General features: G+C 39.5%; 1 protein-coding gene across 1 annotated transcript; it reads left to right on the top strand.

Annotated features, from left to right (window-relative positions):
* Positions 1 to 63,484: 63,484 nt before the first annotated feature.
* Positions 63,485 to 125,291, top strand: PIP5K1B (phosphatidylinositol-4-phosphate 5-kinase type 1 beta; the record flags this gene model as incomplete). Its single annotated transcript, XM_080637177.1, has 12 exons — positions 63,485 to 63,553; positions 77,694 to 77,824; positions 87,613 to 87,730; positions 91,465 to 91,617; positions 93,406 to 93,705; positions 102,816 to 103,027; positions 105,287 to 105,370; positions 105,471 to 105,519; positions 106,064 to 106,148; positions 115,188 to 115,343; positions 116,095 to 116,239; positions 125,129 to 125,291. The coding sequence occupies 12 exons, from the start codon at positions 63,485 to 63,487 to the stop codon at positions 125,289 to 125,291; spliced, it is 1,665 nt and encodes a 554-aa protein (XP_080493303.1).
* Between the last annotated feature and the right edge of the window lie 18,888 nt (positions 125,292 to 144,179).

Raw genomic sequence — 144,179 nt, 5'->3', positions numbered from 1 at the left:
GATACAGTGCTTTCTGGGCCCTAGATTATAATTCATGCCACCAAACAATTGCATTTTTGGTATTTTTTTCAGAAAATCAATCAAAATGTAAGGCCTCTCCATAAAATCCCATCCTTCACGTACCATTCTGAAAACATCTTTTGTCTCAGATAAGACAGCACTTGGCAAATAAATTAATATCAGAAATGCCTTTTTTAAAAATGTATCCCTTAACATTTATTTCATCAAGAATAGGCAGGTTGTCCTTTGAGTTACCTGATCTGAAGTTCTTTTTATCTGAGCCATATTTAGGGCTTATAGAATGTCCATGATTTCTTATAATCAGTCTGATTTACAAACATAATACTAACATTTCTCAGTTTCAGCTAGCTGAGTTTTTTATTTAGACCAAAACATTTATAAAATATTTTTGTTGCAAGCACGAAATACATTTTCCTCCTGAATTGAAGAAACAAAATCATTTGGGTAGTTTATAGTAGACCAGTTTTGAAAGATGTGAAAGCATGAATGAATGTAAGTAACATTGGAGGCAGGGGGGACAAGATAATTTCTAAAAATATCTCTATGTAAATATATTTCTTAGCGGGGAATTTATTTTAAAACAAATAACCACTGGAAGAGTAAGTAATAACAAACTCCTAATGCTGATTAAGCAAACATAACACATAACTTTCTGCAGAAGCAAGATATGTACAGTCAGCTGGGGACCAATTGCCTTTGTCTGTGACAAGCGGTACCACTTGTGAGTTCTACCAATTAGGTATTGCTTTCCCCATCGATCCCCCCTGACTTGATTTGCCTCACCAATGGCTATCATGTACTAAAATTGCATTTCAAAATTAAAGTCACTCTAGATCATCAGAACACGTTTGCAACTTCAGTATTTGAAAGCTCATTTTGAAACTGAAATCAATGAAGTGAGGTGCTCTGCTGGACCTCGTATTTACCAACAACAAGTGACTTGTGGGGAATCTGAAGGTCAAAGACAGCCTTGGCTGCAGTGACCATGAGATGGTGGAGTTCAGATTCCTGAGGGCAGTGAGGAGTGTAAAAAGCAAGGTCACAACCTTGGCCCTCAGGAGAGCAGACTGACCTCTTCAAAGATATTCTTGGAAGAGTCCCATGGGATGAGGACCTGGATGAGAGAGGAGCCCAGAAAAGCTGATTAATATCCAAGGATCACCTCCTCCAAGCTCAAGTACATTCCAGCAAATAGAAAAGTGGGCAAAAGTGCCAGGAGGCCTGCATGGGTGAAAAAGGAGCTACTGGCCAAACTCAAACTACAAAACAAAAGGCATACAGAAAGCAGAAGCAAGGACAGGTAACCTTGGAGGAATACAGAGATGTTGTCCAGTCGCCCAGGAAGTAAGTTAGGAAAGCTAGAGCCCAAATGGAATTTAATCTGTCCAGGATGTCAAAGACAACAAGAATGGTTTTTATATAACCATAGGTGACAAAAAGAAGATTAGGGAAAATGCAGACCCATCACTTAATGAAACAGGGAACTTTGTTATGCAGGATATGGAAAAGGCTGAAGTACTGAATAGCTTCTTTGCCTTAGGCTTTACTAGCAAGGAATCCCAGGCCCCAGAGACTATGGGGAAAGTCTGGAAAAAGGAAGATGTACCCTTGGTGGAAGAGGATCAGGTCAGGAAATACTTAAGCAAACTGGACTCAAAGAAGTTCATGTGCTCTGATGGGAGTGCTGAGGGAGCTGGCAGATGTCATTGTGAGGTCATGCCTGATAATGTTTGATTGATCATGGCAACTGGGAAAAGTGCCTGAAGACTGAAGGACGAAAGAACTGGAACTGTTCAACCTTGAGAAGAGAAAGCTGAGGGGGGAGTCTCACCAATGTATATAAATACCTGAAAGGCAGGTGCAAAGAAGATGGAACCAGGCTCTTTTCAGTGGAACCCAGCAACAGGCCAGCAGGCAGTGAAAGACCAAAACACAGAAGTGTCCCTCTGACCGTCAGGAAACAGTTTTTCACTGTAAGAGCGACTTGAGTGGCAGTGACAAGGGTGGGCCAGGAGGCTATGGAGTCACCATCCTTGGAGATACTCAAAAGTCATGTGGACATGGTCCTGGGCAGTTCTCTCTAGGTGGCCCTGCTTGGGCTAGGAGGTTGCACCAGATAACCTCCAGAGATCCCTTCCAGTGTCAACTAGTCTGTAATTCTCTGATTCTGTGAAATACAAAGCATAGGTTTGAGTCTCCTCCCAGCCTATTTAAATATTTTTGGTTTGAAGACCAAAATAGGACTCAGCTCCCTCATGAGACTGTGCTTCCCACCCAGCCTGGGAAGGCAGAAAGGACTTTTCTCAGGCTCTGTTGGTACTTTTGCTTCTCAGCTACAACAAGAAAGTACAGTGACATGGCTGATAATAAAAAGCCAAAATGAAAAATAAATATTAGCACATCAATGCAGATCTAATAATGATAGGCTGCAAATTTATATGATTTGTGTCTTAACAAAAGCAGGGGTTTGAGTGTGATATGAGGTCCTCTATGGTTTGCACTCTATGAAGTAGAATACATTTTTATATTGCCAGGGGATTTGTGATTGCAAGCCACACACAGAAAAAAAAAATCAAATATGAAATACTGTGGAGCTAATGAAGATTAATAACAGAATAAAATCTTTTATGTTAATTTCATGGCAATTGTAAATTTGAAGAATGTTTCGAACATTTTACAGCAGAAAGGCTGATTATCATATGAATATGTTAAAAACAGTGCCAAACAAGGAGGGGGTTAACTAAGAAGCAGTAAATAGTATGACCACCTTTTCATGTCCAGATTTGTTTAGGTATACTGATTTTCCTTACTTTATACTTTATACATACGATTTTCATGGGGCAAAATTGCAATTGGAATTTACGAACTGACGTATTCCCTTATTTAGCTTATTCAGATTATGATGTCAGAAAGCGTAAAATCCTTCCCTAGATAAGATATCACAGTCATTAAGATCATCAAGTTCCTTAGGCAGATATTTTCTGGCTTCTATTAATATTCTAGTGTGAAGTGACGTCAATTAAATTCCATTTTTATTTGGTCTGTGTGATAAGCTATGAGATAAGGTCTCAGTAGGAAATGTGGAAAAACTTTATATTCATGGCCATGTACAGAGTTTTACTCTTTGGTTAACCAGTCAGCCAGCAGTGGTTACTGGTTCTGTAAAACTCAGAAGCAGCATGAATGTGATTTAAATATGTCAGGGGTTGAGAAAATGGCTAAGATCTTCAGTCACTGCTTTTTTAAAATAGTTCACCTTTGTGATGAAAAACTGTTCTTTTGAAAAAGCCAGTGCAAAATCCTCCACAAATTAAACAGAAAAATAAAAATTATTCCCCTTCTCCCATGCATTGTCTGTATCCTCACCTCCCCAGATATAAACTAGAAGTTAAATATAGAAGCAACATCATGTTGAGCAGGGAATTGTTTCCCAGAGAACCCTTCTTTCCATAGGTAGTAAGTGTACATAAAAAAAAAAAACATATTAGGAAAAGTGTGTATTTTCAATTATAAAGTACAGAGTTACTCTCTGTTGCATTTTAATAGATACTAGAGATATGTTACACTTGCTTCACACTAGTGATATTTTAGGGGGAGCACCTAAGAAAAAGAGTAATAGAAACACTTAACACACTTCCTGAACCATATATCATGCTGTTTGCTCAAAGGCCTGAAGCTGTGATGAAGCAGAAGGGCATGCAGGCAGCAGATGGACTATTTCCTGAAATTGCCACAGTGCCAAAGGAAGAAGGGCATAGGCTATTCCTCCTACACCACCCATGCCACAGGCACAGCTGAACTGCAGCCCCCATGGCAGGCAGGCATGCAACTGCCCCAGCTCATCTTCAGTGTTCGGCTGATACCTCTGGCTATCCAGCCCAGCTAAATGTTGCATTGGCTGTGAACTCCCATGGTCCCACTTTTCTCTGAGAAATTATTTTCTCATTATGACTGAACTGAATGTGTTGTTCTCACAACTCCATAAAAAGTTTCACTCTTTGTCTGCCTAGCAGGATGTAAATGGGGAAGTAACAACCATTTCTGACCGACTGGTGGTTAGAAACACCCCTGAACCTCTATTAGTGATTGTTAGAGAAGCAAATTTACAGGAATCCCAAAGAGTTTTGGTTTGTTCATTCTAAAGCCAGTGAAATAGTTTGGTTTTCCCATCAATTCTGGAATTTGAGAGCTGTCTAGGAGACTGCTAAATAAACTGACAAGCATGGGAGCCAGCGCTACTGCTGAACTTTAATCATATTCACATGAGAATTCACCGGACCCTGGTGGCTTGCCATCATGCATCTCCTTGTTTATTTTATTCATCTTTTACCATATTCACGATTGTCAGAAATTAATAAGCATAGTTCCTACTTTGTACTCTAGCTCTGTTCATAAAAATACTGTATGTGCCAATTAAAAAGAAACTGAAAAAAAACTTATGCCAATTTCATTTCCTCCCTTGAGATGGTCTTGAACAGCCATCTGTTCTGGGAAGTACTCCACCTGTGCACAGATACCTCTCTGGCTTGTGCTTTATTTGCTTGTGTGTCTTAAATTTTAAGTTCTTTGGGCAGCAGGTCTGCTAACCACTTAGTATGCTTCCTCCACGGGAGATGGCTGTGTTAGCACTAATAACGCTACTACTACTGTCTTGTTCTGTGTCAAAGAGAAGATAGCAACATGCTGTAAAACTGCCAAATAACCTGCTCCACCATGTTTCCTGTAGTGTGCCTTTCCAGCAGTCACATTGCAGCAATTACCTGCAATGACAGTGAACAGCAGAACAACCAGAACATGGATGGCAATGACAGTATCTGGGATTTTTTTTTTCCGTAACAGAAAGCAGTATGAATTAGTTACTGAGCAGTTTCTGTTTAAGTTATCCCCACAGCTTACTTAGGTAGGGTAATGGTGTAGCTGCACTGCTTTTCTCAATGCAAGGCAGCTTAGTAATCAGGAAACAGGAAACAAAAGTCACAAGGGACTAAGTCCTGTGCTTGGTGAAGTGAAAGAAAAAATGCTACTGGAGGAGGATAAAGCCTGTGGAATGCAACCTACAGCTTTGAAACAAATTCATTAATAATAGGCTTAATAAATCTGTTTCTCCTCAGAGCTGCATGCTTTTTATAAATCAGAATTATTTTCAGCAATGTGAAAGGCGAAAATGTGAAGCTTTTTACTTTGATTGTAGTGTTGGAATTTTTTGGACATCAGTAGCACTTGTTACTAAAATCTGTATGATTTTCCAATGATTTGGTTCAGGTTTTGATCATGGCATCATCTAATGAAATATTATATTTCCTTTGACTGCATTTCCTATGGCATATAGGAAAAGAAACAGTCAACCTGATATGGCAAGACAGGCTTAACTGGGAAAATACCCAATGTTTAAATCAAATAATTGATTAAATATAACAATTTAAACAATGGAGCAATATTCTATCAAAGTGTAAAGCAGATTTCTGCAGGATATAGCCAAAGCATATATTCCATGTATAGAAGTGGATAAAAACATAGTTACCTGTTTATGAGACAGAACAGAGGTATTACTCCAGTCATCTAATCAGATTTGCCATAAGGCAAGGAATTTAACTTTGTGATAACTACATTAAATCCTTAATGACAGAGTGACACTTCAATGGAATTGCAAAACACCTTGCAGCAGCAAGACACCTCTCTGTTAACAGCAACTAAGGAAGCTCTAACAGTCACCTACTGTTTTATAAACCTACTAAGAACAGTACTTGATGATTCCCAACAAACTATTTAACGTTTGGATAATGACTCTCTGCTTCAGACAAAAGGACATTTCCTCAGCAAGGGAAAGAGGTGGTTGTGCATCATGTTCTTTTAATGCATTGTAAACTGGAAGGGTTATAACTGCTTTACAGATTGCAGGCCAACTGGAATATCTTTTGATAAATCCTGACATGTTTCATCTATTTCTATCATGCCACTGAGACTCTTGGTGACCATATGTCGTGGTTTAAGCCCAGGCCGTAAATTAGAGCCACGCAGTTTCTACTCCCCCCCCACCCCCAGAGGGATGGGGAGGAGAATCGAAAGAATGTAACTCCCACGGGTTGAGATAAGAACAGTCCAGTAACTGAGGTATAACACAAATCACTACTAGCTACCACCAATAATAATAATGATAAGAGAAATAACAAGGGAAGAGAATACGATACCGCCCGCCGGAAAAAGAGCCCGACAGAGAAAAGGACGTGCCCTTCCGGGTAACTCCCAGTTACATCCCTGGGCATGACGTGCTGTGGTATGGAATACCTCTTTGGCTAGTTTGGGTCAGGTGTCCTGTCCCTGCTTCCTCCCGGCTTCTCCTCCTCCCTGGCAGAGCATGAGACTCACAAAGTCCTTGGTCAGGGTAAACATTCTGACCAGCAACTGAAAACATCGGCTTTATCAGTATTATTCCCAGGCCGAAAGTCAAAACCACAGCGCTGCACCAGCTACTAAGAAGGAGAAAAACTGACTGCTGCTGCTGAACCCAGGAGAGTATCCACCCCTTATTCCATACCATTCACGTCATGCTCAGATCTCACATTTTCCGTATACCCTCACTCTCATCTCAGTGCACTGTTATCTTAGTGCACGGACCAATTCCTATAAAGCTACTGAGTCCATCCGGTCCATGATGTTGGGCTCCATCTCTTGTAACAGCCTTTCAGGGCAGAAGAGGCTGTGTGCAGTGTTGGACCGTTGCCTGCTGATGCTGATCGCTCCTTTACTGTAGAACTCGTCCGGTTCTATCAAAGTTCATTCTCTGTTGGGATGATGGTCGGAGGGAAGTCAGGGCCAGTCGCTGGTACCCTGCAGACTTCTAGTTGATGGGCTATAGCAGGCAACAGCGTACAATTGAGTTCATTGGCTGTTTTCCCCTAAAATCAAATCCCCTTGAGGTACGCATCGGACTTCCCCATCTTCCCGCATTACCGACCAAGTATATCCAGGTCCCTGAGCAAAAGCAATCCCACAAGTGGGTTTGCCTTTACCTGAAGCAGGAATAACCCAGACTGTCTTCCCCAGCAAATTCTTCATGTGCACCACAGGAACTTTGTCCCCCTCTACAATATGTAAAAGTTCTGACTGTGCTGGGCCAGCCCTGTTGGCAGATCCTCTGGTGTTGACCAACCAGGTGGCCTTTGATAAGTGTGTATCCCAATGCTTGAAAGTTCCCCCACCCATTGCTCTCAATGTAGTTTTTAACAGCCCATTGTACTGTTCGATTTTCCCAGAGGCTGGTGCATGGTAGGGGATGTGATATACCCACTCAATGCCATGCTCTTTGGCCCAAGTGTCTATAACGTTATTCCGGAAATGAGTCCCATTGTCTGATTCAATTCTTTCTGGGGTGCCATGTTGCCACAAAATCTGGTTCTCAAGGCCCTGGATAGTGTTCCAGGCAGTGGTGTGGGGCACAGCGTATGTTTCCAGCCAGCCGGTGGTTGCTTCCACCATGGTAAGCACATGCCGCTTACCTTGGCAGGTTGGGGGGAGTGTGATATAATCAATCTGCCAGGCCTCCCCGTATTTATACTTCAGCCATCATCCTCCATACCAGAGAGGCTTTAACCGTTTGGCTTGTTTAATTGCAGCACATGTTTCACACTCGTGAATAACCCGGGCAGTAGTGTCCATTGTTAAGTCCACCCCTCTATCACGGGCCCACCTATATGTTGCATCTCTGCTCTGATGACCTGAAGTGTCATGAGCCCATCGGGCCAAAAATAATTCACCTTTATGTTGCCAATCTAAGTCCATCTGAGCCACTTCAATCTTAGCAGCTTTATCCACTTGTTGGTTGTTCTGGTGTTCCTCAGTGGCCCGACTCTTGGGTACATGAGCATCTACATGGCGTACCTTCACCACCAGGTTCTGCACCCGGGCAGCGATATCTTGCCACAGTGCAGCAGCCCAGATGGGTTTACCTCTGCTTCCATTGCTGCAACCACCCCCACAGGGCATTTGCTACCATCCATGAGTCAGTATAGAGATAAAGTACTGGCCACTTTTCTCGTTCAGCAATGTCCAGGGCCAGCTGGATGGCTTTCACCTCAGCAAACTGACTCGATTCACCCTCTCCTTCAGCAGTTTCTGCAACTTGCCGTTGAGGACTCCATACAGCTGCCTTCCATCTCCAATGCTTTCCCATGATACGGCAGGACCCATCAGTAAACAAGGCATACTGCTTTTCACTTTCTGACAGTTTACTATATGGTGGGGCCTCTTCAGCACGCATCACCTCCTCCTCTGGTGACATTCCAAAATCTTTGCCCTCTGGCCAGTCCATGATGACTCCTAGAATGCCTGGACGACTGGGATTTCCTGTTCGAGCTCGTTGTGTAATTAGTGCAGCCCATTTACTCCATGTCGCATCGGTTGCATGATGTGTAGAGGAGACCCTGCCTTTGAACATCCAGCCCAGCACGGGCAACCGGAGTGCCAGGAGGAGCAGTGCTTCAGTGCCAATCACCTCCGAAGCAGCTTGAACCCCTTCATAGGCTGCCAGCATCTCTTTCTCAGTTGGGGTATAACTGGCCTCAGATCCTTTGTATCCCGGACTCCAAAAGCCGAGGGGTCGACCTCAAGTCTCCCCTGGAGCTTTCTGCTATACTGTCCTGGGTTCAGCAGCAGCAGTCAGTTTTTCTCCTTCTTAGTAGCTGGTGCAGCGTTGTGGTTTTGACTTTCGGCCTGGGAATAATACTGATAAAGCCGATGTTTTCAGTTGCTGGTCAGAATGTTTACCCTGACCAAGGACTTTGTGAGTCTCATGCTCTGCCAGGGAGGAGGAGAAGCCGGGAGGAAGCAGGGACAGGACACCTGACCCAAACTAGCCAAAGAGGTATTCCATACCACAGCACGTCATGCCCAGGGATGTAACTGGGAGTTACCCGGAAGGGCACGTCCTTTTCTCTGTCGGGCTCTTTTTCCGGCGGGCGGTATCATATTCTCTTCCCTTGTTATTTCTCTTATCATTATTATTATTGGTGGTAGCAGTAGTGATTTGTGTTATACCTCAGTTACTGGACTGTTTTTGTCTCAACCCGTGGGAGTTACATTCTTTCGATTCTCCTCCCCATCCCTCTGGGGGTGGGGGGGGAGTAGAAACTGCGTGGCTTTAATTTACGGCCTGGGCTTAAACCACGACAGTTCTTTTTGGCGCCCAACGTGGGGCACGAAGGGTTGAGATAACGACAGATCTGACCGGAGTGTGTCTAATCATATTTGTGATAAGCATTCAGTGTTTTGGATTAATAGTCACTCGTCACAATGCTGATTTATTGGCTCTCAAAGTTGTTGGTTTTGATCTCACAGTTTCAATATGCCGTAGCTTACTTGGAGCCGGCATTTGCTGTGTTAGTGTTTTTTAAGTGTGGGGCTTGGGCTAAGGTTATTGTCTCATTGTATTTTATGGTAATGACTTGTGATACAGTAGAAAAACTGACTGCTGCTGCTGAACCCAGGACATCATACAGTTCTGATAGTACAGCGGTACTACTTGAGAAACACACTTTGCTACAACATGTACCCTTCTGCATTAGTCAAGGCTTGCCTGGGGAAGCAAATTTATGCTCCTTGTGCAGTTTGCAGACAAGCTTTTTCTGCTATGTTTTAAATCATGAAAGCCTCATGTCTTCAGAAGCAGTAATGGCTTGTGTTCAGCATCATGCTGATCTGCCCCTTCTAAGCTCTGCCAAAGTGCTGCCCCAAAGCACTGGGGTTTGGGCTGTTGAGAAGCCCGTTTTCCAGCTTCTAGCCTAGGCTACTGCCTGTGTTCCCCAGCAGGTAGGTGTTGGGCTAGAAATACTGGGTACATGTAGTCACAGCTTCACATGCTCCTCTATCAGCCTTCTTGATCCCAACAACAATCTTCTGAGCATGCACAATGTGTGGTGTCTTAATTTCTCCCACACTTCATTTCTCCTGCACACTTCTCCCCCACTTCTTTGTACAGTCCTACATAGGACAAAAGTGCTGTGGGGATTTTGCATGGGCATCCCAGGGGAACACCTGCTGTTCTGCTTGTGGAACTTCAGTGCACACCATGCAGAATTTTCCATGCATATTATATAAATTATATATTCCTATAATCTATTGTATAAAACTCATAGACTCAGGAACCCATGAGGGGTGAGGGGATTTCACCTCAGGCACCCAAGCACTGTAAAATTAAATGAATCATGGCTTTAAAAATTTCCATCCCTCCTCCTGCACCAACAACATGGCTAAAAGATTCACTCCCAATAGCACAGCAGGCAGTTTCAGTGAGCTAAAGGAAGGATTACAGTATCACAGTATGTGAAATATGGATTGCCCACAAGAGCAATGCCAAGGCAGCTGTAAGCCTGCCACCTCCTATAAAGATAGGAGGTGGGACAGAGAAGGAGGCAGCCAAGCCTGCAGGGACTTTGCAAAGGACCCAGGAGGAGCAGCATCATCTGGGAACTTATGTGCTGGGTCATGCTGCTTGCAGCTACCCATCTAATGGTCTCACTCTCCAGGGGGCTGTGCATTAGATAAATCTACACAGTCACCACCTCCATAACCCAGCTGTTGTTTCAGGGACTGTGGTAGCTAATTATGCTGTGTTTTGACTTCGAACTATATTTTTAAGGAACGCTTTTAGAAATGCAGAAGTTCACACCTTACCACAAAGAACTTAGCTTGATGGCATCATAAGAAGTCCCTCTGTGTTCAGGTAACCAGACTACATGAGTACTGTTCCAGAAATATTATCCCCAGACAGATTAATACTTTAAAATTATCTAAAGCTATGTCATTCAACAAGTAGCACAGCCTCTGCTGATAAATTGCACCTAATGGCTGGGATAATAGTCTGTTGCTTTTCCAGGGAAGATTTCTGCAGGAGATTTCTGCAGGGGAGATTTCTGTAGGGAGATTGGATTATTCTTGTATTGGGAGTAAAAGTGGATTTTTCCTCTGCTGATTTTTGAGCTATGTTTACTTGCTATGTTAAGCAAATTATTCTCTCTGCCAAGTCGTTGCTCTTCCAGCAAAGCTGCTACTCTCCTTTGTGACATCCAGTATCCTGCTTATTAATATTTGACAATCATAAGATTTACTGGAAAATGTGTTAGACTAAGTATTTCAGAAACACTATGCTCTGTATCAACTAGTAAAGTTACTCTGTGCCAATTACACTTGCTGAGCCTTTGGGAAATTAAGATGGTATTGGATACTTCTGAAATTTTTATCCAAGACTGCCTTCTTGGTACTCCCAAGCACCTGTGAAAAGAAGGTTGTAAAGGCCACCTCATTCAAGTGTGTATTCTTCATTTTCATCTGCATGTAGCTTATGACCCCACAAGAAGGAATGGAGAAGAAAATCAGCAGTCCTGAGTTGTTTCTTTGGATACCAAAATACCGTGAATTGTAAGCTGCATCATTAAAATTACTATAATTTTAACCTCTCTTTGCCCTTTTCACATGCTTGTCCAAATAACAAACCTGAGATTAAGTGTTTATCTCAATGTGTAGCTGTGAAATACCACTCTGATTAAAATGGCATCAATTTGAGATAAGTCCATTTTGTTTATACTGGTAAGCAGAGGTAACAAGACATTTTCTGAAGTTCTGTCCTCAGAAAATTCCCTTTATTTCACAGGGAGTGCCATGAGTACATCAAACAGGAAAATCTGACCTTTTCTGAAGAATCAGTCTCAAAATTCTTTGTTTTGTCTAGTATACATGCGGTCCCCTGGAGAGTCGGTATGATACTGTGAAATGATAGTTGTTTTACACATCTGAAAACAGTAGTTAGGGCTGCACATGCACACCATTGTGAGCACCTGGCACTTACTAATGACCAATTGTGTATCTGAAAGGAAAAAGAAAAAGGTGTGAAAGTATGGAGAAATGTTTCTCACATCCTTCAAACAGTTTAACAAAGAAATAGGTTTTTAAACTTGATTTGAACTTCGTCTAGGTTTTGAAGAGAGCAGCTCTTTGCCTGCAAGGCCAAGGTTGGGAATGCTTCCTTGCTGTCAAAATGCAGCTGGAATGAAACTCTCTGTACTTCAGAGGACATAGCATCGGTACCATTAAGATGCTGGCTAATTGTATAATCATATAGCTCCTAAATGCAGACAGGTCTCATATTAAGTCAAGGTACAAGTTTACAGGTACAAGATGAGTGGGTTCAAGCCTTTGATCAGATTACTGGCAGCAATCATTCCAGCCTTTCTAGTTCCTTTTTAATTTTCTTAATTTATTTGCATCTGTCTAGCTACTGTATTTGTCCTATGTGAGGCCTAGGCATTCAGAAATAAAAGGTTTTTTCCTTTGTCATGTTGATTTGAACTTAATAATACCTGCCAAGTGGTATGCAACAGTAGGCTGAAATCATCCTAGCTTTGCTGCAGTTAAGGAATCCTGTGTCTTATCCCTGACATAGCCCCTATGCCATGGATAGCAAGAACAAAGATACACTGCTTCTGCTTTTATTTTTGTGTGTCAAGGTACCTATTCTTCTTTTTCTTTCTGTCTGTCAGTCTCTTCTTCCACTTTCATTTTCACCTTCCCTAATACTATTTTTTCTCTAATTTATTTGCCTCCCCTGTCAATTTTGCTTTTGTTTATAATGCAGTTCAGCCTAATAGTTACAGACAATACTACAAACTGTGGGTTAGTAATGCAACATGATAAAACTAACACAGACAAACAGCTAGTTTCACTCTATTTTAAACTCATACAACTCATGAAAAACTCTTCAATTTTCACATTCTTTCTAGAAGAAGAAAAAGCAGCAATAAAGATAAAACGTGTACACATTCTAAAAAATGCCTAAGATTGCTGATTGTCAAAAAATTTGTTGTATGTTTAGTGAGCTGTTAAGATGGTCCTAGAGCCAGATTTCCTTGACTTTTTCAAGATAGGTGATGGGAACATATGACAGAGAACTCGGCTTCTTATGGAATAGAAAGGTGGCCTGAGCAAGGTTCTTGAGGCACCTAGAAGGGTTAGAAGAATTGAATGGTTGGCTTAAGTTAGACACTTGATGAAGAGAGGATGTGGCCCATCCTTTTTCCAAAAGATTATTTAGATAATTTGTGCAGATGAGGACTTGGTAAAAGTAAGCTTATTGGAGGAAGGAAACTGTTAAGAAGTTTCAACTGGGAGTCTTTTTTGGTGGTTGTGACACTGCATGTGGTCACACTGCAGAAGTGCTTGTTTATTCCTCAGAATTTCCTTTCAAAGTTCACAGTGAATTTAGCCTGAAGACAAATTGAAGTTCTGCAAGAACAGCTTATGCAGCTAGTAAGCTCTTGACAGGTTTTCTTCTTGCCATGTGTGCTCTGTCACTTCTGCACTCTGATAGAGACAATAAGGGGATGATGCTGTTCCTGACCTTTCTAAATATACTCATATGACATTTTATTACTCAGAGTGCTCACATGAAGGCTGCTTCTTCAAAACTTGGCTACTGATATGAAATTGTTTAGAAACAAACTTTGCAAACATTATTCTGCTTCTTCGTTTGTGCAGCTGAATGATTTAATTAAAAAGAATCGCCCAAAACTAAAGACACTGTTTTCGTACCTTCTTAGGGCTTTCTCAATGCTAAATCCAGCTCTATATATTGCTCCATGTTTGTGTACGTGATCTTTTCTTAGTGTAACTGTAATAAGTGTCTCTCCTCAACATACACACATTCCTTTCATGGGGAATTCTCTTGACCTCTTTCCTGAGAAGCCAGCTGGTACCTTCAGTTCCAAACATCAAATATTAATAATTTTGGCCCACCATTTTTCTGAAATTGTATCAAATGGAAATTTACTAAATGCTTAAATTGCAGTTTTGTAAATTTAGCCTTCAAAGATTTACTTGATGACTAATATCTTTCAACTGGATTGGGGAATGGAAGAAAATGCATTTATAAATTATAGTAATCAGTGTCCTTATTTCTCTATTCAAGACTTTCAGCTGTGACAAATTCTGTAATAAGGATTTATGTTGGATTTTGCATTTGAGCCTCTGCTTTTTCTTAAAGATGTAAAAAAGACTTGTGTAAGGTGCTCAGCTACTAACAAAAAAAAGAATCTAGCTCAAATTCATCATAGATTATATTTGCTATTTATATAGAATATATTTATATTATGAGTTTAGTAGCTTCATAGAACTCCATTTCCTCTTGGGTTTGATCATACCAAAATAATAGAGGATTTTGCTATCAATTGCAACAGGAGCAAGACCAAATCCTTAGTGGGCTAGAGTCCACCAGGAGAATAATAAACTTCTAATTCTCCAAAATCTTTCTTTAATCTTTAAAAAAAAAAAAAAAAAAAAAAAAAAAAGAAGTTCTTTCTGTTTTGCAATAAATACTATAAATGCTGTGGCACATAACCACTCCAGTCCTGCTTCTTTCGACAGTTGCTGAAGAACTTGGAAGACACTGACTTGGTTGAGCCAGACTCTCCAAGAACTTGTCAGTGTGCCAAATGTGAACTGTCACCAGAAACATTCTACCCACAAAACAAATTGCTGACTCAAAGCGTGTCAGATTGCACTGTGGGTATGATAAAGTAATGCTTTTATTTAACATGGTGATGCAATTCAACCACAGTTAAGAAGAGACTTTTACTAATGATAATAGTAATTTCAAGGTTAAAAAAAACAATCCAAAGCACTTCAGCCACTGCTTACTTCAGCAATTGCTTTTGAAACACAAAATGCTTATAAATAAAAGTTTATGGCAATGCTCTGACTCTGTATTTTTTTTTTTTTACCTTCAGTTGAGTGTTTATAGTAAGGTTTTATTGACTTCCTGTGCTAACGGACTATCATAAAAATATTTAAGGAATATATTTAATCAATCAAATAAATTTCTTAAGCATTTTTGGAGGGGATGCTAAAAGAGTAAATATTTACTACATCAGTTTACAGTAGGAAGAATTGACAGTATGTCATGATAACAAATATGGTTTATATAACTCCTTTGACTTTTTCATTTGTCATGGGAATGCATCTCATCTTACTGACTGCCAGACATGAAACTATCATAGCAGCAGGGGCATTGCTATCCTAAGAGATATAAATGTAAATGATAATTTGTAATAGTCTGAAAATGTATTAAAAGAAATTGATGCTTCGAAATACAAACTGTAGTAAATTAGTAACGAACAAACAAGACTAAATTCCTGTTGTCTTTGTCAATAAAGAACTGAGAGTGAAATACCTCATCCCTTGCCTGAAAAGATCAGACTGAATTCATCAATTTAAACAGATTAAATGGCTAGTAACTTAATGGAAAGTAAATGTGGAATTTCAGTATATGGGAAGACTGACCTAAGAAAGTAAACTAACTTATAGCTTCAGGAAAAAAAAAAAAAAAAAAAAAAATTAAAAAAACCCCCAAACAACAACACAACAACAAAACCACCAAAAAAATACAACAATTTCACACCCTGTTTTTCGTTGCCTGGCAAGCACCATTGTTGACTAAAAGCTTGGGTTTAAAATAATCAGTTTTCTTATGGATTCCACGTGGTGCACTTGGGTATACAATTCATCGATTATATCCCCACCCCCGGCAGTGTTTAAGCCCAGGTTGGACAGAATCTTGGGTGACATGGTTTAGTGCAAGGTGTCCCTGCTCATGGTAGGAGAGCTGGAACTAGATGATCTTAAGGTCCTTTCCAACCCTAACTATTCTGTGATTCTATGATCCCCACAACAGGAAATCGTGTATTGTTGAACATGTTGACTGCTCTATCTAATGTTTTAAATTATTTTATAGGCTAAGCAAGTCAGAATATTTTTACAGCTCTAGGAATACAAAGAAAAATGCTGAAGAACCTAACATAATGTTCAGTACATCCCAATGGATTCATTGTCAAATTTGAATGACCACCAAACGAGAGCAAGATGATGATCTGTAAACCAAACCAAACAAAAAAAAATATTGTGGGATCTTTACATATCTATGTATATGTATATGATGTACATATATATATGTGTGTATATATATATATAACAGCTATGTAATGTAATATTACAGCTTTAGCAACCCTGTGTATGGAAAGCTTCACACTGTTGAACTTCAGGTCATTGCTTTTAAAGTGAAAAAGCACTGCAGGTTCTCTGCCTCTGGGAAGAATAGGCATGGTGCATCATTGCAACTTGACTTCACAGATGTGGGCAAGATGATCTCTGCATGAATTTCAGTGCAAATAGAATCATAGAATCATAGAATAGTTAGGGTTGGAAAGAACCTTAAGATCATGTAGTTCCAACCCCCCTGCCATGGGTGGGGACGATCATGTAGTTCCAACCCCCCTGCCATGGGCGGGGACACCTCACACTAAACCATGTCACCCAAGGCTCTGTCCAACCTGGCCTTGAACACCGCCAGGGATGGAGCATTCACAACTTCCCTGGGCAACCCATTCCAGTGCCTCACCACCCTAACAGTAAAGAACTTCTTCCTTATATCCAATCTAAACTTCCCCTGTTTAAGTTTGAACTCGTTACCCCTTGTCCTATCACTACAGTCCCTCATGAATAGTCCATCCCCAGCATCCTTGTAGGCCCCCTTCAGATACTGGAAGGCTCTTATGAGGTCTCCACGCAGCCTTCTCTTCTGTAGGCTGAACAGCCCCAACTTTCTCAGCCTGTCTTCATACAGGAGGTGCTCCATTCCCCTGTCATACTCGTGGCCCTCCTCTGGACTTGTTCCAATAGTTCCATGTCCTTTTTATGTTGAGGACACCAGAACTGCACACAATACTCCAAGTGAGGTCTCACGGGAGCAGAGTAGAGGGGCAGGATCACCTCCTTCGACCTGCTGGTCATGCTCCTCTTCATGCAGCCCAGGATACGGTTGGCTTTCTGGGCTGTGAGCACTCACTGAAGCCGGCTCATGTTCATTTTCTCATCGACCAACACCCCCAAGTCCTTCTCTGCAGGGCTGCTCTGAGTCTCTTCTCTGCCCAACCTGTAGCTGTGCCTGGGATTGCTCCAACCCAGGTGTAGGACCTTGCACTTGTCATGGTTAAACTTCATAAGGTTGGCATTAGCCCACCTCACAAGTGTGTCACGGTCCCTCTGGATGGAATATACAGTGCCTGGCATTAGGAACATGAATTATAAGATACATTTTGTAGTTCTTTACTTTAGTGGAGGCTGGCAAACCCTTTTTAACAGTAAAACTAATAAGCATTTTGGCTTCTGATTATTAATAATACTTTAAGTGAGAAAGTGAAATACTGACCAGAAGTGTTTCTAAGTGCAACATTCAAAGAAGGGAGTCACCATGAAAAAGTCCGTTATTTCCTGTTTTGCTGTTAATCACTGCTCTACCTGGATAACCAGCAAGATTTGTGAAGTTTAAGTGAAACAAGTAAACTTGCACACCTTTAATCTACTAGAGAAGAGAATATGTGTGTTTCATAGAGTAATAGGCAAATTTGCAAGAATCAACAACATCTAGTGTTGAGAGACTGTATTTCCCCAAATCAAGCAAAACCTGAAGTATCTGGGAAGTATTTACAGCTTAAGATAGCATGCAAGGAAAAACTGAAAAGAACCTAGGAATGAACTCAAAAATTAATGAACATTAAGAATAGAAAAAAAGAATGAAAATTGAAACAATTGTAAAAACTGAAATATTGATGATAAATATGAAAAAAAAAAAAAGAATCCCAGTGATACAGTTTTTTCAAGGTTTTGAACACATTTTTGAAGTATTTCTACTGAAAATTAATTCTTCAGTGGTCTGTATGTTGGAGCGGTAGTATGGGTTTTGTTTCAAAGGCTTGTCTTTCTTTGCAACAACTACAAAGGTCAATCAATTTTGTGTTTCATAAATGCAGTTACAATTCAAGAGAGAAACTTCAAGAGTCTATAGGCACACATAAAGAGAAGCTCAAAATTGTTTCAGATTCACTGAGCACCTGTACTGATATATCAGCTGGAATTCAAGTATACTTCTTCCCCTGCTTGTCCACTGCAGGAATTTGACCTCACCCCACTGGAAAAAAAAACATGTTTGGGACTACTCATGTGCAGTGCAAATTCAGGCTTAAGCATTGTAGTAGCAGCTAAATAGCAAAGTTTGTTCAGAGTTCTGTAATTAATAATGTTGGCTATTTGATCATAATGACAATCATATTCCTCCTGGACAATTATAAATATTGTCTGAAATATTCCTGCAGTCCCATGCATGGGGTTAGAGCCTATCTCTCTCTGAGAAGCCCACAGCAAGTTAGCCTGGCTGTATAAACAGATGGGAAATCACCCATATAGATGAGCATTTGGCCTGGGTTCAGCTGTAACAGTTATTTTTAATCCTTCTTAGTAGCTGATGCAGTGCTGTGTTTTGGCTTTAGTCTGAAAACAATGCTGATAACACACCAAGGTTTTGGTTGTTGCTCAGTAATGCTTACTGTGATCAAGGACTTTTCAGTCTCTTGAGGCGAGTGAGCGAGCAGCTGCATGGTTCCAAGTTACCAGCTGGGCTTAAACCATGGCAGCATTGAAGGTTGTCATGTGTTAGTATGAAGCAGAAAACAGACCTTTCATTTCTATCAGGACTCAGTGATGTCACTTTGTTACAGAAGAATTCTTCATCACTGGCAGTGTTCAAAGCCAGGTTAGGCAGAGCCTTGGGCCACGTGATCTAGTGTGAGGCTCTCTGCCCTTGGCAGGGGGGTTGGATCTAGGTGATCTAAAGATCCTTTCCAACCCTAACTATTCTATAATTCTAATTTCTGGAGCAAAATAACCTTGCCCTGAGGTATGTATGGACACCTCAGTTCTCATTTGGCTGTATCTATACATGTACTTACAGGAAATACTGAGTAGAAAGGTGAAAACCTCACCAAAAAGACTATTATAACCAAGCCATTAGCAAATGACATAGCTCTGTTATTTTAGTTCTGTACAGCTTAAGAAAGTCAGGCATCTCAACATACATATAGGTGAATGAAACAGGTTTTCTGTTCCTTTCAAATTTTCTTAAAAGTTTTTTGTGTCCAACTGTCCCTGCAGCTCTTTTGTCCTGATGGTATAATTCACATGAAATGAAGACCACTTTTTTTTTTTAATGCATAAAGAAGAACTCAAATGAAGTTTGGAAAGTAACAGTAACAAGAATGTGATCCTATCATATTTTTTCTCTCCCATCTCTGCAATAAATGGAGCAGGTACAGGTTGCTTAATAGCCATGTGTTTTTAGGTGAAGGACATCCAGCTTTTACAAAAACATAGACCTATTCCCTGTCAAATTTACCTGGCCTGTTCTCTAAATTCATCTTCAATAGATGAACTACAGTCATAAGTGTAGTAAACACCCATGAAGTGAAACAAGATTGGAACTTTTCTCCATATTTCAATGCCATCAAAAAACCAGCTACTTGTTTTTTCTCTTCAAAGTTGTTCCTAAATAACATGTCAATATGAATATACAATGATAAAGCAGAGAAGCTCAACAGAAATGCTGAGTCAGAAATTACACCATTATCTACAGCAAAACTAGTGGGTTAAGGAAAAAAAAATCTTCTAACGTAATCCTACACAGCAGTGTTGTCAGGAGAAAGTATCAGAAGTATGATAAACGCTAGCAATTATGTCATATGTGCAACTTAGAAACACACAGTCTAAACTTTATCTGTAGTTCTTTGATGACCTCTTCACAGATACACCTGTTCTTCAGCACTGCGTCTCATTACCTTTGATAGTCTGTTGTTCAGACATCAAAATCTGAATACAGAGATCTTCCTGAAGGACAAAACACTTGCAAAACTTTTGAAGCATCCTGATAGATGTGTTGCTTCTCTCTTATTAAAGGTTTTCCAGATATATTTTCACTCCAAAAGAAATTCTCCTGAATATGTTGAATTTTGAAGGCAGAGGAGAAGAAGGAATTCTGAGCATCTTAAAAAATTCTGTTTCATGTGCTCCTGGTTTTGTTTGTTCTCTGTTATGCTTATTATTTTGTCCTCTCTTTTGTGACTGGAAACAATTACTATAACCTTTTTTAGCATTTTCCACTAATAGAAAATTCACAGAAGTGCACGCTTACTCATGTGAGACTTAGAAGCAGCAGCTTGTCTCATACAAAACATTTGCTTGATTGCTCACACAGCCTAATGTAGCATCTCATGCAACGTTACAGAGTCACAGTCTACCTAATTATCGCCATTTAGAGACAGTGCTGAAAGACATTGCTTTTGGAGCCCTAACTGTGTAACTATGTTAGTAATGCTCTTTGGGCTAAATAAGTTGCTAATGCAACTCTACTGTTTCTGGTACCAGAGTTCTGTTTAGTATACCTGCACAGTACTGCACTGTGCCATGCAGACAGGCTATAGAAGCTAGCCCCAGTATGTACCAGCAATAGTAGGTACCAGCATTTGCTTTTCTATATGATGATGTGATACTATAATAGAAAGAGAAATACACTGGAACCATGTTCTTGTGCAGTTATAAAGGAATGTGTCTGGGAAAACCATGTGGGCTTGGTGTCTACCATCCAGCAGAGGAGGTTTCTCAGGGTTTAGAGCTCCTGTTTAACTAGGATATAATAACTATGTTTTATTGACCTGCTACTAGCTACTCATGACCAACACTTTGAAAATCAGATTTCTGAAATGAGTGCAATAAAACTTGCATATAACGAACTGAAAAGTCTTAGAGACCAAATTTTCTCAAGTGATGTATGTGAGCACAGCTATGCATCCATGTGCACAACACCTGAAACACAAGATTTTATGAGTAAAATGGCACCAAAACCATTGAAAGTGCACTGCACCTCATGGTTAAATTCCCTGCCGTGAATCCTGAGTACTTTCCCTCTAAAGCTGAGATATCCTCTGAAAGGAAAACCACAAAACAGCACTGAAAGACTTAACAAATGATTCTTGAGGGAGCAGAATCCCAAGCCTGGGAGAAGGCATCTCTCTACATGGAAGATGTTGCACTGGCATTAGATTTCCCTGCAAGACAGTTTTGCTCTGCCAGACAATCAACTGGGAGTTTTATACTTGATTGTCAGAGAAACCTGATGCATGCCCTCAGAACAAAGTGTACTTTGATTCACTATCTCAACGAAAAGGCGTAGCTTTTAGGAGAAAACCACAGAAGCCAGTAGAAGTCTGCAGGATGCATACTATGGGCTAGTACCTGCATTTTCATTTGCTTTGAGTAATTATTGGTTTTGTAGAATTTAAAGATGCAAACATTCATACTAGTTTGAGTTCAAATGGAATTTTCATTTTCCAGGTTTCTTCAGATATGAAGCAGAAATCTTACACTCCAATAACACAGCTTATTGTAAATTAATGAGTGTATCATTAGTGAAAATGTATAATCTTTATAAATGAAATGTCACTTTAAATCTGATGCTTCTTTAAAAGGTTGAGTGCAAACCATCCTTTTACCTAAAATGACATTACTACAGTCATTGCAATGTTATCTTAAAAAAACTTGAGTCAACAACACTAGTCAATAAAAACCTTCAGAGAACATTTATTCTCAACATTTTACTGATTTCTTTCCCTCCTCTGAAGATTTTCCACTAGTTTGCATCTACATCATCTAAGTCGTAAAATCAACAGGAAAAGAAAATACTGGTTTAGAATTTTCCCGTGGCTGTTCTTCCTAGCTATTATATCATTTCAGATACATGTCCTATACTGGGAAACAGAATTAACGTCATCTAGTTTTTAACAGCAAGGAGAGCTCAACACTGCTGAGTTTTCGAGTGAACATGTGGAAAACTTAATTTCATTAATCAACTGCCAGAACTTTGCATGCATTCTGGGTGGCAGTGCTGGAATTTTAACTCACACAAATGCTTCTCCCTCTTTTGCTATTAGAAAAGTTTTTACCACTTCTTTTCTCTAAAATGCAATTTCCCCTGTGGACTTCACTTAGAGTATATAATTGTCTTCAAAAAAAACAAAACAAAACAAAAACAAAAACAAAAAAACCAGGGAATAATGGCACCTCTCAGACTGGAAACCCTATCCACATGTTTTCACCACCATATGCATATGCTCTGCAGCCTCACAATTACCAAAACAAAGAAACACAGCTTATTGCAGAACTGTTCACTAACTAGGACAAATGCAAGGATAGGTGGGTGGCTAAAGGAACCTAGTCATGGATGAGGAATAAAAAAAGACTGAATTTATTGGTAAACTTGGCTGGATTGAAGCAAGTGATTCAAGGAGGAGGTAGTTTACCATATTTCATTGATTCCAGAAAAGTGCACCTGTTCTGTTCAGAGTAACAATATCAATGGTACAAAGACCACAGCTTCGTTCAAAGGAAGGGATAAAGATGACTGATTTGCCAACATGTAGACAAATATCTGAATTGCCATGGGTCATGTGAGTACCTGTATGAAGAGCTCTCTGATTTCTAGAGCATAGCTGAGTGACTTGCTGTGCTCAGCTATCTCCATTGCTTGTGGAACAGCAAAAAATAAAAAGAGGAAAACGAGCAACCAGTTCTTAGATACCAAAGACTTTCGCTCTTCTGAAAGCAGTCATCAGAAATCCAGGTAAACCCTACTGAAAAAGGTCTGCTTTCTTATAAGCATTCAGGGTCCTCTTAGGAGGCCTTCTCCCTTGCCCTTGTTTTCAGCAAACAAAATCCAGATTCAGGCTGTGTTGATACGCTGGCATGCCAAGCTCATATTTCCATGACAGTAAGAACATACAAATTTTATGATATCTGCAATTACTAGACAGAAAGGAGAAACTGTCCTTGAGTATTCTGTCAAATATCAGAGACCAATACATTTTTATTTCCTGTAAAGTGCATTATTAATAAGCTTGCTTAATATTATTTTAATATATATCAATTTTTATTATTTTGAGAAGTTGATCAAATTGGTAGAACTGGAAAACTGTTTTGGTTTTGTTTTTTTTTTTTTTTTAATAACCTTGCATACTCTTCAGAGACGTGGTGGGAGAGGAACATAGGAGAGGGAATAAACTTACTTATTTTAATTAAGATAAAAAATAGAACTCTTTGTAGTTCTGTACCTTTCTTGGGGAAAAAAAAAAAATATCTCCAAATTAACATATCACAGAATTGTCAGTCTTGAAACAGTGTGTTGAGTTTTAATTCCTGCATAAATAATGATCTAGAGGCAGGATTTTGATACAAAAAACTTTGTTATCCATCACTATTCAGAAGGACTCCTCACTACATTTTCAGATTTCTAGAAATTCTTTCTTAGTCTCTCCTCCCCTTTCCTTCCCTTCCTTTCCCTTTTTTTAATGATGAAGAAAGTAAATCATCCTATGTGCAACTCTCCATCAAAAATTGGTCCATGGTAACTGGACATGTAAAAATCAAGGAACATATAAATAAAATTACTAATGGAGGATTAAAATACTACCTGTGCATGATACTGGACTCTGTATGCTAAATGTTAAATGTCTGCACTGACGGTTTCAGCATAATTCATCCCGGACCTGTGCACCACTGGCTCTCCCAGTAGCATATACTTGTTCTGGCTAAGGCATGGAAATTACACTTATTACCACACAACCAAGAATGTAAGCTCTTGAGAGAGGAAAGATAAAAAACTCATCAGCATGAAGCTAATTCATATAAACTGTATGAAGGAATCTGAACCAGCAAAATGAGTTTATACCAGATCATCACTCTGCTGCAGTGCTTTTGATCTGGAATTATGAGTCTTACAACTGACCTAAGTGTATTGTCAATACCTGTCTTCATTTTATAAAACTAAATAATAGTATCCTTCTCATCTCAGATATTTTGTGGCAGAAATAAACAGGCTGTGAGATGTTTTAATATTTTGAAACCATTAATATAAATGTCCTCGACATAGACATCACTTTCAATCTGTTCGAAACATAATTGTACAAATCTGAAAAATGCGTTGGACTACCACTTACAGCTCCATTCCTGCTGCTACTTTGCTGCCTCGTATGATGCAAGTTGCATAAAGTGTTAGCATGGAATTTCGTGTAGGGTGATCAACTAAAATGATAATTGCAGAAAATTAGATTGTAAGCAGCAAACTATTACCATAGCTAGTAGCAACTCTTACCAGGCTGGTTTTTGTCTATCTGTGCAGGTTGTTGCTCGCAGACCCCAGGGCAACTAGCTGCCAGCCTGGCAGTGTGAGGAGAAGAAAATGTTCACTGAAATTCACAATGTGTCACTTACTGATAGTTTTCTTACATCACACAGCACTGTTATTGAGTGCATGCATGAGTGGGAAGAAACATTCAGGTACCTGCTTAGTTCAGCACAAAGAAGAAAGGAAAAAACTCTCCTACATTAGGATGCTTTTCTGAGGAAAAGAAATCAGGGGTTCTGTCTGCTCTTCTTCTTGGGTCTGGGACTCGGAGTTGACTGTTTGCCACATGTAACTAGTGTCACTGCTATCTGCAAACTTCCTTTGCAAGAGTTATGTAAGATGTAACAGTCTTGCCAATTGAGGTGAAACGTGAGGTGAAACGTAAGGTGAAGCAGTCCGCCTTAAAGATCTGAAAAGAGATTTTGAAAAGCCCTGACCGTGTTAGATTATTCTCTGTCATATTTCAAATACTCGCATTATCACAAGCTAGTTAATGCTGCAGATTTTGAATACATTCAGAAAAATATCATCCACTCTAAAGACTGAGATCTAAGCAGGATGGCACATCTGACTGCAGTGTATATGAGCCACTGGTGTGAAAAGCAGAAATTGAAGCACCAGGGCATGAGAGCAGAAGCTAGTTTACCAGGGATTTATCTTCCAGCTCTGACCTAGGAAAGTCATCACCATTTATGTGGTGTGACTATTGGACATTGATTTGAGTAAACATATGATGCAGTTGCTCTGCTATCATTTGTTATAAACACCATGGCAGATAAAAAAGCAGAGCAAAGTAAAGACCTTGAATAAAATGGAAAAAATGAAAGTAGCATGTTGAAATGCAATGTGATTTCCTTAGCACACACACACGCATGGCAGTAGTTCCTTCTACACTTGGAATTCAATGTGCATGAGTCAGCTATCTGATATCAGTAATTACAGCTATAAATACACAGCTATTACATACTCATCTTGTGTAGCTTGGGAGTAGTCTATTCTACCATGAACAAAAAGGCCCAGAGTAGACACTAAAGGTTTATAACCATTCCAGAGCAGAGAGCAGACACAGTCACCTGTCGTGACCCAGTCTTGGGTCCTGCAGCAGGGATACGGCCCTAGCACTCTGCTCCCTGAGAAGAGCTCAGGCCCCTGGAGAAGAGACATTCCCTTGAATGCAGCAGTGTTGCAGAGGAGGTCCTCCCAACCTCCATTTTCTTGAGCAGTAAATCTTTGTATGTCCTTTCTCCCAGCTTCCTTTCCACGTTCATACATCTACACTTGATTATAGTCTTCTTCACTGTCCTTTTCCTCAGTACTTTCCTGAGGCCTGAAAAACATAAACATGGCAAGTACATGATGTTGGGGGAATTAACAACTTGGACTTTTGGCCTTCTCAGTGTTGATAGGGATGCCTGGGTGGATGCTCCAGTAACAATGCTTGTGTGGTCCCACTCGGGGTGTACGTGTCTCTTGGTGGCCAGCACAAAAGTTTTATGTGACAAGCAGTACTTGGAGTTCACATATGATGAATGAGTGCAATCCTGGAGAAGCAAAACATGAAGCATGGAAGTGAGCACACACCACACAGTGGCCTTTCAGTCCAGGCTGCCAGAGCTGGCCTCAACGGCCAGCTGGTCTCACAGGCAAAGTACCTCCTGCCAAAAACGGGCCAACACATGCTGTCACATTTCAGTGCACCACCATGGCCTCGCACATCAAAGCAGCACAGAGCCCTCCATGACCAGCCACAGCAGCGTATCCTGCGGACCCGGGACCCCCAGCCACCAGCCGCTCATCCACCGTTCCCCGCCGTGCCCTGAACCACTTCCTGCGTTCACAAACAGAGGACAAGGAGCGCCAAACGGGGGAAGGTAGCCTCATGCGGGCCCGGCTGAACACGCAGGGCGCCCACCGGACTGCCTCAGCCCCCAGGGTGGGCGGGAGGAGCCGGCCCGCGGGCGGGGCCTGAACCGCGGCCCTCCGAGCCGCGGCGCTCCGCTCCGCCTCACGCCGACACGCACCGGCGCTGGAGGTGAGAGAGCCGCGGTGATGCAGTTCGGACTGGCCGGGGGCAGCGATGGCGACAGCGCGGTCTCCTGTTCCGGCCTCGGGGGGCTCGAGGGGGGTGGGGCAGGCGGGAGGAGGCCTCCGTCGGGCGGGAGGCGCGTCGCTGGAGGCCGTCACAGGCTGGCCGCGAGCTGTGGCGGGTGCGGCGGGTACCTCCGGACTCGCAGTGCCTCCGTGCGCACCGGCCGGCCTTTCCGCGCTGTGGGGTGGGCGGCTTCGCCGCGGGCATGGGAGGCTTCGGCGCATTTGGCCGGTTTTCCCCTGGTTGCATTTTTAGACCTGTGGAGCCCCTTGGGCGCAGGTTTGCTGGGGACCGGGCGGCGAGGGACTTGTGGCTGGGCGGAGGCGCCCGGAGCCGGGTGCCTGTCCCCGCTGGGGAGCTCCGCCTGCGACGGAGGAGGCCGAGCCGGCTGCAGCGTGAAGGACTGACGGGAAACGCGTCTTGGTTCTGGGGCGCTCGTGGTTGATTTGGGGAGATTTTTCTGTGAACTTCCACGGACTTTCAAGCCTCTTAATTGTGGGATTTTCTCTTTTTAAGGGGGAGCGGGAATGGGGAGGAAAGAGCAACAGCGTGTGAGGGGTAGGTTTCTGCATGCCTTAATGCCTTAGGCGCTGGATATTCTGGGATTAAACTCTGTTGTGACTGAAGGAGTTTTTTCAGGTGCGCGCAGCCCATCCCCGTGGAGGTCTGGTTGGGCGCCGTGGAGCGATCCGTCGATGGTGCTGCCGCTGTTGCCTGTGGGAGGGCAGGTGTGGGCTGAGGCGCTGTTGTCCAGAATGTGCATCTTCCTGAACAGTGTCCGACAGAAGTACAATTTAAATGGGAAACTTACCTCTTGGTACCGTACAGTGGCTTTCCTAGAGTAGTAGTGTTTCTGATACACTGCTTAGGTGATCAAAGGGCTTTTGGTTTGGTTTTTTTTTTCAGTTGGATTTCTCCCCCGCATTCCCTCAGCCCTCCCTTTTATTTTTAGTGCTGCTTCTTTAAAACAGAGCTATGGTACATGCTGTTGCTTTAGGAAAACTTTGTGCGGATGTTACGTTAAGTCTTCCAAAGGAAATGTAAATATACTTATTTCATGTTGCTTCTAAAAGAATGTTGCTTAAGGTGAATAAACAGTGGTTTTGTTCCTTCTACTTTGTTAGAGGGTACATATTCATGTAAATGTTTTGAGCTAACATTTGGATAATGCAAGGTGAAGGAGGGCTCAGATCAAAATTTATACCACAGAAATTCTTCTTAAAATGAATCTAACATAAGGAGCATTGTCAGTCTGGGAATTAGAAAATGTATATTGTAGCAGGCACTGGCTTTTCTATGTCTCCATGTAAATTTATAGGATGTTTATCCCATGCTTTATTATGGTAGAGATGCTTTTTAATAAACTTTATTAAATGGTCACTCAAAGTTCTTTGATCTTCAAAGCAGAGAATACATAGTCTGATGAATGCCTAATGTAGCTGTTACTCTGACTCTTCCAGAACCTAAAAAACCCTACATAAGTCTTAATTTGACACATTTCTTCCTCGACCCAGATGCTTTCTTCCATCCTTAATGTACTTTTTTGCCTTGTAGCCATCTCAGAATTGATTCAGGAAAGCCAAAATTGAAGACAAATACTAAAATATGTTTTGCTTTTAAAGATCAGTTTCTGGTAATTAATATATTGAGGAGAAAATAAAACATGATTGCAGAAATGTTCCCCTTCAATCTGTTTTACTGTATTTAATCTCTTTCTTGGATTCTTCCCTCCCTCGCTAGATAAAACGGAGTGGAAAGTCATGTTCTAAGTTTAGGAATTGATCCTTAAACCATTAGAAACAGCAGGAGGTTTCTTTCATTGAGTTTAATTGGTGCTAGTTTAGGGCTATTAATAATCTTTAGTTATTTATTTAGATCTTCTTGATATCAGGGGAATCGAAATACATGCCTAAAAATAAGCATATGCTTACATGGTTGGCTGTAATAGTGTGTGTTTGTGGAATGGCCTTGATTTTTGTGTTTTTTTTTTTTTTTTCCCCTCAGTTTTGTTTCTCACCTATCCTGTAGATAGCTAAGGGATTTCTTTTTTTTAATTTTGACATAAGCAGAATGGTCTGGAAACTGTAAAAAACGGACTTTCTCTGAGGTTGAAAGCGTCTTAGTGATTGTTGCAGCTCCATGTGTACAGTGTCCACTCTGTTTATGACCTGTGTAACTAAGACACGTTAAGTGTGTTGGTGTTCCTGGCCACTTCAGCTTGAAAGCTGGCAACAGCCTTTCCTTAGAACCTGGGAAGCTGTTTGTGAGGCGCTACCTGCCCTTTCCCCCCCAACTCCTTTTTCATTTTAAAGGGAGATAAGAGCTGGCACAGCTTCTGTGCAGTTTTCAGCACCCTGCAGGATACTATGCTGTGCTAACAATTGCTGAGAGCCTGCCTAAACATTTGTTCTACACAATCATCACAGAATATATGCTTATTGGTGTTGCAGTATGGTTACTTTGGTTACTTGATTTCCTCCTATGATAAGGTGACCTGTTTAGTGGATGAGGGAAAGGCTATGGATGTTGTTTACCAGGACTTGAGTAAAGCCTTTGACGCTGTTTCCCACAGCATTCTCCTGGGGAGACTGGCTGCTCATGGGTTGGACAAGCATGCTCTGCTGGATGAAAAACTGCCTGGATGGCTGAGCTCAAAGGATGACAATGGATGGACTTAAATCCAGTTGACCGTCACAGCTGGTGTTCCCCAGAGCTCAGTACTGGACCCAGTTCTGTTTAATGTCTTTATCGGTGATTTGGACAAGGGGATCAAGTGCACCCTCAGCAATTTTGCAGATGACACCAAGTTGGCTGGGAGTGTTGATATGCTGGAGGATAGGAACACTCTGCAGAGGGATCTGGACAGGCTTTATTGATGGGCTGTGGCTAGTTGTATGAAGTTCAGCAAGGCTCAGTGCTGAGTCCTGCACTTTGGTCCAACAGCATCCTGGCTTGTATCGACATAATGTGGCCAGCAGGGCCAGGGAAGTGATCATCCCCCTGTACTTGGCACTGTACCAAGCCTCGAATACTGTGTTCAGTTTTGGGCCTGTCACTACAAGAAAGACATTGAGGTGCTGGAGTACATCCAAAGAAGGGCCACGAAGCTGGTGAAGGGTCTAGAACACAAGTTTTATGAGGAGCAGCTGAAGGAAGTGGGATTGTTTAGTCTGGAGAAAAGGAGGTTCAGGGGAGACCTTATTGTTCTCTACAACTACCTGAAAGGAGATTGCAGCAAGGTGGGGTGTCTGTCTGTTCTTCCGAGGGACAAGTTATAGAACGAAAGGAAATGGCCTCAAGTTGGGCAAGGAGAGGTTTAGGTTGGATATTAGGAAAAATTTCTTTGCTGAAAGGGTTGTGAAGCGTTGGAAACGACTGCATAGGAAAGTGATTGAGTCACCATTCCTGGAGATACTTGAAAGATGTGTAGATGTGGCACTTAGGGACGTGGTTAAATGGTGGACTTGGTAGTGCTAGGTTGATGGCAGGACTCAATGATCTCAAAGGTTTTTTCCAACCTAAACTATTCCGTAATGTTGTGATTCTACTGCTGGTAATTATATGACACTATAGTTGAAATTTCTATATTGTAGAAGCTAAAAACCAAACTTTACTAATCAGGTAAAATAAAATGTGCACTTAGAAGCATATATATTGTAATATTCAAACCACCATATTGTTTAGGACTGAACAGCAAACTCTGCACAAGTTAAATGCAATTAAATGCCTTTTTAAATGAGGTTTTATTAACAGTGCTAGGCGGGGATTGGGAAGTCATCATCCCTGCCATCGAGTGTTAGGTACCGCTTGGACCATTCTTCATCTTCTAGGTGTAATTTGTGTTTGAATCCATTTTGTACTGTGCTTGCTTGTTGTGGCTCCACACCACTGATATTCTGAATTTTATTTTCCCTAAATAGACCAAGTGTAGCAAAGTAGGGGGCAGTTACAGGTGTTGCAAGTGCCTTGTATATTTTCACCATTGTCCAGATGTGCTTATGTTGTGTATTTTGAAGTATGTGATTTTGAATAACTAAAAGTAATAGTAAGCTAACATTAGTTTCTTCGGTATGTCAAGGCTATTATCTGCATCATAGTCAAGAAGTAAGTTACTTGTAAAATTCTGTGTGGTGCTGTGTATGTGCATAGTCATAGGATGCTTCTGTCTGGTAAAGCGGGTGCTGAATTATGGCCATTTGATTAACTGTGTTCATTTTTATTGCTAGCTGTTTTAGCTCAAGATTCATGTATTTTGTGACTGCATGCCACCTGGCAAGCCCTCTGTGTTTGATACACTTTGGTTTTTATGTGATGCTTGTTACTGCAGGGAACTATAAATCGTGGTAAACCTTTTAAAATGTCTCACAAAGGCCAGGGAACACCCCTTTTACACACCCTGGAGTTAAGACACAGAGGCTGAAAGATTCATCCCGTGCTGTATAAGAAGTATGTGTTTGCAGGTCATGTCTCAGTGTTAAGATTATTTTTTATCCTCTCTTAGTGGAGACCAGTTCGCTGTGAATCATAAAGCTCATCCTATGAAAAAAGGTGCGAGGGATCTGGAATCGAGTTCTGCTTGGCTCATTTTGTCTCTGTCCAAACTTACTGAGTTGGCAGTTTTCTGGCATATGAATATATAAATTTAAAAGCTTATCTTGATTTCCTGTGACTAGAACTAATAGTTTATGATCAGAATTATATCAAGTCCGACAGGCACAAATACAAAGGTAGTTCAGGTACACAAATACTTTAAAAGTTGAATGCCGTTAAGTAGTAGAAATATTATTGTAATTTACAAATGCAGTTATTAAATCTTCATAACTCTGGAAACATGCCATTTGAACTAAAGGAAACTTCTGACACTGAAGTTTATAGCTTGATGAGCAGTGTATTTTACTGGGATGTTGCCTTCATCACCAAAGCCAACTTAAAAATACTACAACTGTTATGGTAGTTTGCCACTATTTTGGCTGTGGTTGCCAAATTATAGGTGAGCCTTGGTGATAACATCAGATCACTGAACTGATCTAGGTTAAAAGCAACTTCACAAGAACAAAAGAAATTGGTGTGGAGAGCAGCTGTTTTTCAACTGGCTTTAACTGGCGCAATTTGCTGGTACAACCATTTGTGGTGGTGTGTGTGTGGATGTGTAAACAGCAGTGGAGAGGTGGAAAAGAAGTGCAATTAGTAAAGTGAGACCTGTTAGTTTCTTTTGCTTGTGAGAACATATGTGAGATTGCTGTCAGAATTCCTATAATCTAGTTGAGAGAGAAAATGTTGCTTGGCTGCAACAGCTTTTGCCCCCACCATGTCCCCAGTCTGCATCATAGTCTAATATCACTTCCTGTGCCCATTTGGGCTTTTTCTCTTGCTCCTGTGAGCTATAGGTTAGAAAAGACTATGCTCAGACCTGTGTCGGCTAAGGAATGAATGGGCTGTATTCTCCTTGTGCTGTTTTGTACCCAGAACTTCCCACCTCTGTCTGTCTGGGGAAGTAATTTGCTTTTTTCTCCTGCTGAGTTTGTTTTCACAAGAAGTTCTTGGCCTGTGTATCAGTGTGAGTCACTGAAATGTCAGAGGATACATCCATGTAGCCAAATGATAGCTTGATTGTAGCAGAGGTTTGCCTATCAGTTTTCAAGTCTCAACATAGCTTGTTGCAGCAGCAGAAGCTGCGGGAGCAGGGAGGTACCAAGAGTGGCAAGCTCATGAAAGCCCAGAACTGTGCTGGAGCTTCTGTCCTGGTAGTTTGCTGCTTTTGCTGACTGTAGTGTTTAGAAAGGTGCTGGAATGGCACTCCCACTTACAGTTTTGTAAATTCTTTTTACAGTTTACAGTTACATAAACTCTTGTGAAGTCTCCTGCCATTAGCCACAAAACCATGATAGCCAGTAAACGTTTTCTCTTGGATTCATTACAAACTGTTGTTTCTTCCCCAAATCTCAGGTTGATTTTTTTTTTTTTTTTTTTTCAGTTCATGAAAAGGATTATCTGCATGAGATAGCATGTCTTAAACTGTGATTTGTTTATTAGTGATGATTTTTGAGGCAACAGTAGTGTCAAAATCTGTGTGTCAAGTGCTTTGGTTTTGGTTGTTTGTTTTTGTTTTGTTGGGGTTTTTTTGGGGGGTTTTGCTTACCAAAGATTTAAGCTGGTCTCTGAGTGATTTGGAGGTGTCCTGGATTCAGCAATAGCAGTCATTTTTTTTCCTTCTTAGTAGCTGGTGCAGTGCTGTGTTTTCTACTTTAGATTCACTCAGTCGATTGTGTCAGGTTCCACCTCTTGTAACAGTCTTTCAGGGCAGGAGAGAAGGTGTTCTGGAGCTTGCTCCTGTTCCATAACCTGGGCAATAGTGTCCATTGTTAAGTCCACCCCTCGATCGCAAGCCCATCTATATGTTGCATCTCTGCCTTGATGGCCTGAGGTGTCATGGCATGACTTTATTCTCTGCTGATGATTATAACAGCACATATCTTCTTTTTAAAACCCAAAGTGGTGGATATGGCCATCTAGCTGAGAATAAAGTCATGTGTTCTGATGTTCCTCAGTGGCCCGACTTTTGGGTACATGAACGTGGTGTACCTTCACCACCATGTTCTATAGAGCGGGCTTACAATCAGACTGTAATTTGGGATGTGCATTCTCCAGAACTCCACAACACCTAAGAATGATTGTGTTTCTTTCTTATCCCACTAGGGTATCCCACTAGTGTCAACAGCTATTTATTTCATGGTTACTTTCTTGTATTTATCACATGACCCAGAAGAAGAATGGTTTCCAATGGGGCCCTGAGCAACAAGCCTTTGAACAACTAAAAACATCGGTGTGTTATCAGTGCTGTTCTCAGGCTAAAGTAGAAAACACAGCAGTGCACCAAGAAGGAGAAAAATTACTGCTACAGCTGAACCCAGGAAAGGAGGACAGTTTGTAATCTGTTGGTTTATGACATTTGGGAAATATGTTTTCTTTGGGTTTGGGGTTTGATGGTTTTTTTTATTGTGGGTTTTTTGTTTTTTTTTTTTTTTTTGGTGGGGTTTGGGGTTTTTGTTTTGTTTTGTTGTTTGGTTTCTTTTTTCCCCCTACTCAGTTGTTGGTAAGCCATCCTGAGTGCTCAAGACACAGATAAATGGGGAGCAGCCAAGTGTTTATTTGAGTAGTGTAAAAGTCCATTGCAGCCACCACTGCTGCCTTGTCTTCAATTAGAAGATTAATGAAAATATTTCTTTTGGGTCAAGATAGCAGTCTTGGTGGTTCGTACCTTCCCTAATCCAGGCTGTAAAATTGTGGGACTATTGAAAAGGAGTTCAGAAATTCATGAGCTTCCTGTTACAACTACATATGAAAATCTTCAGAGGATAATTGAAGTAAATGGAAAGATTATGGGATTCCCTGGATATTGCAAAGATGACTTTCTACCCTGAAAGGTTCTGCAGATGTTCTTCTCTTTGTACCTATTTAAACTCTTGGTTTAATGTGTCATGAATCAAGGCTTTTTGCCTGAGAGCAATGCAGCGTTTGAATGAATGCCATGCCCAGGTTTACAGTGTGGCAGTTAGCACTACAGGGCTTGTTGATGCTTCCTTCTCAGTAGGAAGGTGTGCACATGCAGTAGCATGTGGTTAGCTTGTCTGACAATCATTTATAACATAGGACAGTGCCTTTTTTTAACCTCTGGAAAAGAACCCAAACCATCTCAGATAAGAACACAGAACTTTATTTTCAGTAGTGCTATCTGAGTTAAGGTTTTTTGATCACTTTAAAGTTACTTCAGTATGAGCTTTGACATTCAGAGCTCCAGTAAGTGATGTGTCAGATGTGTCATGGACCTTTGTCTTTAGTGTGTGCTTCTCTTGCTCTAATGTCTTACAAACTTGAGAGGGCTTGTGTAATGAGTTGTTTGAATATACAAATATTTTTTAATGCAGAATTCTAAAAAAAAATAAAAGGTAATAAACAATCCTGTTCAACCTTCTTTATCCAGTATAGTCTGCTGGACACAGGAGAGGTTTATCTGAGGATGGAGGGGTGAAAATTTACCTTCTTGGCTATTGGAGAGGTTTCAATGCAGTGGCAGAGGAACTGGTCGTTTAGTCCTTTATTCCCTACTGAACCTTGAGCACACTTTGAGGAAAAGAAACTTTCACATTCAGAGTGGTAGTGGAAGCTCCTGGAAGGGAGGAGAGATGTCCCACCATGTTCAGTCACTTTAAGCATGGAAACAAAGGAAGTATTATGAAGAGGTTTTTGGCTAGGAAACAGAAAACCTTTTCATGGGAGTCTGCAGCTTCTGGTTTTGTTTTTAATACAAACATGATGATGTAACAAGTCATTTCGTTAAATAATGATACTTGTACATTTCATGTTATTAGGTTTTGTTTACACTATAAACCTTTTGTCAGCTATTCACAGATCACTATAGTGGAACACTGAAGTATTGCAAATGGAGAGAACATTATAATAGCTATAGGACAAGAGATAATGGGTTTAAACTTAAACAGGGAAGTTCAGGTTAGATATAAGGGAGAAGCTCTTCACTGTGAGGGTGGTGAGGCACTGGAGCAGGTTGCCCAAAGAAGTGGTAAATGCTCCATCCCTGGCAGTGTTCAAGGCCAGGTTGGACATTGTTGGGTGACATGGTCTAGTGTGAGGCATCCCTGCCCATGGCAGGGGGGTTGAAAGTAGATGATCTTATGGTCCTCTCCAACGCTAACTGTTCTATGATCCTATGATTCTATTACGTATTTCTGAATGGCAATAAAAATGTAAATTGGAACCTTACTTTACTTTGAGGTTTCACCAGTTTTACGCCAGAAATATTTTGAAAATACTGGGAATGTAAGTGGGTAAGGATCATAGTCTTTCATGATCAGTTTTTCTCTGATTGTTAGGCTCCTGCTGAAATGTGTGGTTGTGCTCCTTTAATCTTCTTTAATCTTCAGTTGTGTCATATGGTGATTCTTAGCATATGCAGAAAGCAGAGATGACATTGTAGAAGAGGCAGTTTGACATTTGATTTTTGAAGGAGAAAAACATGCGTAGAATATTATTGCTTGGTGTGCAAATAATGGAATCTGAGTACAAGGTATTAAAAGTACCTAAAATTAAAACACATATACCTGTGTAATTTTAAGGTGCCTTTTTAAATTTTGCCGTAACTAGATGAAACAATTTAGGAAAAAGTTTTAGAGATACTAATTCAGAGAAGGAAGAGTTTCAGAGCTCTTCAGTAAAATAATCTATAGTAATTCAGAAGGACCTCTTAAACGGCAATGTGAATGGCAAATTGCTTTTGTTTCATTCATATAGAAATATTTGCTAAAATGTTCACTGTTAAATTAACATTTAGTTTGTTTGTTTAAGAGGCAGGAGTAAAGAATTAGCAGCTTATAACTGTGAATGTTAGGTTACAATGGTTCATGTACTGCGTCACATCTGAAATGTGTTCTGAAGGATGTTTTATTCATAGAATCATTAGGGTTGGAAGGGACCTTTGGAGCTCATCTAGTCCAACCCCCCTGCCAAGACAGGGCTAGAGGGTTTGAAAAAAGAAATTCCAACAGTAGGAGTAGAGTCCTATTTGTAAGCTGTCAGAACTTTAATTAAGTCTTGGAGTATTGTAAACTGCCATCTTTGCTCAGCCCCAAACGCTCTGTCTGGAATTATGTAGAACTTGGGCAGCTAATTCTGACCTGTCTGTGAAGACATATTTTACTTGTCTGCATTTCTCATGCAAAATAGTCAAGAAATATACCAGTTCCTAGCTAGACTGGCTATTTTGTAAGGCTGTCCCATGACTCTGTTTAGGGTTTACAAGGTTGCTTCTCTTTCTTTAGAGATCATGTCAGTTTTTGTTGTGTGTTGGTGTATACCTAGGTGTGACTTTGGTCTTGTGCTTTGCATACACTGACGTTGCAGTCTGAAGTGGTGAAGCAGACAGACTCCACCTAGGACTGTCTATGGTATTTGACTAGCTGTTTGTAGCAGAGTAGCAAACCTGGAGGTTTTAATCAGCTAATGAATACTTTGTGTCACCTGCAGCCTATACAGCCTGCAATGAAGGGAGTGTTTCCATCATTTATGTTTCCTCATCTCATCAGACGAGGTTATTATTATGATGTGTGCACAAGCCTTCCTGTTGTGCTGTAATTAGCCAAGAGCGAACATACAAAGCTTCAGGGTAAAAGAAGAAACACATTTGGAGCTACTCTTAAGAAATACTGATTTTCAGATTGACATTATTGCCTTCTATTAGCAGCTGAATTGATCAATTAACTTCCTCTTTCCAGTAGCAATCCAGTTAGTCATTGAACTAATTATTCCTTTGCTAATTATTACTCTCACTTTTTTCCTTTTCTGTATAAGCTTGGTCGTAAAGGGGGGTCTGTAACATGCACTTCTGTCTCTTAGTTTTAAAAAGATACTGTGCTTGCTGCGGGAGAGCTGGCTGTGTTGTAAGTTCAATGTACATTGCAACACCAAGAAGAAAAATTATCTGTGTGTTTCAGCAATGTACATTAACAACATTTTCTTACTATACGAACGGTTAGAAATGTTTAGAAAGGAGAGCCATGGTCTGCTCTGTCTTTGGGGGCTTCAGTTTCTAGATTTAGCTGGATTTCTCTGGGATCTGAACTCTGTTGTAGTAAAGCCCAAACAGAGCATGTCTTGCATGTTACTGACCTCTAAGTTTATTTTGACAAGTCTTTTCAGTGTTTAAACATACCCAGCTTCTTTCTGCTTCCTGTCCTGTATGTTACAGAGTAGACAAGAACTATATAGGGTGGAAAATGAATTTGAGGTTGACATTTCAAGCTGACTGTCAGAAAGCAGTACCGTCTGTCCCTTGGCTTCTGCAGAGAAACGCTTGTGTAAGGATCCCGATAGTAGTTGTGTACTGCAGAACTAATCTTTTTACCTGCTTAGGAAAGATCACTGTAGTTTAAGTGCATTTATGATCAGACTGTGATGTTGCAGCGCCAAAGCAGTTATGCATCATAGGAGTATCTTACCTCATATTTTTGGTGCTTGAATTTATTTACCTGTGATGTAAGAATGATAATTTAACAGCTGTCTGACCTTATGTGGAGGTTAATCATTAACTAGTAAGCAGTCATGAACATCTGCACAATTACTAAGTGCAGTTACCTTTAGCACTGACCTTGACTCCTCCCAGTTTGTGCATACATATTGCAGAGACTACCTGTCATTCATAATTGCCCTTTGCATCTCAGCAGTTGAATCGTGGTTCAAGTTTGGTATGAAGTGACAATCTGCAACCACAGAATGTTGAAACCTAATCAAGACACTTTCATGCAGTCCCACTGTTTGTGTTCCTTTTGTTTGCTGCACAGGCTTTTCATCCACAGTCTCTCCCTCTGACACATGTAGAAGCTGAAGTGGTAAGATCTGAGTCTGGGTATTCTTTGCGCAAGCAAGGGAAGTTCCTGCTAGGGGTAGGTGTGTACCCTGATGCAAAGACTGAAAAGGGTTTCTGCCTGGCCACAGCTAGTCTGTACTTGCCTGCATTTCTTTTATGTGGGTAGAGACCCCTCTGGCCTTTACTAGCAGTCTTCCCAATGGCAACCTTGCTGATACCCTGAATCAGCCTTGTGGCACAATGATCTGGGCAGATGTGCCCTAAAACACAGCTGGCAGAGGGGAGACATCAATGCAGTATTGATGCAGCTGACTCATGAGAAGGTGTGCATCTGGAGTACATATCTCTTCTCTCAGGTAACAAGTGATAGGACAAGAGGTAATGGCCTTTAGCTGCACCAGGGGGGCCTAGGTTGGATATTACAAAAAAATTCTTCACCAGAAGGGTGGTCAGGCATTGGAACAGGCTGCAGACAGTGGTAGAATCACTGCCCCTGGAAGTGTTCAAAAAACATGTAGATGAGTCCCTTAGTGATATGGTTTAGTGGTGGTCTTGGTAGTCCTGGGCTAATGGTTGGACTTGATGATCTTGGAGGTGTTTTCCAACCTAGCTGATTCTATGACTGTATGTAACATACTACTGTAAAGAACTGATGCATGTACATAATGTCTGGCAGGCTTGGGTCTATGTTTAGCTTAAAAATAAATTGTAAATGTCACCTGTATTTGAAGGACTGCCTGATCTCTTTGGTCACGACATGAATATAATACAGTAACTGTAGCTTTATATGTTTCATTCTTTTTGCACCATGTTGTTTGAGTAAAAAAAAAAAAAAAAACTGAAAAAAAAAGGCTAATAAACATCGTTTTATTAAATTAAGGCATTTAGTGAGAATTGTAGTAATGAAAAAAGCATCTCTACTTACAGTGCATTGGAAGCTAAGTTGCTTAAATTAGTTATTTTAAATAATAACACTTATTGTCAAATCATAATCTAACTTGGATTGTGTGTTTGCCTTTCAAGAGAGAGATACTGTAGACTGGGGGTTTGGGGTTGTTTTTTTATCCCCTCAACCTGAAGCAGGCTACCACAGAACTGAAGTGGTTTATTTCAGATATACGCTTCACATCAATTAAGAAAAAATCTGTTTTAATTTTTCCCATGTATGGCATTATTGCAGCTCTTATTTGCAATAATTTATGTGAGCTCTTATTTGAGCTGAATCTTCCCTATTTATGACTGCATTGCTGTTCCAGGTTGACTGTGATCAGAGAAGCCTTGAAAGTCAGTGGGAGACAGTAGTGTCAGGCAGTTCATAGCTTGTTGTGAAACTAAAGGAGATTTTCCCTTGGTGGTGAGGAGCTCAGGTAAGAGCTTAAATCTAAACTATCACATTCACTTCATTTTAGTCTGAATTTGTCTGTTCTGTTCATTGTTCGTACATATTGTATTGTTCATACAGATACTACAGGTCTTTGAGTTGAATTTATGCAACTAACAAATATGATCTGAAATTCCCTCAGTCTTCTAATTTATTTTTTTTTTTCTCCATGCAAGCCTTGTCTATCTTTTTTTATGTCTGGTATATGGCTGATTTAATGTGCAATATCAGGATAACATCATTAGCTATAGCAAATGTGAAAGCACACAAGTATATTGTCTGTTTGGAATGGTGAAACTTGGAGGTTAAAGTGCCACTGGCAATTTCAGCTGACTTCAGTAGAAGCTAGATGTGTAGTAACAGACTTTGGTAGAAAGTGATTTCTAAGCTGTTTGCTTGGTTTTGTTGCTTGGGTATTTTTTTGGACACAGCATTCTTTAGTAGAAGAATTTAGGTTTGCTCAGCTACACCTGCAAATGATGCTAAAATGCATGATAAGTGTGACTTGCAAAAGTGAGTTAAAAACAAAAGATGCCTTAGGATATTTTAGTTGGCTGTTATGGAGCAATGTCTTGATTTTTACATACACTTTCTAAGCAGAAGGAATTTAGCTTAAAACTTTAGGTCTAATTACAAGGACAGTAAGTTTCTTTCAGAATTTCAACTTGTTTGTTGAAATGTAAACATTTTTCTCAGTATTTGCACACTGGAACATTATGCTAAAGCATCTCAATTATATGAAAACTACTAGAAATATGTATGTTTGTGTGAAGTAGTTTAAGAAGGTAATTAAGTAGGCATAGTCAAAAATGAGACTTAATTTTTCCATTTGCAGTAATCTCTGGAGATATTAGTGATGAACCTCTGACTGGAATTTAGTAACTGCTTGGATTAGAATTTTGTTGCAGTATCAACCACATTAAATACTTTGATTTGCTCATTTAGTGTTGTTTATCTTATGTTTTTATGCAGAACATGTTTGAAACAGTGGGGACTATTACATTTAGAGGCAGCAAAGCTGAGGCTGAGAAGGTTGGGAGAAAACAATTTTTGACTTGAGTGTTTTTGGTGGTACTTCTGCTAATTGAAAGAAGCAGCAGCTGTTGACATAAGGAGATGGAGGGTCAGACTCTTTCTATGGAACCTCAGAGATATTCAATATAAACATTGATTCTGTGAATTTGTTGCTTCTACCTATCATCTGTAGATGATATTTACAAAATGCTTTGCAAACTCTGAAAAATACTATATAATATGTATCTACAAAGTGAGAATGATAGTATGTTAGTAATATACTGGAAGGTGGGATTTGCAGAAGCACACCCAAACTTCCCAGGATCACAGAATGGTTAAGGTTGAAAGAGACCACCAGGGGTCATGTAGTCCAACCTCCCTGCTAGAATGTACCTAGAGCACATAACTCAGATTTGTGTCCAGATAACTCTTGAATATCTCCAGGGAAAGAGACTCCACAACCTCTTTGGCAACCTGTTCCAATGCTCAGTCACCTTCACAGTAAAGAATTTCTTCCTCATGTTAGAGTGAAAATTCCTGTAGTTTAGTTTATATCCATCGCCTCTCATCCTATTGACTGGAACCACTGCAAAGAGTCTGGCTTCATCCGCTTGGCACTCTCCCTTCACATACCCATTGATCAGATACCCTTTTCTTCGACAGGCTGAATAGACCCAGCTCCTTCCCTTGTATGAGAGATGCTCCAGACCCTATGTCATTCTAGTAGCAATTTGCTAGACTTGCCTCAGGAGCTTTGTCTCTTTCATACTGGGAAGCTCAGAAGTGGACACAGTGATCCAGGTGAGGCCTCACCAGGGCTGCATAGAGAGGGGAGATCGCCTCCCTCAACCTACTGGCAGAGCTCTTCCAAATGCAACCCAGGATACCACTCGCCACCCTGCTTATGAGGGCACATTGCTGCCGGCTCCTGGACAATATATTGTCCACCAGGACCCCACAGATCTCCACAGAGCTGTTTTCCAGCAGGTTGACCCCTTACATGTACTGGTGCATGGGGTTGTTCCTCCCCAGGTGCAGGACAAAGGCACTTGCCTTTGTTGAATTTCAAAAGGTTCCCACCTGCCTCTCTCTCTCACCTGTCTAGATCCTTCTGAATGACAGCACAGGTCCCTGGGGTCCTTCAGCTAAGTCTTTGATGGGGGTAAGTTAAACAACACTGGATCCAGTATTGGCCTCTGGGGGACGCTGCTAGTTAGTTGCAAGTCTCCAATCAGACTCTGTGCCACTGATCACAATCCTTGACACCTGCCATTCAGTCAGTTGTCAATTCACCTCACCATCCACTCGTCCAGCCTGTACTTCCTGAGCTTGTCTGTGAGGATGTCTTGGAAGGGGAGAAATAAACTTGGAAGGAAGAGAAATAAAATTTTGCAACGGATTTCTTGTAACTTCCATGAGGTTTGCTGGATACTGTGTCTTTGCCATTAAAATGAAATGTGAAGTTGCAAACACAAACTTATGATTGTGTAGGTTTTTTGTATAAGGCTTTGGAGGTAGAAACATTTTATAAGTTCAGCACATAAAGCCTAGGCTAAAGAAGTTTTTTTATTAAAAACTTGCACTTAGGTTGTCAAGTTCAACTCAGTGCTCTGAAAAAAGCTGTCACTTAAACCCTGGGATATGACGAGAAAATTATGTCTTAGACCCTGAGAACTTTTGAGTCACCGCAGTTCCTTCTGGCAGAAGTGAGGAATACAAACTTTCAGCCCTTTATGTGACAGACTGTTAAGGACTAAACAAAAAAGTAGCAAGTGCTGTACCTTTAAGGGCTAACTGAAAAACAAGGAATATGGTATACTTAGTATAGGAAAGGGTAATGTCTTATGATGAGGGCTGCTATGCACATTGTGTTTTCTTTTGTCATTGTATCACAGTAGAACAGTGCACTCAGCGTGTTAGTTGTCTGTATGCATGGTAAAAAAATGTTGGCCATGGACCTGTGTGTGGTGTAGGGTTTCTAGGAAACGCCAGCAGCACACAAAGTCAGTTTTGTTACAGTGAAGCATCTATGTTGTTTAATGGGTCTTGACAATGTATTTCATGTTGTATATTCCATTAAGTGACTTTTTATTTTGTGCCTGTAAATTATTGGAATATATTCTACTAAGCCATACATGTTCTGTTGACCTATAGCATTGTATGCATGTGAAAATTGGACAGTGTGAGGATGGAACCTGGCATTCACTGAATGGTTAGCAAAGCCAGCAGTGACTTTGGGAAGTTATAATGTCATTCTTGACCCTTCCATCTGTTCATTTACCATATCCTCAAGAGAATGAGGCTCTCTGTAGCAAAGGCAAACATTTCAGTGAACTAAATCCTCAGACAGTGAACTATCATTTCAGATATTTGCAATGACTATTACACGTAGAGGGGGAAAAATCATACCAATTGTTCTGGTTTTAGCTTTGTTGGGCTCACATCAGATAACAAAGGCAGGTGACAACAGCAGCAAAAGCGAGCTTGTAAGGAATAGTATTCTAGGTAGCTTGGGAATGGTATGTGAGAAATTCTTTTATCTTTGCTATGTTCATCCTGTTCAGTCAGCACCAAGGATGATTAATACAGCCTTCTTTTAAAAATCTGTGTACAGAAGCAAAATGTATCCCCAGGTATCTGGACTTTGCTGGGAAGAGAAGTTCCTATTCCTGCTCAGCCAGAACTGCAATGATTTGGATGTGGTCCATGAAATGTTGTTGGCACTGCAGCTCCTTTACCTCCTATTGAGAAGGATTTTTTTCTTTTTGTGTAGCATTACATCCCAAGAATGCCAGTAATCAACAGCAAGTTCAGCTAAGCAAGCTTAAACAAATGCAACAGAGAGTAATTTGTCTGTTTACTTGCTACGATAAAGATACAGAGATTTGAAAGCCTGGAGTCACTCAGATCTGATAGTGTGTTGCAGTGCCATGTATTAATATTGTAAATGATTTTGAATATGTGTAAAACTAAGTTAAAACCAATCCCTTTTTATGAAAAGTCACAGACTTCCAGCATCAGCTAAAGTATTGGTGAGGTGACATGTTACTCACTGATTCATAATTCATATTCTGTAATGATTTTAATAAATATAGTAATACATTTGCTTTGATATTCTTTGTATTTCATATATTGTAAGAACATATCTTCTCATATGTAGGAATATATCTTTCTTAGGTGTTGTGGGGTTCTGGAGAACTCACCTCCCAAATTACAGTCTGATTGTAAACCATCTCTATAGAGCCTGGTGGTGAAGGTACGCCATGTAGATGCTCATGTACCCAAGGGTCGGGCCACTGAGCAACATCAGAACAACCAACAAGTGGATAAAGCTGCTAAAATTGAAGTGGCTCAGATGGACTTAGATTTGGAACACAAGGGTGAATTATTTTTAGCCCAGTGGGCTCATGGCATCTCAGACCATCAATGCAGAGACACAACATATAGATGGCCTCGTGATCGAGGGGAGGACTTAACAATGGACACTATTGCTCAGGTTATTAATGAATGTGAAACATGCTGCAATTAAGCAAGCCAAGAGGTTAAAGCCTCTCTGGTATGAAGGACAATGGCTGAAGTACAAATATGGGGAGGCCTGGCAGATTGACTGTTACTTCCCTTATCATTATTATGATTGGTGGTAGCAGCAATGGTTTTATATTGTACCTTAATTACTGGACTGTTCTTATCTCAACCTGTGGGAGTTACATTCTTCCGATTCTTCTCCCCATCCCTCCGGGAGCGGGGCGAGGAAGAAGGTGGGGAGTGAGCAAGCGGCTGTATGATTCCGAATTACCAGCTGGGCTTAAACTGCAACAATGATGTAGTAAAAAGTTAAGTTTTCTAACATTTTAGATACTACTTTTCAGTAAAAATCTATCTTTTTTAGTGTAAGAGAGTTATACAGAAATGAATTACTTTTCCATTTATATGTATATCAACTGTATGTGTGTGCATAAAAACATTCTTCAGCTTAATTCTGAAGGGCCTTTCTGGACTTAGGTAGGGTTTAGATTTTGTGTATTTCCTTTTGGCTCAATATACCTACCTATGGCTTAAATTTATGCTTTTACGGACATGAAAATCATATGCTCTTTTCCTGTGTTTCAAAAATCGGCTCTAAATATCAATGTTCTCAGGTTCAAGTTTATTTCCAGTAAGTTTGTGAATACTTAGTGTAGGTTTTTTCCTGTCCTGAATTACATTGTGGAGGGGAAAAGAGCTGCTAAGGAGATAATTTTAACCCATATTTTCTTTAAAAATGTGGGAGCAATTAAGGAGGTTCCCCCCCTCCCTCAGTCTTATTTTGACTCTTTAGGAACTTGAACACATCTTGAATGATTTCATTGTTCTGACTGTAGAAATTTCACAGGTTGCTTAGGCTGTAGAGGTCTGTACTGCCCTTCACATGGGTAGCTGTCTCTGCCACTTGTTCCACTGCTAGAAGGAAGTTCAGAAGATGTCTTATAAGGTGCATAGGGATTTCCTTAAGTTGTAACTCAAGAAAGCTTCTTGTAAGCAAGTTAGAATTCTTGCGGACTTGTGCTACTTAGACACTGGAATTGAAAAATGCTTTTTCATATCACACGGTTGAAGCATTAATAAAGCTTTGCTGTGCAGTGATGAAACCAGTAAGCATTGTCTTTTCAGATGTTCTTAGCTATCAAGCAAAGCGGGCAAAGATGTACCCCGGATGCTTGCAAACACTGATGCTTAAGCTTTGAGTTTCTCAGCCAAGGGTTTATGATAGGGAGGGAAAAAGAATTAAGACAAAAAGTGTTTCCCTGGTCTCTTGCCAGCTAAGTGTGAGAAAGTGTAGTGTACCCCTTTATAACATGTGAAAATGTGCAGAATTTTCAGGGCGCTTAGATGTGAGGAACAAGGAGAATAGCAGGAGTGTTACGACACACTTTTGTAAAGGAAATAAGAATGTTTGAGACTCTGTACTCCCATGATTACACATATCTTCTTGTCTTGTGGGCTCCAGGTTGTTTGCTATCTAAGTAAAATGCAGACTGTTTTCCAATAAGAGATGGACCTATTTCTTACCTCAAGATGAAGATTTTGATGACGTAGTATATGAGAATTTCTCATTAGAGGGAAGTTTCACATGTAAACCAGTCTTATATTTAAACTAACAGAAGTATTTAAGTAGTTTTTATATTCATTGTTTCCTCAGGATTAGTTTTGCTGTTGCTATTCTATGTTGATACTTCTGCAGCTGTTGCAGTAAAGGTGAGAGTTTTGTTCAGTTTGTGACCTAGGTACTTCCACTTACTTTTTTAAACAGAGCCTGGTTGTGCAAGCTGCTAGGCATCAGAGTAATTTTACTTAGGCAATAGTGGTGCAGGAAGTAAGGAAGACGCATTTCTTCAGAAACGGTATGCTTCTCTTATTTTTGAGCCATCTCTTGTGATACTTTTAACTTGTTCCTAATTATATCATAAATGTTATCCAGAAAAAGAACTTAATGGAATGAATGTGGACTGTTCATCATTCACTTAGTTTTGGCATTATTGCATTTTTGCCATTGTTACAGGCCCATGGAAATAATCATGCGTGGTGCCAAGTGATGGGAGAAAACTGCATTCGGAAGAGCGTGCAGTGACAAAATTGGAGTGTAAGAATGCAGTGGTGAAGCTTCCTCATGAGAATCACACATACTGCAGCATACAGTCAAAATGATATTGATTTAATGAGCTGCAAAGGCAGTTCTTGGACTCATACCTCAAATTTAACACTGATAAAATGATGCATTCTGCAGGAAGCCTACTCAGAATGTATTTATAGACTATCTTCATGTTCAAAAATACTGACAAATTTTATTTGGTGTGGAATGTCGGGGGTTAGCGAAAAATCACTCTGTATTTTTTTCCTTGTTATCAAATAATGTGTTTTTCTGGTACTAATTATATAAGAATGAGCTGCAAAATGGGAAAAACAAATGAGTTTCAAGTTATCCTGAGAGCGTTAGTATGGTTTAGTGGTGGAATTTGGAGGTTAAGGTAGAAATTGTCTAGCAGGAGTGTGGGTCAGTTGAAATGACTAGATAGTTCAGATATTGAGTAAGAAATAGCACTCTGAAAAATCACCTCTTAACAATTTCAAAGAGTATATGAAGGAACAAACCGGATAAATAACCTTTTTGTAGCTACAAATTAACGTCATTGTGTCCAGGGATGATGCACTGTGAGAAAAATTCAGGCTTCTGCATAGTGTCTCCTCTTATGTGGGAGGGGGAACAGAGACCTCAGGAATTGCATGTTGAGTGCAGTGGTTCGTGTTCTGGCCTTGCAACAGACAGTGTGTGACTGAGGTCTGTGCAAAAATAAAAGAGGTAGGCTCCTTCTGTGGTTATAAGCTGCTAACCTAAAATTCACGCATGAATGCTATTTGAAATCATAGCATGAGATATAAATGCAGGTAAATCACAGTAGTTATTTGCTGTATTTCTCTCTCAGGGCCTACAGATGAAATTCTATGACTAGAAGAAAAATACTCTGCATGCAACCTTTACGTTCTCTGTTCTTGTAATCTGTGATCTATTTTACATAGTATAATGACAGAGGAAAAGAAAGCACAGACAAGGCCTAGATGTCTGTGGTAAAGGCTCTCTGTTCTCACGAAACGTTGCAGAAGTAACTTCACTCATTTAAGCCTTTTCCAGTTTATTGTGATTGTACTTCGCATGGCTGTGAGGCTAATTTTGGCCTCTGATAACAGAGGTGGGGAAGGAGCTCTAAGTCTTTATTCAGTTTGCAAGAACAATGTAACACAGAATTCTTGGAAAATAAGTACGGGTTCACATTTTGCTCCTTCAGCTGCTTCCGTTAGCTCATTGGTTCTTCTTGTAATGATCAAATTATCCCACACATAGAATATGCAAACAAAACCTCTTTTCTGTATGCAAATATTACAGTCTGCTACAGAACACTGTGCACCTAGACTTCCAATTCTGTTTTGAATAGTAAAACACCATTTGGAGGCTCATCAGGAATGTGGACAGTAATTCAAGCTTAGTTGCTTCACAAGGTTTTAAAACATGCTTTAGCAGCATCTCATACTAAAGATCAATATGTTTGAAATAACTGTGCAGGAGGTTATTTTCCAATATTGGTAGCATGCACTGTAAAACACAGGAGTAGTGTTTAATAGCTTGTTGAATTCTTCAGTATATTTGTTTGCTTTTGTAGAGGTTTCATCTGGTTATTAAGCTATAGAACTGAAGTGTTAACTCGTTTTGCTCTGATTTCTTGGTACCAGAATTCTTTGTATGATTGCATTTCTTTTAGCCAAAATTAGGCGAATGGGTAATAGTTTAGATTGATCCATCTGCAAGTATTGCTGTACTTGATGTATTCCTCACAGAGATGCATCAAACTATGCAGCTGCTAGAAGATTCATATGCAGTGGTACATTTGGGGGTTTTGTTCTTCATTAAAGAAATGATAGCAGAAAAAAGATATGAAGTGATTGTATTCAAGCCAGTGATACTCAACTGCCTGCTGAAACAAGATTAGGAGGCTTGATAGTACAGGTGTGAAGAATTAATAAAGACTGCAAACTTTCTGAGAGATCTGTAGGTCCTTGATTGTTCTCTGTTTTGGCTGTCTGAAATTGAGACTGCTTTCCACAACAGCACTGCCTACATGAAGTGTAACTAAAAATTCTGTTTAAGAGTTTGGGATCACAGTGTGATATGGTGATATCCACAGTTAAGGGTAATAAAAATCATATCTCACACAGGTACACCAGCTGGAGTTTGTTACCAAGTAGTAGAGGAGGATATGAAAAAAAGTGTGTCTGTGTATGTATACATATAATTTTTCACTGAACTGCCTGTAGTTTGTAGTCCACTTAATAATAGTTTGTGGTAAATATCTGCAAGCAATGAAGCCAAGGCAGGACGATGTTTTCATTTCACAGTAGCTTGATAAAAGTGAATGTGATTTACTGTAACAAGCTGCTCAGGTCTGCTGACCTGTATCAGACTGGCTTCTGCATGAGCCAGTTCTTCTTTCTTTACATAGGTCCCTCCAGTGGTCCTTTGCTGATAAAAGCTCTACTGTGCTTTGGGTTCTGCTGGCTGGTTTGTTTTGATCTGTCTCCTCGATCTTGACTGTGGATTGATGCCATTTTGTTTAGGTAGTAGTTACCTGACAGCAAGAAAATAGGACAGGACTGAGTATCTCAAACCCTGTCTGTGAAATAAATGTATATATCTGTGCTTCACAGTGAACTGACCTTTATGTGTGTCAGGACACCTATATTGTCCTGGGGATAAAAATCAAATTTGTTTTCTTTGCTCTCTTCCCTACAACGAAACTTTATACTATCAGCTCTTTATTGACCTTTTTTATTTATTTTTCACCTCCCCTGAGTATCCTCTTGACTATTCAAAGTTAATGGCATTGAATGCCTGTTTTTAGTAGACCAAAGCCTTTCCTATCCATGTATTACCTATTAATATATATTTCTCTTCTACTTTTACTCCTTTACTGTTCATCCACTATTGCTTCTCTTTCCTCCCAGTACCACTGCTCACAACTTGTTGCTGAGTCTCCCTCCCTTTCTTGTCTGTTTTTATCTTTTTCTACTTTGTTAACCATCTCAAACTGACGGTTGTGTTCACTTGCACCCTTCCTATCTGTTCTCTGTGTGAAAATCTTCAAAGAGAAAGTTTGTTTTTCAGCTAGTTTTAGTTTTCATCCTGCAGTGAGACAGAAACACAGCAAAGCAGAAGAGCAGAATGAAGGCTAGCCGAGAGAGACAGAATTTCAATACCCTTGCAGCTTTCTGAGCAAAGAAGGGTGCACCTCCTTAAGGCAATACATGCCATGCAGGTGTGAAATACCCCTATAGATTCCTCTTCTGTCTGTGCACCCTGAAACATGTCAGCCCTTGAAAGCTGCATGCGCTATGCACAGTACTTGTGCTACCTTAAACTCAGTAGCATGGAAAGAGATTCTTCCAAAACTGTGCAGAGACCACTCTGAGTTTAGGACCTGCTGGGCCCATTGATGCAAGAGGCTGTTCAGAGACAGATGTATCAACATGGGCAAATTGTTTGATAGCGCAAATAATCAAAGTTTAATTAATTAGAAACCCTCATCATTGCTTCCATGATTTGGAGAAACTCCCAAGTGAAATGTCTACCAAAAAGCCTTGCAGGACCTCTCCTTTACCCAGGGGAGAGTGGCTTACTGTCAGCTGCAGGGTTAAGGCTGTGTATCTTTCTACATCACAGCTTCACTTCACATCATCCTAGCAACTCCGTCCTCTGGAGTGAAAATGCAAGCTTAGACCTGTATCGCCAAACCAGTGCTTTCTACTGAAAGACATTTGCTTTGAAGGGAGATAAACAGTGTCCAGGTTTTCTGGCTTTTATGCCAGTCCTGTTAGTCACCGTTAGTTAACAACAGCATTTTTTGATGTGGTACAGCACATTCAGCCTTGCTTTGTGAGGCATCTTACAATGTCTAGCCTCTCTCTCTTGTCACTCTTGCATGTACCAGACCATTTCAGTAAAGTTTTTTAGCTGATCTCCTAATCTGCTTCTCAGACTAATGGCCTTCTCTAAAAGCATTTGGATACTACAGTGCTCTGCAAGAAGCCACCATCACCATTTTTGTGACCTTCTGCTGTACCTGCTGCTGCAATGAAGGGGCCATCTGTCTGTCCTGTGGCCATCCTCACTGCTAGAATAATGAGGAGGGGTAAGCATGCAGGGTGGTCTGGCTGGCTCTTACTTGTCTCACTATTTTCTTGCCCTTTATTTGGTGATCTGTAGTAACTAGTGCAGGGCTGCAGTTCAGTGCTCTTACCAATGGTATTGTATTTCAGGCAAAAGTAAAGACCAGTCTCTTTATTTGCTTTAAAGTAAAAGCACAGCTACCTAGTCCAACATAGTATTTTTTTTTCCTAATTGTTTAATATTTTCTCTTACCTAGCTAGTTCTCAGTCTGCTGAACAAGACACACAGCTGAGAAGTTCAGGGGGTAATTAGCACACTGCCAAATATTGAAAAGCAGTTTTCTATAAAAACATTTCAACATATGTGCTGTTCAGCATACTGATTCTTTTTTTTAGTCATCTTAGAGTAAAAAAAACCAATTGAGCAACTGGTAAAATCATAGGCTGAAAAAGGTATTTGATTTATTTAATCAGCTTATTTATTAATTCCAGCTGATTAATGCCAAGTAAGGCATATCAGAAAGTGTATCGCATTGTATACTTTAAAACAGAAGAACACTCTGTTCCTGTGAGAACGTATTGATTTAACAGATTTTTTTTCACTTTAGTTTATGAAAACTTTATAATGTTCATAGCCACTGACTATATTTTATCTTGTTGGGATTTTATTCTCTTTCTAGTTAATGATTCACAGACCAGTATGCATTAGGCAAAAAGCGTGATTAATGGTTTGATGGTTTGGGGGGTTTTGTTTGTTTGTTTTTGGTTTTTTTTACTTTCCTTTCTAAATGCTAAAAGCTATATTTTTACCTTTTGAAAACTATGGTGTGGGCCAATAACTGACTTAGACATAATACAGTATGCCTTTTCTAACTTACTAATAATGATTCTTCTAACCTGGTTATAATAATGCATTGAGAAGTGTAGATAGTGTTTCAGAGAGCTTCTGTGTGAAGGAAGGAAATTCTTATTTAGGCTTCTCAAGAATTCAGAGACCTCTTTCATTTGTGGGAAATCTCCCACTCATATTCCCTGGAAGGGCTGACAGGTTTTGGTCTGTTCTCTTTAAAATTTGGTGGTGTCAGGCTGTGGATGGTTCTGCTGCAAAGTGCTCACCCACTGTTTGCTCTTGCTGCTGGTGAAGAGCTGTCTCCTTTGAGTTTTAAGTCCCTTTCTTATTGTGTTCACTATATTTATTTTTTTTAATTGAAAAAGCTAATTCATGTGAAGATGTATCCATTGCTGATAGTGATAGCTTTAGAGTTTTAATGTACCCATAATATTTCAAGCTAGGTTATTAAAAAAACCAAACAGCTAGCCATTTACAGAGAAATCCCTGGGGAGGAAGACTGTGGTGTTTATATATTATTTGTAGACTTGTTTTTTTTTTATATATATATATATATATATACAAAAATGTTCATATTGGTGCAATTAATGTGGAGTATAAACCATGTCTAAAAAATAATGAAGTGTTTCACACTGGCAAATATTAATCAATAATGACTTAATTTTACTTTCTTCCTGCCAAAAATATTCAGGGATAGGTTTTTTCAATTTGGTTTGGCAAGCGGAAGACTGTTGGAAAACAATTCACTTATATTATTGGACTCTAAATAATGACTTAAAATATGTTTATTTGAAAGCATTTTTATCACCATTTAAAAATTCTGCGGCTATGTTTCCATACCTTAAAATATCTGTACATATTCCAAAGTACACCTCACATTCCTTAATGTCAATAAGATAGGTATGCTGGTGTGGTTTTGTTTCTGAAAGTACACTACAAGTATATTCATAATCTCAGATGAGTACCAAATTCAGCATACTGTCAGGTGACAAAGGTGGTAGGTTGCTCATTCTGGTCTGCCCATCCAAGTCTTCTGACTTACAGAACAGAAGCACATGGTTCCTTGTAAAGGGAGTAGTAACCTTTACAGGTAAGCAGCCACACGGTAAGAGAATGGAATAACATTTTTAAAATACTAGCAGTCCTTTTGGTGCAGTTAGTGGTGCAGTTCTAGTCTAGTGGCTGTGTAAAATGGCTGTTTCAGTTTGATGACAACTAGACAACAGCAATGACAAATAGCAGCTATTTCTTCATATGCTGAGCAGTTCTTTCTTTAATTGGTTTCAGAATTTCATTTTATTGTATTACTCTTGGGTTTTGAACTAATCTTGTCCAATGCAGCTTCTGATTATTTTTTTTTCCCCTTCCTTGAAGCTTTCTCTGTTGTTTAAAAAGAAGCAAGTTAGAAATCTTATCTGAACCAATAATGCTCCAGCTTTTGTGCTTTATAGGACATTTTTTTTTTATGAGAATGATTTTTTTTTTTAGTATTTTTTTTAAGTGAAAATGCTGAGAATTTTTTGTATTTTTTAATCATTATCAAGAATAAAGTGAGCTTTCTGCTAAACTCTCACTAAAATTAAATTGGAGGGATCCAAGGAAAACTTCTTCCAGTTGCAGCTTTACTTTCCTGAAGGAAAATATTGGGGTTTTTTAATAAATTATAATAAATTTTATTATTCAGTGCAGTACCTTAAGGTGTCTTCCGTCTGAATTTAGAAATAACTTCAGATTTGGTGTTTATATCAGTCTGTTATAGGCATTCTTGCATGACCTTATTTTTCACAAAAGCTAGGCACCTGAAAAACAAGTTGCTGTTTAAATATGCATTTGGAAATGTAACCTTAGATGTGTGTTACTGTAGATATTTCCCCCAAGCTAGTCTTGAGTTTAGCTCTGGTGCTGTTGCCCAGCCTGTTGGGCTGACGCTTCTCTCCATCAGTCTTGCTTCCTGGTTTTGTCACAAGTGGACTTCAAACTCTGAGGTTATGTGAAAGCATGTGAGTGATTGAAGCAACTGAGACAGTCGATCTCTCATTCAACATGGGCCTGAGGTCTTACGTGTTGCATCACTTTCCTCCTCTCCTTACAAGCCTTTGCATTTTCTCAGGGGAGGCCATGTAAAAGCTGTGCTTATCATTGTAAGGAGCTCCATTATGATTAGTATTCTTTAGTAGATTACTTTGTTAGTTTAATTGTCTAGGTGACTTCTCCTGGGGCTGGAGGAGCACTGGTGGCGTAATAAGGATGCTAGTGAATGCATGCTTGGAAGGCAGGACCATAGCAGCACCAGCTTGGTTCCACTGAAATTGTTGCAGATGTACAGCCTAAGTGGTACATGGTGATACTGTGGAAACCATGAGAAATCATCACAGGGTACCCAGACCTTTCCCTTCCTTCAAGACAGTACCAACTACATTTAAAACAGTTGTCTAATCTGTCAAAAAATCTCCAGTATTACCTATCATATCTTCCAAGGTAGTCTGTTCCACTCTTAGGCTTTTTGTAGCTGTATGGCGGTGCCCTCAAGTGGAGACAGAAATAGGATTTTGAAGGCTTGAATTTCTTAGATAACCTGGCTGCTGTTATGAGAAGCTTAACTTAGCTACTGTTCAGTAATAGCTCTGTGCATAAAATTTGAACTTGTGGGACCCAGGGTAAGAAAGCATAGATAACTTGAAGACCATGATAATCCACTTCAACACTGAGCTTAGCATTTCTACAGCACATCCTTCTGCAAACTTTGTGATTGATTACATGCTAATATACTAATGGACTGAATAATTCCCTGTAGTGTTTCACTTACAATTTGCCTGTGGAGAACTGATGAACAAATTATGCCATCTGTTTTAGTTCATGTAAATTATTTTAACCACAGATTGTGTTTTGTCCACTCAACAATCTTTTTTGAAATGTTGTTCTAAGCAAATAATTCCTATTATCTTTCTTCATCATATGCTTAAGTTATGTTTGCATAGCAATTTTGAGTTGGTGAATTAAAATACAGTGCAGCTGATCTTTTGCTGAGGTGGAAAAAAGCAGATGAGTAGACAAAAGAAAGGTCTCAAAGTAGCGCATTGCAACTGTTGTGAGGTTCTTGTTTCATAGGTGTTTCTCATCATAGTAATTTGCTCTGTGCTTTTCTGCCTTTGATCTTGTGTGTTCACTCTATGCATTTTATACTTAGCCTTATCCATTTGACCTATTTTCCTCATTTATTTATTTATATGATGATTCTTTCTGGAGTTTTAGATCACTAAAGTTGCTGGTGTTTGACCAAATTCCTCTTCTATGTTATTCCTTTAGAAAATAAGTAAGACTTCCACTGACCTCCTTTTCCTCTTATATGAGATTTCATTCCCCTTGGATCTTATCTACTGATTTCATGAGTGATGCAGCTTGCCTCACTTTCCCTCCAAAAAACATTACCACCATGTTAAGGGATTCCTGACATTCAGTTATGCATGTACTGTCAAAGGCAAATGTAGAATTTTCCCTCTAATTGTGCTTTTTGCTTTCTTAATCAACCATTTGTCCCAACACACTGCAGTATTTTGTCAGGCAGCATACATAATGTGGCAGTGTTATCCCGAAATGCAATATCTGGTATGTGTTTGTAACATTACAACCACTACTGTATCAAAGTTGCCAAAGTAAAAGAGCAGAGCTCTGATTCTGGACTCTGCAATGTCTTTTTGTCTTTGCGCTTTGCTGTGATACTGCCATAACTTCTATTTTCTTCTAATGCGTATAGCTGTATATGGTTTACAGATGTTTCCCTCTTGCACTTGTTTAAAAAAAAAAAAAACAACCATAAAATCTTGACCATTTCTATTAATTTGTAACTTCAGTCGACTTTACAGAAAGATTGCTTGCCTTCTAAAAGCTACTGTTGTTGGCACAATTGGTCTCAATTACAAAGACATAAGGAGCAATGGGGAAATCTGGCTATGTACAAATATGCCTTTCTACTTCATATGCTTTCAGTCTGTTACAAAATAATGAGAAATTAATAAGGCCATTTAACTTTGTGAAAGGAGAGGCTGTTACCAGTTTCTGCAAAACACACAATGTGACATCAGTTATGTCAGGGACCAAATGTTTGTTCTCTCTGCTGCTGGTCTGGGATCAGTGATTTGATATAGTCCCATAGTTCTTAGTACATGAACACCATCTACTATACAATAGAAAGTTTGCTCTGCTTTCACAGTTGGTTTCTGGAAGTACACTAGAGATCCCTCAGTGCTTCTGGGACAAGAAGAAAACACAGCAGTTGACAGCAGAGGTTAAATAGTTCTAATAGGCAGTAGAGGAGTAAGATAGATTTAAGACTCTCAGAATGAATCTTTAAATTTGAAAATTCATGGAGGGAAAAAAGCCCCACTTTTTCCTAGAGGGCTTTCAAGTTATCTGAGAGACACAGAACTTAAAATTACAGAGGTTACAAATGGAAAGCAATGTGTTTTGCTGGAGGAACACAGTATGCCATGTTTCCAAGGACTTCTAAACCTGATTCTTTTAATAAATTTGCAGTTTTATTTGCATTGTTGTAAGCAACTTTCCATCTAAAAAATCAGAGATTATTTTCAAACCAAAGAATGTGATTGTAACACAGAATATGTAGCTATAGCTTGTGCTATTGTTGTGGCTGTTCCTATGACTCTGGATATTACAGTTGTAGTCTGTTTTGCCTCAGGGAACAGGTTAATGCACCTGGAGTAGCACTTTAAATAGGAGAGGACAGGACTCTTCTGTTGTCAAATCTCCAGGGTAGTTAAGCTGTATTCTGAGTATTTGTAAACTTTGGTGGAGGTAGTACTTGCTGAAGTTCTACCTTTTTATTTGGTTTCCCTTTCTGAAAGCTAAAGGAGAAGTATAGGTGATCTGACACTTCTTGCAGTAAATCAGAGCATTACAATATAAGCATATATAGTTTTTACTATAAATAATGCTGGTAAATTACTTTTCAAATTCAGGCTGCAAATTAAAAATAGGTGGTACTCCTATTACCACTTTTTTTTTTTTTTTTTTTTTTTAGTTCAAATACTGTGCTGTATTCCTGGAAAAAGGGGTCACTGTAGAAATCAAACACTATCAGGATCTTAGCCTTGTACTCTGCTTAGTTACTGGGAGCCTAAAAGATCTGGCAGGGCACTGAAACTAATGTGTGTTATTAAGCTAAATAAAGGTGGTATGAAAGCTGAGATGACTTAAATTAGGTGAACAGTCTGAATGGCAGTGTTGTGATGCTTTTTGCTAGCTGCTTTCTCTGTAGCCTTTGTGCTGTCCTGATGTTATCATGAAGACCATGAGAAGGAGGAAAAGACTTTTTCCATTTTACTTTATATGTGAATTTAATGACTTTAGATACTACTTGTGATGTACATCTCCCTCTTATTTTTGAGGCTAATTTAAAAAAATAAAAAAAACCCCACAAACAAACATAAACCAAAAAAAAAAAAAAAAAACCAAACCAAAAAACCCAAACACAAACCAAAAACCTAATTATATTTATAAGCTAATTGGTGTTTGAAACTGGACATAGTGAGCGGAGTTGTCTTAGGAATAATAACTTGCCAAGGTAACTGACCTAACCATTTTTTTCTTCACTTTCCCACCATTCTCTATTAGAATTCATGCAATTTGTTTTTTCTGCCAGATAGGCAGAAGAGATTTTTATTATTATTATTATTTTAATTATTTTTGTTTATTTATTTAGCAGTATGAATTGGTGGTATCTATGATGCAGTAGAAAGTTTGCTCTGCTTTCACAGTTGGTGTCTGGAAACACTTAAGAGGTCCTTCAGTGCTTTTGGGAAGAGCAGTAGTCATAACAGTTGACAGTAGAGGTCAAATAGGCTAGCAGGCATTACAGGATAGATTAAAAACTCTGAGCTTGAAGTTGTGAATTTGGAAAATTTATGGAGAAAAAAGAGTTCAGATTTTAATTTTTCAGAATTTCTAATTCTTGTCCAGTGAATTGTAATATGTAAACATTTACTTCATTTTCAGGATATATTGGTTTAAAAATACATACTAGCTTTTACTGCTTGGGTGTTTCAAGTATGTTTGATCTTAGATGGCTACATGAATTCTGCCACAAAGAAGTGAATCCATTCCACAGACCAGTGTTTGGTATATTATTTAAAATAAAAATACCCCAAACAACAACATTAAATGACATGAGGTTTTTGAAGAGGCGGTTGGGTTGTGATGACTGTTGAGAAAGCTGTAGAAGATTTCATGTATTGCCTTTTTTCTTACTCTGAGCACTATACGAAATTATGCTTCCTTTCACTTGTTCATTTCTGCTTATTGGCACTCTGCCTGGCAGTGCTTGCAGGTTCTTTAAACTCCACTCTGCATTGTCTGACCACCTCAAAGTGAAGGCAGCTAAGTCATGAAAATTACAGGCAGCATTGTTTCAAAACATAAAGAAAAGTTCTGAAAAGAAGCTAAAACATAATAAAAACATTTTAGGTCACAGTTTGCACCTTACACTAACAATTCAGCTGCCTCTATCTGTCACTGAAAATCTGGAGAATAAAAATCCTTAATACCAACGTAGCATTAAGAAGCATGCATTATTGGTTGCGGCACCAGATGCACGGGGGAAACTTTCACCTAGTGTGCATGTCAATTCTTACAAGTTTCTTATAAGTTTCTTACAAGTTTCTGACTTCATGAGGAATGGTTCCCAGTTAAATGAGCTGAATAGGCAAAGAATGTTCTTTTCCTTTCATCTTGTTACTTTTTGACATATGTATGGCTTTGTTTAGTTAAGATCCAACTTGGCAGTTTGCTTCAGCTAACAATCAGTAAAACAAGTCCTCTCTTGTCATATAACCATTCTATAATGCTGAAAATAATGCAATGCAAAAGACCTCTGAGGTTCCTTCTCCAGTTCCTGTTCCCAGGGACACCCAGAAGTATGCTGATTCTTTTAACTTGATTTCTTGTGGACACAACATGCATGTATGCAATTTGCATGTGTGTCAGAGGACGTTTAGTGTGTCCTGAGCCACTTCCTTTGCACATATTCTTATGAATAGTCCTACTAACAAATTCCACTGGAGAGAGAAGGGGAAAGCTATTGTCAGTTTTGGGACCTGAATTTGTCAAATAAATTTGACCCTAGTCCAGAGTACCAGCAAGTTTCATGGAAAAATAGACAAGGCGAGATGATAAGCTGATTGGGAAAACTGGTGCTGATGTATGTATCATACTAGGTGGCAGAGAATCCAGACAGGAGGGACACTTTACAAATGTGTCATCTGTGAGAGAAGTTTGTTAAGTGACTAAAAAAGTGTAAGCTCATCTTGATCATCACAGGCAAGTAAGGGAGTTAGCATTACTAATGTCTTTTGAGCTTGAAGCTACTCCCCTGTAGCTCCAAGAATACCATGAATAGTTTTGGGGCACTTGGGATGGGGATCACAAGAGGACAAGTAGTTAATAATTTTTCATTAATGTATTTGTGTTAATGGATTTCTTCCTACTGTAAAGCATTTTTGGGTTTAGAAATTTTTTCCATTCCAGCATTGCTGTTTAACAAAGATTTCCAGTTTCATACTTGTGGATGGGAACCCAGCTTGAGAGTTGATTCCCTCTCATGACTGAGGAGACATAACAAAGTATGTTTCTTTCCAAAGTGTATTTGGTGGAATATATATGTTCATATTCATTGTGACTGTTGGGAAAATGCAGGAAAACACAGGTGTGCAGTTGTTCTATGACCTTCATACTTGACCGCACTGGGGCGCCTGGCCAGCGCTCTTAGCGTGGACAGCAGTGAGATCATGAGAAACTGCACGGCCCCACAAATAAACAATTGCTGGCATAAAGTCGGTTGGCTTTCTAAGGGTATAAAAGCAGGACCCTCTTGTAGCCGAATCCAAAGCCTTACCTATGGGTGTACACACCACATAGTAATTTTCCCAATTACCTGGGACTCCTGGCATCAGCTGCTTCCCAGCTTGAAGTCTGGGCCTGGATGATGTTTCAGTGGTAGCCGGTAATATATCTCTTCTTAATGTCTGTTCTCTCTATGCAGCAATGATTTGATGCATTTCTAATTTTCCTCTGTACTTTACTTATATAGATATATGTATCTCTAATTTGCTTTATTGTACTTACTCACTATATAGAGAGATATATACCTGATTCACGTTAGTGTCCTTATTTTCTTTAGTGTGCATATTCACTTCAGTGTGCTTGTTTAATTAATTGTGCATATTATACAGATCAGTGTAGTCATTTTGTGGCTTACCCTGCTTGTTTGCAGAACAACACTGGAGCTGAAATCTGGTAGTGTATTTCTGTACCCCAAGTGGTTTGGTGAAAGCATATTGCCATATAAATCTCCAAGTCCTTTTAGTGCATTGAGAGACTGACTAGTCAAGCTACTTTCACAGCTAGCACAAGGAAAAGTATGACCATCAAATCTTACCAGTAAAAGTGACTTATGCAGTAAAAGATGTGGCTGTGATTTTTGTAGTTGTATTAAAAGATGCTGCTTTGGAGTCATAATAGAAGAGTGACAAGGGCTACAAAGGAATTTAACTTGACGACTCTTTTAAATGGAATGCAGTCTTGTGTCGTAAACTTCCAGTTACATCTCCATTTTTTTATCTGCTGCTCAGTTAACGTCGTTAATGTAAATTTAGTATAAAATTCTGGGGGGGTTGTGTCTTTGTGGAAGAAGAGAACTGTTTAAGGATTAGAAAATGGCTAACTCTAATAAATAGGTTGTCTGAAATGTAGGGAAGTGTAAGAACCAATTTTCTGGGTTAGTTGGTTTTGCCTCATATTTAAAGTGATAGATTATGCCAATTGAAGGGATAGCAATACATTTTCTTTCAAATGATGTTTCTCCTTCTGAATGTACTCACCACTGTGGAAGTGCCAGCAGTACACCTGGGGAGATGTCTGTCTTTGAAGCTAGGAAAACAAAATATGTATTTTAACTGTCATCAAGGACAAGGCAGGAGTTGTAGTGAGAAGCTGTAGGGCTCGTATTTGGAATGTGGTTTCTAAATAGTGTGTTTTATCAGTGCTTTTGAAAAATGATTTATATAAGAAAATTAATTAAAGATGCCAAGAAATGCATTCTTTAAACAAATATTGTCTTTTTTATAATGGACAGAAGGCAGAACTAATTTTTGTTTTGATGTATTAATGCATGAGGCCTATAGGTACCTAGGTACTGCGTTTGTCATGGATACTGGCTTTCATTGAAGTTGGTGGGAATTCTAAAATTTGCTTGAAATTGAGCTGAAAGGCCATTCAGGTGTCAGTATCTGTTCCCATGGGCTGGGCATAAGCAATTAAGGTTGTATCAAAACAGATAGTTGCATATCTGCAAAATGAATGTGTTATATTGTCAGTAACAGGTGAATTTCTGCTATATAAGGAAAATGCAGTTAAAAATTCCAGAACAAAAAAATAGAGGAGCTAGGTAGGAAGCTTGCATTTACTGTCTGTCACCTCAGTTACCAAAACTTTGCTGCGTGGTGGGCAGGGCAGTGCTGAAGTAGGCTTCTGGTTAGGCAGAGGAATTAAAAAGACACCATTTAAAAAGCATACAATTCAATAGTTCTAATGTGAGAAATTAAACTGAAAAATGCAGATTTTTTTGTTTAAAGGTTGCAGCACATATTGACTAGGTGTGATTTTTTTTAAGTCTGCATTTAGGGCAAGGAGATATTCTGAGCAGAGAGTTGGAATTGAAGACTGTAGACTTAGGAGCTGAACATGTCATGCTAGTTTTTGCTGTGAATAAGACTCATGGCCAGAATGTTGATTCTTCAAGAGCATTTGGGAAAAGTACTCTTTAAATTCTACTGGACTTCAATGTTTCCCTTTTTTTTGTCATCAGGTAGGGTGTGTGGCATCTAAGAAGCTAAAGAGGAGATCTATAGCCCAGTCTTTGACTGAATACCTGGAGTATATTTGAGACTAAATGTTCTTTTCCACTACACCCCCCCCCCCCCCCCCGCCTTACTTTATTGTGATCCTGCCCTTTATCAGATACATGGAGAGACCCAATGCTTTTGTTAACAATAGCTTCCTGCTATTTTAATAAATAAATAAGTAAATAGTTGTAGCTTAGCTTGGAAGTGGGTCAGTGACTAAGCTGTGACCTGTCTTAGCATTGTTAAACCTCAGTAGAACTGGGTAAGTAATTCTTGCTATGCATGTTACTAAGCATGTGATAAGGCACCCTGTACCATTCCGGTAGCTGCAGAGAAGGTGAAAACACACAAAGTAATACTTGCTTTCAAAAAAAATCGGAAGCATGGAATAGGAGACAGTTGTCACAGCAGAGATCTTGAAAAGATGTTTAACACAACCCCAGGTAAGCACATGTGTTTTTCAGACAATTAGAAACTGAAATAATTCCATTTTAGATGTCTCTAGGACTGAAATAAACCACCATAGACAGGAAAAAATATTACCTTCTATGTGTTTTTTTGAGTTTTTGTACTTGGTAATTACTGAACTTGGCATCTCACTGTCTGTTTTCCTATCCTTGGCAGTATTACAGGGGTGTATTTTCACATGAATGAAGTGTTCTTGAATAAAGGACAGGGAACAAACAGGCTTTTCTTCCCTGTTTGGCATGAGTGTTTTCTTCAGCTAACTTCTTACTTAAAGAGGGTTCCCATGTTGCATTCATCTTTGGCTTCTGCTGAATATATATGATCATATTTTAGAAAGCTTTGGGCGTAGTAGAATACCTTATTCTACCAATAGTCTTGAGGGTGTGTGGAGAATCACAATTTGGGGGGTTTTGGTGGTGGATTTTTTCACCCAGGTATAAGTTTTAACAGTCATCTTCCTACCAGTGATTAGAATGACATTTATTTTCCTAGAAAAGCTGTTTTAACAAAAGTTCTTGATGCCTATGTTCATGCGCTGACAGAGTTACAAGTATTGATTAATATGAATTAATATTGAATGTGTGAGTATAGGTAAGCTAGATAAACTACACTCAGTTTTAAAAGCTACCAAAACTGAGTTGTTGCCTTTAAGTAGGAGTTTGGTATGTAGAATAGTGCTAATGCACATGCAAGTGAAGGAATTACTGATTAAGATACATTAATTGCATGAAGGCTACAATGAAAACTGTAGCTGGCTGCAGTAAAAATATACTATTATGTAACATTAGAAGGGGCTCTTGAAAGGAAAAGTGTTCTCAGAAAATCCAAAATCCAGGTTTTTATTGGTTGAGGGTTAGGGAATATTGCTTGGGTTTTGGGTTTTTGTCTCAGGTGCAATTAATAGTCTGCTTCTCTGAAGAGGAGGAAAATACTGTTTTGAAGCCTTTTTTGAATAGGTTTCGTAGTGGTGTTATGTATACCTTTCAGATTACTGGAGAATTAAATTCAGTGAATGAGGCCTAGGAATATTTCTTTCTAATCAATTTTTAGTTATGTACAAGATGCTATTTGTAGTGATTAAAGACAAATGAGATTTTTTTTCCTTCCAGTGTGGTTGAGAAATTAAATTTAAGAATAGCTTTACTGATGTGGCTTAAAACAGATGGGGAAGATAGGAGGGAGAGCTAATTCCAAATAGGTATCAGATAATATCTGATTACATTGTATTTTCTCATAGGTTTAGTCAAACCATGTCAACTATGAAATAGCTTACCTTGACAAGACTACTTGCAGACATTATGCTGATAGTAACTACCATTATGGAAAACTTCCAAAATGAGTTTATTTGCTATCTACAACTATTCAGAGTGCAGTCCTCCAAACCATCACTCCTATTGCTTATCTTTTTTGGCTTTGGTGAAATTAAAATATGGGCTATCCCAGGTGAGTGGAGATATAAGGTTTAATACTTTATTATTAAAGTCCTCATGGAAGAGAGCATGTAGTTACACAACACTCCACAGCATGTATGTCTGCTGCTCTACATAAATGTTTTATTGCATTGTTGCTTGTGCCACAGTAGTGAAATACCAACGGCGAAGGGAAATTAGACTGAACTGATCCTCTCCTGTGTAATACTGCTAGTTTCTAAGTACGTTAAATGACCCATTAGTAACCAAGTTATTCGAGATGATTCTTGAAAAGCATCACTTGTAGCTGGATTTTTGCTTGGGCTGAAGAATATTAGAAAAAGGAAATCTAAAGCTGTTCTGCAAGATGTAAGTTTGTGATGGCATAATTATAACAGATTTTTCTTCTAACAGGTCTGGAAAACATTACCACCACCAGTGAATGGCTTGATCTTCACTCTCAGCTCCAGATGACTTGTCCTACTGTTTGTAAGGGTATGTTCCATTGTGAAAGTGTTGGCAAAATCTAGAATGATTTTAAAATGTCCTTGTAGCTTATTGTTTTATACACTTACAGTGACTGACTCAAGTGATCTGTCACTTAGTGGTTTATTCTTGATCTAGCATTGCTTTAGAGCCATGATAAGATGCAATGTCAAATATCTCATTGCTCCTTTAAGGAGATACAGTGTGTCAATACAGCCAAAGGCCTTGGACCTCTGAGACTTGCCACTGAAAATCTGGCTCACAAGCTTCATAGTTTTGCTCATCATTGTACTTTTCAAGATCATCTCATGCAGTCTGCTGAGGAGCAAGATTTCACTGTAAGTTCTTTCTGTAGACCTGCATACTGGTGTGGGGAAAAAGAAATAGAGGGCTGTGTAGAATCAGTCGTATGACTGACAGCATATGACTGTGTAGAATCAGTTATACGCTGGACATGTTCCTGGGGTAGTGCTGTCCTTTTAATCTGCCTGAAAAATCCTTTTAGAAATATCCTAGATACGTCTCTGATCTTGGAGACTTCCTGTCCTCTAAAAAGTTTGAATTTAGCAAAAAACCAGTAATGAATTGTATGATTCATCAATTGTATGATGAATTGTATGACAAACAGTTACTTTTCTAAAGCAAGTACTTTGTTTATAACTTAAGCTTCTGTTGTTAGATGTCATCTGTTACTGAAAATGGAGATATTACTGCTGGAAAGCCAAATGAGGAGAAAACATATAAAAAGGTAAATGAGACTTCGGATCTTTTCATTGCATGTTTTTCTTTTCATATTGGTAATTAAAACCTGCCATAAGTGAAATATATTTCATAACTAAATACAAGAACAAACAAGACATGTTCCATGGAGTTTTTCTAAGTACAATATTCCTTCTGTGAAATCATAAGGCATTTCTACCCACTGCAAGGCTGACTACTTAAAAGCTTGTTCAGTACAGCTTTAAAGTATACAGTCGTGCTAGACTGATGGAAATTCTTTGCTCTTAGCAACAGATACACCTCTGGGCATAAATACTGTTGTCAGAAATTTAGTGCGGTAAGTTCCCAAATGCTTCGAATGTTTATGCAATGTGTGTGGACTACAGACCTACCCTACCACCTCCTCAGTGCATTGCCAAACAGTACACTTTTTGTTTGCATTGCTTTTTAAAAAAGAAATGTTGATGAAGACATATTTAATATAGTAGCATGCATCAAGGGTAGCAGCATAGGGCTATTTAGATGTTGTAAGAGTAGCTGATACCTGCTTTTCTGTCACTTGCTTTCTGAGACAGGCATTATTTGGGTCCACCTAACACTGTTGATAACTAAGGGGAGCTACAAATGCACATATTCCTATACATATTTACACAACCAAATTTTCGTTGCTGGATTTGATCATTTTATTGACACAAAGAAGTGGTGATTATTTTTTTTAAACTTAATTTCTGTAATCTAGCACAGAGATCCTCATGCTCCTACTGTACGTATCATGGGCTAGGATTTTTAATTTCTGAGTGTTGCCTACAGCAGTGCTGGTGAGTCAAGGAGAATAATAAGCTACTATTTTTTTTTTCCCCACCTCTTTTGTTAGCAGCTACATTTTCAGCATCTGGGTGGCCTTCACATTCCAGATAATTTTCTTAGAAATGAAAGGAAGTAATGCTTGAGGAAAAAGATACGTTTTTTCTTTTTTGTGGGGGTGTTGGCTTTTTGTGTGTGTGTGTTTTTTGTGGGTGTTTTGTTGCTTTTTGTGTGGTTTTGGTTTTTTTTTTTAAGTCTAAATTGTTCTTGACATTTAGTACCAGAAAGTCAGAAAAGTTCAGTGCATGATGTGGACACTTTTACAGTTTTATATTGCTGGACTAGGCAAGACAATTCATGGAGGTCCCAGCACAGGTGGAATTTCCATTCCCCCAGTTGTGTTACATGTTCTTCTCTGTTCGTGTTCAACTCTAAATTCATAATATTCCAGAGGAAGATTTCTCACCGTGACACAAACTACTCTTGCGTATTCACTGAAAATACTTCTCTGACAAAACCTAGGATTCACAACCACGTCACACTGGGAAATCACAGTGACTATTGTTTCCAAATTCTGCCTTTTTCTCTGAATCACTAGTTGTCTGTACTTGTATCTTAATGCCAGTTTAATTCCCTTCTTTATAGCCTCAGTTGTCCTGTGTTCAAGATCCTGTGTTGCATGTGCCCCATAGTTTAGTGTTATCACCAAGTATTACCATTATGCTCCTGCTTTTTATGATAATGTTAATTAAAAAAAAAAATATCTTAACACCACAATTTATCCATGCAGGGGTTACTGGTAGCATGGCTTTGCCTGATACTTTCACTTTTTAACAATGTACCTCTCTTCTTAAGCTAAATTCCTTACAAACCTTTCACTTCCTGTTAATTCTCACCTTCAGATAATCCATGTCGCATTGTTTCATACTTTTTACAGAACTCCAGAGAAATCAGCCATGTATGTCTTAGAAAGTTTGTTACAGGGTAGGCCTGGCAGGAGCTGTATTTGACAAAGGTATTTTATGTAATTTCCCATTTAATTCCCTATTTTTAGGTAACTTTCTCAAGGAGATATCACTCCGGTTTTAAGTCTTGTTTACAGTTAAGACCCTCCTGTCCTTTATTATCTGCATCACATTTCTTCATTCTTCACTCTTTTATAGAGGTATTGCATTTACAGTTCTCCAGTCATGTGTGTTTGCACTTGGTTTGTTTGGCCGGAAAATACTTGCAGTTCTTTCTTGTGACTTCCTCTGCCACTTCCTCTAGAAATCTGGGCTGAGGAAGAGCTTGTTTCCTCAGCTGGTGCTTTTTCAGCTACTCGAGCAGTTCCTTTTCCCATTTACCACTGCCTTTGATTGCAGCGGAAACATTTGGGAAAAATACACAGTTCTGAAGTAAGACCATGCTTGCTAACTCCTTCTCATTGCTCAGGGGCTTCAGTTCCCCCTTTAAAATAAGACCACAAAAATAAACCAAAAAAACACCAAACCAACCAACCAAATAAAAAATAAAGTCTCCTAAAAAAAAAAACAAAACCACAAAAAACAACAAACAAACAAACAAAACCAAAAACCCCAACCCCAACATTATAAAAGTGAGGAAGATGTGCTATTCACCTTAGAAAAGCAAAGGACAGTACGTTGGTTTGAACTGAAGCAATTCTGGTTTTTACTCCGCTCTGACCCCTAATGTGTAGCAGAGTAACTACTGTTGAAGTGGGACTGAGTAAGCTTATAAAGGACTGTGTGACCTGGGACCTGTGGTACTGGTGTGTATCTTTGATCTGGAATATTCTTTTCAGTGATGTGCTGCCCTGAAAATCAAAGAAGCCAAAGTAGCCAAAGAAGTTGTGTCAGAGCAATAGTATAGCTGGAAGCAGAAGGGGTAACTAGAACATAGTTCAGAAACGCAGACAATAGAAGAGTTTTTCAATGTCGAGTTTTATGTGGGTAATTTAAGGGGTTTCGGTGATAATTCTTGGAGATAATCATCCTGAAATGTGACAGTTTCAGTCTCAACCCCACCCCAGGTGAAAGGTCACTGTTGCAAAGCAGATTGATTAGTGAAGGAAGAGTTAATGTCATCCTGCTGTCGGCCTCTATTGTGGGACCCTCTGTTTCCACATGAGGACTCCGTGACAGTAACTCTGTCTTGAGCTGTGTGAGGTTTGGTCTTAACTTCAAAGTCTTCCTTGAGATCTCCATTTTCTCACAGTGCCTCTATCCCCTCACATCAGTTGCAGAGGCACTTGCTGATTCAGGACTTGCAGTCACGTGGCAAAAAGTGTATGATACTCAGGCACATGCTAGAGTATCTATAATGCCTAAAATAAAATGAAATCTCTAGGGATAAGGGGAGCACTGATACTACCCTACTGAAAGGTTACATTTTCTTTGTGTGGGGTGGGAGGTGAGAGAGAACAATCCTCAATCTGATCTAAAAAGCAAAATAGCCCTTTCTTTCAAACATTTTTCCATTTAGCTTAAGTGTACCATGTCCATCTTTAATAATCGCATGCAGAGATTATATTTGTGCAGCTTTAGTCATATATATATATTTATATATATATATATATATAAAATGCATACAAGCAGAAAAAGTGCTGCATGGAAAATACTGCTTTATTATGTAAAATCCCATGACCTGTAAGAGAAACCTTGCAGAAAATTAGAGAAAATAATTGCAAATACTTGATTTTTTTTTTTTTTCCCAGTGTAAATTTACTAGTGTAAATGAAACTGCTTACCTAAGCCAATACCATCTGTCCCATTCATAAAGAGATCAATGATGGCTTACTAAAACCCATTTCCATCAGAAAACAAATTGTTTCTAATGGCTGTTTGAAGAAAAACAAATTATTGCTGGGGCATGTAGAAAACCTTCACATTCTTTTCCTTGTAGTTCACTCCCCTTTACTTCTGAAGACTCCAGAGTAGATGACATAGATTATGCTTTTAGTAGCAGCTGGACTGGACTGACTAATGTGGAAAGGACATACCACTGCAGTGGCATCTAGTGATGTGGGACTCAGTTGCCGCAGCAGACAGAGAATGTACGGGAAATAAAGACTCCTAAATCTGCTCCGCCTAATGTTGTTCCCTCTTCATTCTGTAGTTCTGCCTCTTGCACACTTTTCATACTGTCAGAATGTGTGCACTGTTGCGAGTGATGTTCTTCTCTAGTGCACCTCAACTCTGAGGACTTGTTAGCTGTGATAAATTAGTTTGTAGCTCAGTGCTTAGAAAAAGCAGATGAATCATTCACTGGTGAATATGGGCAATCCTCAAAGTATGCTTGTCCTTTTTCTTTGTGCATCAGTGTGTTTTGGCCTGCTGTAACTTTAGCACAGTTTGGCTGTGGGAGAGTTCTGAAAGGGATTACTTGCTTGTTCATCCTTGGTGAAAAGGAATCTTGTTAATAACAGAAAATTTTATTTCGGACCTCTGGTATCTTTGCTATGCAGTAGGAATATGTTCCTGAATTAATTAAGTCTTCATTTCTTCAATTTTGTGTATTCAAACAATACTCAAGTTCTGGCCCACTTCCCTGGCAGAAAAAAATTTGCCTTGCCAGCCACATGAATATGAACACCTTGGAGCTCTAAATAAATGTCTTTGCTAAATCCTTGTGTGAGGCTTTGCATGACCATTGCTGCAACATCCTTTCAGACTCTGAAATGCATAACTAGACCAAGATAGTGGCACAGTTTCTAGTATGGGTCGTGCTTCTTCATTCAGCTGGGTTTTTTTGTTGTTGTTCTTGTTTGGTTTTTTTTTGTTCTAACTTTCACGTTTTCTGCCAATGCAATCTGACATAAATGCTCTTGGGGCTTTTAATTGTCTAATACGACTTAGTCAAAGACCTTGAGAGATGGTGGAACGTAATTTTCTGAGTTTTGGTTTTGGTTTGGTTTTGTTTTATTTGTTTGTTTTCTTCTGAAAACCACGGCCTTTCCTTGCATATTCTCTCTTTAAAGCGGTGTCATTTAAGGTGGGTCTCTTGGCTGTTCAGCTGCAGTGATTTGCTATAAGCGTTATAATCTCTGTAACTCCTCACCCTAAAAAGTTTCAGTCACTCTAATCAAAGAACTTGGTTAATGAAAGAGAAATTTCTCAGATATATATTCCATGTAGCTTTTAGAATGGAGGATTCTAATAACTTTGAGATCAAAGAAATCTTAAATTATGCAAGCTGTGGCCAGCTGTTTGAAGGTGGAGGTTTTCAGAGGTGTTCTGAGGTGTTTTGTCATGCTGGAAGATGGAAAGTAGCAAGGGAGCCTGACAGCAAAATGCAGTCATCAAACTAGCTTCTTTTGGATATCCATTACAGTCTATCCTTTTCAGTCTGTCCATCACTAAAATCTGCAGTATGCAATAGCCACTTTTTTTTTTTTCCCCATTTCCTCCCAATATTCTGCAGACTTGTGAGAAGCTGCTGACACACATGCAGCTTTTGCATTGTAATGTCATCAATCATACAGTAGTCCCAAAATCTGCTTCCTGACAAAACAGATTTCAGTAGCATCCTGATGCTTAATAGCAGGGGTGTGGCAAGAATGTGGCACAGACATCTATCAAATCTGAAGGCTGCCACACATAAATACAGTTATACTTTGTTTCTGGTTACTACATATCTTGAAGCTCTTCTGCTTAGCATATTACAAGCGCTTTAGGCAACCTGTTTGAAAATTTGCGTCATAGTGTGAGTCACTTTGCCAGGAGCAAAGGGAATTTGCCACAATGAAGGAAACCAGCTACCTATTGTTAAAGCTGGTAGACATGTACAAGCAGCATTGCTGCATCACGTTTGGTACTGACTTATGCCCTGTGTCTAATGTCTGTGTATACAGAACTTATTCTTGCACACTGAAACTTTGCTACTGGAGTTTTTGCTGCACTGGGACCTGTGTTTTCAGTGGCAGACGTTTGAGCACTTTGTGCATCTGCAAAAGATACCAAAATGACTGTATTTGGTGGCTTTGCCTGGATCAACGGCTACTACCAAACTTACAGGTCTCAAATTATTTTCTTCAGAGAGGTAGAGAGAAGATCCAAAGCACTTGGATTCATGGCTGTCTGAAATTTCAGCAAATGTTTTGAAATGGAGGAAAAATTAATTGAAAGACATGGAGTCAGTGAATGCAATTTTGGAAAATTAAGGGAGATCAGATACAGGTTGGGTCGGAAAATCATTCTGATAGCAGTTGAGCTGGAAGAATCTAATGTGTAGATGTCTTAACAATTTCCTGGGAAAGCATCATGACAAAGTTGTTAAAATTATTTGGTAGAACTACAAGAAAACTACCTTCAACACCTTTGAACATCAGTTCTATAAAGAGGTTAAAAAAAGATACAATATTAGCAGTTGCACTTGTTTAGTCAGCTAGCATTTATGATGGCATTCAGCATAGTATGCCAGAAAAAAATATGGTCTACTGTTTATATTTTAATAGCACATCTATTGATATGTATAATTTAGAAGGCACAGTCAACACTATATAGTGCAGCATGTAATGCGTATTAGTTTGTGCTGAGGCATTGCTCTAGGATGCAAAGAGAAAGAATGACAAAAGAAGATAGCATAGACTAGTATAATTTCAGCATTGTGAAATAGGTACACCCTGGATATTTCAGCTCTGCTGCAGGCCTTTACTTTTCTGGGTGTATGCGACCATGTGTAATTACATCTGCATTGTTGTCCTGGTTTAGCAGTAGCAGGCATTTTTTCTACTGGTGCAGTGCTGTGTTTTGACTTTTGGCCTGGGAATAATACTGATAAAGTCGATGTTTTCAGTTGCTGGTCAGAATGTTTAGCCTGACCAAGGACTTTGTGAGTGTCATGCTCTGCCAGGGAGGAGGAGAAGCCAGGAGGAAGCAGAGACAGGACACCTGACCCAAACTAGCCAAAGAGGTATTCCATACCATAGCACGTCATGCCCAGGATGTAGAACTGAGAGTTCCCAGAAGGGCTGGATCACTGCGGGGTGGGGGTGAGGTACCTGTTGGTGAGCAGTTGTATTCTCTTCCTTGTTATTTCCTTTATCCTTATTGTTATTGGTGGTAGCAGTAGTGATTTGTGTTATACCTTAGTTATTAAACTGTTCTTATCTCAACCCATGGGAGTTGCATTCTTTCGATTCACTTCCCCGTCCCTCCAGGAGCGGAGGGAAGAAAGGTGGAGGGGGAAGTAGACTGCGTAGTTCTGATTTACAGCCTGGGCTTAAACCATGACAATTGTACAAGTAAATACCTGTCTTATCTTCCTGGTTATCTTGAATTAAAGGTTGCCTTATTACAGAGAAAAATATTAACTGGAGTTTTCCTTTGGAGGTCACACCTGCTTCTTGCAAAGCAGGCTAGCAGTACTAAGGTAGTTTTGTCCTGTAGGAAGAAAGAGCAACTTGATACTAGCTGTTCACACCCTCCCCCCCCAAACCCTCCCTGCCCCAGAGCAGGACCCAGAGGTGAGGATGATGGGTAGTAGTCCAGGTTCATGAAATGTGACCTGTAGCAGCGGGGCAAATACTTGATAAAAACAGTGTGAACTGAAGAAAGAGTAAAGGAATACCATGGCTGTAGTGACCCATGATTCCAGTTAGAAACAGTAAAACTAGTACAGTCAGTGGGATTTCCTAGTAACTATTTTAATTTCCCTGTTTGTGTTATCATATGTAAGAGATTTCTAGCTCAAATATAGCAGCTGAAGAGAGCATGCTGGGATGGGATAGCCACATCCAGCAGCTTCAGCAGAAGCAGCTTCGGAAAGTGCTGTTTCTTGGGACTGTAAGCACAGCAGGCACTCAAAGCCAAAAGAGCTCTAGTGCAGAAGGAGCGGAGTGGACAATAACCAATAACCACACATACATCTTGAAACTCATTGCAACTTCCTAATGTTCAGAGAGAGCTTATTTTAAGTGTTGCTTGAAGAAGACATCTTGGTTTTCAATAGGCATTCTCCTCAGGTGCTTTGGCTTAAGGGTTTACACGATTTCTGGAAGCTTAGTATCTTTTCAGGAGTTTGGGAAAGATAAACTGTGTTTGCATGGGAGTGATAGTGTGCACGGGTTCCTCTTACTTATGGAAGCTAGTATAACTGAAGAACAAATGATTACGTGTAGCAGAAAATTCGTATCTGGCCTAACCCATTTGGCTTTAATCACTTTGACCAAGTGAGATCCTGTGGATTTCATTTCATGTTTTTTGGGTTTTTTTGAACTTCACTAGAGAATGCTGCCTAAAAGAAGGCAGCTATTCTACATTAGTCCAGTTCATTAAACCCCACCAAGCAGCAGAGTGGGCTAGTGTAGGACATTAGAGCAGGCTTCCTCACAGATAGTAGGCAGAAGTGAACTAATGGAAACTATACTGTGGGAAGCATGGCTGCAGAGCAGTGCTGATCGGAGGTGGCTCCTGCTCAGATGCCTTTTTCTTCCCATCTCCTACACAGAACTTTCGTAACTGGGTATCTCTACTGTTTCATTAGTCAGATTTTAAACATGTGTGAGTGACAGTAGTACAAAGGGTGAGAGAAGGGAAATATGATCTTGCCTTCCAGGGTGATAAGGAGGTGGAGTTGCTGAGGGCAGAGTTGTTTGGTTTTGGGGTTTTTTCTCATTGCTCTATAACACCTGCAATAAGGCAGATGTCTTCTGAAAGAATCACCATCTTTGCTCCAGAAAGTTCATAGGCCAAACTTCACCTGCAATAAAATTAAAACTTCAGGTGTGATAAAATGAGTTATAAACAGGGAGAACAGATAAACAAGGACAAAGTTTACATCCACGCAGTCCTAAAGGATGTCACTAGGATTCTACTTCCAAAGAAGGCTGGAATGTTACAGTTACATTTTCCCTGAGCTGCCTGTGAGGAATGCATAAAGACCTAGCAAGAACAATTTATAGTTGAAAGAAGAATGCAAGAATAATTTTGTGAGTGAGAGTAGAGGGGAACTTCTGTTAAATTAAATGAAGCCTGCATTCTACTCAGTTTCTCTCTGCTCATGGTTTGTTAAATAATTTGTTTTCTATCAGTAATAGTCCCATACTAATATGGAGAGAAGACAAGAAAGCTGGTTTAAAGGAATATTATTTACCATATCTGAAGTCTTTGTGTACCGTGTACTCGGTACCAATCCTATACACCGTATCAGTGGTTGGCTAGGTTTGCCAGCCATTTACAACCTGAACACTCTCATGGAAATAATTATTGAGTAACGTGTATTTTCTGGAGCTATTATATGTATATTTTTGTCATCCCTGGATTTTTATTTTTTCTTTCCTTAAAGGAGAGATTTTTTCAGTCCTTTCAGTAGACTTGTCCCTAACTTGCACAGTTATTAAAGAGCTTCATTAATTTAATTTTTTTCTGTTATCTGAAGGTTAATTGCCTTTACATACATGTGTGTCTGATTAACACCTTTCTCTTATGAAAATAACAAATGTAAATTTTACAGAACTATCCTGAAAGTAATTATCTATAGGAAAAGCAATGTTAAAATCCTGCTTAGTACATCTGTGGGATTATGCACAAACTCAATACCTGATTTGAAAGGATTTAAGTTCTCATTTATTTTGCTACTCTGAAAAAGGATTTCAGCTTGGAGTGATGTACAGCAAGTGAAAAACCCATCTGTAGAGAACAGTAATTCATGAGACAGCACATTTAGTGCTAGATTTTTTATCAGTGATGCAAATATTCCATATACCTGTCCATATTCTGTATTATGTTCTGTTTTCATCCTGTAAGTTGTTATGATTTATGACTGTGCGTACAGTTTTTCATCTCTACAGGCCTTTTACCAATGCCATGTGGCAAATACAGAGAAAATATATAGTTACTTTTGAAAAAAGGGGCAAAGGTAGGCTTTGTCAGAATTAAAAGAACTTAAGCATTTATATGAAGAGATAAAACTGTGGAAGCACTTTTTTCTCAACAGTTTAGAAACCCTCCTGATGCACTTTAACCCCAGTACATATCTTTCTGAAATCCAGCTCTTTCCCCTTTGCTGAACTGCTTCCATTTAACAGACAACTGGTGTTAGATGGGAGAGAAGTGTTCCTACCTGCTTTGGAATACTGGCAGTCTGGGGCAAGAGTACAGGGAATGGGCAATTTCTCAGTTTGCATGGCTGCAGGAATTGTAGTTTACATTATCCTTAACTGTATAATTTCATGCTTTCCTTCTCAGTATCTATGCAAGGCACAGTTTAACATGAATTTGTGTGAGAGTCTCTGTTTTCTCTTTTGAACTAACTTTTGTTGAAAACCTAGAGTTGAGAGAAGCTATACCTGATTCTGATTATGGATTGAAGAGAAATGCAGAGGTCCCACTATCAAGACAAGCGTGTGCTGGCTGGCCATATGGCACAAAACAAGAGATAGTATCATTTCAGCGTCCCTTGAGATGCGTTCAGGAGGTGATGACACATTAATTTTGAGGAGGTAGGCTTTTTGCTAGTTCCAAATTGTCCTCCTGCAGACAGTAGAAAGACAAATGTAAGCCCTATCCAATTTGGTTTATTCTGTGAAGGTGTGAGGATTTTTTTTTATTCAGCTGGGTGGCTGGCATTGGTGTTTACATGAATTGGGAAACTGATATCACTGAAAACTTCTGTCAGCTCTTTTGTAACCGGTGTGGCTGGACACAGAGAAACTTGCTGGCACAGCAGGAAGAGTACCGATGCATAGGTTTTGGGGGCTGAAAAGTAAAGAACAGGTCCATCCTTTTCACAGCACCACGAATGAAGATTAGTATAAGTCAGTAAGACCTTGGTTGGTCTGAGAGGTGAGGTTGTGGGCCCATTCAAGTTTATGTTGTTATATGTTGCCAAGGACAGATTCTGGCCTGGCATGTTAGGATCCACAGTGTCAGAGCCAGTAAAAGGTAGTTTAATGTGAAACTGCCAACATATTTATGGTTTTGTGTTTTCATTGTTGGTACAAAAAGCACCAAAGTGCCTGTGCAGTAGACAGTAGTACTCTAGTCAGCAAAAGGAGCATGGTAGTAAAATTTTTCCTTTGTTGTGCCTCTTTGGGTAGCAAAGACAGTTGTCACAGTGTGCACCATTTGCTACAAATCCATTTAGTCTCATAGTCTAAACTTCATCAACTGAAGTTGTTTATCCTGCTGCTTATTCTCATCCTTCCATTTCTTAGAGCTTCAGAAGCTGTTGATAATAAGTAAAAAAGTTATTGTACAATCAGTGTCCCCTCTCAGCTGTACAGTTACAGCTGATATATAGACTGAAGGCCACTTTCTAAACCTCTGCGTGAGGCTAAGAGGAAGGAAAAATTATTTCAGTCTTTAGAAGAGAAAACTTCTGTTGCAGAAGGTTGCTGAATGTTATTGCTCGCTCTAAAGCAGGAGAGTAATCAAGAAAAAAAAAATCAAAGAAACAAGGGGCTTAGGTTTAAAACCACATTTTGCTGCTTTCATGGGCATTAAAAGAGGTGCATGAGTAAGGAAAAATGAGTGAGAGAGTTCATTTTTCCATTTGCATTTGTAGATTCCAGTAAATACATTTTTCTAGTAATAAAATGGATTAATCAAGAGCATTTCCTCTGAGGCCTGAAGAACAGTTTTTTCTTTTCCTTGAATTCCTTTCTTAATCACAAAATAATAATAAAGAAGTTAAACCAAGACAAGTGTTTGCATTGAGACAAATTTCAAGGTTTGTTTTGTTTTCATTTTAAGGCTTCTGAAAACAAAAACTTGGCATTTGATAAGGGGATATTGGATGACCAGTCTTTGTTAGGGTTAACTTGTAACAGTGATTCACAAAGACTTGACTTTGGGCCAGCAATTGCCTTCAGCATCCTGTAACTGCTATCAGTTTGTTTCAAAACAGTTGTTAAAGTATCCGGAATGATTTCATAACATTGCTTTTCAGTTAAAGCTATTGCTGTCACTGCTCCAGAAATGATGGGTGACTACTAATGGCACTACCTTTTCAATAGGAGTGGAAATTAGCAAGAAGATATCCTTGTGGGTAAGGTCTACACCATTCTGGTAGACAGTCTGCCCCTCAAAGGACTGTAGGGTCTTCTTTTGAATTTTCAGAAATTCTACAGAAATTGTTCATGAACTTGAAAGGTGATCCAGAATTCTCCCGTTGAAATCACATTGCCAGGCTACCTGCTTTGGTTTGAGGAGGGAGTGTGTGTGGCTTGGTTTGGTTTGGTTTGGGGTTTTTTGTTTTTGTGGGATTTTTTCAGAGTTTTTTGTGGGTTTTTTTTGTTTTTGTTTTTGTTTTTGTTTTGTTTTTTTTTAATTTGAATAGCTTATCCTCTCTCATTAATAAAATACAGTACTGTGCTATTTCAGACATAGTCCCTTGCTGTGGCACTGAACAAGATGGGCATCCAGCTATGAAGCAGAAACTATTTCTATGAGTATTGGTTTGATCGAAGTTACATAACTACTGCTTTTGTTGGGCATTAATCATTCATGAATAGAGGCCTTTCAAGGAAAGAAAAATGTGAATCTTCTTATGACACAAAACCAAATCTTTTTAGTAGTCAAAGTAGTAGTCTAAGAATGGTGGTGTTTGTTCCCACCAAATTGCCTGTTCTAAACAGTTATGCAAGTGCAAGTTCTGCTTGGTGTGCAGTCTTCATTATTTAGGAGCTACACATCTCTTTTATTTTCTAAAGCAAAGCACTCACTCTAGTATATGCTGTTCCAAGAACTATAACAAGAGTAGTTTCGTATTCTTGAACCCTTTCTTATGTAATTCTCACTCCTGAAATGTTTTTGTTCAAGTGCTGAAGTAGTTCTGATCATGAAACTTCTGGTGTTCTTTGCTTCCTTTGATACAGTCTCTTCCTTGTTTGGTGAGTGGGAGGTAAAACCTGAAAAAGGGCACCAAAATGGTATCTTCAGACTGGTGAAAATACACCATACCAAGGGAAGATACTGATAGCCTTCTTTCCCTTCCCAATGGTTTTCTTTATTCACTCATTCAATTTTTCTTAAGAATTCCTTTCTTTACCAATTTCTTATTTTAACTCAGTTCTGTCATATTTTTTAATCCATCAAGTAGGATTGTCTAGTCAGTGTGAGAAAGTTTCAGAGATAGTCTCAATTTATGTACATACATTTATCTATTCGAGTTTTGTGCTGTACTTTTGAACCCTTCTCTCCCTTTCAAGCCTTATTTGTTGAATTTATGTCACTTCACTCTGATGTAAGCATCAGATGATGTTAAGTCACTCTTATGGAAGCATACTGATGATGGAAAAGTGAACAAATAACCATCGAGAACTAGAAGGGCATTGCCAGGATGTGCAGGGATGCAGTTAGAAAAGCAAAAGCTTGAATTGGAATTGGCTAGAGAAAGGCCTACAAAACCTGACTTACAAGAGAGGGTTCGTCAGGTAAAAACAAGTAGAAACAGATGAAAATACTGTCCCACTGTTAAACAGGAGAGGTAAATCAGTAATGAACACTGAAAAGGCAGATGTTCGCAACACTTCACCTCTGTCTTTCCCAGCACTGTTGAGTCTCAGGTCTTGGGATCAAAAATCCAGGTTGATGCAAGGGCATCACTAGCAGAGATGAAAGAGTCATTATTCCACGCTTGTCAGGAGTTATTCCACACCTGGAATACTGTGTTCAGTTTTGCTTTCCACTATACAGAAAAGATGTGGGCAGGCTGGAGAGTATCCAGAGAAGGGCCACAAAGATGATCAAAGGACTGGGAAGCCTGTTATGTGAGGAAAGGCTGAGAACTAGGTTTGTTTAGCTTTGAGAAAAAGAAGGCTCAGGTGAGACTTGATCACCATGTTTCAGTGTTTAAAAGGTGGCTACAAAGAAGATGAAGGCTGCCGTTTTACAAGAGTCACATGGAAAAGATGAGGAGTCAGGGGTGCAAGTTATTCCTGGGAAGATTCCACTGGGACACAAGGGGAAAATTTTTCACAATGAGAACAATCAGCCATTGGGAAGGTCTCTCCAGGGAACTGGTGGGTCCCCCAAAATTGGACACTTTGAAGACTCATCTGGACAGGCTGCTGAGACACCTTGCTAGACTCTAGCTTTGCAAAGAAATGTTGCGTGAGATGATCCTTGAGGTCGCTTCCAAACTGGTATTCTGTGATTCTCTGATGTTACAACCCACTCTCTACGTTTTTGGGGCAGTTTGAAAAGTCGCAGTCTGTACAACTAAATAATTGATTTTTGAAGCTTCTGCTAAAACATAGTGCTTCCTGTATATTTTTAATTGAAAAGCAGTTATCCCTCTGAGGTTTAAGAGGTAAAGATGACACTCCCTTATTATTACAAAAATTATTAAGAGTTATAATGTTACTGATAAAGAAATCTATTTTTAGCAAACTCATTCCTGAATTCTTACTTTCTGAACAGACTGCATCCTCAGCTATTAAAGGTGCAATCCAACTGGGAATAGGATACACAGTGGGAAACCTTACATCAAAACCGGACAGAGATGTTCTTATGCAAGACTTCTATGTAGTGGAAAGTGTCTTTCTACCAAGGTAAGAACAAGCCTATTCAATTTATTTTCAATAGAATTTCATAAGGAAACTTTAACCAGATATTTCAAACAAGCGTTATTTTCCAGTTCTAATGAAATGGGGTTAGAGTAAAATCCATGTATTATAAATTGAACATTATCCTATTCATGTCATCATTGAAAATGAAGGCAGGTAGAAAACTGGAAATATCACACTTCAACTGAAGATTTAAGACTTGTCACTTCTGGAGAAGGAAAGCAATTTTGACACTTTCAATTAAGGAGCTGTTAATTACAATTGGAAGTGATTTGTGGATCTATGTGCAATTAAGTATTATGTCCAGCACTCACATTTGTTTGGTTTCTGTTTAGTTTCTAAAAACTGAGAGTAATGCTCACCATTTTGTTGAGGTGTTGTCAAAATTTATGAAAATTCAAGTCCTGCAGTGTTAAGAGTAATATAAGAATTTACACTACATTATGATATTATAGCCAAGAATTCAGCTTGTAATTCAGCTGTTACTAGCTGTCTACAGGTCATGCACAATTACTGCTTTGCATTTGTCCACCCCAATTTGTATCGCTGCCAAGTTGATGCTATAATCAGCACTGCTGATGAGGGAAAACGAGGTCTGTACTCATTTGGGGTATTCAGAAGCTGAAGTATAGGGCTATGTAACTTCTTCAAGTTACATATTCTATGAATGGATAAAGAAAGTTTAGGAAAAAAAGTCTTAAAACCAGTATGACTTGCTTTGATCAGTATTATCTGGGTCCTTTAAAGTGCTGAGTTCCAATAATGCCCAACATTTCTGTAAGGACATGTGATGTGTGCAGTATTCCTTGAATTTTTGAAGGCTTTCTAGGAATTTTTATAAGCTTTGTTCTTGTGCAGTTTGAATGCTATTTCATAAATGTTTTCTAATAATTTACAATCATTAAAAATTACCAATGTTGCTAAAACAAAGTTAAACTGACAATGTACAAAATAATTGCGGGCTCATGAAAGTTGTTCTCTCCTCACATGAATTTGCTTGATACAACTCCTGCTTGAGCTGAGGTGTCATTTAAGGAGAAGAAAATTTATTTCTTACATGAAATAAAGCTTTTACATTACATTCCTTAGTTTCTAGTAATAGAGAGTATTCATATACTTGTTTTGGTGTTAACTAAGGTTTGTGCAGTTTTGTAGTCTTTCTCTTCTATATTGGGTAAATATGGAGAAGTTAACTATATGCATGTGTTTTCATACACCATAGTCACAGTAGTTTGTTTAAAAAAAATCCAAATTGCAGTTGAGAAACATGTGTATCATAACAGTTTTTATTGGTTTAAAAAATTGAGTGAGAGGAAGTGAGCCATCATACTTGTGAAATGTGTGACTGACGATGCAGGCTTTTGTGCTTGGTTTGGCTGCAATAACAGCTTTGTTCATGCAAATTAATTGATGTATACATGCTAAAATTGTTTAATTACATAGAACAGTTTTGGAAAAAAATAATGCATATCCTTTTTAACATTATTCTAAAGCAACAAGTAAAATAAAATGGTTTGTAGTCCATAGTGTTGCATATGTTTTCTGTGAAACATACATGTACACTCAGAAATTAGAGTTCCCTGTTTTGTGTTGTTTCTAAGGGAAAGGTGGGAGAGATCCCTTCTGGCTTAAAAAGAAAACAAAGGCATCAGGAATAGCCTGTTTGCTCTAACATAAAATGTATTATGAAAGTTTTAGTAGCATCTTTCTGAACAGTTTCCTATAAATAAATAAATAATATGAGGAAACATAGACAAATTAAAGTAATGGTCAGAGCAGCATAGTTTTTCTTTTTGTTTTTCATAGCTCTTTAGTAAGCAGGAGTACATAACATAGTGAGTCATTTTGACTGTAACAAAGAGCTTCTCTTATAAAGAGCACTTGCTGGTAACATTCTCTGTAAATAAAAATTGGCTATCCACAGCAATGTTTTAAAACCATGACACTTGATTTCTTATGCTAATGCACAGAAATGTCAAATTTCAAGTCCTTCCTGTGTCTTAATGTAACATGCACATTCATCTAAAATGGTTTCAGTACAAAGTGATACTAGTTTTCATAAACCGTAATAATTTAGGACTACGTACAATGCAGGCTTCTTTCTTGCTGGTTAAGGGCATTGGAATGTTGAGTCTTTCATGATGGTATGATGTTGATCACTTGAGACATATTTATAGGTAGCTTTGTTACCCTAGACAGAGGGTTGCACATTTTTAGCAAATGCTCCAACCTCGGGTGCTCTTCACTTTTTCCTAGGATGGTACCGATATGTGAAGGAGTATTGTTAAAAGTCATCACTTTGAGTTTTTGTTTTGCCTCCCCCCTTTGGTCTGGGTTGAAAGCAATTAGTTACACCTGCTGGTCTAGTGGGCTTACTTCTACCTGGAAGCACCCCTGGAGCAAGCTGAGGTTAAGTAAGCTTTTTGCCGATGTCCACAGCTGGAGGAGAACCTGCCAGTGCAGCAAGGGTGGTGCTGAAAGCAGGTGCTTACCAAGCAAGGAACACATTTTTCCACTTGCTTTGTGTACTCATAATTCAGCTGCAGCTCCAGGCAGGCTATTAGATGAGCTTGCCCTTCACTGTGGCCAACTGATAACAACAGCTGTGTTACTCCACCTTCCTCCCATGTTTTCCCTTGTGTCCACCTTTCTTCATTCAGGTGTGGCAATGAGGTGAGAGAACAGCTGTTTTGCAGAGTCACAGGCACACCTGCTGCTTTGACAACAACAGGAGGCTCTTATGGTAGCAGTGACAAAATAGACCTAGGCTAGTGGAAATGCAATGGAACAGCAGCCTGTGCTCCAGTAAGCAAAACAGTGTTCTGTGCCCTTTTACTGTTAGTTAACACCTGTTTATAAATTTTTTCAGTTGCAGAAGATAAAAAGGCTCTGAGTCTTTCTCAGCCACTGCAGTAAACCTCAGCACTGCCTGTACCTCAGCTTTAGTAACCACAACAAAACAGTTCCAGTGGTGTTCCGGAGTCATGAAGGAGAGAGAAAAATGCTCGGGCAAAAAAGTGGTCATTCAGACCTGAATGTAACTGCCCTGCTTATTGTGGAAGCCACTGATGTAAGTCAGAAGTAACTCCATAGGGTACAAGATATGCCTGGTCCTGAGTTACTTTGCAACTGGGTTAAACTGGGCAGAGTTTAGCCCAGATTCATTTAAGTGTTTGTTTCAGGAAGTGACTTCTTGGGAAGTACAGGTAGCTCTGTACAGCAGGTGGATTTGAACTGCAGAGGTGCTTGCTTTCATTTGTACGTTGTAGTGTTGGAGGGGGTGGAAAAGTGCCTTTGTTTTTTCTGCTTCACATTGTGGCATCTCCTTTGTCCCTTTCTTTTTGGGCTGCTCAGGAGTTGATAACATCCTGCTTTTGGGAACTAAGGTTGGTATTACTAGGAGCTGCTATAAAAGATTAATTGAGAACCACCATCCAGTTTAAATGGTACTATGCAAATGTGCCATTTGGACTGAGAAAAAATGGCAGCCTGCAGTGACCTAGTTGATTCTGGAGACAGGGTCTGAAGTCTCCCCCAGCTCCTTGAATAGGGTGAGAACACAGGAAGAACTACACTCAGGTAGCATTTTTTTCCTGGCTTTTAAACACCGCTGTGGAAATCCAGCAATGGAGTTGCTTACCTGCTGCTGCAGCAGTGGCTGGAGGGTTCAGTGGGAAGGCTGTGCATCCTGCCTGTGCTCTCTGTGCCCTGTCCTGTGACCCAGCTGTGTGAGGCATATTCCCCCCTTCCTGCGTTATGCTCTATACCCCTGACTTCCTTGGTTGGAGACAGTTCATCTCTTGGTGGTGTATTTTGTCTCCAAACCAGTCATCCCTGCAGTGTGGCCACAGCAATGTTTTCAGAGCTGTTTGGTTCAAGTGTAGAGCTGGCTTCAAGTAAGGTGGCCATAGTTAGAAAGACTCATTGCTGAGCTAATCCGACTATCTGTATCAGACATGGTGGCTCAAGCTGGTCATTGCGGTATGGGGCCATGAAGCTGCCTGTGAGTTGGCAATGTGGGCAGCTTCCTAAGCTCTTCCAGCAGACACATACTAATTAAATAGGCTGGTTTTCTAAAAGCGGTGCTCAACAAGCCAAACAGAAGCTGCTTTGTTCTGTCAGCTAACTTTGGCTAGTGAGTCATATGCAGCTTCAGAAATGCAGAGTATTTGGAGCAGACTGGTATGTTTCAAACTCCATCTCCTTGTTTTCTTAGATGGAGGCTGCTGCTAAGCACAACTGTCAGTCTGACCTTTTTGCAGCAAGGTGGTAATCAGTATTATGCAATTCCCTTGCTAATATACTTTATTTTTAGGGTCTATACCCTTCATATTGAGACACTTGCTATTGTTTCTAGTTTAACTACTAAGTCTGTTAGATGCCTTTGACCTGTATGCACCCTACAGCTACAGTCATCTGTATAGCAAACTCGCTCAATTGCATATTGCTTTCCTGTGATGCTAATGAAACATTATTCAGTGCTTTCTGCTATTAAATGTCAAAAGCTCTGTATTGTATTATGATAGCATATGGATGACAGACCACATAAGTAGTCAGAAGAAAAAAAAGAACCATTCTGGGTTTTACCCTATGTCTAAAACTGAAGTGTACTGTTTTCTTGTATGCTTTTGAGGACTGATGTAGAAAAATGAGGAAAACTGACACTTGCCCTTCGAAGTATATTTGTACCAAACCTATACATTAGGTTTCCTAACGGGCTAAGTAGTGTCTTTGTAATTAAAGAAATATAGAATGCTCTGCAGGCTCGATGTGAATGATACTCAAATGTTCACACTGATGCTTAGTTGTTGTGTAACTTATGCCACTATATATGTTTCCAGTTGGACAGTTTCACAAGACAGATAAGAAAGTGGCCTGAAGCCTTTGATAAAGCCCTGCTGCTCTTCTTTGGTGCTTCAGTTGCAGAGATACACAATATGACCCAAGTTCTGACACACTTCTTATAGCTTGTCAGTAGAGAGATACACAGAGAGGAGGGAGTAATTTCTGTTTGCAAAACAAATAGTATGTGGAATGGGGTTACTGTGACAACAAAAACAAAAAGACATTTATATAAATTACTGGTCTTAGCTACTTCTTTTCCCATAGAAGTGGTTGAATCACCATCCCTGGAAGAGTTCAGAAAACATGTAGATGAGGCCCTTAGTGACATGGTTTAGTGGTGGACTTGGCAGTCCTGGGGTAAAAGTTGCACTTAATGATCTTAACAAGTCAGCTAGGTTGCAAAAGTCCTACAATTCTATGATGCTGTCAAATTCTAGTAAACGTGTGATAACCTGAGTACTTGTGTGATTATGTAGACATATTTAAACTATTTCTACAGTACTCTGATATCCTTTGCTTAAAGGGCATTTCCAGTTGGTTGTGAAATAGTCATCGTTGTAAGAAAATGTCTGTGTGTTCAGCTGTTACATAGATATTATTGACTTTGCTTGTTTTGAAGATATTTACTATTGACAGGTGTATTTCAAAGCTGCCCTGAGGGCAGCTGCTTAGGGTAGCATATAGTAACCAAAAGTGTAGGAGAATATATGGTGGGAAACAAGGATATTACTGCTGGACTTTATCCCACATTATGGAAAAAAAAAAAAAAACACACACACGAATTTGTACAGGGAACCGTAACATTTATTTCCACCATGTAGGAAATAATTGCTTTTCTGAAATGATATAAAGAAAATGAATACACCAAAGCACTACCCAGTCTGTCAGTAGGTATTTATTTGGTACAGTTTGTAAAATTTAAACACATTTTGATTGTGAAAGAGCAGCCTTATCCAAGAACAGGGAAACTAAGATTGCATACTTTTAGTTTTTGATATTGGGAACATTTAACTTTAGGTGTTTTATTTTAAAAAGAGCTGCTTTTAAAAAGGGGAACTGAGGTATTCGTCCTCTTCACTCTTTTTACAGTACATACAAGAAGGGTGTGCATGGGCCCACAACTACAGCATGATTATTTCTTTTGTTAACAGCTACATCAGAGCCCATTAACATTGCTCTGCATCCAAGAGATGCATTTAACCTTCTCTGCCACTTCAGATAGGTGTGCTGTCTCCTAAGTATGTCCTACCAGGGTTAGGCCACAGTAAAAAAAGCTGCCAACAAAAGTATCTGAGTCTCTTGGTTAGCAAAATTCTTCCAAGCCACAGGGTTGTCCATTACAAATATAGTTAGTTTTAGTTCATTTTTAGTTTGATATTGCACCATCTATGCTTTAAATCAACCATAAACATTTAGTAAAAAATAGGTCAAGATGAACATACTGTCATTTCTAGGTGTGCTTGATTAAAAAAAAAATAAATCTAAAATTGAAATATTAAATCAAACTCACACAGTAAGTTTAATATCTCTTTTTATTGTTCTACCTGCCAAGCTTTTGCTTTTGTGTGGTCTTACAGCCAAGGTTATTAAAATACCTCATAAGTTACAACTGCTTCCTAATCTTTCCAAAGCCTATATTGCTTGTGGTAGCTTGTACACAGAGACTTTAATTCCTCAAGACTGCCAGAATCGAGGCTGGTATTAAAAGCCTTTATTTTTCCTTTCCTAAACTATCTGACAGGAAAAAACAAACGATTACCTCCTTTTTTATGATAGAGTACATTTCTATTATATCCAAAGCTCTATTTTGCAGAATAATGTTTTGTCAGCAGATCACAGGTGTTTTTCTTCTTCAACTTCAAAAACATAATTGTCCCCATGAAACTCCCTAACCTGATTAAAAATTGTTTTTAAAAAATTATTTTAAAATAAAAATTGTTATATGTGGTGCATATACTTTATCCAGCAAGACTGAAACACCCGTGTAAAATGTGCCAAGAAAATGTGGGGAAAAAACACAATTCTCAAGAGCTAGTAAAGTGGAAGGTGAATAATTTCGTGTCTAAATAAGGTGAAGGTGTATTTACTTCAAGCATTCTGTACAGTAGAAACTGTCCTTTTCAGGCAAGAATAAAGACATACTCAGCCACAAGGAATTTGAAGTTTTCCGTTGCTGTAGGAAATTACTGGAGGTGAGGCTACTTCTTCTGTTAAAGTACCAACAAAAAAATATTACAAACTTTCTTCCAGAGGAGTTACCAGTAAATCATAAATTTGTGTCAGGCTTGCTTCTTGCATCACACAAGAGCTTACTGTTGGGATCCTGTAAACTATTCTATTAGGCAATGAAGCTGAAATGAATTAGTATGTTTAACAAAAGACCTTTAGTGAAAGGGATTTTTACAGATGATTTTACAAAGAAACTTGTCTGCGTAGTGAAATTGACTATTACACTTGTCATAAATCAAGCTCACATGCTCTAAATACATAAATTGCCTCTGTGTCAAAGCTGTTCCAAAATAATTGCTGTTTTGCAATTATTCTGGAATAAATCTCCAGTTACTATGCATTGCTGTCCACCTGTAGACCCAGAATTGATCATTTTACTCCATATGCTCTCCGTTAAAAAGTTTAGACTCATGGTATTATCATAGCAAACCTATCTTCATTTCAGCCTGGTGAAGTTCCAATCATGGTACATATTCTAGTATAGTAAAGACATGTAATGTACTTATTGCCACACTTTCACAAAAAAAGCTTTTAAGTTATGGTTGCAGGAAGCAGATTCATAAAGGTAGTTATGTACTGAAAGATAGGACTTTTGCACAAAGTTTAGATGATTAATCTTACCTGACAGTGATGTGGTGGTTCAGCAGAGAAAACTCTGTTCTGCGTCTTAACTGTTGGCTTTTTACAATTAAATATATTTACAAGTATGCCTCCAGGTCCCCAGTGTCTCTATAGGTTACTCCTGTGGCATCCTCATATTGAACAAATATTCAGTGAGATGCATCTAGGTATATGAAACTTAATTTAGATGAAACTGTCAGTGTTCTGATCAGCTGAAAGACCTTATAACAAAAAGCGTTAGCCAGTCTTAACTGGAAAGAAAAACTACCAACTTCAGCCTAGTATTCTACTGATTTTCATTATTTGCTATATAATGGAACAACAAAATGCATGTGGATTTGATTTTAATGCCTTGAAATTGTGATACAGTAGATTATAAAGTGATCAGATGAGTTCATTAGGACTAGATAGCCTTCACTAGCTTTTAACTGTATGGTTTAGAACTCCAAGAAGTAGTTTTCTAATGTTTTTGTATTCATTCTTGGTTTTCCACATGTTTTTATTTGTAATTTCCAGATAAAAATCAGGGTTGTGGGGTTTTTTTTCCCTCTTTTTGTCTCCTATTTAAGAGTCTAGAGTATATGCATTCTCAGTCTAGAGCCTGAGAAAGCTTGTTCACCAGCTCACACTGCTTAATTAGCAGTTTAGTTCTGTTGGATTTTGACGGTACATATGCAGAGGCAGCTAAGGTGGGTTGTGTAGAATTCTGTCATCAAATGGCTATTGATGGAAGGTGACAAATTCTTATGACAAGCATTAATTGTACAAGATCAGAGTTCTTAAATATTTTCATGATGCTTAATTTAGCCTTTGCAGGAATGTTGCTTAGAGTTTATTCCTTTTCATAGATGTGTGAATTCATAGCTTTTTTTCTTTTTCTTTTTGGCTATTAGTTACTTTGGATATTCTTCTTGCCAGTCATAGAGGTACATGCTGCATTTCTGAATAATTTAGTTAAGGTAAATGCCTAAAGAAGTACTGGAAGAGCTGATTTCATCCACTGTGTCAAGCCATGGATTTTGTGCTCATTTATCAAACCATTCAGAGACTGACCAAACTTTGTCTTAAAGCTGTTCTTGTTTGTGTTGAAATCATAGCATAGAACTTTTCTACTTAAAAGCCTTCTTTTGGTTTCATCATAAATGAAACCACAAGCGAGTGGGGTGAGGGTGGTGGTGTTGTTTTTGGTTTGTTTTTTTGTTTTCTTCTGGCAGGATTTTGCTCCTCACCTGTTCCTTTAGCTGATTTGTAGGCCGGGAACCCTAGCAGTCTCTGTGCCTCTTCTAGTTTGAATCTGTAGCTTGCATATAACTGCATACCATTCTGAAGAATTCCCCTAAGGGTCTGTACCCTATGTTCCTATTTAACCAACTGAGCATGTAAGTTTGTGCTGGTTTAGATTGAAGCAAGTTAAAAAATATGACTTGACAGGAAGATAAATAGAAAACCACTTTAAAGTCAGAGACTAATGCTGAGAATGCTGTTTCATAAATAAGGCAGAGCCAATCAATGTTTGCTGGCATCAAAAAATGTGTATAGTTCTGCATCCTTCCCATTGCCCTGGCTGCACAATTCTGCCCTCTGTGCTGTGCTGTCCTTAGTATCCATCTGACTTCTCTGCAAACCAGTTCAGGTCACCAAGTGAGTATGAAATTGTTTTGCTGCACTGACTTCCAAAATTTTTTCAAGAACTTATATGAGGTGGTGGTGACCCTTCCTGTGTCAGTAAACTATTAGGCTGGCTACCTTGGAGGGCTATGAGAAATTGTAGCATTAGTTTAAACCCAATATTTATGTAAATGGATATGGGTGGTGAAAACAGTCATTCCCTTTAAGGTGCAAAAAAGGAATTTGCTGGCTCTATCGTATTATACGTCTCAGACGTCTATTACACTGACTAATGGTGATAGGGAGGTTTATCTGCATTTGTGACTTTTGTCTCGGAAGGCCAATGGTTGAGTTAAGCAACTTTACAGTAAAACTAGCTGCAAGAAGGAAGTTGCTAAAAAATGCTCAAAAATAATTGGGTTTGGTTTTGTTTTTTTTTTTTTTTTTTTTTTTTTTTTTTTTTTTTTCAGTGAAGGGAGCAATCTCACCCCTGCTCATCATTACCCTGACTTCAGATTTAAGACGTATGCACCTCTTGCCTTCCGCTATTTCAGAGAACTTTTTGGTATCAAGCCTGATGATTACTTGGTAAGAGACTGCAGTTTTCTTTTGAGTTACAAATTATTCTAATATGTACTAGTTTCATAGTGAAAGAAAAGGATGCTTTAATGGTGCCCAAATGGATAGTAAATTTTATTTGTGAAGTAGTTCATAACTAGTGAATACTTCTAGTGTTTTACAAAAATTTTAATTCTGCATCTTTCCTATAAAAACCTGCCTTGCTAATTGACTAGTATTAATGGACTTGAGTCGTTCAGGTTTTGGTTCTAGAGAAGATATAATCAGTAGCTGTGTGACTTCTACCAAATCAGTCCTAATAAAGTGCTCTCGTATTATTTACATTCACTTCATTAAATACATGTTTGTCTGTCTGCAGATCTTCCCATGTAGCCCTGAGAAAAGTAGGTGGCAGGCCAGAAAAGAAGTGCTTCGGAGTATCGCCTTCGTTCTCTGTCTTTTATAGTTTGAAGACTTACTTCTCCTCAATATTGAGCTGTTTAAGTGAGAAAGAAGAGATGTATTTGCTGCTATCATAAAAGCAGTCTTTACTTGGTAAAACCACTTTGTGCACTGTCAGGAACAAGGATCCACTATTTTACTTAACCAGGAGTTCTGCTTTTGGAAGGGTAGTGTGAAAGAGCTAAATTTTCTAGATGTTTGCCTCGTGTCCAGTATGTCTCATGGCAGTCCACCCAACAAATCAGAGTCCCAGTACAAATTAGCACTTTCATATGTCAGAGTTTTATGTTAATTCATTCTTTTTCATTTTAAAGCTATTCTCCCTTGTCCTATTCACTGCATGTCCTTGTAAGAAGTTCCTCTCCAGGTTTCTTGTAGGCTCCCTTTAGTTAGTTGAAGGCTGCTATAAGGCCTTCCCAGAGCCGTCTATCCTCCAGGCTGAACAAACCCTGCTGTTCCAATTTGTCTTCATAGGAGAGTTGCTCCAGCCCTCTCATCATCTTTGTGGCCCTCCTCAGGACTTGCTCAGGCAGTCCAAGGTCCCTCTTGTGTTGTTGCCCCCAGAGCTGAGCACAATACTGCAGGTGGGGTATCACCAGAGCAGAATAGAAGGGGAGAATCACCTCACTCAACCTGCTGGTCATGCTCCTTTTGATGCAGCCCAGCACATGGTTGGCTTTCTGGACTGCGAGCACACACTGCCGGCTCATGTTGAGCTTTACATCAGCCAACACTACCAAGGCTTTCTCCTCAGGGGTACTTTCAATCCTTTCATCCCCCAGCCTGTATTGATACTGGAGATTGCCCTGAACCAGGTGCAGGACCTTGCACTTGCCTTTGTTGAACCTCATGAGTTTCCCATGGGCCCACTTCTTGAGCTTGTCAAGGTCCCTCTGGATGGCATCTCTTCCCTGCAGTGTGTCAACCGCACCACACAGCTTGGTGTTATCGGCAAACTTGCTGAGGGAGCATCAATCCCACTGTCCATGCCACCAACAAAGATATTAAACAGCACCAGTCCTAATACCAACTCCTGAGGAACACCACACGTCACTGGTCCCCACTTGAACATTGAGCCATTGACTGCAAGTCTTTGAGTGCAAACTTCCAGCCAAGTCCTTATTCACTGAGTGGTCCATCCATAAAATCCGTGCCTCTCCAGTTAGGAGATGAGGATGTTGTGAGGGAGAGATGTGTCATTATGTAATAAGTTGCTTGTGCATTTGGCAAAAAATGAAGTATGCTGGCAGTGTTGTTAGATGCTAAAAAGACTGCACTTCCTAGAGTAAAGCTATTGTTGCCTGCAACTTATATTCCATCTAGGGAAGCATTTGCAGTAGCATCAATTAAAGATTATAGAATGACTGCTTGCTGGTGTTACAATATTTGTGACACTGTTGAACTACAAAACGTATAAGGGAAATTTCCAGTAAAGGCAGCTTATTGCAGATTCTTTTTCTTCTTGGCACAGCAAAAGACTCTAGTAGTATGTTTCCAAGAAATGGGAGCTAGTAGAGAAGCTAGCTTCAAGATTAAGTGCACCTTCTTTTCTTGAAAATGCGAAAGCAGATTGACTTCAACAAACATATTTTTCTGAAATATAGTTGGAATTTCAGTGTGTGTTGTGGTAACTGATGTATACATCTGTTAGGGTTAGCAGGTCAGGATCTATTTCTGTTGTCTCTGGTTCTAAATGGGCAAACACTTCGCAATCAGAGCAGGTTGCAGTCCCTTGAGGTCCAGAGGCAGATGTGATCAGAGGGGGTACTATGATTATAAAACAAAACTAGCTTTAGTTTGGGCTGCTTTTCCAAATTGGTCATGAACAAAAACATCTGTTTAAGAGTTTGTTCACAATAGTATGTGTCAGGATTCTGGCTGAACAGACTCCCTCATTTCTGTGAAATGTGGATCTATCATGTTGTGAGTGAAGTTCCAATTCAGTATGTAAAATACGCTATTATAACAATATGCCAAGTGTTGGTCCAATCGTGGCTGAAGGGGAAAGTAAAGTAAAAAGAGGAGAAATAACAACAAGCATATGTGAGTTGTCACTGTTGTTTTGCAATGAAAAAATCTCAAAGATTTATAGTTTCACCTTTTCCAAGGAGGTAAGCGGTAACATGCTATAGGAGTCAGGCTTGATAACAAGGGTGAATATATTTGAGCAGCTGGTAGAATTAATTGTCACCTCATGGGGTAGTGGTATTTTGCAGGGAAACTTCTTGGTCGTAAAGTACTTAATTGCCAGGAACTTGAGGATTTTCTTACTTTTCAGTTTTGATTTGGCTTTCACAAGCATTCAGTCAAAACCAGCTGGGCTCTTTGTATAGCAGCAGTTGCTGGGTAGACATATTTTACAGGAATGAATTCGACTGTAAAACGACAGTTTAGGTTGATAACTTGTGCTTACGCTATACTGTTTTATTGAGCTTTAATGTTTAAGATAATTAGTTTCAAATGCTTACAACAATAAGAATTACTCATGAAGCTTTATATATTTTGGCAAGAAAAACACAGGGGTTGCAATACAACTACTGATTTGTGCAGTATGTCTGTTGTTACATACCAGTGTTGTTCTATCAGTAGACAAGGGCAACTATAGGATTAATAAGAAAGGACTCTGTATTAATTGGAACTGAGTGAACTTGGAGAATGAGGGAGAAAAAGAAAAATTTTTATAGCTTGCAAAATTCTCTTAAAAACTGTGATCATGGGAAAAGCCTCAGTTAGAGCCAGGATAAGAAAATGCATTAAAGCAATGCTTGGAGTCCATGGGAAGCATGCTTCTTTAGTTCAGGTTTTCACAAGCGAACATACTTATTAGATTGTATCACTTTTCTTTGCTATCACCAGTTGCTGAAATCAGTGGCAAGACTCCAGTTGAATTTAATGAAAGCTGTTTTCAAGAAACAAAACTGTTTTTTCTTGTGGAGTTGCTCAACTCATCTTTGGCAATACACAATAAATCAGATATTTGTTACTAAAACCGTTAAGTCCTTTTGCTCTGAGAAGACTGGAAGACATAGTGTACTGCTAAGAATAATTCCCTGGTGCCTACAGTACTCACAATTCAAATCCTGTGTAATTTTGTTTCTTTTAAAGACTGAAGCCATAAAATATTGGCCTGGAATTTTCACTATACATTTATACTGCTGTAAATTTAGGGTTTCTGTGGTTGAAGACTGAAGAATAAGCTCCATGATTCTCTTGTGCCCATCTGAACCTGCAGTTCTTTGTTTTAAAAATGTGTTTGAATAAAGCATGCATTGGCAGTGAAAACCAATTTTTGTTTCTTTCAGTACTCCCTCTGCAGTGAGCCTTTAATTGAATTATCCAACCCAGGTGCCAGTGGGTCCTTATTTTTTGTAACTAGCGATGACGAGTTCATCATCAAAACAGTTCAACACAAAGAGGCTGAGTTTCTTCAGAAGCTCTTGCCAGGTTATTATATGGTAAGTAATTTAAGTCTGTATTTTACCTGTGGCATTCCTGTTTCATGTCACACTTCTGAAGATTTAGTTTCATTTGGTTTTTAATCCTTCATTGGCTTTATCCATGTTTCTTAATATTTTTGTCATTTTTTTACCCCTAACGGAATGAATAAATATAAATCAAGAATATATTTAAGATAATAATAGCTGCTATTTTAGCATTCAGGATGAAGCTGAATGTCATCTTCTGATTTGATACCAGACTTTCCTTCTAGTAAGTTAGTGACAAAAAAAGGTTTCTGAATTTCTAATTTTACTTTTTTTCTCCATTTTGTGTTTGTTGATCCTTCGCATTTCACTCAGTGGACAAAGAAATTAGACTGGTCAGTTTCACTTTTGTTTCTGGATTAGTTATAATTTCCATTTCTTGTGTGTTAAAACAATGATGTAAAAATGTATTTATACGTATAATTTGTTCAAAACTTTATTTTTAAACTGAGCTTTTTGAGAGCTAATGCTAAGTTGATTGTATTGTTTTATGTGTGTCCATCATCAGAAAGGGAAACCATTGAACCAAAGTAAGTACAACTTAATTCTCCTTTTCTTTTTAAACAAAAACCACTCATATATGACTGTATGACCTTTGAAGGTCCCTTCAAACCCAAGCTATTCTATGGTTCTATGCATATGAACAGAGATTCTTCCTTACTTTTCTTTCTTTGGTTTCTTAAGTAGACATTAGAAAAGTTACCCTCTCCCTTGTACTAAAAATGAGGAATATTATCATTATTACACTGAAATACATGGATTCACTGTTTGCTTAAAAAAAAATAGAAATGCACTGGCAGCATCAAAAAGAGCAATGGTGGCTGGTACCTTTTCTGTTGTTGTTTCTAATCTTTATAATCAGCTTAGCATAAGCTTGAGTTAGTACAAGTGAATATAAGGCCACTTTGCTTTGTTCCTGAGAACTTTGTTCTCACTGCTACCATATGCAACAGTTTCTAAAGTATAAAACTTTAATCACTGTGATTATTTCTTTTGAAAGCACTTTCTTCCCATGGTTGTATATTGTGACTTATTAAGCTTGTAAGATGGGAAGTTGTTTTTCCCATCTTACTTTTCATGCCAAAAACTGAGAGTAGTTTCAGAAGGATGATTTTTGATCTCACCTCTTTTGTCCTCTCCTAGTTGTTTGGGGGTTATTTTGCCTATTGGGGAATTTGGATTATGTCACACTTTTCTGATGATCAGTTGTGGTTCTGTTATGACCTTACACACCTGTGGAGATAGCTTGGTCATTTGGCACTGACACTTAATGTGGAAAGCCTTGTGGAGACAGTTCTGCTTTTCAAAATCCAAGTCAAGGTAATGAGAACTACATTTGACCAAACCTCCTTCCATCAGGTGGAATGCAAGGTTGTTCAAGTCAGAGTAAATAAACTAAATCTTTGGGAGTGCTGTGGTTTAAACTGTACCATCTATTAGAAAGAAAATTAATTCTACCTCATCTGAAACAAGCACAGGTATGCTTTAGTCTGTTCTTTTTGTCTTCTAATCTGCTCTTTCATGGAACGTGAGAAAGACAAATCTGGCATAAATACAGTTACTGCTTAGCTCTTGGCCTATCTAAGTTCGTGGCAAAAAAAGCAGTATTTATGCTAGCTGTCTCAAAATACAGTCTCACAAAGAAAATTAATTGGTCAAAGAAACAGTACTGGATAAGAAAACATGCACAGGTTTTTTTTATGTTTGTTAATGTCCTTTGGTGCTGGAAATAGATATATTTAACAATCTCTTTTGTTTTAGAATCTGAACCAGAATCCAAGGACTCTTCTACCCAAGTTTTATGGGCTGTACTGCGTTCAGTCAGGAGGCATTAACATTAGAATTGTTGTAATGAACAATGTTTTGCCACGAGCCTTGAAAATGCATTTCACATATGACTTGAAAGGCTCCACATACAAACGGAGAGCATCAAGAAAAGAGAGGGAAAAGTCCAACCCTACATTCAAAGACTTGGATTTCTTGCAAGATATGCATGAAGGGTTGTATTTTGACTCTGAAACACACAGCGCACTAATGAAAACACTACAGCGGGATTGTCGGGTAAGTAAAAAATACTATTTCAGCTTTTGTGTTTGCATCTGTTATATATTTACCTCAGCAAAACAAAGAGTGGGATGTGGCTTTGTAAGTTTAACCTCCATTCCTTTTCTATGGAGTTTAATTAGGAAAAACCTGTGAATGTCAAAGCACTGATGAAGCCTGTATTTTAGTTAAGCAGCTGGGATCTGAGGTCATGGAATCATAGGTGGGAGTTGGAAGGGATCCACAACAGTCATCAGGTCCAACTCCTGATGCCCACAGGACAATCTGAAAATTAAACCGCGTATCTAATACTGTCGTGCAAATACTTCTTAAACACTAACAGGCTTGGGGCTGTGATCACTTCCCTGGGGAACTAGCTCTAGTGCTTGATCATCCTCTCACTGGAGAACTTTTTCCTAGTATCCAATCTGAACTTTCCTGAGCAACTTTAAGCCATTCCCTCTCATCCTGTCAGCAGGCACCAGAGATCAGCACCAGCCTTTCTGCTCCTCTCATGAGGAAGTGGTAAACAGCAATGAGGTCACCCCTCAGTCTCATGTTCTGTAAGCTGAACAAATCTAATCTCCTCATCAGTTCCTCACAAGTTAAGTCCTTTAGTGCTTTTACCAGCTTTGTTGCCCTCCTTCGGACAAATGCTAATATTCTTATATTGCTTTTATTCTGTGGAGCCCAAAACTGCATACAATACTTGAGGTGAGGCAGCACTAATGCTGACTGTACTGGGACAATCTTTCAAGCAGTTGGCTATACTGTGCTTAATGCACCCCACGATAAGGTTGGCCATTTTGCATGCCAGGGCACGTTGCCAACTCACTGAGTTTATTATCCAGCAAAACCTTGAGATCCCTTTCTGCAGGCTGTCTCCCTGTTTGTCTGTACATCCAGGGTTACACTGATCCATCTGTGGATCAAATTACTGTAGGAAAGTAGTCTAGTAGAGGTTTTTTAGATTCTAGTTCTTGCTTTCCACTAATTTGGAGATTTTAATTATTTTTTTCTGAGGCACAATTAGCCCTGTGGTACTGTTGTTACATATGATAACAGAGCTTGTAACATATGATAGCAAGCTTGTAGAGCTGCAAGCTCAGTACTGCTTCAGTAAGTCTGTAAATTAACAAGAACTAGGAAACTGAAGGGTGAGTGTGTGTCTGTCTGGTGGCAGCAGTCTTATTTCTGGGGCAAAGTAATTTCTTCCTCAATGAAAGGTAGTGCTTACTGTCTACATAACATTTTCAAGGCAAGAGAAGGATACCTGCCATTGTCCTTTGGGAGGACCTTAGTGAATGGACTCAGTGCCTATTGTGGACAGGGAAAATTGCTGTAAAATTGATTTTTTTTCTGTTCAAAGGTAAGAAAATATAAAGTAGGTAAAAGGGGAGTTATCCAGGTCTCAGAGTTTCATAAGGTTCACAGTTGTTGTGGAAAGAGAAGATTGCCTTTGTCTGAGAGGAATTCTGAGTGTTGCGTAAAACAACTCATCACATAGAAGAGGCATCCTGAATGTCAGTTTGTTGTTTGCTGCCACCTCTGGTGCAAGATGGAAAGCGTTGGTTTTGCACATGAATAGTGCTTTTTGTTTAATTATCACAGAAGTCTGCAATGTCTTGTGCCTGGTTTGTAAAGCTGGGTGATCTCATGTTCAGCTGCATGTGCAGGGTGAAGCATTTATCTAACACCACACATTGTTCTTTCTGTAGCCTCTTGCAGTGAGTGTTTCCTGAGCTCCTGCCACGTATGATAATGCAAAATGCGTCACTATGTCACATCTGGGGATCTGGATACCCTTTTGTGCATCCTCCCACTTGCCAAAGGTTACCCAATGAAAACCGGGGGGGTCTATTATATAGAAAATAATACATGGCATCTAAAAGAGGGAACTGGACTAAAAAGTGAAAACAAGAATCAATCATTTCATTGTTATATAGACAGGGTACTCTTACTGGTTCTTTGAAAGTAGGGTAAATTCTTGCTACATGTTACTTGAGTGCTGAACCATCATGTTTCTCAGTGTGTTAATTGTAGATTAAGAACTCTCAAATTAGTCTGGAGTTCTTAAAGGTCCAGCTAAATCTTTCTGCCTAATTGGTATAGGGATGGCTACTTAGCATGAGTGATAACTCACCTAGATTTTTAGGGCTTCAAATCTTGCCATCTCTTTCTCATTTTATTCCAAAGTAAGAAAGTTAGTGTAGACACTGGAATTAAAAATTCATTAAAGAAAGGAAATGAGCTTACCAGTATTTTAGGACTAAGAAATTCTCTTAAATTTGGATTATATTTTCATTGTTCATATTTGTAATCAGAATCAGTAAGCAATGTTTTGGGTTTTTTACCTGCTTCTTCAATATAAACATTCCAGGCTGTGGTAGGCCCCCTCCTCCTTAAGCTCTGTCACTAAGTACAGAAGCCTGGCAGAACTTGCTGGTGATGACAAAGAAGGAGGTGGAGACCTGCTGTGATCTGTGTCTGCTGTCACTATATCACCCACCCCTTTCAGCAATAGGCCCACATTTTCTTTGGTCAGCCTTTTACCACTAATACAGCAGTAGAAGCTCTTCTCTATGCCCTTGACAATCTCTTGCAAATATCAACTCTATCTGAGTTTTGGCTTCCTTGGCAATAATTGCCATATCCCTACGTGCCCCAGCAGTGTTTGTCAATTCCTCTTTCGTCACCTGTGTATCCTCCCCTATCCTGTATGCTGCCTTTTCACATTCAAGCTGTGGCTTCCTTGCTTAGCTGAGCTGGCCTCCTGATACATCTCCTCAGCCTGACACAGAACATCTTGTGAGTTGACACAGGGCAACCTCCCCAGAGAAGGGCAGTAGAAGGTATGACAGTGGTGGACCGCTGCTGGAGTATGAGTTCTTGTCTACCTTCCTCCAGCTCTGATGAGGAGGTACGTGATCTGCGTGGTTAGAGGATGGAGCTGAGTGGCTTGGTCTGGTATCTCCAGTAGCAGCTTCAGATGATGTTCTGGGACAAGTATAGCTTGATAGCATTCTCCAGCTCCTGCATTCCCCTGCCTGTTATGTTCACACAGTAGGTGATAGGTCAGAAAGCTCTGCACACAAACCATTTCACACTTTTTGCACCTTAGCTAAACCAAGAAGTGTAACATTACATAGTGTTCCTAAAGATGTAATATTCCTGAGTTTCTCATACATAAAATGTAAACAACTGAAAATTTGAGCTAGCTTTCAAATTCTTGACTATTGCTGAGACTTATTATAGCTATCCTATCCTTGCCAGTAGGCACTATCATAGTTACTGGGGGTGTAGGGGTGATGAGACAGGGAACATACTACAGGCTAATGGTACTAAAAATAAAGAATTTCACTTGTCTGAGCAGCTTTCCTAAAAATCTTTGGTTTGAAGCCTTACTTATTTCAGAGTTCTTTAATTTGTAAAGCCTATGTGCCTGTATTTTGTATAATGGTAAATACTGAGAATATTGGAAGGTAGTTTCAGTAGCTGTGATTTTTTTTAGTAATCATGCTCTTTGCTAGTCTGATTATTGTATAAAATTGTTAATTATTTAAGAATAGCTGAGACTCTCTAATTTCCAAATAAAATTAGTCTTATAAATATTAACAGAAACTGTTCTGCTCATGAATGAGACAAAGAATTAAAAGTTCACTGAGAAGTAAGATTTAAATAATCTTTATTGATTTCTTCTTCACCTCTTTCTGTAAGACATGTCTTGCTGCAGATAAGGAAACCAAAACCTTTCCCAATGGTCAAAGACTGACTTGTTGTTCCCTCTGTGGCAGAACACTTTAGTTTTGTAGTCGACTTCTGCATTAGAAAATTAGGAGAATGATTAGATGCCTTATAGGAATATTGTCAGGATTATTTAGCTAATATCTCTACTTTAATCTGAAGGATACTTTGTGGATGCCATTTTTTTGGTTTGTGGTCAGAAAAGGAGTTCATGTCATGGAGGTTTCTTTTCTTTCTCATTGCTTAAAATCTTTCAAGACAAGAAGGACAAAACACATTGCTACTAAGACTTTTAAGTAGAACTAGAAGCCAAAGAACAGAATTCATAGTTGTTTTGTGCTGAAGCAATGGTGACAGAGACCTTGTATGTTCAATTTATTAGCTGGATTTTTCAACACCCTTGGTAATGTGGGAAGTTGTTGATTTTCTTGTCTTTTTTTTTTTTTTTCCCCTACCTCAAAGGTTCTACGCAGATTATTCTTTAGCCCAGATAATTTTAGTGACCCATTCTACAGCGTGTCCTTACAAACAGTAGTGTTGGCGCAACTTGAAGGAGTATTGAATTTGCAGTACAGAGCAGAAATAATAGATGGCATGTCATGGAAGTAAAGAATGTGCTAATCTTAGATGAAGGCCCTCTTTTTAAAAAATGGTACTTTGAGGAAAGTGGACATGTAGTGATACTGCCAATCTCCTGTATCTTTAGGTATTATCACTCCTGTAGTATCAATTTAAATTCAAATTTCTCTTCATTTCTACTTTGTAAATCAGAAACAAGATTGTAGTTTTTAGGATTTAACAGTATAGGAGTCAACAGTATAGTTAACAATATGTCTTAAGAATTCTGTTGAAATGAGAAGTGACTTCACATGTGCTTTGGAGGGGTTGGTGATTCATTTTCACAAGATAAATTGTTTCTAAACCAGACCCATTGCTAGGCATTTGACATTTGCACAATTGTTCCAAAAAAATGCTTATTATGCAAATAGTACTTTATTTTGTGGGATTTTTTATATATTTCCTTATGTTGAACAGTAATTATTGATTCAGTGTAGAATCAATCTTCTTTATGTCAGTTTCTGTGTCCCATTTCCAAAATTCTTGTAGAAGAGGAAACACTTACATGCATGGTTAACCTTTTACGGGTTTTTTGTATTTCATAAGCTTGTGAAATTATATTTTTTTTAGTAGCATTTTCCTTAATTCTTCTGAGAAAATGACCTGCTGACTTGAGTTTTTTTGCATGGTTTGCAACATGAATGTAGATTTCTCTGAGAGACATACACAGCTTGGGCCGGCTGCATCTGAAATAAAAATGCCATGGCAGAAATACATGCTCTGCTCTATTAGTCAGTGGCTGAGATAGCTGAACGTAACCCCATCAAAGATGATTCACAGAATGCTTTAACATCTGATTAGCTCAGATTGAAAAACTGATTCAGGGAATTATTTTTCCATGTTTTGAAACAATGTATTTTGTGATGCCATTTCACTGTGGGTTTTATGTGGTATGAAAGCAAAATTTTGCTTAAGGTTAGAAGGGGATAAGTGACATTTGCCATCTGAAAGTTGTCAAAGCAGCCAAAGCCAGCGTAGTAAGCAGTACTTGGTGACCAAGTGACGACATTGTGCTGACAGAATCTGTGTAGCTAGTGAAATACAGAAATACAAATTAGATGAACAATTTAATGTCGAATTAAGTAATTAAATGTTTAGTTGTCATTATTGAGTACAACACTTAATCATGCTGTGTACTAACAAATAAGAATATTCGTGCTGGAATCTTCCAATGCCATTTTGCTAGCAAGGTGCATTTCAGAGCAGTTATATGAGTAAAAATCGGATTTCTCTCACTTTTACTATACAAGGAGTGTATTTCTGGGACCTAACATCAATTTCTAGTGATCTCACATGGATGACAGAGTCATAGAATCATAGAATAGTTAGGGTTGGAAAGGACTTTAGCATCAGATGTTCTGCAGGACTTTCTCATTTTCCTATGAATCTAGCCCTTTAATACTGTGATTTGTTTGTTTTTCGTTAGATTAGGATCTCATTTTGGTACCTTCCTAGCAAAAACTTGCTGCTGCTTCTCAAAAGCAGTTCCATCTAAAATCATCGAAGCTATTTGCAAGCAACCCTTGACTCAAGAAAAGGCTTATGACTTTTTGTGTTATCATTGAATGCTGCATGTGTAAGAAATAGCTTGATGTGCTGCATCTGTAACTTTTCTTTAGCAAATCAGATTAATTTCTACAACTGTGTGTGTGCAAAATGTGTTATTTACACATTTTAAAATAATCATGGTTTGAGATGTTAGATATTAATGATGATGATCTTAAGGTCCTTTCCAACCCAAGCCATTTTATGATTCTATACATATGTGAGGACCTTTCAGATATATTCAGCTAGAAATTCCACTGTCTGAAATAAAATTTTTCTTAATACAGACTAAAGAGTTTGACATGAAGTACATTCTTGTTGAACGCTGATGTCTGATATTCTTCCTTGTTATTCAGGTTAATTATTTTGTATGAGATTTTTTCTTAGAAACAAATAGGGGAGTAAAACATGCTTAGATTTGGTCAAAAGATGGGTATCTGGATAAGGACTGATTGATTCAGTTATCGAATTTCTAAGGGGAGATAATCAGAACTGTATATCAAACCAGTAGGCAGACAGAGGGGTAGATACTATTATGACATCCTCAAAACTTTGTAGTCTATGCAGTTGTGCATCTGAGTAGGACCATGAATAGGGTATCCTGGTGACAAGAGCTGAAATTCGTATGCTGTGTGCTATTTGTAAGAATCTGTACAGCAGTTAATACATTGGATGTGCAGGTGTTTCACTTTTATAATGAACTGGAATAATAAAAAAAAAAGCTACTTGTTTTTATGATATTTTTCAGTAATCCTAGAACAAAGTCATAAATAGTCAAAGAATAGTCCATTTTATAGTACAAGTAGTAAAGGTTTAAGTGACAGTGGTGAATTGATGCAGTCAGAAATATTAATTTTACTGCATAAAAGGTAGCTTGTTGAAGAAGCAGCAGCACATGATACCACAGCATTCCACGAGGCTACATCCATGAGGTTATGTAACTAGGGTAGTTAAATCATGATGTGTCTAATGTAATCTAATTCAAAAGGTGCTACAGAATAGGCTGAAGACAGAGCTGTCAGCTGTTATGTTCATAACTGTAAAATAGGAGTGGCAATGCTTTTTCCAAGCCTGACTAGCTGCTGTAGTCTGGCTTTACATAAACAGTGTTGCTGACTGTACTACTAAGGTAGGTATTTTTGCAAATGATGAATTGGTGGAGGGTTTTTTGGTTTTTAGTTTGGGGTTTTTTTTTCAGTCTACCTAGAATCTACTCTCAGTATTTGGTGGCTGACATCCACTGATTACACACTTCTAATGAACGCATAATATAATAATTTCTTTTTGAGAAAGTCTGAGTAGAAGATAGCAATAAGCAATCAATAAAGTCTAGAACTTATTTGACACCCGGTGTCTGTGCCTTTGTACCTATTAGTTGCACTATTTTTGCAATTCATAATTGTAAAACAGGAAGTTATTCTAGTGGGTGTTATCCCACGCAATACTAAATAGTATTTAATTTCATTAATTAGATTGGAATTAGATTACATTTCATCATCATGGTGTATGATAATTTAGAAATATGCTTTTTTGTCCTGTCCTGAAATCCTGTGTAAGCTCTGTCATCAGAGGATGCTTTGGAGTACTGAGAGTCATAGGTTAGCAGTCTCATTCTTGTTCCATTTGAACTACCCCACCTCTGTTCAGGATTATTCCAAGAAAGATGTTTTATAAAATCCTCACTTGTGTCTAGAAATCCCCATGATGCTGTGCCTTTCTGTGCTTAGATTACAGTGTGTTATGTTTTGTTTCTTCACTTTGAATGCTTAAAACAGTGCTAAAATTAAGATGCCATGTTCTTCATGGAAGAGAAATGCCAGAGATTTAAAAGAACTCAGCTGTATTGTACATTTGGCTTCTACTTAACATAATGAGTACATAAGAAGTACTGATGGAGTGGAACAGAGCTTTCCTACCTCTGCCTATATACTTTTAGCATTGGAGTTAAAATTATCTCTAGAAACATATTAAGTAGTAGATTCCCTTTTCTTCCTCATACAGTTTCACAGACCACAGACTTTTCCTGGTGATTGCCAAAAAAAATCTCATTTTGGATTTACAAAATGTGTTTCAGAGGTCACAAGCCATCTTGGTGTTTCGTGTAAAAAATATTTATACTTTGATAGTCTTCATCAAAATTATATACTTGCAGTTACTGCTCTTTATTTGTCGTCTCTGCAAAATCAGATTTTGTTCTTGTTCATGTAAAAAGATGTACTATTGCCTCTTGATTCTGATAAAAAATTATATGAATTGTTCATTGTTAAGTTGCATGAGGTGAAGGAGAGGTAAATGGCACAGCATATCCTTCCTGATTAATACTGGTTTTTCTCCCTTCGCTTAGCATTGCTGTTATGTAAAATACTGAACACAGTTGTTGTCTGCTCACAGTTTGGTTATATTGCTAGATGTGATTGCAGACTGTTATAGTTCACCTTTGCATAGTGACTTGAACTGTATTGCCTTTTAATGGTAGTATGTCAGACTTCATAATGATGTAACTGACTAGAAACTTATGATAGTACATGTGCATGAAAGAAGAAAGGGAACTTGCCTACTGGCAGAGGCAAAATAGTTGGTAGAGCTAGAAGAGAAAGCTGTTTGGTTAAGTCATGCTTCAGAAATAAAACTGCCGAATAAAGAAAGATGCATGATTTTTGCACCAAAATTCCATCTGCTGTTAATGAGACGGTGGTAGCAAATGCTTTTTTTGATAAGTGAAAATTCTCCAAGTATACTTTCTCAATTATAAATAGGAAGTGGAGGAGAGGTAGAGAGTAGTGTAGGAAAAAATGCTCTGTAAAGTCTGGAGCATGCATTAGCAGTGACTTTAAAGATGTTTGTAGTTCATAAGCGTGTGTTGGAACTATTAATTGATTATTTGCTATAAATAAAAAAAGGTGCTAACTGGACATACATTCCTTGACTACAAAGTAACATTGGGTTACCTTTCAGCTATGCATCCTTCATGCCCACTTATAACAAGAGCATTGAGCTAATTAGGTAACTAGCACTTTGAGTTATGTGGAGGTTTTGTTTATATTAATGTATGATAATATATATTAATATATTTTTAATTACAATTTTACATATTTTGCTAATAAGATAAATTTGTGCTTTGAAGGACTACTTTTACTGAAGTTTTCAAAATAATGCTGTGTAATTCATATTGTATGTAGTCTTCATTTGTTTTAGTACAGCCATTTCTTCTTTGTTGATAGGTTCTAGAAAGTTTTAAGATCATGGATTACAGTCTGCTACTGGGAATCCACATACTGAACAGTAACATGAAGGAAAAAGAGGGAGAGAGTTCCCAGGGTGCATCAGATGGAAAGCGTCCTGGGGGGCAGAAAGTTCTCTATTCTACAGCCATGGAGTCTATACAGGGCCCTGGAAAGACGAGAGACTCTGTCACCACTGGGACAACAAACACGTAAGTGCCAGAATGTGCACTTAAGGTTACTATTAAAACTTGCACATTCTGTTTCTTCAGTCTGTGACACTTGGTATTAAAAGGCAAAACATTCAAGAGTATACTGCATTTCAGAAATTGAAAGAGTAAGCCTCCCTCCCCATTCCTTCCTCACCCCCTACCCTCAAGAAAAAATGCTGGACCCTCAAGATCTGCTGCAGAGCAGGAAATGAAAGTGTTGATTAGATTGTTTATCTTTAAATACACAATGACAAATTTGGTTAATTCAGAGTGACTTATGTATGAACAAGGGCATTCACTTATGAAAGAGGTATTATGAGACAGCTATTACAAGAATCTCAGGTATAATCTAATTTTAACTGGAAACAGCCTGATGAGCCATACTATTTATCAATATTGAAAAGGAAATTCCTACAGTGGTTATTTTCATCTCAAATTATTATATATGATATGTAGAACTCTGTCATCCATCACTGAAGTGCAGTCCTATCCATGTACAGTGGATACTTCCTGAGATAAGAACTGCTGCTTTCCTTTTGTTTTTCTACCTAGCAAAAATTGCAGTAGGAATTTTCGTATATAGAACAGTAGGTTTTGTATTATTTCCTCTGGAATACATTCAGTATTAGAGCATTATGTTCACCATTCTCATTCTATATATTCAGTCATCTGTTATAATAAGGGTTTAATTTCAAATTAAGGATATACTCTTCTGGTTCTCAAGTGAACTGTCTAGGTAAATACAACTAATGATATAGAAACGTGCTTAAATCTACAGCTAGCAAATAGGAGAATTATGCTATTTAGCATTTGTAGAGAGTTTCCAGATGTTCAAAGCCCTAGAATAAAAACTTGAGCTGAATTTCACTCAGTTTTTACAGCATCACTCACTTTCACACAGAAGAATGCTCTTGTATGGTGGCAGAGGTGTTGCACAGGCAGTTTTGCGGGTGCTGGGTTTTGGTTTTGGTTTGTTTTTTTTAACAGAAAGCCAAAGCTGATTATATTGGTCATTGTCCTGATTTCAGCTGAGATGGTAATTTTTCTCCTTCCTAGCAGCTGGTGCAGTGCTGTGTTTTGGATTTAGTCTGAGAACAATGCTGATAACACGCTGATGTTTTAGTTGTTGCTCAGTAGCGCTTACCCTGATCAAGGACTTTTCAGTCTCTCATGCTCTGCCAGTGAGGAGGGGCACAAGGAGCCAGGGAGAAGCAGAGACAGGACACCTGACCTGAACTAGCCAAAGGGGTATTCCATACCGCAGCATGTCATGCCCGGTATAGAAACTTGGGGGAGTTGGCCAGCATGTGCTGATTGCTGCTATTATTATTATATTTCACTTAAACTGTTCTTATCTCAACTCATGGGTTTTACTTTCTTCTCATTCTCCTCCCCATCCTGCCCAGGGAGAGGAGCTATCTGGTACTCAGTTGCCAGCTGGGCCTAAACCAGACACTGGGCCATACAAATATGAGGATGAGAATGGATACCCAGCAGCAATAACTGCTGCTTGTACTGGATTGAATTTATAGTCATAGCTTCCAGGAAAGGCTGACAGAATATAGTTTTGTAAACCACTTAACACTTCTGAATGTCTGACCAGTTAACTGAGCTGGAGGTCATGGTAGTGAGGTTTTACAGTAATTTAAACTCCATTTGCATTTACGTGGTTTCCTTTGTGCTTAGAATAATAAAAAACATTTCCCCCCCTCATATCTCCTTCCCCCCAAAAAAGAAAAAAAAAAGATTGAGAAGATGGTAACCCTGTTTTGTCAGGGGAAGGGACTGACGTGTGTTAATGGCAGAGTGGGGAACATACTCTTGCCTCTCTGGTAGCTGTTTCAGGTGTGTATTATTTGCTTCTCAAACTGTTAAAAAAGATTTGGAGGTATTGCATGTGTTGCGTCTTCTATCTCTCTTCTAGTTTTGTAGTGGATGCATCAATGTCAACAAAAGCTGCCAAACCAAAAATTGGATTTAATTTTTTCGTTCCTAAAACAGTGGTCCCTTTTTTCTAGATGATTGAGTAGGCAGAGTTAACAATAGACATTTACCAGTGGATCTGAGATACTTTCGGTTTGCTGTTTAAAATCAGTTGTATACTAAATGACCTACATCTGACTGACTTCACATTGTGGCATCTAGGTTTAATGTTGTGCCTATTTTGTTGAGTTTTCACATGGGTACAGTTCACCTACTAAATGATGATCAGAGATACCTTAAAAGATAATCTACCTATGTTTTTGTTGTTTTTCTCAGAATGGGAGGTATTCCAGCTAAAAGCCATAAAGAAGAAAAGCTGCTTCTATTTATGGGCATTATTGATATTCTCCAGTCTTACAGGTAAGATGAATTTCAGGTTTTAGTGTATAAGCTGTTCTGAAATTGCATACGAATGAGGAAATCTTATAAGGCAATTCTGATTTTGTGTTTATATGATTAGATTAATGAAGAAGCTAGAACATTCTTGGAAAGCTCTTGTTTATGATGGGGTAAGTAGATTTTTTTTTTTTTTTAACTGCTGATATCTTAGCTAATGGAACTTTGACTTACGTTGACCAGGAAAGAGCTAGCTTCGGTGTATTTGTAGTCTACCATCACCACATGGTTTGGGCTGTTGCTGAAATCTTTTACATCCATTTCCCAATGCATGTTCTGATTTTATCTGTTGATCTTTAAAAAGCAACCAAATGATCATTTTGTCCTTCTAACTTACAAAGACAGTGGCCACTTAGCAGGACATTGATGAATCTGTAATGGAAAAATGTATATATAATGTGAAGAAAGCATTTCAGATGCTAGGAAGATTTTGCAGAATACGGCTGTATAATTCATAACTCTCAATCTCATAAATGAAATACCTAAAGTTCTTGAACAATTAACCTTTAAAAAGGAAAAAATGTGTTACGTTTCACTTCTTTTGAGTATGCATGAAATGTATGATACAGTTTATCTGAGATGTCCAACTTCTTTCCTGACAATTTCTGTGTCATATACTTATGGAAAATGGGACTGAGACCTTTTTCAATCTTACAGGATACTGTTTCAGTTCACAGACCAAGTTTTTATGCAGACAGATTTTTAAAGTTTATGAGTACAAGAGTTTTTAAGAAAGTTCAAGGTAAGACTTCTACTTGTCTATATATTTATATAATCATTACTTTATAATGCTCCTGTCCTGGCAATAGATGAATCCTTTCTTCAGCATCATGTAGCACTCACATTGCCAGAAGGTGAGTTTCTTCAGTGGAGCTAATGGGATTGTACTCAATAGTAAAATTACAGAGAAATACTTGCTATTTATTTTTTGTCACATTACAGGCATCTGAAGGTAAAACAGGTTCCTATATATTAGCATTGATATAAAGATAAATTTAATGATCTAATGCTGTGTCCAGTCCTGCATCTTATTCATGGGATATTGATTTAAGTATCTTTAATTTGCAGAAGATTATTACATACATTGTTTGAAAAGCATGTTTGAGAAGATAGGTATTCTTCCCTTTGATACGGATTTCTTATGTGCTTTACCAAAGAAAACATCAGAACTTGGATATTAATAAAGTCCTTTGTCTTTTTCACACTCACCTGTTTCTAGCCTTCCCCTCCTTTTATCCTTTCTTAATTTCTAATTAATTTTCAAGGGTAAGCTACTTATCACTGTTAGCTACTTACAGGGTATGGTGACTTGCCCTTGTCTGGATGGCAGGTGCCCACTAAAGCCACTCTATCACATTCCCTCCTCAACTGGATGGTGGGAAAAAAATACAACAAAAAGATCATGGGTCTTGACAAGGACAAGGCTGTTGCTCACCAATTACAGTCATAGCCAAAAGAGGCTCAACTCAGGAAAATTAATTTATTACCAATCAAATCAGAGTAGGGAAATGAGAAATGAAACCATATCTTAAAATATGTTCCTCCTACTTCTCTCTTTGTCCTGGACTCCACTCACAAATTCTCTACCTCCGCCCCCCCGGGCAGTGCAGGGGTATAGGGAATGGGGGTTGCGGTCAGTTCATCACACATTATCTCTGTAGCTGCTTCCTCCTCACTCTCTTCCTATGCTCCAACATGGGGTCCCACCCATAGGAGACAGACCTCCATGAACTTCTCTAGTACAGATCCTTCCCTCTTCTTCATTAACTTTTCCAGCGTGTGTCGTTTCCACAGAGTGCAGTCGTTCAGGAATAGACTGCTCCATTGTGGGTCTCCCATGCGAACACAAGTCCTGCAGCAAACCTGCTCCAGTGTTGGCTCCTCTCTCCACAGAGCCACAGGTTCTGCCAGGAGCTTGCTCCAGAATGGACTATCCACAGGGTCACAGCTTCCTTCAGGGTACATCCAATCACTCTGTGATGGGGTCCTTTTGTGGGCTGCAGGTGGATATCTGCTTCACCATGGACTTCTGTGGGCTGCAGGGACACAGCCTGCCTCACCATGGTCTGCACCACATGCTGCAGGGGAATCTCTGCTCTGGTGCTTTCCTCTTCCCCCTCCTCCTTCATGGATCTTGGTGTCTGCGGGGCTGCATATCTCACATATTCTCACTCCTCTCTTCCAGCTGCTGTTGTGCAGCAGTTTCCCCTTCTCAGATATGTTACTCCAGAGGTGCTGGTTAGTCTGAGCTGATGGGCTCAGCCTTGGTCAGCAGTGAGTCCACTCTGAAACTGGCTGGCATTGGCTCTGTTGGACATGGGGGAGGCTTCTAGCAGCTTCTCACAGAAGCCACCCTTGGAGCTATCCTGCTACTAAAACCTTGCCACACAAACCCTTCCCCAACACAAGGAAAGGAAAAAAAGCCAAGAGAAACCCACCCTCACTACAGAGGGATATCTCTACCAAAGGATTAAGTTTAAGTCTTGCAGCAATAGTTTAACTATTGATTTCGTTTCTCTCAAATAAAATGAATTTATTTCTGTAACTGAAAAATGTAGATCCTCTTAAGACATCGGGGACAGAGAGTGTGTTGATCCTGCATAGGTGTGTTTTTCCTGTATGTTGTGATTTAACACCAGTGAGCAACTAAGCCCTACACAGGCAATCACTCACTCCCACCTCAATTGGATGGTGAAGAGAATCAGGAGGGTAAATGTGAGAAAACTCTTGGATTGAGATAAAGACAGTTTAATGGGGAAAACAAAATTTGAGTGTGCAAGCAAAGCAAAGTAAGGAATTCATCCACTACCCATCAGCTGACAGCTGGTCAGCCATATCCAAGAAAGCAGAGCTCTCTCACGTGTAATGGTTACCCAGGAAGACAAATGCCATAACCATGAATGTTTCCTCTTTGCTCCTGTTCATCCCATCTTTTATTGCACTGCATGATGCCATATGGTGGGGGGGATATCCCTCTGGTCAGCTGGGGTCAGCTGTCCCAGCTGTGTCCCCTCCCAACTCCTCCTGCATCCCTAGCCTCCTCACTGCCAGCTCAGTGTGAGAAGGCCTTGATGCTGTGTAAGCACTGCTCAGCAATAACTGAACTTTGGTGTGCTATCAATGCTGTTTTGGTCACAAATCTAAAACACAGCACCATAGAGCTACTATGAAGAAACTGAGCTTTATCTCAGCCAAAGCCAGTGCTGTGTACCTTCCAAAGTGTCCAAACACAGCATAACAACCATGTATGAAGTTACATAAGAAGTTAGATTTCAGCAAAAACATTTGAGAAATAGCAATCGCATTTTGTTTCTTGGTTCCAAACTGAAAAGAACGAATTAATGTTGCCTTAGTCCAATGGAGTATGCAGTATAGATATTTTATCATAATATGGCTACAGCTGTGTCGTGGTTTAAGCCCAAGCTGTAAATCAGAACCACGCAGTCTACTGCCCCCCCCACCCCACCCCACCTTTCTTCCCTCCGCTTCTGGAGGGACGGGGAGGAGAATCAAAAGAATGCAGCTCCCATGGGTTGAGATAAGAACAGTTTAATAACTAAGGTATAACACAAATCACCACTGCCGCCACCAACAATAACAACGACAAGAGAAATAACAAGGGAAGAGAATACGATACCGCCCGCCGGAAAAGACAGCCCGCCCGACCAGGGGACGTGCCCTTCCGGGTAGCTCCCAGTTCCATCCCCTGGCATGACGTGCTGTGGTATGGAACACCTCCTTGGCCAGTCTGGGTCAGGTGTCCTGTCCCCGCTTCCTCCCGGCCCCTCCTCCTCCCTGGCAGAGCATGAGACTCACAAAATCCTTGGTCAGTCTAAACATCGGTGTTATCAGTTTTTTTTGTTCCCAAGCCAAAAGTCAAAAACACAGTGCTGCAACAGCTACTAAGAAGGAAAAAAAAACAAAAAACTGACTGCCACTGCTGAACCCAGGACAGTATCCACCCCTTGTTCCATACCATTCACGTCATGCTCAGATCCCACATTTTCCATATACCCTCACTCTCATCTCGGTGCACTGTTATCTTAGTGCACAGACCAATTCCTATAAAGCTACTGAGTCCATTCGGTTCATGATGTTGGGCTCCATCTCTTGGAACAGTCTTTCAGGGCAGAAGAAGCTGTATGCAGTGTTGGATCGTTGCCTGCTGATGCTGATCATTCCTTTACTGTAGAACTCATCCGGTTCTATCAAAGTTCATTCTCTGTTGGGATGATGGTCGGAGGGAAGTCAGAGCCAGTCGCTGGTGCCCTGCAGACTTCTAGTTGATGGACTATAGCAGGCAACAGCGTACAATTGAGTTCATTGTCTGTTTTCCCCTAAAATCAAATCCCCTTGAGGTACGCATCGGACTTCCCCATCTTCCCGCATTACCCACCAAGTATATCCAGGTCCCTGAGCAAAAGCAATCCCACGAGTGGGTTTGCCTTTACCTGAAGCAGGAATAACCCAGACTGTCTTCCCCAGCAAATTCTTCATGTGCACCACAGGAACTTTGTCCCCCTCTACAATATGTAAAAGTTCTGACTGTGCTGGGCCAGCCCTGTTGGCAGATCCTCTGGTGCTGACCAACCAGGTGGCCTTTGGTAAGTGTGTATCCCAATGCTTGAAAGTTCCCCCACCCATTGCTCTCAGTGTAGTTTTTAACAGCCCATTGTACCCTTCGATTTTCCCAGAGGCTGGTGCATGGTAGGGGATGTGATATACCCACTCAATGCCATGCTCTTTGGCCCAAGTGTCTATAACGTTATTCCGGAAATGAGTCCCATTGTCTGATTCAATTCTTTCTGGGGTGCCATGTCGCCACAAAATCTGGTTCTCAAGGCCCAGGATAGTGTTCCTGGCAGTGGCATGGGGCACAGCGTATGTTTCCAGCCAGCCGGTGGTTGCTTCCACCATGGTAAGCACATGGTGCTTGCCTTGGCGGGTTGGTGGGAGTGTGATATAATCAATTTGCCAGGCCTCCCCATATTTATACTTCAGCCATCGTCCTCCATACCAAAGAGGCTTTAACCGTTTGGCTTGTTTAATTGCAGCACATGTTTCACACTCGTGAATAACCCGGGCAATAGTGTCCATTGTTAAGTCCACCCCTCGATCACGGGCCCATCTGTATGTTGCATCTCTGCCCTGATGACCTGAAGTGTCATGGGCCCACCGGGCCAAAAATAATTCACCTTTATGTTGCCAATCTAAGTCCATCTGAGCCACTTCAATCTTAGCAGCTTTGTCCACTTGTTGGTTGTTCTGGTGTTCCTCAGTGGCCCGACTCTTGGGTACATGGGCGTCTACATGACGTACCTTCACCACCAGGTTCTGCACCCGGGCAGCGATATCTTGCCATAGTGCAGCAGCCCAGATGGGTTTACCTCTGCGTTGCCAGTTGCTCTGCTTCCATTGCTGCAACCACCCCCACAGGGCATTTGCCACCATCCATGAGTCAGTATAGAGATAAAGTACTGGCCACTTTTCTCGTTCAGCAATGTCCAGGGCCAGCTGGATGGCTTTCACCTCGGCAAACTGACTCGATTCACCCTCTCCTTCAGCAGTTTCTGCAACTTGTCGTTGAGGACTCCATACAGCTGCCTTCCATCTCCGATGTTTTCCCACAATACGGCAGGACCCATCAGTAAACAAGGCATACTGCTTTTCACTTTCTGATAGTTTATTATATGGTGGGGCCTCTTCAGCACGCATCACCTCCTCCTCTGGTGACATTCCAAAATCTTTGCCCTCTGGCCAGTCCATGATGACTTCTAGAATGTCTGGACGACTGGGATTTCCTGTTCGAGCTCGTTGTGTAATTAGTGCAGCCCATTTACTCCATGTCGCATCGGTTGCATGATGTGTAGAGGAGACCCTGCCTTTGAACATCCAGCCCAGAACGGGCAACCTGGGTGCCAGGAGGAGCTGTGCTTCAGTGCCAATCACCTCCGAAGCAGCTCGAACCCCTTCATAGGCTGCCAGTATCTCTTTCTCAGTTGGGGTATAGCTGGCCTCAGATCCTTTGTATCCCCGACTCCAAAAGCCGAGGGGTCGACCTCGAGTCTCCCCTGGAGCTTTCTGCCAGAGGCTTCAGGTAGGACCATTCTCCCCAGCTGCAGTGTACAGTACATTTTTTACATCTGGCCCATTCCGGACTGGTCCAAGGGCTACTGCATGAACTATCTCACGTTTAATTTGCTCAAAGGCTTGTTGTTGCTCAGGGCCCCATTTAAAATCATTCTTCTTCCGGGTTACATGATAGAGAGGGCTTACAATCGAACTGTAATTCGGGATGTGCATTCTCCAGAACCCCACAGCACCCAAGAAAGCTTGTGTTTCTTTCTTATTAGTTGGTGGAGACATTGCTATTATTTTGTTGATCACATCTGTAGGGATCTGGCGACGTCCATCTTGCCATTTTATTCCCAAAAATTGAATCTCCTGTGCAGGTCCCTTGACCTTACTCCGTTTTATGGCAAAACCAGCTTTCAGCAGGATTTGGATTATTTTCCTCCCTTTCTCAAAGACTTCTTCCGCTGTATCACCCCACACAATAATGTCATCAATGTACTGCAGGTGTTCTGGAGCTTGCCCCTGTTCCAGTGCATTCTGGATCAGTCCATGGCAGATGGTAGGGCTGTGTTTCCACCCCTGGGGCAGTCGGTTCCAAGTGTACTGGACGCCCCTCCAAGTAAAAGCAAACTGTGGCCTGCATTCTGCTGCCAAAGGAATTGAGAAGAATGCATTGGCAGTATCAATCGTGGCATCCCACTTGGCTGCCTTTGACTCCAGTTCATACTGAAGTTCTAGCATGTCTGGTACAGCAGCACTCAATGGTGGTGTGACTTCATTCAGGCCACGATAGTCTACTGTTAGTCTCCGCTCTGCATTAGACTTTCGCACTGGCCATATGGGGCTATTAAAGGGTGAGCGGGTCCTGCTGATCACTCCCTGACTCTCCAGACTACGGATCAGTTTATGGATGGGAATCAGGGAGTCTCGGTTGGTGCGATACTGCCGCCGGTACACTGTTGTGGTCGCGATTGGCACTTGTTGTTCTTCGACCTTCAGCAACCCCACAACAGAGGGATCCTCTGAGAGACCAGGCAAGGTGGACAGCTGTTCATTTTCCTCAGTCTCCAAAGCAGCAATACCAAAAGCCCACCGGTACCCTTTTGGGTCTTTGAAGTACCCTCTCCTGAAGTACTCTATGCCGAGGATGCATGGAGCCTCTGGACCAGTCACAATGGGGTGCTTTTGCCATTTCCTTCCAGTCAGGCTGATCTCAGCCTCCAGTACAGTCAACTCTTGGGATCCTCCTGTCACTCCAGAGATATAGATGGGTTCCACCCCTTGACAGCTTGACGGCATCAGGGTACACTGTGCACCGGTATCTACGAGAGCTTTATACTTCTGCGGGACTGATGTGCCAGGCCATCTGACCCACACAGTCCAGTAAATCCGATTATCCCCTACCTCCACCTGGCTGGAGGCAGGGTCCCTCTAACAGTCATCACAACGTTGGACACCTAAGTCGTGTTGAAAGGGATTATTCTTCGTTATCACAGGAGCTGGAGTAAAATCAGCTCTTCTGCTCCATCTGGGAACCTGCTCACCAGAGACTGAAGCCGCAGCTCTCATGGGATGATCAGCCTTGACCCTTGTTCCTATTTTCAATTCATGCAACCGTTCCTCCAAAGCTGAAGTAGGTTTTCCATCCCACTTCGTCATGTCTTCTCCATGATCCCGCAGGTAAAACCATAGGGTGGCCCGTGGTGTTTGCCTTCTACCTTAGTTATTAAACTGTTCTTATCTCAACCCGTGGGAGCTGCATTCTTTTGATTCTCCTCCCCGTCCCTCCAGAAGCGGAGGGAAGAAAGGGGGGGGGGGGGGGGGGGGGGGGGGCAGTAGACTGCGTGGTTCTGATTTACAGCTTGGGCTTAAACCACGACAGTTCTTAAGCAAAACAACAGAATTTGCAAGTATTAAGGAACAGATTTATTTTTGGACTTGCTGCATTTAGCCTGACTTTGAAAATGAACAAGGGAAATTAGCTATCATGCAAGAATTCACATTTTGAAATAAGCTCATATGTTCATATCTACTTTGAATTATAATTCCTCCAGGTGTGATAAGTATATTCTTATTACAAAATCAAAAGAAAATAAAAATCACAAGATTAGAGACCCATCGTCTTACAGGCTTCTTCCATCAAAAGTTCAGATCAGGTTTTACTTTCACTAAAATTTCAACCACTGGAAGTCAGCATCTGATGTAATATGACAAAATATGAAGCAAAATTCAGCTAAAAGGAGGAAGGCACCTCTTGAGACTCAGGTATCTTTAAACCCTAGAATAAATTTAGTGGGAGCTGTGTTGTCTGAGACAATATTCAAAGAAACCCCCCTGCACGGATAGAGAGCAAGGAACAGATAACTTGATACTTCCATCTGTTGGACAAAATAAATGTCTCATGTAGCCATATATCCTTGCTAAACATTTGAGCCTTTTTTTCAATTCTTTCTAATTTTGACTGCTAGATTTATGTCACAAGACACAATTTATTTTATATTTGAAAGCTACAATGTACAATTAAGAACATCATGCCTAATTTTGTCTCTAATCTTAATTTGTCTGTCTCATTTTTCCAGGCTATTAATCTGTCATAATTCCTCACTCTTACTGATCTGCTCAGCATACAAGGCTATTATTCTACTTCTATAGCTATATTAAAGGTTCAAATGCATTATGATTTTTTTGTATAATAAAGAATTGGAAGTCTTCATGCCTTCAGCAACACTGGTTCTAAATTTCAATTAGATATTTCAGTTTAAACTCTTAAGCCCTGTTCTGAATCTGTGCTTCTTCCCCCTGTGCACAGAAGAAGCCTCCATAAATAACAATAAAAACATAATAATCAGATTCAGCCTTGGGCAGAGGCTAGCTCAGACACTATCTACCATGTTATTTTTTAACATTATCCTGGAGCTATGCATCTCATTCTCTTCTTCAGTCTTTCGCCAAGTAGCTTTGATGCTTTTAGTCTGAGCTGTAGTAGAGCACAGTATGTACTACTGCAGTGCATTTGAAGTAACTTTGCAGCCAATGCATGGAGATCAGCAGCTGGCAACTGAAAAACACTAAATGAACTGACTGGCATCTGTAAGAACTACTACAAATGGGGGTCATGGTTCATTAGTAGTGGAAAATGTCAGATCCTAAAGTTTCACCCAAAATGCCACTGTAAGTAGGTAGGCATTGGTAAGAATTATAAAGGGGATGCTCATAAGTGAGTGTAGAAGCCATCAACATTTTGGAAGCATTTATTGTACCCAAAGATGTTTGCCATGTCACTGAAGTAGAAATTCTGTAGTAGCACATACATCATTATAATAGCAGTAGTTTGCAGCTTAAGAAAATGATCATAACTTCTCAGAATACTCCAAATGTCTTTTCAGTTTTCTTTTTTTTTATGTATCATTCTGTCCCTGGGTTGATTCTTCACAGATTTGTAACTCGGTGATAGCAAAGGCGGTTAACTGACATGATTCTTTTTTCTTTCCCCCCCCTTTTTTTTTTTCTGTTAGCAGTAAGGAACCCCAGCAAGACAAAAATACTTCACTCACAGATGACTTAACAGTGCCTTTGGCTCTTGTTTTAACATGTTAAATAATTTGGTTTCTATCAGGATGTGTTCTTTGTGTGTATTCAAAAAGTCTAGCTTTATAGATCGCTTGCTTTTCTATAAGGTGTTAAAGATGTTCATTTGGTAATGCAGCTTTAAAGTCTTCACCTTCAAAGAAACGGTGCAATTCCATCATGGCTCTGAAGGCAACATCACAAGAAATAGTGTGTGCAGTTAGCCAGGAGTGGAAGGATGAAAAGCATGGCATTCTTGCTGAAGGACAAAGCTATGCCAGCCTTGATGAAGAAGGTAATGTGTTTCAAATCAACAGCCTAACCAATGTTTTTAAAGGAATTTAGTATAAACTCTATAAGCTTCCAATCCAGCTCATCTTTCAAAACTTCAGTCAGCTTATTCTCATGGAGACAGTTGCTAGTCATATGGCAGAGTGGACCTTCAGGAGCAAGAGGAAGTCAGAATCAAGGTTATAGCATGATGTTAATCTTTTGTATTTTGGGGGATCCTAAAACAATTTATCCACCCTAGGTAGCAAATTAAGGCCAGGGCCAGTGCTATTCTTCTCACTTGCTTTTAAACAAACACATCACATGAAATGTTTTGAAGCTCAGGTCATTGTTCCCAGCGTCTTTTTGAGGACATACAGTCTTTGAACCTTTCAGAGCTCATCTGCAGCCAGGCGCAAAGGAGAGCCAGCTGCATAACCTCATCTGAGAATTGGGCCCTGCTAGCGTGAAACCAGTCACAGAACTTAGATTTCATCAGATATTCATACTACTTTAATATTTTTAATACTTGACCTTGGGGTTGCTCTGTATCCTGCTGAACGTACTGGCTAAAAGCTGAAGCTTACCCTGTAATGCAAAAGATTGTAGGTATGGCTATATGAATATTACAATCTCATCAATTTAAACATCATAGGAAGCTCCAAAAAGCTGTTGAGACAGCTTGAGACTATGAGATGCCACACACTTGCATAAAGATTCTTGGATTCAATTTGAAATGAAGTTTTTAATGCTGTTGTTTATTTTTGTGTGTGCAGTACTAGGTTCACACCACCGACCAGATCTGGTGCCAAGCACTCAATCTCTGTTTGAAGCGACTTCCCTGGCAACCACAATTTCTTCTTCTTCCTTGAATGTAGATGAGCATTGTCAACGTGATCAGCCTATGCTCTATTGTAGCAGGTAAAGGCTGTATATGTGGTAGATGATTCACCACTATTTTGCTAAGTCTGACCATGTGTGCAATGGTAGGGGACTCTGTGAAAGAAAAAGCAGAAGGGTCAAGGGCCTCTGTAGCTCATTCTTGAACCTCTCCAGTGAAGGAAGGGCTGTATAAGCCCATGGGATTTGTTATGTATTTGTTATGTGTTATGATTGGGTTCACAAATTAAAAAAACATAAGCACAACAGAAAAAATAGTATGCTTCATATTTTTTGTCATTTTCCAAAACTAAATTGGGCACTAAAACTTGCTTAGGCCTTACTCTGTGCTATAAACCAAACTACATTAAGATCAGAGTAGGAAATACTTACTGTAACTTGTCTGTAGCTGAAAACAGCTGCAGGAAGCTATGATGTGCTAGAGAAAGAGACCTACTTTCAAGTTGATCTTTATTCTGAATGTACAGGGCTGAATGGTCTGCCTTCAGTTATTTCAAAATGACCGTTTTCTAAAATGAATTTCTATGAAACATGGGCATGTAGTGACAGGACAAGGAGGAATGGCTTTACACTGACAGAGGGGAGATTAGATATTAGGAAAAAAATTCTTTGTGATAAGGTTGGTGAGGCACTGGAACAACTGGAACCGCCCAGGGAACTTCAGTCCTGAGAGTGTTCAAGGCCAGGTTGGACAGGGCCTTGGGCAACATGGTCTAGTGGAAGATGTCTCTGCCCATGGCAGGGGGTTGGAACTAGATGAGCTTTAAGGTCCCTTCTAACCCAAACCATTCTATGATTCTATGAAACTTCACCCATCGGTGTGATTAGCGCCTGTCTGATTTTGACCGAGGAAGATTAAACCCAAGAAAATATCAACAGAAGTTGTGCAGATGCTTATGAACTAGATTGACTACGATTTGACTTGTGTTTGAATATACTTTAGCCATGACGGTCCAACACAATGCTTATACCAGTAAGTCTCGCTGGGAGATTGTCTGGGTGTATGCCTGTACTTTACTGTGCACACCTGAAGTGTGCTGTGTCATGTCATCTTGCCTGCTTGCAGATCTGTTTACCATGTGTTGTACTGCTGGACAGCTATTTCTTTGTGTGTTTTTGTCAAGAGGGTAACCATTGTGAACTCAAGTACCTTGAATTTTGTTTGAAATAAGTTGGAATCCTGAACTACACAGTGTGTATATAACTTTGATGGACTTACCCATGTGCTGAGTTCTTTACTGTAAACTGCATGTTGTCCAAAATCATCAAGTTGCTTTAAAAGCAGTCTTGAGGCAGTAGGATTTTACCTTATATTTAAATTTGACCATCTGCATTTTCATAAGAAGTAAATTCACTTGTAGAGTTGCTTGATCAAAGTAATATTTGCAGCTTCCATTTTTATTAAGTTGAAATGAGTCTCACTTATGTGGCATCTTCCATAGGTCTGATGTTTTGCTATAAAAATTTGGAATGAGGTGTGGTTTGGGATGTAACAAAGATGAAGTTTTAATTACACAACCATCACAAGTTGTTCCAAAATGCATCTATATAGGCTTTAGGAAATGAAATTACTAATGAATACACATTAATAGAAATACAGCTCCTTCAGTTCAGCTTCTGTCAGTCTTGTTCAGCTTGTGGCAAAATTAGCTGTAGGACTTCAGTATTCCGTGGTCTTTTACCAAGTTTTAGCTTCACTAGAAATAAAGCTCTAGACTACTGGGGTTTTTTATTTGCTTTAAGCACCAAACAAAACTACAGAACTACTCTGTATTAGCATCTGTCAGCAAAGGAGAACTGTGGAGTTGTCTGGGTAGAGTTCAGATTTACTGCAAATAAAACATTTCAGGTACTCTATTGTATTTTCCTGTAAAGTTATTAAAAAATAATTCTAAAATTAATAAGGTTTTTAGTAGATCTATACTTTGGTTGTATGTTTAGACTCACTCTCCAGTTGTGATTCAGTCAATGAAATAACCTAAAATGTAGTGCGTGTTTTCAGTTATGCAATTACCCTGCACATCCCTACCTTACAAAAATCAGATTGTACCTGTATTGTCTGCAGTCCAGGTTTGCATACTGGAAATTAATCAGTAAAACAGGACACATGCTCTAACACAGCAGACCTTGCACCAGCATTCATAGATCATAGAGTCATAGTTTAGCTTTGGAATGGACCTTAAAGATCACCCATAACTTCTCTGGGTGACCTGTGCCAGTGTCTCACCACTGTCATAGTGAAGATTTTTTCTCCTAATATCTAATCTTAAGTCTCCCCTCTTTCAGTTTAAAGCTATTCCCCCTCATCCTGTCACTACAAGCCCTTGTAAAAAGTCCCTCTCCAGCTTTCTTTTAGGCCCTCTTTTAAGTACTGGAAGCTACTCTAAGGCCTCCCTGGAGCCTTCTCTTCTCCAGGCTGAACAAGACCAATTCTCTCAGCCTGTCTCCATAGGAGAGGTGCTCCAGCCTCCTGATCATCTTCATGGCTCTCTTCTGGACTCACTGGAGCAGGTCCACATCCCCCTTGTGTTGGGGGCCTCAGAGCTGAACACAGTACTGCAGGTGGGGGTCTCACAAGAGCAGAGTGGAGGGAGAGAATCACCTCCCTCAAGCTGCTGGTCACGCTCCTTTAATGTACGTCCACCGTACAGGGGTGGCTCTTTCCATGTCTTGTGTCAGAAAAAAGGACCTTCAGTAATCAGGAGTTCTGCCACAGGGGTTGACCAACTAACATCCTCGCTTGTCTAGGTGTATCCTCTTCAGCTTTTCTTCTTACCGAGTACTGGTTTGTGTCACAATATCAGTAGGTACGAGTCATGAAGATTACCTTCCCTATCATAGCTAATGGCTTTCATTTAGGATTTGAGAAAGCTGCTAAGCATGCTCAGTATTAAAATAATTTCCCCAAGATTATTCTGGACGCTTTCAGTTTTGTACTCACCTCTGCTTCTGCATCAGTACAACATGGTTCTTCCTTCTTCATGACACTAAATAATATATCCAGCTGAAGTTTTATTTATGTTTTTATGGTACACTGGAGAAACTTCAGTCCTCCCATGAGAAAAGCTGGCAAGGAAATAAAAATGTCAAAAAACCCCTGAACCATGCTACAATGACACATTGAGTTGTAAATATCTTAGATCTTTCATACTGGAATTTTGCTTTTGAGTATTACAAATACTGCGATGCAGGACTCATCACTTTGCCATTTGTCTCTGACGAACAGAAAGCCTGGAGGAATCTTTGAAACAAAGCCTGAATGAATTATTTGTTTACAAATGTGAGCCCGCTTTCGGTCTTTAAATATGTAATTAACTATGACATTCTGCTTCAAGTTATTTAATAGAATTCGTTTAGCATAATCTTTATTGGGCTTTTCCTTCTCTTTCAAAGTCTCCTGGCATAAGGTAGAGAGTATACAAATTTCTTGTAACCAGTCAGAAACCTCTGGCTTAGAGTACTAAAAGGAGATAATCCTGCATGGATAGTAATAATACAGTATCTGCACAGTGCCTTGATTCGTGTTAATGCTAATGAGCTGTATGTGCATATGCCAGTGAGAGGACTCGTTAAAAAGAGAGCAGTAATACTTTTTGATACGTCAAAGCAGATGCATTATGTTTAACTTCGTTTTTTTCTTTTGCAATTACCCTCTGTTTCTACCAACCATGAAGGTAACCGTGCTTCAAGGAGGGGGAAATGGCATTCCCCATTTCTCATGAGAGAAAAGAGCTCAGCACCATCTCTCCTTGAGAGTGCTCTGCACTTGTGGTATGAAGCAAGGAACTGCTACCAAAGTGGTTAAGCAGACAGAGATGTTGCTGAGTCAGAGACAGCTCCTGAGGCTGTATCATGCAAGGAGTTGATATATCAGGGATTATTTTTATAGCAGAAGTGATAACAGATTTTACCCCCTATGGGTAAAGTTTTTCTAGTAAGTACTCATGAATTAAAGATGACAGATCTGAATGTCCTGAGCAGTATGCCTGTTGTCTCAGCTGACATTGCTTTTAAAATTGCGAACAGCTGAAGGAAGTGAATGCTTTACGGGTGCATCTGGAAATGTTTTAAACTGGAGTTTCAAGATTCAACAGGAGTCTCTCTCCAATGTATCTTTCAGCAGGTCTCATGGCTTCCAGTCACGAGTCCAAACAAAATCCCATGATGCATAAAGGGGTAGTTCACTTCTCTATCTTTAGAGTAACCAATGCGGGTTATAGAAAGGGGCCTGATGAGTTCTTCTGATACATTTGAGCCTAAGGAAATAATATTTATGAAATCTGATTCTTGTTTCTCTTTATGCACTGTGGATCTCTATTCTGTAAGATAAGTATGTTATGGACTTCTGCCTTCTCTTTCCTGTTCCTTCTGCTTTTCTGTATATTTTTTAATTATTTGTTGCCATACTGTCATGGTTTAAGCCCAGCCGGCAACCCAGAACCATGCAGCCACTCGCTCACTCACCTCCCTTCCTCCCCCCACACTCCTTTGCACTGCTGTTTTTAAGTGGATATCACTTGCAATTTTGGAAGGCTTTGAGTTGTGGAGGTTTTTTCTCTTACACAGACAAAACTTCGTGAAATGTCCAGACTTTGAACTGAAATGTCCTATGACTTGAATTCTATCAAACAAACTTTTCAAAGGCAGCTTAGAAAATACAAGTAAAAAATTCTGCTCTGTTTCTCAGTGGTAGGGATTTGTAGATATTAGTTTTTCTGTGGCAAGGAATACATAATCACACCTTTTGCCAGTCTGGTTTTCTATGCAAAATTTTTTGTGTCAAGCTTAAATGTCTCTGCCTGTCTACCACCACCACCCTTAGCTTATGAAGCTTAGACAAATTTGTCTGAACATGATTCAAAGTGGATTAAATATGGATAAAAGTGGATTAAGTTCATGAAAGCTTCATGAAAATAAACAGCTAGGGAGAGGAAAAAGACTTGAATGCTCTCATGCTAGAAGCAGATACATTGAGACACTGGGGAAGTCCCTATGGGGAAAGAAAGAAAATTTTACTGTGATTGAAGTAACCTGTAGTTGTGGCTTAAAGAAAAACAAGGCTTTTCCAGTTTTTCTGTGATGGAATTACTTTTGCATCCTTTTTACTTTTTTTAATTTAAGAACCAAAATAAGATAAAATAGACTGCTTTAGCAAGAGGAGGGCAACAACACAGTTGAGCATATTCATTGTGAGTGATCATTTTTTTTTCTTAGCTTTTTTTCTTTTTCAGTCTAAAAATTGAGGATGAGAACTCAGTGCACTGAGGCATGACTGTTGGTCATGGTAAAATTGATGTGCTTACTGTGATCTTTACTGATTCACGTGTCATGGTTTGCCATTAGAGAGAATGTAGTAGCAGATTCACTGTCAGACTCCTTCAACTGAAGCAGCATTTAGAAGATGAGACATATCTATTTTTCTTTCAGGTCTGTGGTTTTGATGTTTCTCAACAGTGTTAGAGAAATATTACAAGGGAATTTTACTATGTTTGACCTACTTTTTTTTTTTTCTTTAGACATGTGTAACTTATAAAATGCTTTAGAAGTCATACAGTACTTCAACATTGTAAACAATGGACTCATTAATGCATTTAGTTCAACAGGTCCATTAATACCTGTTCTCCCTGTTCACATTTATATGTATGCAGAACAAATACCCTGCAACAGCTGATATTGAATTGTACCTTAGAACAGTAGTTTTACTGCTTATTTGTCCTGAAAGACATTTTTCTGGCTAACTTCCATATGCAGAGATTTCAAAGATCAAAACTCCTGATGCAGTGAGCTGATAATTTCTTTTGAAAGCTTATATAAGAGTTTTCAAACACACTGGACTTTGCAAATGTGCTGCTATTTAGGGGATATATATTCTGTGGGATATGCTCTAGGAGAGCATATTCACATAGAAAGTTAGACATCAAAGCCTATTTTTATTGCAACTCTTCACAACCAGGGAGACACAGTGGCTTATTCTAATTCATGGCTGTTGTATTTTGGCACTTTCTGAAAAAAAGCTGATAATTATATTCCTACAAGAGCGTTCTTCACACTGCAGGAGGGGAATAAAAAAAAAACCAAACGCCACAAAAAAAATCAAACCAAAACAAACAAAAAAAATACCACAAAAAAGCCCACAACAAACAACTAAATCCGGAACATGCATCAAACTTCTGCTTCAGTTGGTTGTTACTACCTGGCACTGTTTCTGCCATTCTTCAAAGGCTGTGCAATGACTTGGAAAGGAGACTGAAGAGTTCTACCTGTCCTGCAGGCTGCCTCGCAAGCAGACATGTTAGGATCAGGGATATTTGTTTTTCTACGAAGAAAACACTTCCCAAAGTGGACAGTATTCTTTAAAATAGAGAAAAACCTTACTGTTACTGGGCTTAAGGTTCAGTATGTAAGAAAGCTCTGTCTTGCAACAGTTTTCCTACAGTTTTCCTTTTAATAATTCTTCATGCAGATGAGTCTTCCTCACTTGCAGAGTTTATCTCTAATTATTCAGTGTGAAAGTCACAGCAGCAAGGAGATGGCTATCCGCAAATAAGTTGTGGATCTTTGACTGTAAGAAAAAAGGTGGATTGATACCTATTTTGTTTCATTCCTTTCTTTCATGCCTGCTGTTGTTCAATGCACTTTAGCCACTGCTGGTTTTCTGTATGTAAGATTAATATACCTTTGTACTTTCTTTTGTCCCCTTTCTCCCATTTATTTCTCTATGTTAATATACATATTTTATATATTATTTGTTTTTATATATTAAATCTCTTCCTTAGGAAGTTTACTAATAAATAGCCAAATTGTGACATTTATAGGAGCTTCTCTTTGACTTCTATTAACATGCTGGATTTGTTTCAACCCTCATTTTCTGCCTGACTGTATATTGTATTTCTGTAACAGCTGAGGGAAAAAAAGAGGCATATTGCAAATGGGAGATGATACTGTCTTTATCCTATGTTATAGCTAAAACCCAGTAGTTTAAGAATCCCAAAACCAAGTGCTGAGTTCACATTGCTATTGTTTGCTATCCACAACAGTCTCTGAAACAACATAGATTATAATTTAACAAACTAAGAGCAAAAAGAAGCACAGTGCCTTCTAATGGAAAAGTAGAGAATAGAGAAAGAAAAGTAAATAATAATAGAAGGACTAGGTCTCACTTTTCTGATATGTCCAGGATATAAAACATAAAATGCCACTAGTGTTAACTGCAGGATCCTCACCTCATCTTGAGTACAGGTTCCAGAGGTTTTCTGGATGTGAAAGAAGTTATTTATCACAGCAGAAAAGGTGGCAGTGATGTGGCTGGATATGTATTTGAAAGGAATAACTATTTCAGTATTTTTTGCTTCTAAACTAAACCTGATACAGAAACGAAAGCCAGGTATACACCACAGCCTGTTCAACTTGCTTTACAGTTAGTAATGCAGAGCACTGTTTTCCGCAAGGAAGGGCTAACCACTGGGTTTGCATGTTTTTATAGCAGTAGTGTCTGCCCACTGCACATTTGTGTCATGTTGTTCTCATATACGGGCCTTTGCACATTCAGAGACCTGAACTGTGCAACAGCAAAAATCAAAATTTCACAAGCAGAAGTGACTCTTCATTGCTCACCCTTCCCTTTTGCCAAGAGTAGTATCTTTTGTGACAGAGCTTATTTTGTGATAAAACATAGTCTCACATACAGCAACAGCCTGTTTATTCCCTTCCCGTCTGTCCTCTCCCCTTCAGTAAAACAAAGCATTGACAAAAAACTGATGTGACCCAAAAGTTACTTAATAGAATATTAGTAATGAATGTGAGAAAAATAATACCAAGTCACCCTCAGGAAAAAGAAATAGTCTTACAACTGAAAAGATGCCTAATAGACTATATATTAAAAAGAACATTGTAATGTGGCGAAGGTAATATGACATGAGGGTGACTGATGATTCCTTATTTTGTTGAGTATTTGAATTTTTCTACTTTGCATACTAGCTTTGCCCTTTCTGAAATTATACCCCAGCTGAAACGTAAACTACAAAGTATTGCAAAGGGAGGGGGAAATCAGTCATTTCTGGACTGATGGCTGTAACTATGTTTTCGTACCCAGTTATACTGCAGAATTGTTTGCTTTTCACCTTGTGTGTAAATAGGTAAGAACTTAAAATATATCTCTGCAAAAACTACAGCTGAGTTTTCAAGGCAGCCTGGAGTCTGTTAGTTTCTGGCAGCTAGTGAGGACAAGGGATAATGGGCACCTAAATCCATTAAAACACATTAAAAGTTTCAGCTTTGTGATTCCAAGTGTGTTTACAAAATAAAGCAAGATTCCTGTGCCCTTTCACATTCTTTCTGGATAGCAGATAACAATCAAATCTATGAATGAAATAATACAGTGCACTTGCTCTGTAAATACTACTTCCTTGCAGAGCTTTACTAATTACAGTACACTCCTGTTCTTCTCCCACTTTCCCTTTTGAAGTGTTGTATGCTAGTGATACCATATCTGCATGAGAAAGTCCAATGCTACTGTGCCCAATTACTGATTTTTTCCCCTATTTTGTATTAAGAAGTGTTGCCAGAATTTAGATAATGTGTAATGCAGAAGTAACTTATTTTGAAATTAATGAAATTATCCCACATTTACTGTGACATAGTTTCGTTATCAGAGTTCAGGAACAGCATTACTTCCTGGTAAAACTTGAATTAATGAAAAGATAGAAACTGTGGCTTGTGTATGTTAGTCAAATGTGAGCTGCCAGATATCTAGCCATTGTCAACATATCCATAGTTGTCCATTTACATTCTTTCTTTTCAAGTATTCGAAGCTTTTACATTTGAGAGAAACTTAATTTAAAATTTTCAGCTGTGACTGAGCTCTCTGTAACTTGTATTTTTGGTTCACTGTAGTCTCCCTTTTCTTTGCAGTAAGGGCTCTTTGCCTTCGAGTTCAACATTCACTTTAGAAGACAGTGCCATCTATTTGACTTCAGAACAGAGCACACTGGAAACGGAAAATGATAATGCTTCAGTTCTGGATGTCTACTTAGTAAGTTGTCAAACTGTTTCTAATGAGCTTTTTCCCCTGTAATTCCTTTGACTGTGGCTCAGCAAATGACTAAAGTACATGCTTCACATCAAGATGCAAGGTTTCATTGAGGTATTTATTAAATGGGACATATGTGTAAGTACCTTGCCAAAGCAAATCCTAAAGAATCTATGTGCCTATTAATTGTGTTAATAATGAAGTATGCCAAAATGCCTTTCAGTTTTTCTTCAGTGGTAGGATTTCTTTTCTTGTCATTTGTTTTCCACAGGACAGGGGACAAAAAAATAAAAAGGAAAGAAAGAAAAGAAAAATCTTTCGATATTGAATATTCCAATATTCCACAATGTAGAAATTAATTTTTTTCAGAGAGTAAAGTTATGTGTTTATATCCCTGATTTTAAAGCCAGTGAAGTAGAGCTCAGTATGAAGTACACTAATGGCTCCCCTTTCTGCTGTGAAGGGTTGTCCAGTTGTGGTAGCTGGAATATGATTAAAAATATATATTTTCTGGTTTGGTTCCTAGTGAGCAGTTCATGTGACTGCTGAAAGATAAACTCAAGTCTACACCTTTGTTTGTCTTTATATCACCCATGTTTTATAAATTCCCTTGGTATCTACAGTTCACATTCCAGAGGTACAAAGGATGTAGGCACCCAGTCTGCATTCCACTTGAGGGAAGTTTTGTGCACCTGACCTTTTTAGGCCATTTTGAAAATCTCAATATAAATATGGGAGGGAGCAATGTTAAGGTTTTTTTCATGAAGATTTGGTTTCCTAAAGCACAAATTGAACATTCTGATATAATCCTATTAATATTTTCCCTCTATTTTCATAAATAGATGTCTGTGACTTTTGTGGCAAGAACTGTACTAGAGAGGAAGAGTCAAAAAGGAAAGTCTGTTCATTAGGTTAATGATAAATGTTTTGTGCAGGCCTGGTTATATAATGAAAAGTAATTTGCTTATTTTCAGTCACTTCACTAATCCTTTCATGTCTTTGCCTCCTGCTTCTTGGACAAATTTTAGTCTTTTAGTAAATTAAGAGCTATGAATTTTTGATCCCATGAATGAATGAAAAAAAAAACCCCAAACCATGTAGTAAAATAGCAGTGTGTTAACTTACTATCTAAAAAAAAAAAAAAAGTAGAAAAATGGCATTATTTTTGAAACAGTGCTGTGTAGAAATTCAGACAATCAAGTAAGGTAGGGTGGAGCAGAGACTGTAAAAAATGGTCCCTACGGGTAAGAAAGAGCATTGGTTTTGGGGTGTTACATTAAGGGATGTCCTGGGTTCAGTAGTAGCAGTCATTTTTCTCCTTCTTAGTAGCTGGTGCAGTGCTGTGGTTTTGACTTTCAGCCTGGGAACAGCGCTGATAACACCGATGTTTTCAGTTGTTGCTCAGTAATGTTTACTCTGACCAAGGACTTCCTGAGTCTGCTGCTCCACCAGGGAGGAGGGGAAGCTGGGAGGAAGCAGAGACAGGACAGCTGACCCAAACTAACCAAAGGGATATTTGATACCACAGCACATCATGCCCACTGTATAAACCAGGGGGAGTTACCCAGAAGGGCTAGTTCGCTGCTCAGGTCAGGCTGGGTATCGGTCAGCGGGTGGTGAGCAGTTGTATTCTCTCCCCTTGTTATTTCCCTTATCATTATTATTATTGGTGGTAGCAGTAGTGGTTTGTGTTATACCTTAGTTACTGGACTGTTCTTACCTCAACCCGTGGGAGTTAACATTCTTTTGACTCTCCTCCCCATCCCTCCAGGAGCAAGGGGAGGAAGGCGGGGGAGTGAGACAGAGACTGTGTGGTTCTGAGTTACCGGCTGGGCTCAAACCACAACAAGGGAACACTGTGCAAACTCACACTGTGCAGCTAATGGCAAATTTGAGATTTTTACCTGGTAACAGCAATAATTTTTGTTCCAGGACACTGTTACAGAGACATCTTGAGTTTGCAACTGCAGGGGTGGTCTGGGCCCAGAGTTTCTCAGTTCTGAACAAAGACCAGGTTCAGCAAACCAGCATTTTGTGAACATGCCACTCTAAGCAGCACTGATAGGAACATCCTCAAATCCAAGTTTACTTTAAGATTCCATTGGTTTATATTCTCATAAGTCTTTTAACCCAGATAATAACTTAAGAAATCTAGTTTTTATCAATAAAATGTGACTAACCATGGTCTGAGCACTAAGTGAACACTAACTGAGCACTAAGTGAACACTAACTGAGCACTAAGTATAAGCCAATCTAAATTATTCCCAAATATTCTAGCACCATACAGTGAGAAACAAAAAAGGAATATTCCATAAAAATATTTTTAATTTTTAATTAAAAAATGCAGCAAGATAGAAGCAGGTATGTAAAGTAGTTGGAAATTTGCAGTGCTTCTCTGCAGAGAATTAAAACATTAAAGAGTTTTTCCTTTATGACTATGTAATACAACGATAGATGAAGTACTTAGAGTAAAAGATGCAATCTGAGATAAAATGTCCTGTATGTAAGCCAGCAATAGAGAAGGTACTGTCCTTCTATTTAGTATTTAGCACTTTCATGTAGAAATCCACAAAAAAAAAACCCCAAACGTACAATCCCCCACAGCAAACAAGAATACCAAAAAAAAAAAAAAAAAAAAATTTAAAAAAAAAAAAACCAAAAACCTGAAAACCAAAACATCACAAAAAAACCAGAGTAAACTAGCGTTTCCTTCTTCCTCTGGAAACAAAATTTATCAGCCTCATCAGCTGATATATAAGCAGAAAAGCATGAAATATCAGCAAACACTGTTGAACACAAAAGTCTACTGTGTTCTATGGAACTTGATTAGTAGGAAATATAAACCCAGTCCTGCAAAAGTTTTTTAACAGATATCAGCAAGTGCAGCTGATCCTGAAGATGTAAGTCCACTGTTATTAAGGACTGGTACCTAAAATGGAGGACCTTAGAAGTGTTAATTTCACTTAGGAAGTGAGGAATAACTTAAAGTCACCTTGTTCCTTCTGTTCTGCAGGGAAGTCCCAAATTCTTTGACTGAGCTTTCTGTCCCTGAAAGAGCAACATGTGCAATTATGAACTACCCCACTGTGTTTGCTTAGCCTATCCCTCAAATTACTTACAAAGGTAACTGACATATTACTCTGACAAACTACAATACCAGTAAAATCAGAGTAGTAAGGCTTAAGAATTGATTTGTTTCACTGCAAATAGGCTTAATTTCCTTTACAATTACAGTGGAACAAGAATATGCATATAAATAGCATAGTGATAAGCTCTGAAGTTTGCTGCATTGTGATGCTGCACACCTCAAGTCATCTGGTGATAAACATAGGATTTAAATAAATAAATATATGCCTTGCCTGTAGGATTTCTTTGAAGAACTATTTTGCTTGAAGAATACTTCTGTATATTTAACTGTAGTGGAAGATTCTGATGTCATACAGAAATTGTTACACAGAAATACAGCATTGCCTCCTGTTACTGAACGAAGGGCTCACAAAATTTGTATAAAATTCAGAATTCATATATAATTCACTGCAATTCACAAAATTTGTATATAATTTACTGAAAATATGGCTGCAAATGATTGATAAGGACTTCAGTGAAATAAAAGAATGGAATAACTGTAGTGATGTGCAAGCCCAGTGTATTTGGAGTCTGGTTAGTGTAGCTATGATTTGTGTCATATGAATTGCATAGAAAATATTACTACATTTAGAATTACTTAGTGTTGTGGTTTATGTCCAAATATGAATTTTATTATAGGATTTTGAAGTCCTAAAACATCACTGGAGATTATTTTTGCATTTCAAAGCTGCTATAGATGCACAGATAAGCAGATTTACAAATACTGGTCTACAAAATGCTGTTCAGAAACTGTCAAACTATCTGCGTGGTCTTATTTTTCAGTGCTCTTCATCTTTTCTTCTGTTCTCAGTCCTGTAGTTCTTTATTAAAGCCTATCTCTTTGAGCATTTCCCAGTTCATACCGGGAACGTGAGATATAACTTTGGCTAGGGGATTGTACTTCCACCATAACGACATGTTCTAATGCCCAAGGTTTTTAATGTAGCATATGAGGAAATCCATCACATAAAAAATATACCCATGAAAAGAGAAATTGAGCACAAAAAATCCTCTAATACAACAAGCCTCCAGTAGGCTTAAATACTGTAAATCTGTTATATACCCAGTGTGAGACGTCTCAGACAGTGATTACAGGAATGCATCCTGTAGGGTCATTTGTCCATTATTTATCGTTTTGAACCAAATCATGTAGCCAAACTCAGTCTTTATCACAAAATAATGTTTCTTATATCTGCAATAAAAATAACCGCAAAGTTGTGCAGTAGTTACAGAGTTACTTAGAGGATCATGTCCTGCACCTTGAAATTGGTGGGCTTTTTCCAGAATCATATGCACAGAACTGGACTGTATCTGACACAAAGTTGAACAGCTGAAAATCCCACCTCCTTAAAATGGTGTCAGTACCATGAACTACATTTCTGTGACACACAGCAGCTGCTATAAGTTACTGTTAGGTCTGTTTTCTCCAACATTAGCAAATTTTGCTGATATTTTTCCATCACTGATCCCTCTGAAATGCTCTGGAAGGATCAGAGGAAAGACATCAAGAATAAACTGGTCATAATTGCATTATGTAATTAGTGGAATAGTACAAAGCTAGCATCAGCAATACTGCTAGTCTCCTTTGAGAGTAAAAAGTAGTGATGAGGGCAGAGGATCTGAAGTTGTGCTGAATGACCATTAAGTCTGTGAAAAATTGAACTGCAGCCATTCTGATCAGAGCTTTCAGCCAGAAACTAGATGATGCTAGTGTAAATTTTGACTCATTTATCTTGACTTCATAAAACATTATTTTGTTTATTGGTACTAGCATTTTTAATTTTTTTCTTTTTGGCAAACTGATTCTTTAATTAATTTTTTTTTAATCCTTCTTAGCTTTATGTCATATTCTTTTTAAAATATTACTTCAATTTTACTCATTCATCAGTTTCACTTTGCATATTAAATTGTTCTGTGTCCTGCAAGTATATACTTACTTTACTCTGTTAGCATGCTCAGGTGCTAACATAGCAGTAGATAGACTTTCACTGCCAGACCACAGCTACTTAGAGAGAGAACATCCTTTAAGAAATCAGCACTGTGCTCACTAGCATCAGTGATTATGAACACCCTAACACTGGTGCACAATACAGTAACAGGTTTAAAGGTTGCCACAGAACAAAACTGAAATATCATTCTTCAAGGTTGAAGGTCTAGTGCTAGAAGTCATAACTAAAATATTGATTTAAATCTACTAGTAACCTTTCTCTGAGATAAGTTTTTAAAATGCCTTTGGAGATTTTTTTGCTGTTCATAGTCAAGATTAGATAGCTGTTGAACTATTTAAAGGTTAGTTAAATGCTTGTATCAAAAAGCACAATTTAAAGGTGACCTTAAAAGTCTGTTTAATAAATGGGAACTTATGTCTTCATTGTATTTTTCGCAAGGTTTTATAGTAAAAAAGTTCATTACGGATGTCTTTGATTTGATGCTCCATGTTGGATATATTAGTTGAGATGCACTCAGTTTACTGCAATATTTTGTTCAGCTGTCAGTTTACCCTTAGTTTGAGCTGTAGTAATAAGGTGTTTAGCAAAGAACACTTCCTCTTTACTTCATCTCTGACTCCATAGAGATGCTAAGAATCATAGCATCATGGAATAATTTGGGTTGGAAGGGACCTTAAAGCTCATCTTGTTCCAAACCCCCTGTGATGGGCAGGGACACCTTCCACCAGACCAGGTTCCTCCAAGCCCTGTCCAACCTGGCCTTGAACACTGCCAAGGATGGGGCAGCCACAGCTTCCCTGGGCAACCTGTGCCAGGGCCTCACCACCCTCAAAGTGAAGAATTTTCTCCTAGCATCTAATTTAAATCTACTTTCTCTCAGTTTAAAGCCATTGCCCCTCATCCTATCACTATGTGCCAAGAAGTGATTAACTATTTGTATTGCATAACCACTGCCTCTGTAGGAGATAGTGTAGAAAACTCTGATTCATTAACATTATTATGTGATTCTTTTGTAAAACAGAATGACTTTGACTAGAACATTAGTTGTGCCTGAAAGGTTTTGGATAGATATGATATTCAACTAGGGAAGGGCATCATGCGGAAGCTAACAGGACTTCCATACGTGATCTACAAAGACTGCTGTTTTCCCCTAATACTTTGAAGTTACAAAGGCCCCAGTCAATTCTACAAGGTAATAAAAGCTGTTGTGAACTGCTGAGTGCTCTCAGTTTGGACTGTCTTCTCTTGATGTCCAGTGTGTTCAGCACTTTGCAGCAGCAAGTAGTTCCATTTCATGTAATGTAAGTGTACTGCAATGTCTGTAAAGCCATGGGAGTTACCTGTTGTACAACAGACACCTAATGCCTTTGATTAGAGGGCAAGGTAAGAAAAGAATCACTGCCAAACTGTGCTGCAGTCTGTCTAGAGGAAGAATCATGTTATCTGTTCATAATTCTGTAAGAAAACAAGCACAACTCTTGACTTTCCTTGTAATTTCTGTATTTCCAGTAACAGAGAATATACAGAGAGTACCAAGGTTAATGAAGAACACTTTCTGCACCCCTAATTTAAGAAGGAGAAATTTTCTGAGCCTAACAGACGAAGAGTAATAGTCAACTGGATTTATTCTAAGAAGTGTCAGGATCTTTGAAAGGATTGATGGACTTGGCAAAAATGACATGAAACATTCCACTCTGCTATCATCTGCTGTTGCTTGCTGAACTGTGAAGAACTGTGTATTCAGGCTGCTTTCTACTATATTGCCAATCACCTTTTACGGACTTGGAAGTGCTGTTTTCTTATCAGCTCTCTAGTGGTTTCATTTGCATGCATTCTGTAACTATGCACAAGCAAAATCTATTAACTGCTTTACCTATTTAAGAATAAGCACAGTGATTAATAAAATTAATTTAATTAGTTTTGATCCTTCAGTTCTAATCATTTAGGTCCACATTAATGGAAATTGGAATTGATGTCATGCAAGGGTTAGGATAAATCTCCACACATACTATATGAAAATGAGTCTCTAAAGATACTTTCACTGCTGGTGAAAAGGAGGGAAAAAAAAGTTATTTATAAAAAGGCCTTATGTTGTGTATATATTGTCTTTGAAATATTTTTGATTTTAGTTTATTTCTTGTAAAAGAGAAATTGTATAATTTATTTAGCAAATACTACTGTAAACTATAGTTTTACTGATTAATAAAATATTTTGTTCTCAAAACTATCGCAGTTGTCAACTTGTTCTTAATCTGTACAGAACTTACTGTTTGGTATTTCTCTACCTCCATGAGACAGTCTTGAGAGGTATCTCAAGAGGTATGAGAACCACCCTATAAAATGGCATCTCTTTTTGTCTTCGTCTACTACCAGCTCTATAATGAAGAGGGGAATCTTGGAATTAGAGCAGAAAAAGCAGCAGAACATAATCAACAGGCATTGCTTCATAGAAGCGTGTCAGGTTTTTCAGTATGGGCAGTCATTTTAAGGTAACTTTAGAAACTGTTCTGGTTCCTTTATTTCCCTAGCAACAGAGGTATGACCCCACACACCAGTGACCATCAATCAGAGGTTTCGTGCTGTGATGTAGAGGTGTATTTAAAAACTACACGGGTGTCACTTTGAAAGTTTATGAAAGCTATTGGTAATAACATTTCTTCTAGGATTTAGGGTAGCAAACCTGCTGAATTGGCAAAACCAGAATTTGGCACTTCAATTCCTATAATTATGCTTTGTACCTCTGCAGAATTTTTCATTTAACATTTTGGTGTGGTTTGGGGTTTTTTTTTGATGTAATCCTGTAACCCTGACAAGAGGAGGGTATTAATTCCTCAATTACGTACAGAACAGAGAAACGGAAAGAGTTGAGTCTTTTCTTTAAGTATGTTGAGTCTCTGTCTTAACTTAGAGCTTGTGTCTTGTGATTACCTCTTTTCCAGGCTTGAAAATAAGATTGCTTAATCTAAAAAGACAATTGTTCTGCAGTATTCCTCTTAGAAATTCAAGAGACCAATCTGCATGCCCTGTAAACAAACATTCTGTACATTCACGTAAAGTATCTGGTCCTTCCGTGCACAGATCATAGTATATGTAGAACGTGTCTCTATACAAAGTAGATATTTCTGATTAGTCTTATTTGGGGAAAACCATGAAAATTCTTAAACACCAGATTAACCTTCATAAAGCACATATGTGTCACTTTTGCCAATTACCTAGTGACTGTAGTGTCTGAATCATTTGACCTTAGGAAGTCCCCGGAACAATTTCACTGCAACAAATTCTGCCAGATTCTGAGCCATCCTTTGTATACAATCCCTTTAACACATTCATTTATAAATTAAAACAGTCATTTAACACTTGCAAAAGAAAATCCTGTACAGACTATGGAGCCTCCTGGGAAAACCTTCTCCAAAGCATGTGCACTTACAAGGGTTTTTTTGTTTGTTGTTTTCATTATTTAGGGTGGGTGGGTGGTTGGCTGTTTTTGTGTGTGTATGTGTGTGACCAAATGGTTCAACTGTGATGAAAGAGGGATTACAGCTAAGCAATGTTAATGATCAGTAACTTGGAACACATTCCTTTCTCTAATGCACAAAACGGTGTAAAGCTTCAAACATCAAGGAGTGCAGGAGCTTGTAAGGATGCTTATGTTTCATGCTTAAGTATTCTGCATTGATATTTTGCATTGGTAGCACTCTGATGAAAATTTAAAGACTTTTAAACATACCTATAAAGCTAAGGAGGCAGAGCATGTCAAGTATAAATAAAATATATGCAGAAGGTATAATCAAATCCCTGCGGTACTGAAGTAATGTATTGGCCTATTTCTCCAGGTCTAAACGGATGGAACTTACCACAGGGAGCAAACTTTAAAGAATTAGGTCACAGACATGAGAAATCTGTGCAGTGGTACCTGAATACTCTGGCCCTGCAAGCTGCCCAGGAGGAAAAAGCACAGGTTGCTGTCTGCTTAGAGAAAGGTAGGGAATAACTCCAAATCTGTAAATCTGACCCTATGAATTAATTATATGGCATTCAGAGGGCAGGTTTTGCCTTTCGTGGTGGTGTGTAACAGTTGTCCTCAGTTCTAAAACACGAAACAAAAAATCCAACAAAACAAAAAAACAATTTCATGTCCTTGTACTAGAATTTAATGGTTTGAAAATACTAACACCTATCCCAAGATCTGTTTTCTTGTTGACTGTACTTATATTTCAGACAATTTAATTTCATATAACTCGATGCTGTTTTCCCAAACCCTTAACACTAGAGAGTGATAAAAAAGTAATCAGTAGTGCACTCCACCTGTTCTTCGTAGAAGCTATTTGCTGACCCATTTGCAGTGGTGCATGCTCGTGCATGCAACAAGAAAGTTATCAGCTCTTTCCAGACAGAAGGTGATGTCCTGGTCCAGGAGGACCCAAGCTGGGGAGACTCACTGTTATACCCAGAGTTAGCTTAAGACACAAGAGGCCAAATACTGCTAATCAAAGAAATTTATTGATTACTTGTCTAAACCAAGTATTTTTTTACTGTGGTAAGAAAACAGCGATAGGAAAGGCAGAGAAATAGAAAAGAAGGAAATCTAGCAAACAGTCGGGATACAGTTGCAACAGACAGTCACCACCATGGGTCCAGCAATGTCCCGTTGGTCCGCAGCCTTCATGTACCTTGGCGACGAGGGTCCCACCAGCCATTTGATTGCACAGTCCTTTATAGAATATTACTGCATTCCTGTGCATGCCCAGTCCTGCCATGGAGCTCACGCAATTACTGTGTGATTATTTACCGTGGACTGCACATACCTTGGCAGGTTGAGGTGGTCAGCCATGCTCAGGCACATGACTGTTCTTGACCTCGGTGGAAACTGGTTTCGGGTGGCTGTCCCTTATCTGTTCACAGCAGCTGAGCTCGGTTAAACCTTCAGGAAGTCTTGCAACAAGCTCATCAGGATTGCAAACAAGCTTTGAGACAGTCACCTTAAGATACGGTCTCTCACAGGTGTGGGGCCTGACTCTGCAGCTATTCTGCATCTGGAACTGCTTTGCAGTTACTTTACACCAGATTTAAAGATACTGATACTGAAGCGTTGTGATATGAACAACATTAACCTCAGAGACAAGGATCAAAATGAAAAAAAAAAAAAAAAAAAAGTTAAAATATTAATTTAACATATTTTATTATAACATCTATTAATACATTAAAATTGCTAATCTCCAAACTCAGGCCCTTCTGAAGTTGTGTGAATGATCCTCACTGGTAGTAACATCCTGTAAAGTTCATGAACTTGAACAATGTTGACAATTTTTTAAACGATTTTGTAAGTGAGACTGGTAGTATCAGAGAAAATACTTAATCTACAATAATTCATTGATCTGTCATAAACTTAGAAACAAGAGATGCACATTGCCTGTTTAGAGCTGCATATGGCTTTGAATGATTAGAGAAAACTATTGTTTTTCCAGGAATTACCTGCATAATACCTGAAAATATCTTCTGACACTCTTTTTATAGGAATGGAAGATATGTAAAAAAGCACCAGCTTTTACTAGATCAAATGCTACATAAAATACCAGGCATTCCACCATTCTGCCTGCTGCTTTCCCCTCTCCCAGATATGAAAAGAGAGCTGTTTGCTTTACTAATATATTCTGTGGTCTGATAAAAGTTATTTCTCCCTATAGGCCTTATCTCAATATGTAGGCCATTATATCTGCAAACACATAACTAGTTCCTTCCAGAAGTGATAAAGAGTGTGGACTGCTCATCAGGGAATTAAAGTATCTGGTATCTGCTCAACATATAAAAATTTTCCTCACAAAATCAGCAAGAACAGAGACTCCTACGAGGTCTGAGAGAAGATACTGGTGACAAAGAAACACACAGAGCTCTGCTGGAAAGAGGCAAGAGGGTGACTAAGCTAAATAATACGGTTTGGTACAGAGAACTCTTAACTACAACAGACCTCAAACTCTCAGTTGAAATTCGCACAGCCAGCTTGAATTGTCTGGGCTTTTGCCCCTTATGTAGTACAAAGTAATTTCTCTTTAAAGAAATAATACAGATCTTGGTGAGAAACTTGACAATTTACACCCTATAGCGTTGAAAGATGCCATCTGCTTCTTTCAGAGTTTTAGGAATGTAAAAAATATGTATCACAGTAAACAGTGGTTTCTTAAATATGTGCATGCTTTACATATTTACAGTTTTATTTGCAACTGTGGGATCTTTCAGTCCTGTCCTGTGGAAGGATCTGAAACTAAATCTGTCTGTGCTCCCACTGCACGTGCTTTTATTTAAGAAACTTTTTCATCAGAATTATTTCTTATCTCTCATCTCCCTGGTAAGCCTATTTTTTTTTTTTCAGTTTAAGTAACAATAAAAGATGTTGAGCTTGGACTTTTGACATCTTCACCTATCATTAATGGTACAGTCTCACCAGCATTTAAATAAATCAGTAGGAACTGCAGAATTCCCTTTTTCTTTCTTCACTGTTTTTTAAAGCACATCATCAGAAGGTCTATCAAACATACGTCAGCTGTGATAAAATCTGTGCTTTATTTTCCTTTTACTGGATCAGGGTAATATTTTACCTACAGGAGGTAATGGATCATAATACTTGCTAGCACAGCAAACACCATCCTAGAATGAGTCCTCAAGTGGACGCTATATCCTGTAACACTGCATCTTTCCATTGGCAGAGGTATTCACGTAGCCAAAAGAGCTCCCGGACAAACTGGTGGCTGTTACTGCCAAGCGATCCGCATTAGCTGCTCACATCAGTGCAGTAACCTGAAACTTAGTTATTGCTCAAACTGCAGTTAATGCGAACTTGAATGTCAACAGGTTTTTTGTGTGAGTTGCAGCTAATCCAGTTTTGGGGGATGAATCCATTGTCCAATCAGCCTTTCTAAAGTTTGAACACAAAGTACTAGTCCTGGTCCTTGTCCTGTTGCTTCTTCTCTGTACTGCTAGTGTGTCCTACAGTTTTTGCCCTAAATTGTTAAGAAAGAGGGAATCGCTATGATTGCTTGGGTCTGGAAAAACTGTAGATACTGTACTTGAAAAGACGACAGAAACTGTAGAATAGCACAACCACAGGAAGTAGATTCTTACCATGCACCTTAGGAAATGACTGCGATTACAACACGCTTTCAATTCAAAGTACTTTGCTTTGTAGCTCAGGCTGCTGAAATGAGGCTGCTGTCAGCACGTGTGGTGTGTTATGTATCTTACAATCACTAACACAGCATAAATAGCAACATAAATAGCAGCTTTCCTTTGTCCTGCCTGGGACTGCTTCTTTTCCTTTTTTTAAGGCGGTGAACGGGAGGTGGGTACGTTTGCTTGCAATTTTTGTCCTTTCCAGGTTCCAGCCTCTTGTACACCTACCGGGCAGGATCACTGTGCCTGGGCAGGTCCCTGCGGAGCTTCACCCAGGAGCAATTGATACAAGGGGGCTTGATATAAGAAACGCTAGCGCCTGGAAGGCTGTGGAATTTAGGGGCCCCACTAAACATAAATTGCCTTCTACATACCATTCTTCTGCCCATCCTCCTTATCAGTTGACCCATCCTCCTTACCATTCTTCTCCTTCTCCTCACCACATCTACATATCAGTTGGCCCATTCTACTGTTCCTTCTCATTCTTCTCTACTTATCAGTTAATCCAAAGACAGACAGACAGATATGGCTGGTTTCAGCTACTTGTGTAATCACTGGGGCATCCAGATGTGACAAAGGTGAAAAGTTTAAGAAGAGGAAGACTCGTTTACTTCATCTTGAAGACCCCTGCCCACAAGAGGAAGACTCATTTACTTCATCCTGAGACCCTCACCCATGACCTCGGGGAGGCACTGCGCATGTGCAAAGGACCTTTTAGCTCATTATAATACGAAGCGGGGATAGATCATGAATATGTATAGGCGTGTAACTTTGGAGGATAAATGTAGCGGGAAAATGACACTGAGGTGTGCATACTTTGAAGGAGCGATCCCGATGCACCTCAGCGCTGAATAAAAGCATACCTACTTTACAACTTTTACGAGTTGTGGAGTCTCACCGCGTATCAATTTGGCGAGCCAGCCAGGAGATCGTCTGTTCGACTGCAGGATCGGCTGAGGGGCGGATATCCTAGGCGCCCCAGGCCACTTGCCTGGAGGAGCTCCGCTTCTTGCCCGCTCACTGCAGGAACAGACAACAACCTGTGCAGGCTGCGGAAAACGGTATGCTTAGAATCTGTAATTTTTGGGGCCTATAGGTCGTAATTTGGGGGCCTATAAGTCGTACGCGTGGCCCGGGGCTGCTGGTAAGGCGTGCAGAGACGTCTGGCGCACAGCGAAGTTCCCCTTGGTAGGTAGGGCTTGCAAGCAAGGGGCTCGTCGACCGATAGAGCGGCTGCTAGCGATCCTGAGAGCGGATCGGGCGAGTCCGGGTTTTCGCTGCATCCCAAGTTTTGGGAGCCAGGACGGACCTGCTAAGGGAAGCAGGTGAAGGGTAGGCGAACCCACCAGGTCTCCGCTGCATCTCAAGTTTTGGGAGCCAGGACGGACCTGCTACCATAGAAGCAGGAGAAGGGTAAGCGGAACCACAGTGTGAGTGTGTGGGATCCCGTGTGTAAGTGTTTGTGTGTGATTGAGACGTAGCATAGCTACGAAGCGAGTGTGGAGTCCTAATCCGCGGTTCCGTGTCTCCGCGAGGAGAGCGGCCGGAGGTGGACGAAGCGTCTATGTTTGTCTGCCCTGTGTGTCTTGTCTGTGTCAGTCCTGTAAGCAGCAAAGCAGCCGGAGCTGCCCTGGGTGTCAGCATAAGCCGGAGCTGCCCAAAACTGTCCTGTGTGGTTTTTTCTGTGTGTGTAGCAGCCGGAGTTGCCGGAAGTGCCCTGTGTGTTTTGTTTGTGTGTAACATAGCAACCGGAGCAGCCGGAGCTGCCCTGTGTGTCGTGCGTCAGTTCCGTCAGCAACATAGCAGCCGGAGCTGCCGGAGCCGTCCTGTGTGTCTTGTCTGTGTGTAACCATTAAGCGGCATAGAAAGTGGGGGAGGGTCCGGCTACCCCTCCCGCAGTGGATAGCTTTACGCCAAATAGCAGAACTCGAGCCTCTAATAAGATATGCAGAATGTGCATCTAGATACAAGAACGAGGGGTTTCCCTGTGTGCCCTGTGGGAGTGTAACTGTATATTACAGGTGGTATTTCACGTGGATATTGTGGCAGTGCTCTCGGTGTAAATTCCACTTTTACAGCCACTCAGGGTACCAGTGGGGGGGCGGATATTGCTCGGGGTGTCTTACGAAACTCTGGCGGGGGGGGGGAAATTATAGTCTCCCAATCGGTTATTCTTTGGGACCAGAAATAAAACGATTACTTTGTGGAGTAAGCCACAAAGTCCCGGAGGACCTCCGGGAAGTTAGAAAGGGAAAACTGGGAAAGGATTTGTAAAAAAGAGTATCAGAGGAATTTGAGGAGGCGTGGTTAAAAAGAAGAAGATAAAATGGGAACAAACCAAAGTAAGGAAATATTACAAGAGAACCCTAATTAAGTACTGTAATCAATGGTGGCCTCTCTATAAATTAGAAGATGGGGCGAAGTGGCCACTTAATGGGACATTGGATTATAATATTATGTTACAACTAATGTTATTTTTTAAGAAGGGAAGGGAAGTGAGATGAAATATGAAGTATGCAGATACGTTTTTCGCTTTAAGAAACCACCCGGAGTGACAGATGCAATGCAAAATTAATATAGCTCCGCCAGATCCCTTAAATTGGGCTTTGGAAAAGGACAGGGAGAAACGGAAAGTTAAGATGGAGAGATGTTGTTCAGGTTGTGATACTGGGGAAATGATGTTTAAAGTTAAAAATCAGTAATCAGGTAGATAGATAGGAAAATTATGTATCACAAGTACCTCCAAGAGGAGCAGCCTCTATATCTGTCCTATCAGATATTGATAAGGAGGAAGAGATTGCTGTCACTGGCAACAAGCAGCAGATTCACATTCAGAGTTAAGAAGGGGTTAAACCAGAAGTGCTGCTGCAGAGGCAGGCATCTGGAGCGCCTGCAGAGCAGGGTGAGCAACTGTGAGAAAAAAAAAAAAAAAAAAAAAAAAAAAAAAAAAAGGAAAACAAAGGGGGAAAGGAGGGGAGCTCGGGTAGCTCCTGTGTTTAAGCCTAGGATGAGTGCCGGGTCAGGCGGAGGTGGGGGAGCGGGCTCTTTTTGTGTGGAACCGGATCGGTGTGCGTGCTATGGGGAGTTCGGAGGTTGGAAGTGAGACTGCCCTGGGGGGAGTGCCATGGGGGTGGCTCCGGTGACGGTGACTGAATTGGAACTAGACTGATGGGGACCGGGGGAATCTTCCCTAGCAGATCCACTGGTTATAGTGAAGCTAGGGGATAAAGAGGAAGTGGAATTTTTAGTTGATAAGGGTGCAACATATTCAGTTTTAACTAAAGCCCTGATACCTTTAGGGGATGAATATATTACTGTAAAAGGAGCAACTGGCCAAAGTGAAAAGGTGTATTTTTATAGACCATTAACAAGGGGGCATTCACAAATTTTTATATATGCCTAACTCCCCAAAGGCCCTCTTGGGAAGGGATTTATTAGAACAATTGGGGGAGTCATCACCTTCAATGAAGGCGAGATCACCTTAAGGACATAGAAGTGCTAAGTTTAATTTTAATTACACACCAAACAGGGGAAAAAGATTAGAGAGGATGTATTAGACCAAAAATTTCCAGGAGCATGGGCTACGGATATACCCGGAAAAGCCAAAAATGCACCCCCGATACAGGTCAAGCTCAAGGAAGGGAAACAGGCAGTCAGGGTCAAACAATACCCTTTGAAAAAGGAAGACAGGGAAGGAATCTGCCCAATAATTGAAAACTTCTTGCAGATAGGGCTATTAAAGGAGTACCAGTCTGATTTTAACATCCTATTTTACCAGTCCGTAAACCTGACGGGACACATCGGATAGTACGAGCTGTCAACAAAGTAACCGAAGATCTTTACCCTGTGGTAGCAAATCCATATACCCTGTTAACATGCCTAGCACCAGAGCTAACTTGGTTTACTGTTTTAGATTTGAAAGATGCCTTCTTTTGCCTCCCTCTCCACGAAGCCAGCCAGAAAATCTTTGCATTTGAATGGGAAAACCCTAGGAGTGGATGCAGAACTCACCTCACATGGACGGTGCTGCCTCAAGTATTCAAAAACAGCCCCATCCTGTTTGGAGAACAACTGGCAAAAGATCTAGAATCCTGGGAGGCCCCACCTGAAGAAGGAAAACTATTGCAGTATGTAGATGACATCTGAATCGCTACCCAGACAGAGAAAGCTTGTGTGGCCTGGATGGTAAGCCTATTAAACTTTTGAGACTTCAGGGATGCAGAGTATCCAAGAAAAAGGCCCAAATAGTGAAACAAAAGGTAATTTACTTGGGCTATGAGATAAGTGCCGGACAGCGAACTTTGGGACGGAGCCGTAAAGAGGCAATATGCCAGACCCCAAAGCCTCAGACAACTATGGGTTGCATGTAAAGCCTCTATATGCACTCATTGCTGATGGACCAACTAAAGAATGCTCTCATGTCAGCTCCAGCCCTAGGACTTCCAGACGTGAGTAAACCATTCTTTTTGTTTTCTCACGAGAGACAGGGGATTGCCTTGGGAACACTAGCTCAGGACTTGGGCCCATATCGGTGAGCAGTTGCTTATTTTTCTAAGCAATTGGACTCTACAGCTAAAGGGTGGCCTGGGTGCCTTAGAGCAGTGGCAGCAGTTGTGCTGAATGTCCAAGAAGCACACAGATTCACCCTGGGCCAGAAAATAACAGTGCTAGTGTCCCATACAGTGTCTGCAGTACCGGAAGTAAAAGGCGGACATTGGCTCTCCCATCAGAGGTTCCTGAGATATCAAGCCATCATGGTGGAACAGGATGATATAGAAATACTAACAACTAACATTGTCAATCCAGCTTCTTTTCTCAGCGGAGATCTTCAATGGACAAAAGAGGCTAAACGAAGGACAACCTATACATCATGACTGTCTGAAAACCATTGAGGACACATACTCCAGCTGTCCAGACCTGAAAGATACCTCTTTGGACAACGCAGAAACCTGGTTTACTGATGGAAGCAGCTATGTCATCAGTGGGAAACGACATGCTGGATATGCGATAAACATCTATACAGACTCAAGATACGCGTTTGGAGTTGTGCATGCACATGGAGCCATCTGGAAAGAAAGAGGACTGTTGAATTCGCACGGAAAAAACATCAAACATGCACAAGAGGTAGTGAGATTGTTGGAAGCAGTCCAACTACCTGAGAAGGTAGCAATTATGCACATTAAGGCACACCAGAGAGTGAGTTCGAAGCAGAAAGAAGGAAATGAGCTGGCGGACAGAGAGGCAAAAGAAGCAGCAAAAGGAGAGGTAATTATTGAAGGAGCCCTAATTTCTGATGGGAAAATTCCTTTGGAAGGTAAGCCAAATTACAGTAAGGAAGATCAGAAACTAATTACAGATCAGGATGGAATACTAAATAAGGAGGGGTGGGCTCACACACCGGAAGGGAAAATAGTTGTCCCCTCTTCTTTGTTATGGGCATTAGTAAGAAATGAGCATCAGAAAACACACTGGGGAGTGGATGCCTTACATAAGTATTTACTAAACAAAATCATGGCTAGAAATTTGTATGCTACCATTCAACAAGTAACTCAACAATGTGACCTTTGCCTTCAAACAAACCCCAAAAATGCCCCCAAACTTAAAATAGGTCAAATTGGAAGAGGTAATGGACCAGGTCAACAATGGCAGATTGACTTCACAGAACTGCCACGAAAAGGGGGGTATAGACATTTGTTAGTCCTAACAGACACCTTTTCAGGTTGGCCAGAAGCCTTTCCAACAAGAAGTGCAAAGACCCGGGAGGTAACTAAGATATTGTTACAGGAGATAATACCACGATACGGAGTTCCAGCCACTGCATCTTCAGACAGAGGACCACATTTTATTTCAAATGTGGTACAACAAATTAGCAAATATTTAGGTATCGATTGGCAACTTCATACTCCCTACCACCCTCAGTCAAGTGGTCAGGTGGAGAAAATGAACCATTTAATTAAACAACAAATTGTGAAATTGGGTCAGGAGGCCAGCCTACCTTGGCCCAGGCACTTCCATTAACTCTGTTGAGAATTCGAGCTAAACCAAGAACTCGAGAAGGGTTGAGTCCTTTCGAAATTCTGTATGGAAGACCACATGGGGTCCAACAAGGACCGTCTCCCCAAGTGGGAGAAGAAACTATGAATAACTATATAATAGAGTGAGGAAAACAACTCAGAAAAATTGAAAAACATGTGGCTGGAACTCGAAGCAGAGGACTGGATAGTCCCGTACATAATACACAACCTGGAGATTATGTGTATATAAAATCTTTCAGACCCACAGGAAAAGAAGAAGATCTCGAACCAAGGTGGAAAGGGCCGTGAAATTAAAACTAACTCACGAAAGATAGAGTGTTCCATGGAAACACTAATATCTGGCTCACATGGACAAACAAGACTGGGGCTACTGATTTCTGTTTTGACCTTGGCACGGGTGGGAAATCCTTTTCAAACATGCTTAATTGGTGTACCATACTTGAGCCCCTTTGATTTTCGGGGATGGGTAAAGGAAAGGGATGACTCGATTCTAAATTTTACCACAGTAACCGAAATGGTCAAAAGGGCTCGAGGAACCAGTTGGATAATTGCATCAGCCCAATCCCGATGCAAGAATTCCAACTCCTGGGATCTGACAGAACCAATCAGCGCTGCATAACTTTTAGTACATGGTCAAACGAGTTACAATACAACGACAA

The sequence above is a fragment of the Psittacula echo genome (genome assembly GCF_963264785.1).
Source record: "Psittacula echo genome assembly, chromosome: Z".
NCBI classification, from domain to species: domain Eukaryota; kingdom Metazoa; phylum Chordata; class Aves; order Psittaciformes; family Psittacidae; genus Psittacula; species Psittacula echo.
The sequence above is the reverse complement of the archived record's forward strand: the minus strand, read 5'-3'. Positions and strand labels throughout refer to the sequence as shown.